The following is a 136,137-nucleotide window of genomic DNA, read 5'->3' on the forward strand; positions in this document are numbered from 1 at the left end:
TACACTTTGCACAAGGATGAGAACCTCCCCTCCCCGTTTCAAACTCAACTCTCCATATGGGGTTTTTTGTTATATAATTGTCGAGAACCTCATGAAACCATTTGGATAGTCATGTTCAACCCAGACACGCACACACAGCACAATTACGCACTCAACTCTAATTCTGTCATTAGAAAAACCTGCCTTATTCCGGGGAATGGGGTTTGTGAATCCTTTTGGTTAACCTCAGTATTTCCACCTGTGTTCTGCAGACTCCTGGCCCCACTCTTGCATTTCTAAAGCACTTTCAGGTCATCAATCACTAGAATGACATTTTGTACGTCAGTGAGCACTTGCATTGCAGTTAGACTGAATCAGGAGCATAGTTCACTTAAACTGCCAGATTTTTGGGAGCATTTCCTCAGCTTGAATTGGAGAAAATACCACCCCCAACTTCAAGAAAATCTTGGTCAACATTACCTTGAAGAGGTGTGGTATGGTACTTTTTGAAGAATAATATTGAAATTGGACAGTTCCCAGCCTGCTCCATGTTAAAAGAACAAGGCGGCTTTATGCCGCTCACGACTAAGGGTGAGGTTTGTGCTCGTGAAAGCAGGTGGTCGGTATGGAAGGTTTATATTGGATTCCAATCCTGGTTTCTGCAAAAAAAAAAAAACGCTGATGGCAGTGGTTCCCCATCCAAGGCTCAAATGAAAGGCTTGTGTAATGGCTGAACCAAAAGTTTGAAGTAGGCAAATTCTTGAGGGTAGGATAATGGAATAGTTAAGTTTACTAGCCAGGAGGTCTCAGGAACGTTTCCGTTTCAGACAATACAGCACTGTTCTATTCATAAAACTAATGCTACTTAATATACCAGTAATAATGAGGAACAAATTATGTAGATATGATGATTGTGACATTTGTCATTTGTCTTTTTTAAAATGCTTTTTTTTACTTGCTTTTGTCTAAAAAATGTACTTAATCTGCATTTCTTTCTAAATCAGGAGGCCTGTACTGCATAGCATGGTTTTGTTGTATAAAAATGGGGTTGTGCTCCCTACTTTCTGTTTAAGAAAAAAGGATGTTGTGCAAGCAGGTGCAACACTTTGACTAAAATGTAGAGATAGAAAAGAAGTACAATACCCATACCGCTAATGTAAAAATATGCACCATGAGCAAACCTACCTGGAATATGTTTAATCTTTTAATGTAGTTAGAAGGTAGACTATATTAAGGCAAACTTTTTTATATTTACAATTTGCATTGTTTTTGATAACGTAAGTTCTTTTGGTTACAGTTCGCGATTGTGTAAATATCACACGGTGATTGTACAAATATGCACTCCAAACCTTACTATGTAGAATGTTCAGTTGGGTGAGCTTTTTTGTTGCACGTGTTCTCTGAAATAAAAGAAATGATCCATCAAGCTTTTGCGTCGTTGCCTCAGAACTTCACCTTTCATGTGGGAGAAGGACCCCCTTTTGAAAAGAGGAAGCACAGTTTTGCAGAGTGGCCTCTGGCCCAGCATCAACCATTGTGTAGGGCCACATTCCTCTGCACAGTTGGCCAGGCGATACACACACACACCCCCCATACCACTTTCAAACAGTCATAATCAACTGACTGACATTAATCCAAGCAGTCGGATCAGAAAAAGCACAGGGCGGGGAAATGGACCGGCCTGGTTTTACATAATGTCCATGCTGGACTCTACACCCTGACGCGTCAGTGACTAAAGAGATGTTTAGGGTTCGATTGGTCTTGGCTTTCTTGCACCTGTGCCAACTTTAGTTCTGACAGACCCACACACACACACACAACAGACACAACATAAATTTCTCTCCAGACAAAAGGGGGGGTAAGGACGTTTAGACAAAAAAGGCTCAATTTCTACCAGACTGGACTGCTTGCGCAACACTGGCAAACACACCAGAAGCATCCCATATCTTTACCAATAATGCCAGTACTCTCAAAGAAACTTTGTGGATAATTTCTTCTTGTTCATTAACAGGCACCCTTATCATTGCAATGAATTGTGATGAGATAATTACAATAAAGTCTAAAACATAATTAACCATGAAAAGATTCCATTGGCACGCATTAAAAACATAAACATGACAATGGAAAAACCAAATGCAAGAACATAGCCAAAATAAAATAGGATTAGGAGAGATGATTATTACCTTTTACAGTTACTATCTACTGCCATGCATAAAGTTAAGAGAAAGATAAAAGAGCTATTTCAAGAAACACAATGAAGAAAAATTTAAAGCAGCAGCAACACAGGGGTTGCTCAAGGACAATAACCAAAAGTAACAGGAAGGTGCAGTCCTATAGTCCACCACTTGGGCGGTAAAGAAAAGACAAAACCAGATTTGGCTATCTGGGGGCAACGCGTCAGGAGTGAGCATCAGCTGACTATGTCCTTGGGGTGCACCTGTGCAGGAAAATAAGTTAAATATTGACAGAATGATCAGAACCGCACAAAGCTAAAAAAAACATTTTGAGGTTAACCTGAACAACTGGGTGGTGCCAATGGAAATGAGTGAGCAAGAGAACATTGTGAGGTCAATGAGGTAATGGCAGGATTTTGTAGTTACTGAAAAAAAAAAACTAGGCCAGCATGCAGAGAATTAAAGAAAAGACCTTCAACAAGGAGTAAATTACAAATACTTCTTAGGTGTTACATACCAGCTGGAATTGAGAGTCACGTGCACAAGTATCACTGAATCTGCCCGTAGTCATAGTTCCTTGTTTCATACAGCTGTAAACAATTTATGATGTACACAATAAGAATAATTGGGGATTTGCACTTTACACTCATTAACCATTCAGAGAATAGGGAATCAAGTCTGGCATGAATAATTGGTGATTTTTTTCAATTATTAAATGGTGCAGAGAATAACAATTAAATTCCCTTTGAGTGCTCAAAAAAAGACAACCAAACAACTCGGGGCTAAGCTACTTGCGCTCGACAATAAATTGCAAAAGGTTTTATCCAGTCAGGTCTACTTCAAGGAAGCGCTCGACTGTTTCATGAATCGAGGTTTCGCCACCATCGGCTGAAGTGACTGGTCTCAAATTTAAGCCTAATGCCATCCTTCACAGAAGGCCCACAGGACCAGGACTGAGGAACATGGAGTGGAGACCCTGGCACATGCAGTATCGGATCACACACAGGACTTAAAACAGAGCTGTGGGCTTAAGGGAGAACCAAGAAACGCTGAGCCAAGTGTGCGTGTTCCTCTCCCGATAACAGAAACTGCACAAACAGTGCCAGCAATGAAATTCTTTCCCTTGCAAATGTGCTTAGTCAAGGTTTCCTCTTACAAGTAGTAACATGTCACACTTACCCAACATGTGAATTTATAATGACACGGAATAAACTGCAGCGGCACACATAGATGCACACAAAAATATACGTGTGTAAATAAAAGATACACACATAAAAAAACCTCAATTAATCCTGTGATGCACATTTGACAGACACTGATAGCTAGGCAATATCCAAACGCTCAAAAAACAGATCAAGTTTTTTGTTTTTTTTTTGGAAAATGAAACAAGTCTTTTATTGGATCAAAAGTCAGAAATACAAAATAATGATCTGGGGAGGGGGGACAGATGCTGTTTGCATTGTCATGGTTAAGGGTGTAGAGCCCCGCTGAGCCAGCTATAGTCTGTTTTGCGCATTTTCCTCAGTTCCCTTTCTTGGGCTTTGGAGAGGGTCGGCGCCAGCTCTCCCACAGAGCTCTGAGCGGTGAGAACAGGCCGAGAGTCACGAGAGTCCATTTCCTCCTCAGAATCCTGGTCTTCCTCTGCCTCACTCTCCATTTCCTCTTCTTTGGGTTCGCTGACCTCTCTGACAAAAGAAGCACTTTCATGAGGAAAACAGTCGTCATTAAAGGACTCCAGCAGCAGTACAGCTCTTGGAAGCAGAGCAGACTATGGTTAAAACTAGGCTTTTCAACGCATGATAGCAGGCTCCCCATCTGGGTGAAACACTGCTGCAGATCACTTCACTGAGGTACTTAAGTGGGACTGCTTCAGGAAACATTCAGCTGTGTAAATGACTATGAAAATACTGTAAGCTATACAGGAGCCCCTTTATGACAGCATCTGTTAAGCAAATACCTACTACTGTTACCATCTCTATTCGGTAAATTAAACTCACAGATTTTGGTGACGGATATGTTGCATTTTCCCAATGCGTGAATAGGTGCCGCTTAAACGTGACATCTTTGTCAAGCTACAGATAAATGTTACGTAACATTAGCACACATTACCATCAACTGCATGGACAGTACAACTAATGTCACGTGACTTTAGTCGGGCATGCTAAAATACTGACTCCAACTTTCCACCAATGCTCTAAAACCTCAGTCTCCAGCAATCTTACCTGATGGCAGAATTTGAGATGAGGAGGGAGCTTACAAACATGGCACAGAGAAGGGAGGCAGAGGGCAAGACATGGGCTGGGGTGTGCAGCAACTGAAAGGATAAAAGTGAGGCTCTTAGTGGACCTGAAACATCATCTAACAAAGCACAAATGAAATATTTACCAACTGAAGGTACTTAAGGTAAGTGCTAGATCAATGTAGATCTCAGATAGACCCATACACTGGGCTAATCTAGCAGCCAGTTACACATATACAGAGTAAATATATGCTAGAACAGCAAACTCCACTGTTATCCAGTAAATGCAGCAGTGACCTCACTGACCTCTCTGATGGCAGTTGAGCCTTGTGGCAGCTGGACTCTTGCTGCCATCTGATTGGTTAGGGAGCTTGGCTTCTCCTGCTGCCGGTGTTTCCCCAGCAACAGGTAGAACGGTGTCACGGCAACGCTGTCATCGATCACAAGCTGAAACACGGAAACGCAGAGTGACATTAAATGGGGTGTGCATGGGGATGTTAAAAACCCCACACATGCACAAAACTAACACCACTGTGTGCTTTTCCATTTTGTCAGTATCACATCGAACCAACTGAACATCATCAGAATAAGCATATTTTGCACTAAAGGACACACAGGTGGAGAGTAAATGCTATCTTGTGAAAAAGGGTAATACCTGTTTACTTGAAGCTATTATCATGTCGTCCTCAGACTTGGTGCTAAATGTCATCAAATCCTAAAATAGAACAACATACGTGTTATGTGGATATACGTTTCCATGCTGCAAAGGAAACAGGAGATGAAGGTTAGTTCTGAGAAAACCCTGGGAAATGCACCGTCATGCTGGCTCTGCAGAGCCTGTCACATGATCTCCGCTGTTTAGCAACCCACAATACGCAGCACAGGAACAAAAGATCAGGTGTACCATGTGCTCTGTCACGAAATACAGCTGGGAACGGTTCAGCCACTGGGAGCCCGCCTCACAGCTCTCCAGAGGTGACTCTCGCGGGGCGAAGACGGCTCGATGCACTTTTCCTGAACACACGGCCTTCTGGGAATACAGCGGGCGGGGCTCACTGGGCTTGAACACAAACACTGAAGCAGGACGGAAGATGGGGGGGCGGGGGCGGATAGAAAGATTGTTATTCAGTGACAGACCTGAGAACACAAGGTGTGAATTCCCTAGCGCTCCGACGTAATTTAGGTATACAGTGACAGCTGCTCAAAATATACTGGGAGACTTCAGTCTCCTCACTCAATAATTCAATGTTCTCACCACGCTGTTGTAACATTGTCACAACATTACCAATCTGCACACAATGTTCACAAATTGTAATATCTTAAAAAAGGGTTATCGGATGAGTGTGTTACATTGGGAGATATACATAAGCTCAAGTCAAGACTGCTGTGTTCAAGCACTGGAGTATTTCAAAAGAGACAGCTTATCACAGAAGAAGAGACAGCATTCATGCTTTTTAACAGTGTAATGTTCCTGGACAGCAATGCTGTTTGGGTGCCCCCAGGACCCTTGCAATCATCAGTTGCTCTCTGAAAGGAGGTACCCTGGCACTCACGGTCAGTGTTCCCCTGTGCGTGTGAGAATGCTGCGATGTTTTCAGACAGTGGATCGTCCTGGAGCACAGTCACATCCACGGTGGTACTCCACTCCACTGTGAGGACACACAGGGCAAGCATGAGACAACACCCCCACATAGACACACACACCTGCAACCCTGTCACACCACACCGACAAAACCCTCTAACAGACCCCTTAAACTGCCCCCCTCCCTCCTCAAACCAACCAAACATACATACACGTGCACACACATGCATATGCATACACACACACACACACACACCTCACAACCACCACAAACCCCCTCACATTGCCCCCAACCCCCCAAAACACACACACACAGGCCGCACAGAAAGAGCAGCTCAGCCAGCTTCTTACATGAGCACGTGAGAAGGTTCCAGCAGCAGAGCAGGTTTTTGGAGGTGGTACCAAGCAGGTACTTGGAACAGCTCAGCCTCCCGAAACAAAGGTCCCTGTCGAATCAAAGGAGTCTCTTTCAGCCACCCTCTGGGTCAAAGGCACCCCCTCACATCAATTAACCGCTGCCTCAGTCTCTCTCCAGGGCATATTTCACCGGATTAACCACAAGGCCCTTTCTCTGGGCCAAAATTCCAATTAAATTCATTTCAGTTATTTAACTTGCTGTATGAAACGTTGATCGGTGGAGGCTAGCTAACTAAAACGTGTGGGGAAGCTTTGACCCCCATTCCCATTTTACTTGACTGCATTCCACCATTCCTGGCAGCTCGCCAAAAGCTCATGTCAGGACAATGAGGCCGCCCCACGAAAGCTCTGTTCGCCATGTTCTCATTCTCAGAAAGATATCAGGCAGAGAGAACACAAACTACAGCGGCAGGTTTTCAGTCAATTGGACAATCCCTCAAGACCATTACACAATGTGTATTTTAACGCTTTCAAATATTTAAAAAGGTAATTGTTCTCGATAGTGCCGTTAGATTACCATGTGGTTCATATCAGGGAGGTACAGTTCAAAGGAGGGCACTCCTTGACTATGTGACCTATAAAACGAGTGACAAAGCAAGTTTCTGTACTTGTTTCAGCCAGAAAGAAGCCCCTCCCTCAGGCACTTCAGGACCAGCAAAGCTGGTTTTAACCAACCACCTCCTCACTGGTCAATAATCGTAACCACTTTGCATATTAGACCCATTATACAAAAAGAGCTTATATGATAAATATTGTCGCTTTATTCCAGGTGGATCACCACTACTGGCAATTCTGGTCAAGGACCTTGCTCAAGGCTACTATAGCTGTGTCCCAAAAACATTTATGTTTCTGTTATCTTTTACAGCCCCCTAATCATTACACCATACTGTCTCCTGTTCCATTCCGGTGAATGGTGTGGGGGGCACCTGGGCATGGGCAGGGAAGGGGGAGAGGTACACTGGGTGTGGGCTGAAGGGGGGAGATGTTTGAGTGTGGCTCAGAGTGGAAGGAGTGTGTGTGTGTGTGTGTGGGGCACCCACCTAATGTCCCCAGGAGGCTGGCACAAAGTAAGGAGCAGCTCCCAGGAGTCAGGGCTCCATACCGTGATAATCTCCTGGAAACTGACTGCAAGCAGGGACCCGTCCGCTGAGAAGCAGCAGTTTGTGGGCCTCAGGTGGTGGTAACTGCCCACAAAGTCACACGACCACGACAGCCCCTCGCCTATCACAACATTTAGAGAAGGCGAGAGAGAGGGATGGAGGAAAAGAGAGAGTGGAGGGAAAGAAAGCGAGAGAGAAAGGATGGGGGGTGTGTGAGCCTGCATTTACATTTATTTCCACTTCCCCCGTTTCGCACAGCTTTTCCCATGACTCTGCACAACACAAGTGCCACAAACGTGACACCAGACGCCGGTGTCAGGTGGTGGTATCACATGCATCACGGGGCATAGCGAACTGTGTGGTGACGCAGCAGGGGCGGGTGCAGACTCACGGTGACTGTCCCAGTCTTCCGCCAGCTGCCAGGCTTTGAAGTGGCCGTCTTTGCCCGCGGTCACCAGCAGCGTACCGTCTGCAGAGGGGCTGAAGCACATCGCCGTGACCCGGTCATCGTGTGGGGAGGAGATGTTCGTGTTCAGCTCGAAACTGGGAAGGGAGAAGGGGCATTAAAATCTAAACAACAACAACAACAAAAAAACAGATTATATAGCAGCATTATATTTCCACTTTGTATCTTGAGGGATGGGGGTGGTGGGGTAATTATAAAGAAGTCAGCCTCTCCAGGACATAGTCATAAGACTGGCCACCGTGAGAGTGTTCTCGAGCTTCCTCATTATACAAACCTTCAGCTCAGTCAAAAGCAGTCAAACACAGAGCAAGGGATGGGGGGGGGGGTTGGGGGAAACTGTGAGAAAGTTCTCAAAGCCAGCCCTGTGGGAGTGGGAGGTGCACCTTTGCGTCTGTTCATTGTAAGCCCACAGCTTCAGGATGGTCTCGAGGTCCAACGCTTTCTCCCTCCGTTCTTCGATGGTGGCCAGCCAGACCCCGTGGGCGTGCAGGGCGGCTTTGACCACGTCGCTCTGCTCCAGGCCAGACTGGTGGATGTACTCCTGCTGAACGATGTCCAGCTGCAGACAGAAGGGAGCAAGCACTGAATCACACCCAGGAAGCAAAGATCAAACACTACCAATTAATGCCAATGTCCAAACACAGTAACACGTTATAATACACTTGCATGGGTCATTCAGAGGCCACGCAAATTAAATGGAATCCTTAATTTGGAATTGGGAAAGGCTGTGTCAATGTAGTCTTCAGAAGTGGCAGAGGGGTTTCTTACCTCATGTTGATAAGGAAACTGATTTTACCAGCTGTGGCATGGCTCTTGTACCCTTGAGCGAGACACTAATCCTGAACTGCTTCCAAAGCCCATTATTAGGGCAGCCGTATAAGTGGATAATGTGTAGAACAATGGAGAAGGGATTTCAACGTCTAGCTACACAAACGAATACTGTTTGAAGAATAAGGGCGCCTACAAAGCGTATAAATGATCTTGAGAAGCAACTCTTTGTATGAGTGACTTCACTGCTGCACTCCCATGCTGTTCCACTGCAGCAGAAGCTGGTAAAAAGCAGCATACCAGGGGACCCTGACAAGGTGGACTGAGAACAATCAGTCGTTGGAATCAGAGAGTTAACCTCTTAAGAGTCAGGTTTATGAGTCATATAGGCCTTTATGTAAGCAAACCATGGGGCAATATAAGCTGTAACTTACATTGTATAACTGCTTGTCATGATGGAGGGAGTAGAACTGCAGATGGCCTGGCTTCCCATTCAGCACTAAAGCTTTAGTCCGTGGGTCGATCATTAAATCGGTCTTGACGTCTTCTCCTAAGGAAGAAAGGAACCCCCCAGTGTCAACCCCTGGCTTATCTTTGGAGCAACAGTGCACCTGCGGGACTATGAGCATGCTGTTCATACCTTTGACCAATCCTTGGATGACAGCAGACACCTTCAGATTGCTGTTGATGATGGTAATCTCTGAATGATGGAGGGAGAAAACAGATTCACTTAACAACAGCCAACACAGCTACATAAATACATTTACATGCCAGTTTAAGAAAGCATGACACACACGCATTTATATCAAGCCACCTGATAGATGCTGTTATCCAGAGGGAGTTGCAAAGCAAAAGGTACATAATTGCACATAATGCCATGTCAACAACAGTTGAGCAACCACTGGAAAAACAAGTATCGAACAGTCAATGCTACAATACCCAGTGCCGTGCAGAAGCCTGAACACATGCTGCAAATTTTTGAAGAACTGCAATAACATGCTGCATTTGTAACTAGAGAGAAATTCATAACAAGGAAAGAATGAGTGCATTCCTACTGGCTTCACTAAGGTCAGCTGGGTGGAGATGGCAGTGCTGGTGTACTTACTGTTGTCACTGTGAGATGTGCAGTATAGCGTCCCATCGGGCGACACGGAGATGTGTTCGATGGCCGCGCCCAGGCGTGGGAGGAGATCCTTGGTCTCCGCCCCGTAGCGCCAGAGGACCAGAACCGACTCGATACCTCCGCTCAGCAGATTCATACCTGCGTGCAAAACGAAACCCAGCCTGGTTCACTGGCACTGTTTTTACAGGAAAAACAGGGATCCGTGTTGCCTCTTCAGAGCAAAAATGTTGCCAGCTTGCCCTGTAAAAGTTGCTTTTTGTTGACTGAAGACATTAAAGGTAGGGCTAAAAGCTACCAAGATTCCTTCGTTTTTCAGCAATGCCTTCTTTTTCGTTCAAAAAATAAAAATCGACTGAAACTTATGAAAACATCACAAGGTCCGGTGCTTAAACTGTCAAAATGCCAATGCTGTCAGCAAGGTCATCCATCAGTCACAGAAATATGCATTCTGAGTGAGTAATGAAGCACTGAAACAGCCAAGGATATGATCTTTCTCTCAAAGGTCAGGTTCTTACCCTCAGGTGTGAAGGACAGCGCAGAGACAGCATCATGATGCCAGTGCTGTGTGGAGTAGGTGTACTCCTTCTTCTGGTTAAAGTTTCTCCTGTGAGGGGAACCATGCATGATCAGACATCTCCATTACAGAATGATAAACAGAGCCTTACACTGTGATGCAGAGTGGTTGGCACAATGGTTAACTACAAAGTTATGCCCCAAATTTTACAAAATATGCATCATTCATTTCTGAGCAACGATCAAGGTACACTAGTAATATGCAATCACATTTATATATTAAAAACGCACTGCAGAAACAAAATAGCCAGCAAACATAAGTTCAGAGAAGGAAATGTTCATCTTCAATACATTATCAGACATTGCTGTCTCTCTTTTTCCACAGCAATATCACTAACACGAATAGAAGCTTTCATAAATTCCACATTAATCCGCAGTCCATTTATATAAAAAGTGAATTTTTAAAGATTTGATAATCCAGAGGGTGGTGAAGATTGGCAGTTCTGGTTCTCACCACAAGCGGATTTTGCCATCCTCATGGCCTGTAGCGATGCAGTCATCTTTAGGGTGGCAGCAGACACAGGTGAAGCTGTTCTTGGCCCCCTTCTTATCAGTGGCCTTCAGGAAAAACCTTTCACAGAAATTGGCATCGTCATGATAAACATTAGACACCAGAAAGTGTGATTTAACCAGGACTTCTGGAAACTGTCAGGCCCACTAAATACATTTCTAAAAATGTGTTGAGTACCACGCAGTAAGTATCAACACTATCCAAACAGTACTTTAAACAAACTAGTACATATTACAACACACAACATCCATAGAAATCTGGAGGAACAGTATACATTAAAACCAAAAAACAGGCCCAGAAAATATTTTTTGAGGCAAAGGCAAAGAGGAAGATGAAGGGTAGCAAAACAATTCACACCAAGCGTTTAATATGGCTAGGCATGTACTGCATTAACACTGTGAAGAAAATGCCCACATCTCCATCATTCCCTTTTGCATGAGCCATGTGTAGAAAGCAGTTTAGGACAGAACAGCACTTGTACCTGAAAGTCTTCTGCTTTCTGAAGAAGTAAACTGAGAGCTGGAGACCCTTTGCAGAGGCGATATAATCTCCCTACAAGCACAACCAAAACAAACACTTCAGAAAGTCCCTCACAATCTGTCAGCAAATCAGTGACAGCAGAGTCAGTACTACTTTCCCCGTTTCACTGAAAATACATCAATCTACCTTATAGTTATCAGTATACATAAAACTGCAACCTGAAACTTATTTTATGTTTTGTGAAAACAAAGAGGATGGGTACCAAATACTAACCCGAGGTTAAATGCCTGATTAAGAATGTCAAGGACACACCAGACCAATGTCCCAAACGCGAATGATGTAAAAATTCTCAGGATGTCCGAATAAACACTTTTCCTGGGTTTAGTTCCTCATGCAACCACCCTAGGTGCCTTTAAACACACCCAAGCTTACAAACCATGCACATGGGAAAACAAATCAATTTGCATATTTATTGACCTTTTCACCTAAATATGTTCTAAATATACAACACATGGAGCAGTCCTAAGGAAAGGTGGCCACAGGAATGGTGTTAACATATGTCTTTCCAAGGAGGAGTCAGGAGTAGCATTTCTCTTTTTCACTGTCCTGTGTGGCAGAACAGTTCTGACTGTAACAGCGCTCCTACCCCTCTTCCAAAGGAGGTGGCCCTGGGCATGGCGCTGACATCGGTCAGAACAGAGGACAGCTCTCTGGCCTCCACTTCCTGGCCCGCCGATGAGGGTAAATGTACAGCCACCAGCTGGAAGGCCTCTGAGAAAAGGAGAGCACATTTTCTGAATGACAGCTGAAGACTTCCGCCCTGCCTCTGGCTGACTGACTGAGAAACTGCAGGCAGCGTTTCAGTTGAAAAGGAACTGATGGTTCGCGCGCTCACGCTGACGGCAAGAACAAACAAGTGGCAAATATGTTGCTTCCAAGATGCTGAGCAATTGCTATTGGACTCAGTGACAAAGGAAACACGTGTTACAAACGCTTGTTCTGTTTTTACTCACCGGCGTCGGTGTCACTTGCCATAGGGATGATGACAAAGAGGACCCCCTCATGTTTCTTTGACAAGAACAGGGCTGTGATTTTGTATCCAATACTTAATGTCTGCAGGGCAAAGAGATCCGAAAATCAATCAAGTGAACAAAGCGGTAATGCCACAACTTGGGCAATGGCGAACTGTGGAATCTCCAAGCTGTACCTTGATGAGGATGCCATCTGTGTAGTCCCACAGTCTAACAGTGCCATCTAGTGAGCATGAATACACCTACAAGAGAACAGAAACGACAGTGCGCCTCAACCAGCTGCTTGCCAATCCCTCTTATTACAAACACCAGCTGTGTTGCTGTCTACAGGCAAGAGAACTGTACTGACACCACCCACTTAGGAGCCACACAAGCTGACCTAAATGCTAAAACATGCCCTATATGAAATTACATTCATGTTGCAAAACCACAGCTTTAAGGGTCCCTCAATACCAGACCTTTCACATACAATAGTGTTCTACATGTAATGGATTTTGATCATCTGCTATTACAGCATCTATATGTTTGTGAAGACATCCTTAGTGAGGTTATTTCTACAGCTAAAGGTTAAAGCATACTTTACAGAAAGACATGCACAAGGGATTTGTACCCAGAACCTTACTCTCAAATCCCAACATAAGTAATGTGCTTGATTTTACCATTCTTATCTTGATTTTACCATTCTTATGACATGTGTTATATTACTATGGCCACACCAGTCCGTAAATCGCTCTGGATAAGATAACAATAATGCACTTAAAACCCATTACTTTTAACATCATGTTGAGTAAACTTGGGCAATGTCATTTGGTGTGATGCATTCACTTGGCAACTAATTTCTTCCACAAAAATGTAGATCAAGGGGGGGGGGGGGGGGGTGTTCTTCTACAAAAAACACAAAACCACTGTGGAGGTACTTTGCCCGCAATAATAAAGTAAAATAGCATCTTGCAAAATGCCTTTTCATAATTCCCTGTGGAAAAAAAATACTTCTTTAAAGGAAGTCTGGAGCAAAAGCTTTCGTCAGACCTGAAGGTGGTTTGCAGGGTTGAGCACAATGCCTGTGACGAGATCTGTATGGCCCTGCAAGATGTGGATGCACTCTTCGGTGCTTGTGCTGTACACTTTCACCGAGTCCCCCGACGCGCACAGCAAAAACCTGCAACAAACGGTGACACCGTTACCGTTCCAACAAAGGCTCTATGTTCAAAACCCACTGTTAAAAACATTTCAGTATACTCAATTATGAAACTCGCAATTTAATATGATGGCATTCACTTACTAACATTCACCCCGTTTCGACACAGGATAGGATTACCTCGATTATGATGTGGATAAATGCTGATCGATGACATTTTCATTAATGATCACGACGGATATTGATACTTTTTGCACATAGCCAAACGGGATGCAATGTTTCCTGTAGCAAGCAAGGCAAGTGACTACTTTGTTATCTTAAAATGGCTAACGTTTGTTTTGCTGTTCAAATACACGATCGCATTCATTTACACAGAAGAAGCAGCGTTCGCTCGCTGTCCGGCTGGCTATAACATTCCACGTCTTTATCTTAAGGTCTAAGCTGACAGACGCGACTGAAATGCGTGAAGATCCTTCCTAGTAGACAGCAAGCTAACAACAATTGTCATCAACACCTGACCAGGCTTGATTCTAGGCTGACTATTTCTGCCAGAGATGTAACGGTTTAAGCCGACTTCTATCTTTGTAGATTCATTAAGAGTTGTTCAACAAGAAAGGATAACATCATGGAATATGACTGAGTTTTACGTTTCTATAACCTGGCACCGTGTCAGGTCTACCCGCATAATCATCTATTGTGGGGTTTAGCAACACTACTACAAAAAGGCGCTCATCATCCCGTATGTTAAACGGCATGCACAACTTCAAACCCCGCGTCTGTACTACTAGCTAATCGAAGTAAAACAGCAAACAAGCTAACCAAATGCTGTCAATTATAGCGACTGGCTAGCCAGCAGCTGGCTTCCACTGAAATAGCCGGTATGAGTTTTTCAGTAATCTTATAAAGTTTCTGGACCTGCGTCAACCTAGCAACTTGGATCTCCTCGTCTTCTTAATACTTACTTTGAATCAAGCGTGATTAAAGGTTCTCTGAAGTTTATTTTGCTCCCACCACAGCGAACCACGCGGATCTCCGAGTGCTCCACCATTTTCCCCACACTGACCTCTGCACCCTGACCCGTACGCTTACGTATTTCCTCACTGAATAGAGTGTACTTCCGTTCCTACTTATGTATTGTGATCTTATTCACTTTCTTGAATATCTGTTAGCGCGACCGATTCCCACACTTCAAGTTGCCGTCAACTGGGAGTAAAAAGAATAAGCATGCTATTGCTATCGGTACAGACGAGATGAATCGATGAAGTATATGTGCTAGTTAGCTTGTAGTTGGGTCATACTGAGCTAAACCACCTTGGCTCACTGTTGGCACAGAGATGTGTTTCTTGGTCAAGTGTGTGTAAACCCTGATTTTTTTTTTTAATCGTGGTGGGATTTTCGAATCCGGACTTGTTCTTCTGCATTTTCATGTAGAACTTACTGTCAGAAGGGGGAAAACGATGATATAGCCTCAACAACATTTCATAATTTCATAATGGCAAGCAATAGTGGGTGCAGGTCTGTTTGTCACATGCACTTCAAAGGTTTAGATAAATCGTCACGCCACCGGAAAATGATATTTCTGGTAAGAGGTTGTATCATGACATTTTGCATCGTGGCGATGCGCAGTAGAGTGGGAGGTCTGTATTTAGTATTTAACTATTTAAGGTTAAGCTGCGAATCTACTGGAATTCCCCTGCACGCCACAATATTTAAATAATCTAATATTATTCCAGTATGCGCCGTTAAGGTACTATAAAATGTAACCTACTCGAGTAAAACTGCTCTGATAAAGGCGAATATACCAAGATAAGTAGGCATCATCTGTATTATGAATTGATGTGCAGTTCTTAATGTATGGTGACATTACATTTAAATGGAAACACAAAAATTGTCATGGTTATTTTTCCCTTTCAATAGAATTACAGTGATGAAGTATACGCTGTCTTTCGAATGACCAGCTCCAGGCAGTGCCATCTAGCGGACAAATTTGGTTACAACTGAAATGAATGTTCTCAAAGAACGAGACCACAGAATTTATAAAAATCAAAGGGAAAGACAAGCACAAATTTAGACACAAACACTCTGCAGTGTCTTTAGAATTGAATTTTAGCAATGCAGCTCGACCCATATTATTTGTCAGGCATGAATAAATTGTCATATGCTGTTAAATCAAATGTTAAAATTATGGGGTTTATGAGCTTAAAATGGGGTTTTGGCTGTTCATTTGGATTCCTTGGGCCAATAAATATTATTAGAAGCAAGAGAAGTCCAGATCTGAGTCATAGGTTTGAAATGGTTGATTTGTACAGTAAACATCAGAAACAAAACTGGCCCATGTTGGCCAAGTTAATTTACTTCTGTCTATGCCACCAATGAGTATTTTCACAAAACAGTTTAGGGACACCACTTTAATTAGTGTGCTCCCTTTGACAGAGTGACAGGAAGTAGTGCAATGTTGGGTGTCAAGTTTTTTGAGATGGATTGACGTAGCTGTTTTGTTCCATGCAGTGTATGACACAAACCAGTGAACGATGCAATTCAGCAATGCAGGTACTGTGCTGGAATGACTATATGCGCAGTGTAAAAGGTTTCTTTGGCAAGCATTGTGGTGATACAACATGTTAGTAAAGAGTTAAATAGAAATGATGTCCTTCACGTCAGATGGTGAAACTGTCCAGTACATTTGCCTTGGCCAATGACTTGTGCCCAAAACTCCGAATGAAGTTAATGTGAAGTCAACCCAGCAGAGATACTGTACTCAGTAACACTTTAGTGGCCAATAGTGACTTCAAATAAAAAAAAAATACAAATTTGTGCTGACAAATGATTGCATTATTGTCATTAAACCTCAATGTCGCAAAAGTCTTCATATTTATAGTATATTTTGTGGTCTTAATTTTACTTAATGTTGAACATTTCAGGTCAGTAATTTCTTGATAAATTATGCAAAAGAGGTACACATTCTATGTACATAGAATTCAGGGGCTTTCTTTGACTCTTTATTACAACTAAAGATTAGGAAATGTGTTCTGCTTGAGTCAAATTACTCAAAGAAAGATCTACTTGCTTAACTGTGGATTCTTATCAAAAGCAAGATGCAGAATGGGTCACATGTTTTTGTCTTTTAGCATAGATACATATTTCAGAACACCACAATGATGATTTTCATTGGGTGTCTATCTGTAACAACATTTACATTTAAATTGTACTGTATTTTTTCTTACAAATATTTACATGTTCACAATTAAAGTTCGATATATACCTGATTGTCAAAGTTATTTCGTCTGCTCAAGCCAGCTGTCTCAGGCACATGTGGGTATACTGCCAGAACGTTTGGATTGATTTTAAGTTGTTTCATTAATTTTTCGAAAAATCTCTCTTTTTACACAAAAGACACACACATTTCAAAACATGCTGATTTCTAGAACCATATTTGGTTTGTTAGTTTGATAGCCTATTAGACAAATGTTTGTTTTCAGACATTTGGCTCATTAAGACTCAAATGTATTTTATTTTATTATTTTTTTAAATAGGACACAATCCAGAGTCATTATATAATAATCACAAGTCATGGGCATTATCATTTAGCTATAAAATCGGGTGCGTTAACTAAGAAGCACCACCACTTACACAGATTATTGAACAAGGTTCAGGAGAAAGGCATCATCATGGTACACTCACGGTGTTTTAAAGTTTCAATAGTTTGTCAACTTCATCATTAAAACGCTCCAGTTTCTCCCTGTAAAGATCACTTATAAACGTGGATCACGACAAAACTCTTAGTCTTTCACTTTGGTTATATTTTATTTATGGTTGATTTTCATATTAGTCTTGATTTAATTAAATAACTTCTTGAAATATGAGTTTGACAGCCCAAATCAATGAAATGATAATGTGAGGCATATCGACACCATGCCACTTTTTAAACAAATATTTAAGTTTGTTCTTTTGTTTCATCAATATTCTCAGAAAAACTTTTAAAAGAAAGTTTAACAAACATCAAATCAACTGGACGCTGATTCCACATCCCTTAAGATAACATTACAGAATTTTTTCTCTGTTAACTGCAGTAGTTAATTGATGGTACAATTATTTCCAGGTCTGACAAGTAAGGGACCGTGTAGAGTTATTTACAGTTTTACTTTTCCTCCTATTTTAAAATTTCTACAGCTTTTCAACCATATTACTCAGACGGTTTGCGAACGGAGCCACTCTGGACTTTGCATTTTGCATCTAATACATTTCTGCTTTGCGGAAAATCATAAAAATGTCGTTGCGCAATGTTACAGCAATATAAACACCACCTCCTGGACACCGTTTAGTTGGACTGGGGACTACAAGGACTGTTTTTCAAAATCAATAGAAATGTGTGTAATTGTTACATGCGAAAAAGAACGATTTGCCAAAAAGCAACGAGGCAACTAAAATAAATCCAAACGTTGTGACAACATACAGTATGTTTCTAATAATCAGACAGCTGGTTAGGCAAGACCATATTTTGTCACTAAGGTGGTAAGCTGGTAATTCAAAAACAAAACTTATAACACTATATGCTCAAATCGAAGATCATAAATTTTAATTAAATATGCAACCATTTTTATAGATTTTTTTTTTCAAAATTTGGCGTGATTTTTTTTTTTTTTACAACGATGAAAGACAACAACTGTGGCACATTCTGCTTCTTTGGATATGAATCGAACGTTTCAGCAAAATTGGACGTCTCATTAACAGAGGTGTGTAAGTGTAATGACAGCCTCGTGCGAATATCAAGCTGACTTCCAAATATACTTCTACACAACATTACCTCACTTCTCTGAATTAGACTGCAGGTGCCTTTCTGAATTGCACCATCGCATCTGCGATTTACTGAATATAACCGTGCTTGCCTTTCTGTAAAGCTCTTATTGGAATCCCCCGTGGATGACACTAACAACCCCCAGTCTTTTCTTGGAAGCCAAGTCATTATGACGGGTTGACACTTGAAAAAAAATGACCAAATCAAGTATCGTTTATTTCATGTTATGAATTTAATAGGGAAAAGGCTTAATATCATGGGTTATATGAATTAGGGTATGAAATCAAAGGTCCCCATGTTGCCATTACGGTTGCATTTTGTAGCAAGAATACATTTACTCACTAAATATGCAGCTGCGCAAATGTAAAATATACAAATTTTAGTCAAAATGGATATAAAGGTCTGTGTAGCAAATCACCATGGGAAAGATTCACGAGCATTCCATTGCAATAAGGCAAAAGTGTGTTGTCTTGCACAAATCAGGGAATGGATACAAGAAAATAGCTGCTCGACCTAAAATGCCCATATCAACAGTTAGGGAAATCATTAAGAAGTTTAAGAAATTCAAAACTATCATGGAGCCTGGAAGCATGGATGCAAGGCTATTTTGTCAGCAGCCACAGTGAGGAGGATGGTCAGAGAAGTAAAAAAAATCTCCAAAGACCACAGTTTCAGAATTACAGAGTTTGGTAGCATCTTGGGGTCACCATGTCTCCAAATCCACCGACGTCACCTCCAAGCCAACAAACTGTTTGGAAGGAATGCCAGAAAGAAGCTTTTCCTATCTTTTCGCCACGAGCAAAAGCGCTTGGAGTTTGCCAGACGCCACTGGAACTTTAACTGGGACAGGGTGCTGTGGTCAGACAAAACAAAAATTGAGCTCTTTGACTCCAAACACTCAAGATGGGTTTGGCATAGAAATAAAGATGGCTACAGAGAAAAGCACCTAATACCAAGCGTTAAATATGGTGGAGGATCTGTGATGCTGTGGGGCTGTTTCTCCTCCAAAGGCCCTGGCAGTATTGTTCGCATACATGGCATTATGGATTCCAGGAAGTACCAGGTGATTTTAAATCAAAATGTGGTTGCTTCTGCCAAGAAACTAAAACTTGGTCGTGGTTGGAACTCCCAGCAGGACAGCGATCCAAAGCACACATCAAAATCCACTCAAAAATGGTTAAATGAACACAAAATCAAGCTTTTGCCATGACCATCCCAGTCCTCTGACCTAAATCCAATTGAAAACCTGTGGATTGAGCTCAAGAAGAGGGTGCACAAGAGAAGACCCAGTACTCTGCAAGATCTGGAGAGATTCTGCATTGAGGAATGGTCAAAAATCCCTTCTTCTGTGTTCTCAAGTCTTATAAAACATTACAAGAGAAGACTCAGTGCTGTTCTGTTGCCAAAAGGTAGTTGCACAAAATACTAAATGAGGGGGTGCCAATAAGTACGACACACTATTTTCAGAATAAAATTTATTTTGTGATCACCTGGGACTTTTTTCTTGTGGTAATGGGCTCATGTGGAATTTCTATATTGTCTTTATTTGCTGAGTAAAGGAAACATTTGATAAACAGTAGGGGGAATTTTCATCAGCCTTTTTCACTCTTATTAAATAAGAGTGCCAATAATTCTGGAGGGCACTGTATGAAGAATGCAACTGTAAATGTTCCTGTCTACATACTCCATTGCATCTCTTCAAAGACGATGCACGGAAATTTCCCCCAGCTTGCTCTCTCTGTCAGTATTTATCAGCGGAGGCGGGTCGAGCCTATAAAACAACAGCTGCAAGCGTGGGAGAACACAGTTCTCCTGCTCGTTGCACTGCAGATGCCAGATTTCAAGACCTGTCTGATCGTGTCCAAAAACAGGTATGTAATTTTACAAAATACTATTCTGTTTGTCATTAAATGTTAAAAGACACTTGCATGATCTATTTTTAGGTTATTTTATTATAATATCTGGATTTAATGTGTGTAACTGTAGTGAGAATATTTGTGTAAGTGTTTGTTTATTTTCAAACATTTAGTCACTGACACAAAGCTGAAAATTAGCTGTCAATGGGAACGAATAATTACACGATGAACGCACAGTGTAGTATCCGCACCAATACAATCATCATAAGTGCCTTGCAAGGAGCATCTTAGATTTGCTTTAGGACACCTCTCATAGATTTGATTTTTAAAAGCATCAAAATGTGTCAAACACCCAAAGGTTTAGTGTATTTATATAAGTTTAGTGTTTGATTTTGATGCCTCTGCAACCAATTCACCAGCATGAGTCAATGGGAAGAGGTCCTGATGCTGGATATTAAGCTCCTGGAGCAGGTGGAGCAGGTCTACAGCTGTAGCTTTCCCATGGAAGTGCGGCAAGTGCTGGCTGACTGGATCGAACGCCAGGACTGGTAGGTGTTTCCTAAGTACACAAAGGACAGTGAAACAAAGCACCAGCTGGATAAATATCCTCATAGTTTCTCTGTTGCAGAGCAATGGAATAATTGTCTACACTACTCTAGACAAAATTTGTGAGCTTCCTTCACTGAAATTTTAGTTTTAGCACACCAACAGTATGCACATATGTGACTTCCATGCCTTCCAGCCTTCCATGGTTTGTGCAGGTTGTCCAGCAGTGTCATCAACAAATGTTTCAGCACATAACTATGCATGAAAGAGAAAAGCACAATGTACGGCACATGTACGGCAAGCCATTTCAACATTTAATCATCGGTGGCCATAAGTTAACGACAGACACCATCTCTGCCAGTCACTAGTGGAAATTTTGTAGGCAGCAAATAGCAAATAGTGACATTTTATTTTCTTGCTAGTGATGATTTTTTTCCTTATAGTGACATTAATTTTCCTACTAGTGGCATTAAGATCCTTTGCAGTAATGTTAATTTTAACAGTGGCCATTTGGTTCACAATGTTCTATTTTTATCAGTGACATACATTTTGAATATACTGACATTTTGACATACTGAAGTGATAAGAATCTTCATTTCAATTGGAGTGGCTAAGCAAGAAAACTTCATTTGAGTAGGAGGGACAATGAAGAAAATGTCAATGTGGTTTATGCATAAACCACATGGACATTTATATAAATATATAGCAATTTCAAACAGCCATAAAATATATTAACAATATGGTTAAATTACTCAATTTTGCATGTTCTTTGTCCCTCATTTAAGTCTTGTCTGTTGTAAATGACTACAAGCATCAAAACTTTGCAATCACCCTTGTTTTATTTTTCTTTACTCAGGGATACTGCCTCAAACAATAAGTCTATGGCTTCCGTCCTCTTCTTCGATCTCCTGACCCACCTTGAGAAGCACTGCTCTCAGGAGCAGAACTTCCTTTGTAGACATAACTTGAAGAGAATCTACCAAGAGCTGCTGGTTAGCACACTCTGTGAACAATGGCACCCATTACTCTCTGCCCTTAACAACAGAATTTGGAAGAGGTTGCCCACTCAAACTCAATCAAATCAAAAGCACAACAATCAGTCAAAAGAACCTCTTTATTGAGTTCCAGTGTATGAATTTCAAAAGCAAAAAAGCAAAGGAGATGTGTGTGTGTGTGTGTGTGTGTGTGTGTGCGTGTGTGTGTGTGTGCGTGTGTGTGTGTGTGTTTGTTATATTGGTAATGTATTGAAAGTATGTAATGTAATATAATGGTAATAATAGAAACACCTTGATTGGACAAGGGAGTTGGGAAACCGTAATGAAAAATGATCACATTATCACATCCATAACTACATGTCACATAATCACATGCACATGGATGGTTTTGAGTTGCAGCATTATGATGTTCATTTAAATCTGGTTTTGGCTGACCAATTGTCCAACTCTTTATCACCCTCAGGAGAAATACAGAACTAACACTTTGCACATAGCCAGTGTCATATCCAACTGTCTGAAGGAGGAAAGACGGATAATCTCTACCACCACCGCGCAGGAGCAGGTATTGTCACTAACGCTGTCTGCAGCTAGTGGCTGCTGTCCCTAAACCCACCTAAAACGTGTGCACTGTTTACCTTCTGAAGTGTTCAGTCATGCTTTTTCCTCAGTTTGCTATTTTGACATTCGTTCCTGCTCTTTCTCCCCAGGGGCCTCAGGACACATCTTTGCAGAACTCCATGGTCTTCGAGAGGCAGCAGAACATAGACAAGCATCTGGTTCTCACCAGCAGCATGGTTCAGGTGCAATAGGTGACAACTGTCTCGTAGGCCAGGTCAGTTATGTGATGAGTGCCCTGAAAAGACAGTCAGTAGGTGAAGATTTTTTTATGTCCTTCACAGATGCTGAACCAGGCAATGAAATTCCTGGACGACCTGCAGGACAAAGCAGAATTTGACTACAAAATACTCACATATAAAGGTTGGATATCTGCAGTCTCCACTGTTCTTTCTGGGACAAAATGTACAGATCTGTCTTTATGTAGAAGGACCATGATAATAGGCCCAGATAATTTTCATGATGTCCCTTCTGCTTAATCTGTTTTTAAAATAAACATACCATTGTTTCTGTATTTTCATGCAAGGGCAGTGCTGGAGTCTCTCACTTTTAACAATGACATTATGTGAAAAATTAGGGATAAATTCAGTGAGTAAAATTTCGGTCTTCAGTTTTGGAAGGCTTGAAGGATATTAGTTGCACTGCATGTGATGGCTCTGTTTTCTCCTTCCTTCACCAACCTCAGTGCTGATCTTTGCCTTTCTCAGTTCCAGGAGAGAGAAACAATCAGTATACTGAACAAGTCAGTGCTACAATGGTACAGAAGACGTTTAGTGTTCTTGACTTCAAAAAGAGGGTGAGTCCTGCATCCAAACACTGTCCTTCAAACATGAACATCATCTACAGGCACAGATAGTCACCTAGCAGCATTCTACGCTGAAAATTCTGTCTCTGCTATCATTGAAGCTACATGGCTCCGATTTGCAAACCTGTTGCGACCAATATTTGAAGGGGTTGTTTCAGCAAACATGGGGGCAATGCTCTGTGAACACTTCCCGCCGGGCTTCACCGCTAATCCACACTGTCCATTTGTAGGAGGTCCTGTCGCAGATGGTGGAGGTCATCAGGGAGATGGATGCCCTGGTGAACTCCCAGCTGATCCCTGAGCTGATGGAATGGAAGCGGCAGCAGCAGTTGGCTTGCATCGGAGGGCCACCACTGACAGGGTTGGACCAGCTCCAGAACTGGTACAGATTCCATCCACCGCTAGTTAAAGCTAGAAATAATTTTCTAGCTATAGTTTTGTATACGTGTCAAACGATGTTCATGTGGTAAAAATTCTTATCACCTTTTCAGCGAAGAGTTCTATGAGCTTTCCAATGAGAAGCCTTCTAAAAATTGGTTGGTTTTTGTTTGCTCAAACTAAATCAGACCAGTTAAGAAGGGAGCATGTTTTCTACTCATTGGTGATACTGCCTATAGCATTTTTGCTCCCGTATCAAGTATAGGTATCAGGGACAGAAAACAGATTCTACGGCATAGATGTCGGACAGTGGTGCGATATATAACTTGTGTTCGGGCGTAAATGTTGTCTGTGGATGCAGGTTCACACTTACCGCAACAAGCCTGTTCCAGATCAAACGACATCTGGACAAACTGGGGGAGATGAGCCAGAGGGTCTCCTATAAGGGGGAACCCATCGGCCTGCAAAGGCCACAGATGGAAGAGCATGTCAAACGCCTCATTTCCCATCTCATCAAAAGGTACAGAAAGCACTCATCTATCACCTCATCAGCTCATTTTTTTTAAAGTTTAAAAGTTATTTTGAAATGAAAAAAAAAATCCCATGGAAAGATATTTTTCTTAGGAATTTCTTTTTCCTTGCTCTGTAGGTCAGCATTTCAAAATGATGTGTCATACAGCCCAGGTCATATATCTTATTTATCTTACTGACAGATGCTATAATGTCATGTTTGGTCATGTGATAATTCTCCACAGCTCCTTTGTGGTGGAGAAGCAGCCCTGCATGGTCAGCTGTCCTCCTCTCATCATAAGGACTACTAGCAAGTTCTCTGCCAAAGTCAGGTACGAGGTGTGCTGCCAACAACACAATGAGCGTCCTTTCCCCCCAACAACATGGACCCAATGTGTTGCATCCATTGCAGTGGAATGTAATATGGGCAGTATGTGGTATGATAGTTAGAGCAGCAGAATTTTTATCTCAAGTTTGTGGCTCAGAATCTCAGACAGCACTCCCTGGACAAGGGTATTTATCTGGTGTGCTCCAATTAAAAGTCTACTGCATAAGTGTGTTACAGAATATACAATGATTTTATTCATTACTTTACGTGTTGCTCTGGATAAGGATATCTGAAGATAATGAAATTCATTCATTCATTTTGTTTGGCATATTGTCACTGTCTTTTTGTGATCAGTCTCATCTCCAAATATTTCATTGGTCAGATTGTTGGTTAACCTACCAGAGATGGACAGTCGGTTACAGGTGAAGACAACATTCGACAAGTAAGTGTGCTTAGATTAAGGAAAGGGTTGTCTGTGATATATCTGAACTGTTTCTTTCCATGTTAGCTAGTGTAGATTTGATGACTAAGCCTGCATAAATTTACTACTTGTACACTGTCTAGTTATATATATATTTTTATTTATGGGGAAATATATCTAATTATCTCATCTATATATTGTAATTTTGCTGAGCAAAGTCTTCCCCAAATCAACATGGGTTTGTGCTAAGGACTTTTATCAATGTTGTTTAAATTTCTTTAATGATCATTCATTTCATGTCCCTCTGACTAAATATTACCACTCCCACTAGTACTACTACGACTACCACTACTACTAGTACTAATACTACTAATAATAGCAATAATAATATGTTATTATTAACAACAACAATAATAGTGTATATTTTTAACAGACTCAATGTGCTTTGTGCTTTCACATAGTAGTGAGAAACATGAAAATCAAATATTAAGTAAATTGTGAAAAAATGAAGTGAAGGTCATTTGACCATTACAAGTGCTTCAGTGACAGATGTGTCCCACAGCAATGTCACACATGCTCACTGAGTGCTTTTCCTGCAGGGATCTTCCTGGCGGCGTTGCGTGAGTATATCTGTGTAACACTCACTTCTCCTAATCTCCTAACATCCCACTCTCAGTTATCTAGACCCTCCTCCATCTGCTTTCAAACATCTGTCTTGTAACTGCGAATCAGTACAGTACCAGTCAAAAGTTTGGACACAACTTTTATTCTTTATTTTTACTATTTTCCACATTTTAGAATAATAGTAAAGACATAAAAACTATGAAATAACACAAATGAAATTATATATTATATATTTATAAATTTATAATAATTTTAATTTATTATACATTATATTTTAGAGTCTTCAAAGTTGCCAAAATATATATACATTTTTTTTTTTTTTTGGAAAGAAATTTATACATAGGCATCAACTTCACTATTTATAATTGTCTAAGAAACAAATTTCAGTCTTTATATCAAAATGTCTTTGAATGTATGTTACCCATTATAAGGTGTATCCAAAGTTTTGACTGGTACTGTACATGTAGAGGTGGGCAGTCAGTTTTCTCTTTCATATAAGATGCCGCAGCAATTCTTCCAGACCAGCAACTCTCATTGAGCACTGGTCTCATTTCTCCACTAGGTGGCAGCAGAGAGGAAAACAAGCACTTCTCACAAGTTTTGTCCCAGCCCTGTTTTGCTGGTGTTGAACACAGACGCATGAGCGAGTGATTGTGTATGCACACGTGAATCTGGTATTTGCAAACTCCTGTGGTTCTTTTCTCTCAGGACTCGGCAGTTCTGCATAGATACTCACAGCACCAAAGAAATGGATGTGGAGTCCTCAAATGGCGGTCTTTCTGTCGAGTTCAAACACTTGGTAATCTCAACTCCACCTGTTTGTTGACATCAATGAATAAGAAATATTGTATACAAAATTTTATATCCCAATACAGCAAGTAATGTCAGTGATAAACACCCACAAGACCCCAGTTTCTACAAGACTGCATTTTTGAGAATGTTTTGTGTTTTCAAGTTGAAACAAACCAACATGCTTTGACATGCTGCTGTCTCACATGAAATAATATATTCGCTGTTTGCGCCCTGTAGGTTCTTAAAGAACAGAAGTCTCCGAGCAGAGCAACACGGACCGAGGTGAGATACACACTGGGTTGCACTGCTTTAATTCTGTAATGTATGTCACACGTACAACATACAGACTGGCAGCAGGTAGGATTTGTAATCCATCTTTCTGGAAGACGCAAGTAGAACATTTGGGCCCAGGTACTTTTCAGGTGTAGCAGCGCAATTTTACCTTCAACATGAGGTCACACAGCAACCCTTTTCATCCAGTATCATATGGAAGAGAACGCACTTCCTCTGTAATGAATGGTTCATTTTCTCACTTCTCTGAGTTACTGGAATAACGGCATTACTCAACTCCTCCCCGGGAAATCACCCTTTAATATGTGACAATTTGCGGACTAAGGACAACACAGAAACACTGGCTTATACTGACATTACAGAGACATTAATATAACTTATCCCTGAAGGCTGACTCTGTCGTTCTTGTCATCGGTGCACAAATAATGACCAGTATTGGATGAAGCTGATTTCACCCATTGCCTGATGCTTACGTGAATATGAAAATGGAGATGGTTTGTTTCTTTCAGAGTTTGCTCACAGTGACTGAGGAGCTTCATACTATCAGCTTCAAGGCCAGCCTCTGCCTACAGGGCCTAAACATGGACCTGGAGGTCAGCCACTCTCATCTGCTTTGTACTTAAAGGGGGTCTAGGAATGTGCCATGAAAAAATGACACACAGGGAACATGCTTGGTTGGACAAACCCCACCTTTACAAATCTGCCTTGCAATGACCACAGAAGTGAAGTGCTCTGTACAACCTGTTAAACACTCACAGTTGGGCTCCTGCTCAAACACACACCCACCTTATTTTACAATAAATAATTGAAAAAAGTAATTTTAATCTCCAGTTAGATATGATATTATAAACAGTCATTTTAATTCAAAGGAAATTGATATATTTGTCAGAGTTTCTCAGGGAACAGGCCTTCATGTTGTTTCATGTGTCTATACATGACTCATACACGTGACTCTCTGCTCTGTGTTTCCTTCCCAGACCAGCTCTCTGCCCCTGGTGGTCATCTCCAATAGCGGCCAGCTGCCCAGTGGATGGGCCTCAGTCCTGTGGTACAACATGCTGACTGATGAACCAAGGGTACACTTATGACTGACTCTCCTCACTTTCTGTTTTGGTTATATACACCTGGCGAGTGTGGACTTAATACTCTGCCCCAGGTCGCTCACCTGCAGCAGGCATCCTGGTTGACTACTTCTCACTTCTCAAAACAGAATGCCTCTCTGACATTCTTCGTGGCTCTGCTCTGCCAAGTGACTTTTTTTTACGTTATTATTCTTTTTTACAATATTATAATTCATACTGCCCTTATCCCCTCTAACCTCCTCCCCTGCCATCATGCATCTCTCTTTTCCTCTCTCTCCACCACTCTTTCGCCTTCTATCTCTCATCTCTTTCCCTCTCTGTTTCTCTCTCCTCTTCCTCTCTTTCTTTGTGCAGAATCTGTCGTTCTTTAGTAACCCACCCAATGCTACCTGGGGACAGCTAGCTGAGGTGCTCAGCTGGCAGTTCTCCACCTGGGTCAGGCGTGGCCTGGACAGGGACCAGCTGAGCATGCTGGGAAGAAAACTCCTGGGTGAGCAAACTAAAACTACTCCCCCAGTAACTCTCTGTTACATAACCAACAGACTTACAGATTCACAGGTTCAATACTGTGCACTTTTTCTAAGCTGGGAAACACAGATTTTATCACGTTCTCACAACTTTGAGATGATTTATTGTCAGTAATTGGTACTGCAAATGAATGGCATAGGAATGCATTGAAGCTACCTGAAACACTGTTGTCTTGGCATTGGCACTGCCCATCACTATGATCGGTATTTCTGATTTCCATGCATAACATCATCAGACTTTTGCTAATGGTCACACCATGGCATAGGAGGCCTTTGTGAGTGAGGAGAATACCTTCCACAGTTCTTATTTTTTACTGGAACATCATTTGTTTCTTACATTCATTTATCATCAATCATATTTGGCTATTGTGTACTTTTTACAGTTAATGCATGTTGATCCGCTCTCATGTGTGATGGCACATGTGACATGCAAACTGTTTAATTTTGGAATCATGGTCATTGACATTTGGAGTCAGATGTATGAAGACTAAGAATCCTGTTTGTATTCAGACACTGAACAAACTTGTCATAAACATTTGAGGCTAGTTCAAACATGTTAGTGGTGCATCCTGGTCCCACATTGCTTGTAGTGATTTCATCTTGTAAAACAGTGTTTTTTTAAACCCCTGCTAATGTACTGCTTTATGTGACTAAATACGTGCATTCCTGCAGGTCCAGAAGAATCCAACAATGACTGCCAAGTTTCCTGGTCAAAATTCTGCAAGGTACGGGGACCAGAATATGACTGGTTTATGATAACTCACTTCCATTTTTAATTCCATTATAAGAAATTCCAATCAGTTTATACCCCATAGACTAGAACAATTCAGCTACATTGTCATAGGAGCCAGAAAAAAATAGAAAGAAACTAATGCCATAAGTTCAGACATTTTCTGCTTTCTATTAATAGAACTGTGTCTGAGTAAGTGTACAGGTATAAAGATCACAGACTCATTCTTGGAATATGTATAGCTATTATTTATCAGGTTCAGAATGAATTATCATAATTCCTCCCTGTTTGTTATTTGTTGATGGTTAATGATGAATTTATGAGAAGTAAGTACATATTAAAGAAATCTGACATCACTAAAAAACATTCTAATCCCACAATTAATAATGACATGAGAACCAAACCAATAGGAACAACAATGTATATTAAGAAGAGAAAAATTGGCGATTATATTTGTTGATGACACCAGTGTCCTTGACATACACAATAACATTTTGCCAGACTTCCCAGTTTTCACAATTTTTTTTGCATATCAAAATATGTATTCTTTTGTTTCCCAGTGATCATAGGGCCAATGGGAAATTCATAGCAGGACCCATTCTTGTAATTGAACAGCCCTGCTGTAGACTACCCTGTACACTACAATATATTACATTATTGGTTTTTAGCAGATGCTCTTATCCAGAGCAACTTACATCAATTACAGATTTGTACAATGTTATCCATATTTTCATTGGATATTTACTGAGGCAATTGTGGGTTAAGTACCTTGCCCAAGGGTACAGCAGCAGTGCCATCTTGGGGAATTGAACCAACAAGCTTTCGGTTACAAGTCCTGCTCCTCAACCACTATGCTCCACTGCTGCCCCAACATCAAAGTCAGTGGACATTTGTACTTATGTAAACTGCTGCATTGAAGTTTGAAGGTCAAGTTGTTTTCTGCTTGACGTTTGTCTGCCTTATGGATGTGGAGACTACAGGACTCCCTTTGCCATGTATTATTACCGTAATGACAGTTCTTACTCATACAGTTTCCTATTACTCTCAATAAAGGCATAACATGAGCAAGGGTGTCCATACACATTGGATGTTTTTACTGATGGGAAACCAAGTGTGGCTCTCTGACAAAATGTAAGCAGTCGTTTTCTGAGCAATTACAATCAGACTGGAGATACATTTATGTGCAGTTTTTATGTACTCATTTAGCTTTTCTATATATTCATTGATATAAAACATATTTGCAAATAAACTGTAGGGATGCATCAAATAAATAACCTTTGCAAGGCAGATTCATAAATGCCCACTTCGCCTGGGCTTTATGCACTCATAAACTGACCCTAGGTACCCGTCTGGTCCCTGTAGCCCTCTTCTTCTCCTTTCGTCCCCAGAAGCACCTCCCTGGGAGTTCCTTCAGTCTCTGGACCTGGGTGGTCTCCATCCTGGACCTCATCAAGAAATACTTGCTGGCGCTCTGGGTGGACAGGTGACACTTTTACTGAAGAACATTTGTGTAACTGAAACTGAAAGTCTAAATTAAAGTCTTTGGAGTAGGGCAGCGCTATGGCAGAGAGGGTCTTGGAACCTAAATATTGCTGAATTCCCCAGTGGGTACCTTTTAAATACCTGATAAAATACCTTAAGTACCTGTTAAATATCCTGAAAAGTAGATTGTTGTTGACTCCTCCCAAACATGCTTTATCCCCTTCTGTCATTGAAATCACCTTAAGACTTTGATTTGCAATTAGGGTAGGATGTCAGATTTGATCTGAATCCTCCTGAGCTGATGAAAATGTTGGGACTGCAGGTGCATCATGGGTTTTGTGAGTAAGACGATGGAGCGAGCCCTGCTGAAGGACAGAGCGATGGGGACGTTTCTATTGCGCTTCAGTGAGCATCAGCTGGGAGCAATCACCTTCACATGGGTGGTGCAGACCAAGAAGGGTGAGTCCCACTGGCATAACACATCACTAATACAGCTTCACGCATGGTGCAGTTTAAACAGAAAAATCCCCACAGAATTCCCCAAAAAGTAGTGCATGTGGTACATGTGATAGATCGGAGTTCCCTCCAGAATTTCCTCATCAAGAGTTTCTGAAGCTGCACCACCACAAAATCCACTCTGCAAGTGTGTCAACTTCCATATCATCAAGTCTGGAGGCGCATACCACAGTTGCCAGCTTCCGTTTTGCAGTTTAGTCCCTGATGCGTGAAGTGGAAAGACCTTTAAAGTCTTTGTTTTTCCCCAAACACTTTTTTTCATTTTTCTCTGCTTTCAGACTACTGCCACATTGGATTTTTCAAAGCTGATTCTAAGTGTGTGTTTCTGCAGGTGAGGTGGACTTTTGCTCAGTGGAGCCTTTTACAAAGAACAAACTTGATGCTTTGCCTTTCATCGACATCCTTCAGAAATACAAAGTGACCACTGATGGCAGCACATTAGAGAGCCCGCTGAAATTCCTGTACCCAGACATCCCCAAGGATAAAGTCTTTGAGAAATATTACAGCAGATGTGAAGACAAAGGCAAGATACCTACTTTCACATAGTCACATAGTGTAAGAAAGTGGTCGAAAGACTGAAACAAGCCTCTTCTGAGAAGAGAGCCTTACTTTTGAAAAATCTTTTTTTCCATCAAATGGTATGGCTTGCATTTCAGCACAGCGCTTAGTAAGCCGTCATATAATGGTAAGCGGTATAAACTTGTGGTTACCCAAAACTCTAAAATAATGTACTAAAATGTGTCTAAATTAATATCTTTTTTCAGATTCTGCCGAACAATACATGTCGTTTGTCTTCGTTCCCGTCTCCAATGTGTGGGTATCTTACAGTTTCGGTTTCGTTTTTTTCTTATATTATTTGGTTAGTTTTTGTGTTACACTTCATTCATGTCTTGAGGGGTTTGTGAGTGATCTCTCCATCTTCCAGCTCCATTTCCAGTTCACCTCCCTGCTCTTCCCCAGAGTTGTCCATCTTATCCCCAGGGACTGTGGACATGATCTGCGACTACCTCTGCCCCCAAGGCAGCCAGATGGCTGTGAGCGACCAGCAGTGTGGGACAGCTATTGATTCCTCGTCTGGGCTCTGTAATGACTTTTTGGAACTGTGATAGTGAGGTTGCGACACCGAGTCAAACTGGATTCGAACTGGTTTTGGGGAGCACTCACTCAGCTATGGTGGTGTCCTTGAGGGACAAATGTACACAAGTGTTGCAGTTTTTCATTCTTACACAAAAATTTCTTCTTAATTGCAGTGATCACAAAACACACTGTGATGTGTGATATAGCCCTGATATAGTCCCATCAAGTATTTTTCAAAATCTGTAATTCCAATAAATATTGTAAGTGAAGAGGAGTTCTGTTTTGATTCATGTACAGTTTTTTTCCAACTTCATTTTTGCATTACAGATGAGTTTGACATTAGTACAGTAATAAGCAACACAGCTCCCAATGTACACCCTAGCCCAGAAAACCTGTACAGAAATCGCATGTCTCCATGTCTCCACACATCTCCACCATTGGTCATGATTGGTGTGGCACATCAGTAACAAATGAGAAATATCAAGTTTCATTTATGTTTGTGAATTGCAGGATAGGATTATTACCAACATAAGAAGCCATCCCCAAAAAATAAATTAGTCATTTAGCCGGTAAAAAACGAAGGGTGAAATTTACAAAATAAGAAATAAGAACACAAACTTACGGGCTTCCCTGAGTTGGAGGATTGGGGCGTGAGAGCTAGGCTAGGCTAGTCTAACTGTCTTGTGACCTCTTTCCTCTCTCCCAACATTCACAAAACATAGAGTCACTTCCTAACCTACGCTTTCTATCTGCACTGTGATAGACAGAAGCATCTCTCATGTCTAGCAGGGAAGCCAAAACATAAAAAGATAAAGACAATGAACTGAAAAAAAAAACAACAAAGTAAAAAAAAATGGACCACTGGCTAGGGAGCAACTGTCTCTGTGTGTCTCTCTCTGCAGGCCAAAGTTGCTCCTCTTTAAACAGGATGGCACAGGTGCGGCCAGTTGGCTCATTAGCGCTGATCAGCAGCCAGAGGTGGACAACCCCGGCTTCAGAAAGTAAAAGTCCTGCCACACCCATGCACTACACCAGCTGAATTTAATTAGCACAACTCTTCAACCAGGTAGAGGAGCTACTTAGTGAAATCACCTTGTTTAGTGAATGGCTAGAGCAAATACATAGTAGGACTTTTACTTTCTGAAGCCGGGGTGTCCACCTCTGTCAGCAGCACAATGACTCCACCCGCGCTCAGGCCATCTCAGAAAAGAAACAGAAGGGGCAGGGGCGTGTAACGCCAATTATTTAATGAAAAGGTAAAGGAAAAATCATCATTATAGTATATCAGAATAATTTAAAAAAACAACAAAAAGAAACAAAACTGAAAAAGCATTTGCCTGTAGCCACCTCTGTCAAATCAGAGAGGCACCAACATGACAGCCATATCTGGAGTGAAGGCAGGCAGGACTCATGCAGCTGGTAGATGAAATACAGTTGGCTCTAAAAGATGAGGACGTTGCGGATACATCAAGCCAGCAGGGTAGATGGTAGCAAACAGTGGTTAAGCCCTTGATAGTGCATCAGCCAAAATATTATCATGACCTTTAACATGTTTTATGTACAAAGCAAAAGTCTGCAGAAATAGACTCCAACTTGACAATCTCTGATTGGTATTACAGGTTCTTTGCAAGAACAGGAGTGGATTATGGTCAGTGAAGACTGCCAAAATCAGGGCTAAGGCTTCCTTCTCAACCACGGAATAGTTTCACAGGTGCTTGTCAAACTTTTTAGAATAAAAACTGACAGGATGCTCAACCAGTAGTAGCACAGCAGGGGCAGGCAAAATTTGGTGCGGCCAAATCTGGAGCACTAAAAGCTTGCTGACAGACATCTGTCCACACAAAATCGACCCTGTTGCTTAGCAAGTTGGTAAGAGGGGCAACAACTGCTGCAAAAATCTTACAGAAAGCACGATAATATCCTACCATCCCCAAGAATCTTTTTAGGGCTCTCTTCTGGCAAGGGGTAGGAAAATTGTCAATCACTTCCACATTGGCTCTGACAGGCTTGACCTAACCCTAACCCACAGCTTTTCCCAAATAGGTGACAGTAGCCATAAGGAACTCACATTTAGCTAAATTAACAATAAGGTTGGCTTCCGCCAACCATGTGAAAAGAGCTTAAAGTTGATCAAGAAGGTCTAATTTAGGGACAAACTTGGCGTGTCCAACCTTATCAATACAGTCGTCCATTCTCAACAGCAGGTATGAATCTCCTTTTGTTAAGGCATATACTTTTCTATAATCAGTACAGAACCTAAAGGTCCCATCAGCCTTGGGAACCAATAAGCAAGGAGAACTCCAAGCACTCTGACTAGGGAAAGCAATGCCATGCTCAGTCATATATACAGTACTTTTCCTCCTTCTGAAGGAGAGCTCGCTTTTCAGGGCTAGCACAATAAGCATGCTATTTTACTGGCCTAACATCACCTGAATGGTAAATAGGGTTAGTTTGAGTGGACACATCAGGAAACAAAGATGAGTAGGAGCGCAATACCTCTAGCAAAGGAGTTTGTTGAGAGTCAGGCAAATAGGAAAAGTGGGAGTCAAGGTCAGCCAGAATTTCAGAGTTGTTAAGGCGAGCCTATGACATACTAGGAACAATCAAATCACCTCTGCCACTTCAAGTTCAACTGAAGCACAGGTAAGAAGAGATGCTTTAACAGAGCCCTCCTGTGTCCCAGACCTAGAATAGTATTCTTTAATCATATTAACATGGCACAAATTGCTAGATTTATGCCGATCAGGAGTGGAGATCACATAGTCAAGATCATTGACTTTCTGAACCACAGTACACGGACCACTATACCTTACCTGCAAAGGAGAGCCAAGAAGAGGAAGAACTAAAACCTGATTCCCAGGTGAAAATGAATGGCTCTTTGCATTCCTGTCATACCAGGTTTTCATTTTTCTCTGAGAACTCTGCAGTTTTGCTTTAGCTATCTCACAAGCCTTGGTAATTCTTGGCTGGAACTGACAGACATAGTCAAGCAGATTGTTAGGATAAGAAACCACTGAAAGCCACTTTTCCCTCAGTAATCTTGACGGTCTACATACTGTGTGTCCAAATACTACTTCTGCTGGACTAAAGCCAAGGGATTCTTGAACCACTTCTCTCATAGCAAACAAAAGGAGATGCACATCTTTATCCCAGTTCTTTTGGAACTCTAGGTATTATATGCTGTCATTATAGAGTTTAATGTCTGGTGGAACCTTTCCAGAGTGCCCTGAGACTCAGGATGGTAAGCACTGGAGTGAAAGTGAGAAATTCCAAGCCGTTCTAGAACTTGTTTAAATACCTTGGACATAAAATTAAAAACCTTAATCAGACTGCACAGTCTGTGGAAGACCAAAAACTGAAAAGAATTTAACCAGTGCCTTAGCAGCGGTGGGTGCAGTAATTTTCCTAAGAGGCACAGCCTCCGGGAAATGAGTGAACATGCCCTGGCCTTTTGCAATAATAACAGGATGCTATCAGTTTTCCACAATTGAGTAGAGACACCACCGTTTTGTGAGTCGTACGGATCACGGATCAACTACGGTCCGTTACACCACTACCAGCGAGTACACTTTGTAGAAGCAGGGACCAAAAATGCTGAGGCCAACCAAAGCGGTTGCAACTTGCTTAAAATGAGTAAAATATTTGTCTACATCCTTTTCAGTAAAAGGAGGAACTAACTGAATATGTCTACTGACATCAAAACCTGGAGAAGGATTACCAGTAGCAGAAGTGGCCCTTAGTCTAAGAGACTCCAGCTGTATTTCTTCAAGACGGGCAGATTTTTCAGCTTCCAACTTTGCTAACCTTTCCTTAGATTCAAGCTGCATTCTCTGATGTTCTATGTCAGTAACAAGCTGATTTAATTTTTGTTGAGATTCTAGCTCTTTAATTTTAAGCTGCTATGCAAGCCTTTTTTAATCACCATCAAATTCTACATCACTTTCCAAGACCTGTGCACCTCCCTTTCTTCTTTACACAAGATATTCTGTTCAGCCACAAATGAAATTATCTGGGCCTTCACTTCAGCTTTTCGGCTACCACAAAAAATTTTAATTTTGTAGTGATCAGCTACCGCTGTCTTAATCAGCTCCGCCTTTTGACAGCATTCCAGCTGTTGGAATGAAGGAACGTCAATAAACATCTGCAAATCAAAACGCTCAATTTTAAGTGCAGGGAGCAATAATGCACAAGAGCTGGAACTACAGAGAAAACAAATGTTGCACAGCAAAGCCTGTAATCTGCCAATCACAGGACAACCCAAAAGAAACTAAATGAATCAAAAGCAGAGAAAGAGACAGAGCAGGGCTAGACAAAATTTTCCCCCTGAAACAGTCCACTACATTACTAAATGGCCAATTTAAATACGACTCAAAGAAAAAAAGGACAGTGAAAGTAGTGAAAAGGAGGAAAAAAATCACGACACAAATCCGCTGCATGTGAAACCAACACAGCAAGCAGTGTAGAACTAAAGCGTTCTACATATATGTGTTTGTGGAAACTTTCTAACTTCCTGTGAAGAATAAAACCTTTGTCACTTGCTTGTGAATGTGTATTAATGGCAAATTTGTGCAACAGAAAATAAATGGGTGCTTGAAATAATACCTCCACATAGCAGTGCCAAGTTTTACAGGGTGTGTTTCACTTTCATATGTGTATCTCGGCTTCACAAGTCTGGGTTAAAGCCCTGGTTCTCTCCCATCTAAGCTACTGCAACTCCATCTTCACTGCCTTCCCTGTATGTGCGAGCAAACCTCTGCAGCTCATTCAGAATGCTGCTGCTGCCTGTTTGGTCTACAGTGTCCTCAAATACTCCTATGTTTCATTCATCCTGACCTCACTCCACTGGCTACCAGTGACGACTCACATCCGTTTCAAAACATTGGTGTTAGCCTATTGTTCAGTACAGGGAATGGCCCCTGATCTCAAATCAATCATCAGACACACCAATTATATAAAACACACACTTAAACTATATAAATGTTTAATATGGTTGGAAATCTATACCTTATTTGCATTGGATTGAATTTTTTTATCAGTGATTTTTTTTTTTAAATATTAGTATCATCATCATTTAAGCAAATCATTTCGGAATTATAAAACATTTTTCACTTGCTTGTGAATATATTTTATGCACCAGAAAATAAATAGGTACTTCAAATGGTACCTCCACAAAGACCTTTCGAGTTCACCTTGGTATGTTTCACTTTCATGTGTGTATCTGAGCTTCACAAGTATCATACCAGTGAGTTGTCACCATATCTGTTATAACAACTCAAGCGACGAGATTTATAGATGACCTCAAACAGGTGAATGTTAATATTACACTCCTCACATATAAATATAATGAGGTACAGTATTTTGTAACTTCATTGTTGACAATTGCCAGTTTTTGCGGTGCATTTCGTGATTGTGCAATGCAGTTTCTTAATCTCCAAACACCTTTCTGTGCTGTGCTATATAAACATTCTTGCTAGCTCAAGGTGGAGAAGAGACAACATCCTGCTGTGGTTATTTTAATTGCTGAGCAGTCACCGCATCTGAAAAATGTGAATATTATTATCCTTTAATACAGCTGTAGCTTCCAACCAGCAAACAGCAAAACATAATCAAAACTCTCCATGCTGGACAAAAAAGATGTAGATGATCACAAAAAATATTTCTGGATTTTTGGTTGAGTTAAACATTCCCCTGAAACTCCCAGATATCAGGCTCTGATTTTACAATGGAGAAAGGGGCAAATTAATTTAGAAGTTAGATTTTGTGGGTTTATTGCCGGGGTAACTAAGATAATATAGGTTTCTATAGAAATAAGAATGTACTAGGGACTCTAAAATGCTTTTCCTTAACATGTTGCTATCAGAGAGTACCTTTCCCTTACCCAATGCATCATAAAAGTTGGAGACTGAGGCTGTAATATCGCATTCTTCCACATACACATTTCAATATGTAGTTTACCACAGTGTCAGCCTCCTGGACTGTAAAGACCTTTGGGGTAAGACTTGACAGTGATCTGACATGCATGGACCACAGGGTGGCAGTCAATAGTATCTGCAGATTTTTTCCTGTACAATATCATATACAATACCCTTACCACCTAGTTAACCAGAGTCCTGATTAAAGTCCTGGATCTCTCCCACCCAGGCTTGGCGCCCAGAGAAAATACAGAGGGATGCTCTTGCAATCCACGGGGGGCACAGAACGTCAAGTCTTTAAAAATCTGATAAATAATAATAAAATATAATATATACTAAGTAGACATCAGGATACAAGTCTACATATACAACTATGTAAAAACACACAAACTAAATAACGTTTATTATTGTTATTATTATTGTTATTATTATTATTATTATCATCATCATTGCTATTATTATTAGTAGTAGTAGTAGTAGTATCCATCATTTAAGCAAATCATGCTATACAAGTGATACAGAATTTTTTTTTTTTTTTTTTACACTTTTCTCTTTGTGTCGCTTTTGGATTTGACACTATATAATATATATTTATTCATCACCCATTTTAGTTCTGCACGCAGTACGCCACCCCTTTGTAGGATATAAAATGTCTGAGCATTTTCACAGCGCTAAAGACACATTATGATAACTCATGTCACATATGATAACTGCTTTGATAAAGCAGCAGCCTAACTTTTTAGGTTTATTTTTTGTAGTTGTGTGGAAACATACTTGAACCAAGGGAAAGTAGTTTGTAGCCAGTGCGTTTTGAAATGATTCACGTTCGGAGGCTAACTTTAATTCTGAGGCATAAGGATTGACTTCCCAAAACGGGACCGTCTCCACTTCCAGTTTCATTTCTTCCCATTTCTTTCAAATGCTGGATTGCGCAGCGTGCTTTCTCAGAAACCACGTGGTCACTATTGCGCGTCAACATGCATTGTTCCGCCCCCTCCAAATTTCAGCTTCTGTACTGCTCAACTGCGCTAGTGTATCTTCTACGGTGTCAAAAAGTAGACAGCTCTGATTGGATAAGGCCGGTGTCCGTTTTAAAACAGTAATCAAATGGTCAGGCGAAACATTATAACACGGGTTCTATATACAGGGACGAAAGTGTTGCGCTCAGTTTCGCTGTTTGGAGGTGGAGGTACAAGGTAGACTGGGGGATTTAACTTAAATCCTGAAGCTAGTTATTTCTACTGATATTTCAGTTATAAAGGTAGGTGAATTGGTGTTTCTGTAGCTCTTGTAATGATTCAGTTGTTTATCGTTAGAATAAGACCACTAGAACAAAACCGCTCATAGAAAAAAAATGAACTTGGCTACTGGACAAAATAATTTTACCACATTTTTGCTTGTACATAAATATGTACAGAATAGAACAATTTCTCAAAGTTTCAAATTTGAAAGATGTATGAAAGCGACAAGAACTGCAATATTTTGTTAGAATGTTTACACACAAAAATACTTTATGATTTGAATTTCATAAGTCGTTGACCTATTAATTTTTGTTGTAACGTGTGCCAAAGACTGTTAAATTATATAAAGTGGCGCCTGCGCAACGTCTTCTGTGTATTTATATTTATGACACCATTTGTGGTGCGAGATTTCTTCAAAAACGTAAAATGTGTGCTGCATAACTGTGGTCTGAAATTCAAATATGCAAGTAGCTGGCGGCCAAAGGAAAAAAAAAAACACACAGATTCAGGTTATGGACACAAGTATCTATTTTGTCATTACTATTTAGTTCACATTAGCCTAATTCCAGGCTTCATCCCTCTTCAAAACGGTTTTAAAAGTGTGCTTCACTTGTTTCTTGCGGTTTTGGCCAGGCGTGGATCAATCATGAAAGCTTTCGAAATTGATGTTTCCAAAAGTGGCACTTTAGACTAGAGTTTTAAGACCAGTTTTCATTTTTCGTCATCTGCAATTACGCATCTTTCTTAGTCATAATTGATTATTCACTGATTATCCTATAAGTATATAGTCTATTACATTGTCATGTCCGATAATTACGTAGTAAAATTGTCTGTGGTTTCAGTTGGGCCTTTTGGTGAACACACTTAAGGTCCTCTAATAAAACCGAAGCAGGTTTTGTGTATGAACTGCTTCGATAAAACAAAACCAGGCGTATTTGCCAAAAGGCGCTAACGTTTCTACTTGTGGCCCGTCGTCGTTCTACGCAGAAAGATGTCTCAGTGGTACCAGCTTCAGCAGCTGGACTCCAAGTACCTGGAACAGGTGGGCCAGCTGTATGATGACACCTTTCCAATGGAGATCCGTCAGTACCTGAGCCAGTGGATTGAGAGCCATGACTGGTGAGCAGTATCTAAAGGAATATGCTCAACATTTCTGTATCGCATTACTGAAGTTCATTACCATACAGCATTAGTGTAATTCATTACCATACTATCTTACTATACAGCACTGTAATACAACATAACCATCCACCAGTCCTATACTGCACTGTTACACAGCCCTGAACCTGAATGTCTACAGTCTGTTCGGATTTTCATTCCAGCCAATGACCTGATTGGGAACTGAACTAGCAACCTTTATGACATGCAAGCCTCTATCTTTACTTCTTACAGCACACTTCTGCCTGTTAAAAAGAAATCAATGTCTTGATGACATTTATATTAAAGTATATAGTATGTAATTAAAGAGGGTTAAAGAGGGTTTACATGCTGTATTGCATAAATGCATATGGTAAACATGCTGTATTGCATAAATCCAGGACTGGTGTTGAGTAGACCTACTGCCCAGCATTGGGACACCAAATGTTTTAGTAGTACCAGCGTATTATGACATAATTAGCTTTCCATGCTCCTTGCTGTGGTTTTGGTTTTGCATTCCCCTGCTCTAGATCAGTATGTGTCAAATGTGTCATATGGATCAAAGAGATGTCATTGAGCTAAAGTGTTGTTGAGTGGAGGATGGAAGGAAAGCTATAGAAGGCTGTGCAAACCAAAGTGAAAATAAAGCTGCACAGTTGGTTTGTAGTTTTTTTCCTTTTTGGTAAGGGATCAAACTGCTGATAGATGTGGTGATCCTCCTCCCTGTCACCTGACCCTCCCCATAGGGAACTCGCAGCCACCAATGATTCCCTGGCAACCCTGCGCTTCCACGACCTCCTTGCCCAGCTGGACGATCAGTACAGCCGTTTTGCCCTGGAGAACAATTTCCTGATGCAGCACAACATCCGCAAGATTAAACGGAACCTACAGGTGCCCCATCCCTGAGAGAGAGCTTAGTTATGATTGCTGTTGACTCATTTAGCAGACTGCCTTGCTTAGGTTAACACATATCGTTGATATTTTTATGTTACCCATTTGCAGAGCCAGAGAGGTGTAATTACTGAAGCTGCTCTGCTTATGTACCTTACTCAGGAGTACAGTAGTGCCCCCTGTGGAATTTTAAGTTGCAACAACAATGCACCTCTTTATAATGAGAATTAGCCCTGCCCCCACATTGGTGTTGATAAGCCTGGCAGATTCATCACTTAAAGCAATATGAATCAGAGAAATTTGAAGAAATTGGGGGCAGTGATCATGGGGGAGTGCCGTGTGCCTTTGTAAAATAGCACAGTGGGCTGACTGTACTGGATTTCTACAGGATAACTTTCAAGAGGATCCAGTGCACATGGCGATGATCATCTGCAGCTATCTGAAGGAGGAGCAGAAGATTCTGGCCTCTGCCCAAAAAACAGAGGTGCTTATGATGTTTGTCTTGGCAACAGTCCATGCATTTTACAGACATATCTATGTCATATGAATAACGCTTGGCACTGTGTGCAGTATATGTGGAACTGCATAACTGGATGGAATTGAGAATTCTTATCAGCTATTGTCAATCTGTTATTATCAGCTACACTTATACATCAGCCAGTATTGGATGGTTTAGTCTGTCTCTTTTTCATCATCAGGACAAGGTGGGCAGTGCACAGACCAACATGGTTGTGGAGAAACAGAAGGAGCTGGACAACAAAGTCAAAGAAATTAAAAACAGAGTGCAGGTAACGCATTACCCTGTAGCAGTCTCAACCACTCACCAAATTCCCCAAGCCCTGGCTGGCAGCATGCCATCTACCTGGCTCACATGCCCTGAAAAGATGTTCTCTCATTAGAGTGGAGTGAATGCTGACCGCGTTGCATTGTGATGCATGTATGTGTTATTTGTCTGTCCAGGAGATCGAACAGAAGATTAAGTCACTCGAAGACCTGCAGGATGAGCACGACTTCAAGTACAAAACCTTGCAAAGCCGCGGTATGAGGAAAAAAGTGTCAAAACCAGAAGCCACATTCTGTATGTAGGGGCTCAACAAGACGTGAACTAATGAGAAAGCTGCAGCTGTGTGATAATATGACCAGTCAGAGAGGGATATTATTTACAAACTGGTAAATTCACTAATAGTTACACTGCCTCTGTGGAAAAAAAACAAACGAAACAAAGCAGGCTACTGACTGTTTGGCAGATTTCCTGGCAACCAAGCAGTTGAGAAAGCACTTCCTCTTTGCTCTTTGAGTCTGTAATTACTTTGCCCAACCAGATCCTCACTCAATATTGTGTTGTGTGGTCACGTTCTCCCAAAATGAGCCGGATCATTTAGCAGGCATTAGCAATGATGTGTTCCAGTGGGGTTTTGTACACCTGGTAGTCTGAGAGAATAGCACCCAGGTGTATTGTCTAATCTGAGGGAACCAAGGGAAAACAATCAGACGCCAGTGATCACTTCTGCATTGCCTGTATCCAGATGGCTGTGGGTTTCTTCAAGTGGCAGAGCCATTTCCTCTGGCCTGACTAAAGTAGTGCCACTCTGAGTGGGTGGGCGTGTGTGTGTACACATGTCATATTCTATATATTTTATTAGTTGATATTAATTTAAGGGGATTTTTAAAAATGTTAGTTATGAAAGTTTATCTGGAAAGACAATTCCCCTCTGTCTACAATGTTTTGTCAGTTTGCAGTTGTAGTGTGTTGGATAGATATCATAATGATAAGTCAGAATAATTGTATTTTGTCCTGGACTGACATTGTTGCTCATTTAACTTAAATTAATACGCTTATGTTTTTTTGTGCCCGGATGTCGCTCTGGATAAGAGCGTATGCTATATGCATGCAGTGTAACGTAGAACGTGGAAGAGAACATATTGTGTGGCCACATGAATTGCAGCAAACATAAGGTGTACATTGAATATGGAACACATACATTTCCAGTACAGTCTTAGATCATTGAATAATGAGTTTTCTGCATTTTTTTTTCTGCTGCCTAAGCTTCAGTTGTTAAATTCTTACAGTGTTATACTGTGTTTGTAGTATTTTGGAATCAGAGTAAAGTATTTGTGGATTCTCAATTGTCTGCCGTTTTTTTCTGTAGAACATGAGGCAAACGGAACTACTCAGAGGGAGATCAAACACGAGGAAATGCTCATTCGGGAGATGTTCCTCAAACTGAATATGAAGAGAGAGGTATTCTTATTATTAGTCTTATTAGCTTTATTGTTAATATTACAGAGAATTACAGACTGCAGTGAAAAATACAAATGAAAAACATACAACATACAGCATATAGCTACCTAAAGTTAAAACCTAAGCTTAAAGACCTTTTTCATCCAATAAAAGACTGTGACTCCTACTCGCTGTTTTCCTCTCAGGAGTCTGGAGCAAGCCAACCCATTGATGCAAAGAGCACAAAGTTGACAGTACTATAATGAGTGACAGATGACCTATCTGTTGTGATTACTGATTAATAGATTAAATAACCAAGGAGCTTAGTATAAAACGGTGTGTTCTTGCAGTTAGAAATGGCTGGCTTACCGTTAATGAAAAAAAAAGTTCTGTCTTCAGGAATGACCAGCATGTGAAAAGCGCACATTGTAAATAACAGGAAAGATTTTAAATGGTGTGGCGTAACAATGGTGGTTATTGGAGATACATGTGATGCGTAGTGTCACGTGACGCAAGTCTGACGTTCTGACTGGGCGCATTGCAGGATGTGGTGAAGCAGATGGCGGACGTGCTGAACATGGCAGAGCTGGTCCAGTTTGCACTGATCATGGAGGAGCTGCCTGAGTGGAAACGCCGGCACCAGATCGCCTGCATCGGCGGGCCGCCCAATGCCTGCCTGGACCAACTGCAGACCTGGTGAGTGACCTAGAGGGGGCACTTTTTCAGGCTGTGTTCCATAATCCCGCTACCACCCTTGCTTGTTAACTCCTGTCATGTGGGCCCATTCACTGACGAAAAATTCTAGACTCTAAAACTATAAAAATCTGAATTGAAAAAAAGCTATTTGAGCTATTTAGTTTAAATAACCTGCTACTTAGCTAAGCTGCACAGCTAGATATCTAGCTTGTTTTTTATGTTGATGCCTGGCAATATTATTAACTAACTGGCTATGCAAAAAAAGTTGTCTAGCTCACTTTTAATACGGAGCTATGTATAATAACTAGATAATTAAATAATAAAGCAACCATAACTGTGCTTGCTAGCAGTATTGTAACCAGGCACTGAATTGCAGGCCAACAATTACCCATTATTGATTGGCTCTGAAACCATTCTGTCACAGAATGCCATTGTTTCTAGATACCGAGTAAGTATGGAGGTTATTTCAAAGTAAAAAAGTTTAAACCTTCCTTCCCTCCCTTCCCCTTACTACTTACCAACTTACTGGCCCACTTGGTGCTGTCAGAAAATGTTCGTATTGAGGTGGCCTCTGGTGAAGGGGGGACCGCACTGGAGAAGCTGTCATCTTCTCCAACACTACCCCTCTCCCATTGTGACTGGGGCATTTGTATGGCAACAGAAATTTTCTGCTGTTGACCCACTCCCCATATCAAAACCTTGTCTCAGTGTCTTTCACTCTTTGGAACTTGAACTGTAAGTGCACCCCCTGCAGGCGTCTTACACCAAACTGCTGAAGTGAAGTTGATTAGTTCTTAAATGGATATCATACTTCCTGTGGAGACCACGCAGAGGGTTCATCTTCCCTCTGGGTCAATTAACCCAATGCCTCCGTACTTTGATGGTGGCACTGTGATGTAGAAGCAGCCATTTTGCCTTTTGGCTGAGACGTTATGGCCGGGTTTCTGCTGTCGTTCAGGTTCACAGCGGTGGCGGAGAGCCTGCAGCAGGTGCGGCAGCAGCTGAAGAAGCTACAGGAGCTGGAGCAGAAGTACACCTACGAGAACGACCCCATCACGCAGAAGAAGAACTTCTTGGAGGAGCGCGCACTCTTGCTCTTCCGAAACCTCATCGTCAGGTCAGAAGAACCCACCAGTGTATTTCCCCATTCGCACCCCCTTCCTTTCACTTCATTTTGTTTTGGGTGCAAGTCTGTGGTCACGGTTTGGACACTGAGAGGGCAGTCAGTGGTCTTGCGTGGTCAGTGACGTGATGCAGGCTTTGGTCATCTGATCATTGTTTATTGTTTTTGTTTCAGCTCCTTTGTGGTGGAGAGGCAACCCTGCATGCCAACACACCCACAGAGACCACTAGTTCTGAAGACCGGGGTTCAATTCACAGTCAAACTCAGGTCAGTCCTTCACACTTCTGCAGGATGTGAGTCTTATTCTTGCTGTGTCTTCCCCATTGATTAATATAATTAAGGATATCAATCATTTATATTGATTCAGGTGTTTCAGACATTTAAACATAAACAGAAGTACCACCACTTCAAACTGTTCAAACTATATAAACAAGAAAATATAGGCTATATAAATATAGGCTAATTCTGGGCTTACAGAAACTATTGCATTACTTAAATGATAGCGATTTCTTTTAAGAATTTATCACATCACGGATGAACTCAGAAGTGATTAGAATAATTGACTAAAATGTTGAAAGTAATCCGAGGGTGGATAACATTTTTGTACAAAGTCATCTTTGTGTCATCTTTGGTCTGACAAATATTTAATTGTAATTCAACGTCTTAATCCACAAATGTTTCTCTTAAAACTATTTGAAAATACAGTAATAAGAAAGGTGTAACACCACGTTTTGGGGGCAGTCACAAGAGCTGAGAAGTCTATTGTTGCATAACAAACTAATTCTGGAATGCTGAGCGCACTCTGATCTCACATCTCAAAAAACTCTGGGGAGGGTGCTAGAGATATTTAGAATATTCATGTGAATGTGTTGATGATCTGTTTGATTGTTCAGTTGTCTTTTCCTCTTCTCTCCTAGGCTCCTGGTGAAGCTGCAAGAATTTAACTATCAGCTCAGAGTCAAAGCCTCATTCGATAAGTAAGTGATAGTACTAAAGTGACAAATTGGTGATGATCTGAGACAGAGAGGTGACCTGTTTGCTGTTGGTCCTGAAAACATGTAACAATATCTCTGTTTTTAGGGATGTTACTGAGAAGAACACATTGAAGGGGTACGTAATATTTCTTGAAAAAAGCATTTTCACCAGCAATACAGGTGCGTGTGAGACAAGGGACAACTCTTGCATGCCGCTTGTTGCATGAATCACTCTGTAACAACATTACACAATAGTGAACATTTCAGTCATGCTTACCTTCATCATCTGTCATATTTGTGACACAACTAAATATACATGCATATAGACTGATATTTGTTTGAACAATCATGATTTTCATCCCAGATTCCGTAAGTTTAACATCTTGGGTACAAACACCAAAGTGATGAACATGGAGGAGTCCAACGGTAGCCTGGCTGCAGAGTTTCGCCATCTGGTACGGAGGACCGGTTCTCGTCGTGTTATCAATGTGGAATAACTGGCTGTGTCAGATTCACTTTCATGTCCTCATTTCTGTGAATTCTTTCCACACAGCAACTCAAAGAGCAGAAAGCAGCTGGTAACAGAACGAATGAGGTGAGCAGTCACTGTGCACTGTGGTTTCAAGTAGTTGTTGGGTACATTCGTTGCAGGAAGTCACTGGGCACTCTCTTTCCAGGGACCCCTGATTGTGACTGAAGAGTTGCACTCCATCAGCTTTGAGACCCAGCTATGCCAGCCAGAACTCGTCATCGACCTGGAGGTAAGAGTCCAGGATACATCTGAAAATGACAAGGCCAGTTATATGCCTGCACCCCACCAGTCAGTGACAGCCCCCCTTTGTCTGTACCTCCAGACCAGCTCTCTACCCCTGGTGGTCATCTCCAATGTCAGTCAGCTGCCCAGCGGATGGGCATCTATCCTGTGGTACAACATGCTGTGTAGTGAGCCAAAGGTAGGACCTCCCATTGCTTGGCATTAACGTACACTTACATGCCTTACACTTGGGCATGCAAGCACGTGCGCGCACACACGCACACACACACACACACACACATTCCTCATGATACAGTAGTGATTTGCTGTTCCTCATGATACAGTAGTGATTTGCTGATGTTCCCCTCACTTACATCCCTTCCCTCCTCCCTCCCTCTGTTTCTCTCCTCCTCCGTGCCTCCCTCTGTTGCTCTGTTGTACAGAACCTGTCCTTCTTCCTGAGCCCTCCCCAGGCCTGCTGGAACCAGCTGTCTGAAGTGCTGAGCTGGCAGTTCTCCGCAGTCACCAAGCGGGGGCTCAACTCACAGCAGTTGAGCATGCTGGGAGACAAGCTCCTCGGTGAGTCTCGGAGATGATGTTCAGCTCCACTTCACTCCAGTGCTCTTAACGACTATGGTATCTTCATTATCCAAGTGGTCAATATCACTGAAATTTGATTAGCTTTCTGTCTATAAAGTGTCTTGCGAGCAGAATGGCTTTTGTTATGGAATGGCTTCACCACACAAGTGGAACAAATTTTGATGCAAGGCAGTGTTGTATGGCTTGAAACTTTTCACAAGGCTGATTTGTCATGCATTGAGTTTCCTGTCTGAGTTTCCTGGGTGTTGTCCACCCACTGCTTTTCACTCTTTTTGTGACGGTGGCATGACATTGACCTGCCTGTTTGCCTAAGTATTGAACGGCCTAGTTGTGACCCACAGGTCGTGAGACAGCAGGAAACCCAGATGGCCTCGTCCCCTGGGCCAAGTTCTGTAAGGTGGGTGAGCATTGTATACGGGTTGATACCTAGTGTCAAAAAAGCATGCTTAATAACATTTCAGTAGAAATGCATTCTCAATTTACTTTCCATCTGTCCTCATGCAAGCGTTGAATTAAGATTTGAACTAAAAATGGCAATAGGAAGGAAGTTTAAGTAGCGCTTACTGCAGTTTCATTGTTTTTCTGACGTCACTTTGGGATAGAAAGGGGAAGCAGGGCTTCCAAGTGGCTCAGACAGTAAGGGTACTTGTTCTCAGCACAGGCAGAGCCCTACAGTTGGGCTCAAAGACACCTGAGACATCTGCGAGAGGTAGAGCAGAACATCTGCCCACAGGGGCAGAACACGTTGGCTTCATTCCACCAGTGATAGGAGTGGCTCACCCATCACACCGCAGAAACTGCAACTCCCTCAGGCGCTAGCAAATTACTCAGATAGCATCAGGATAATGCACCTATTATGCATGTGGTGTCTGTCTCCTTGTGCAATGTGGGACTTGTGGTGTGAAAAGTAGTTGCATTGGTTTGCGTGCGTATCAGAGCATTGCATGTACTTTGCCCTGTGCTCCCAATTGAGTGCAGAGGCTATTGGTAAGGAAAGTCTGATGTGCTATAGGTATTCATCATTAGTTGTGTAGATAAGAGGGAAAAGCACTTTTTGAAAAGGGTAAAATAAAACAGAAGTCTCTCTAAATAACATTGTCTTAAAAGGCTTTCATCTTTTTATCTGATATGGCCATAATGAGTTTGTGTTTGGACCCACAGAGTACCAGTGAAAAGAACTTCTCCTTCTGGCTGTGGATTGAAGGCATTCTGGATCTTATAAAGAGGCACCTGCTGTCACTGTGGAATGACGGGTAAGACTAATAGTTGTGGAAAGAGGGCGTCGTCAACGCCACACAAAGGCATATCTTCTTTGGTCATGTATAGACAGGTGTTTGTAGTTGCATGGTGCATAGATGAATGAGTGAATAAGTATATATTTGAACTTTTGTATACAGGGAGGAAGTACACATTTCTTGGGGTTAGGCACAATGACATTCAAACCATGTACAGCTATATGGAACAGGTCTTTAAGAATGTAACATGACCTGACAGGAAGTGAGAGCTTGTCTTGCTCAATAGTAATATGCCAATCAAGAATACACAAATTTTATTTATTGTATTTTTATTGATGTGCCAGTTGTACTGTTGGTGGACAAGCTGCTTACAGTCTTTAATTTTTTGTAAACAGAAGCACAAGAAATGTGAAGGCATTGTGCCAAAATGAGACTCTGTAATGCTCTGATAACTCTTTGGGCCTGGCCCCTTCTCTCTCTCTGTTCCCCCTTCCCCTGCGTCTCCCTCTATGTATTCTTGTCCCCCACTGACTGCTATCGCCAGGTGCATTATGGGATTTGTGAGTAAGGAGAATGAGCGAGCCTTGCTGAAAGACAAGAGCCCAGGCACCTTCCTGCTGCGCTTCAGTGAGAGCAGCCGAGAGGGCGCCATCACCTTCACCTGGGTGGAGCGCTCAGCCAACGGTGAGAGTCAGGGGTAGAGGCACTGTGCTGTCTGTCAGCTGACTGACAGGGCATGTGGCCATGCAGTTTTCCTGGGATACATTTTGGTAAAGAACATTCCAGGTGAACCCATGGCAACTGGCTGTTAGGAACACATGATGACCTCATAATGGTGGAATTTCCATGGAGGTTTTTTTTTATCAGATGTTGTCCAACATGTGGAACAGGAGTGGCAACTGGCAGCCCTTACTGGGTGTCCATGCACCATTTTATTCCACCAATGTTAATGCAAATGACTGGGGAAATCTGGTGCTGAAAACGGAATTCATGCAAATACGAAATACTGTCAGTAAAAGAATGCTTTCTTTGAGAGAGGGTTATGAATAACCAGATAACAGTAACGTTGAATAACTGTCAAGAAATATTACATTATTAGGCAAACATCTTGTACATACTTTGTACATGAAAGAGCATTAGCTGTAGTGAAAACTAAAAGTCTGCGGAGGAAAATTATGTTGTGTAGTCACAACTTTCTTTTCGTGACTTGATGTTAAATGTGATGCATGTTTGCATGTCCACTCTCAGATGAACCCCAAATCCATGCAGTGGAGCCCTACACGAAGAGGGAGCTGACAGCTGTCTCCTTCCCCGACATCATCCGCAACTACAAGGTCATGGCAGCTGAGAACATTCCGGAAAATCCGCTGCGCTTCCTCTACCCCGACATCCCCAAGGACAGCGCCTTTGGGAAGTACTACAGCCGGCCCACAGAGAGTAAGACCCAGGACTGCCACATCAATAGGACATTACCTGTAGCCAGTCACACGAGGCCTATGCTGTACGCCCAACTAAACAGATGGGATCTAAAACAGACTGTTGACTCAGTCTGTGTGTCATCAGTTGTTAAAAGTATTTACACACCACCAAGTGTTCTGTCCTGAAGATAAGGCAGGGAAAGTGCATATGGTTGAATGCACAGAACATAAGCTACATAAAGGATACTTTGTGTACACATGGTACAATCAACCAAACACTTTTTGTGTGTTTTTCTAATACTTGTTGGAATTAAAAATATTCAGGTTTTGAAGTAATCATAAGTTTGTGTGTGTGTGTGTGTGTGCAGATACAGTATATATGAGTAGAGATAGCTTGTAAAACTTTTCAGAGAAATTTCAGGTGTCCTCTTTCTCTCATACATGGGCTATATTAGTCTTGGTTAGTTTTAGTGTTGAGCGTTAAGGCAGGGTGTTCATTATTTTACCTGAGGTAAATGGTGGCCTCTGCCAGTCACAGTGGCAGCACAGTTAAACGTTAGTGACAAAAGACAGTTAACTAAAGCTAATATGATGACAGCCAGTGGCTTAGAGTCAAGGCAGCAAGTTCTAACAGTTCGGCTTTCTCTGCTCTTTCATTCCATCAGCATCGGAGCCCATGGACGTTGAGGACCCCAGCGTGAACGGATACATCAAGACAGAGCTGATCTCTGTGTCCGAAGTGTGAGTGCAACCTCCTCTCAGCTCTTTCTGTGCTGACCGCACCCACCACTGCCAAGCTTCAGCCTTTCCCCTGTCCTGTCTTGGGGGTGAATCTCTGGGGAATTTAACCTGTTGGCTTAAGTCACTGCACTCTCTGTCCCCCACAGGTAAAGCTTGTCTTTAACTTTGTTCGTAACTTCACATGCATCGTCCTGTCATTCACATACTTTCCTTCAGCCTACGTACCGTATAGCAGCTGCTGACAATCACCCTTGTGTGGGTTTAAGGGAATTTTCCTTTGGAAGAATCAGGGCTTTTACTGTTCAAATCAAATCAGAGCATGGTAAATTCCAATAGTAATGCTGGCCACAGTATTTCCCCATCCTCCGACCACCTTACATCAGAGCTCTGACCCACTGCCTGCATACAAACACCATCTGCCCTTAGTTTCTGGACAACCAGTGTGAGGGTGGGTCACAATTCTGATTTAACTCGAAGGCTGGGCTTTGTGGCATGTCTCCCTTCTCTGCAGATTTTTTTAAAATGAATGACTGATTGTGTAACTGTCGTATGTTTTTAGTCCTCCCTCCAGACTTCAAGAGTCCATACTGCCCTTATCCCCGGAGATGTATGGTGAAGTGTATGGAGAGGTCTCACGGTTAATTAGCCCAGCGGAAATTGACACTGTGGTACGTGTAGTTCCCTATACCTAAATCAGCACCACAGCCTTGTCTCTTCCACTTATACTGTGCATGACCTGTTTATTTTTAATACGGGCAACACTAGTTTATTCCATATAATAAGTGGATTTTTTTCCTTGTTTTGGAAAGATGTTCTGGACCAAAGTTGCGCCAACAGATTGTGTGAGAGGAGTCAGCATGTTGCCAAAAAGCATTTCAGTCAATGACCTGAGAGGTCTTAACGTGAGTGAGGGAGTAGATTATTCCAGTTATTCCTCTGAATCTGATTAGACTGGATCACCTGCTCTTCCATCAATTCACACCTGTCTGATGTGATTCTGGCATTTGTTCTGCTGCCCGCCATCCACCCTCTCCTCAGAGGTTAGCAGAGGCCACAGTTCAGCCATCTCTGCACTCCTCTGTATGTGACAGATGGCACAAACAACACTCAGACTCTCTCTGATCACTCGTGGTTGCTTGGGACACTTTTGGTAATGCTTTTCATGTTTCCTTTACAGATGTGCGATCCGTTCCCAAACTAACCGGAATACTCTGAACTGAACTTGCTTGGTTGATGCAGTGGGCACCTCTTCACCTGCCACCAGAGGAAAGACATTTAAAGAAATGTGGTGTCCTCATGCTTCAAACAGGATTCTGATCATTAGTATCCAGGTATCCACTGTATTACTGATATATAAAAACTTCTGTGAACTAGCATCCGCCTTTGTACAGAAATGAAAGAAAACCAATGTAAAGAAGGTTAAAACTGTAAATGGTACAAGAGAATTGTACGCCTTATGTATGCTTGAAAAGGTGTGCTACTAGTAGTCTGAGTTAGGGTGCAGCAAATGTTATTGCGGTACGGGTGTTTCTCTTTACACTGTTCAAGAAGGAACTTGGTTTCTATTCCTGCGGCGTGCGTTGTGACACCACCAAACAGCGCCCCCTTCTGGACTTCTGCAGGTCTCCATGGTCTATATTCTGCTTCATCATTATTTTTGTAAAGCTCAACAAGAAAAAAAGAGAGACATTCCAAGCCGTTATAGTGTTACTTTATTTAACATTGTTCATAAATATAAATATATTTCCATATTATGCACCAATGCGCACTAGTAACCATCTCAATAAAAACCAAACCGAAACAAAAGAAAAATCCCTAAAGAAACAGACAACATCAGTGTAATACATTCAGCACTGCCCAAGCTCTGGCCAAGAGTGGTTTGTACCTACTCCCAACACAGAGTGCAGGATATAAACGCTTAGACAGTGCATCTGTTTTAACCCAGGGGGAAGCTATCCAACGCAGATGTTACTAAAAAGCTATACAACAGTATGAGTTGCAAACTTTAAGGAACCGCAGAAGCTCTGTTTACATTGAAAGGAACTTGCGTTTATAGGCCGTCTCCTTTCTGTTTCATTCTGATGTCATCTCCCCTTGCGACAAAGATGCACACCACACACTTTCACGGACACACAAAGGCGCACACACACACACTAACACTCAGCGAGGAAGCTGGGGGCTGTTTTCATAGAGAGACACCAAATATGTGCGTGTGTTTCATATTGTTTCTGTACAGTGACAATCAATGTGCTTTTCTGTATTACAAAGTGCTCCTGCCATCACTAGCGATGGACATGTCCACTAGCAGACCATCGCTAATGTCACCCATTTACAGGCTTCGGCATGTCTTTAAGTACACAGGGAAAATAAAAGAAGTTTTTTTTTCCAAATACATGTATACATTGCAGTGCTGGGGGTTTGTGTATGTGTTGCAGTGACCAGAGCTCATTAGTATAGGTTTGATCTTTTCTCATTCGATCCCTGACTCTTTCACTCATTTGAAAGCAGACCAGGTTACATAGCTTTGGCTGATCTGTAGCTTTGCATGTTTCCCCACTTAAATAATAAAAGCAGCGGCCCAACTCTTTCTGATTTGTGGGCAAGAAGTGTTATACAAGCCTTTTCCATTTTCGAATAAACACTGTGGAGAAGAATAATAAACAAGCAGCCAAAATAAACGAAGACAAATCAAAAGTGTCACGTGCCCTACATCTCAACACAATTTAAAACCAATTTTAAAAAATATGACACGAAAAGTAATACAGGTCCTGTGTGGGGTGTAGAGAGAGATTTTCTTTGTGGTTAACTAAAGCCGATATTGTTTGATTTTTGCCTCATTTGGAAACACTGGATTGTTGATTTGTTAAAGCACACTATCATGAATGGCTACTGCACCACTGTAGTTAACACTATTTACATCCAACGCCTGTGGTCCTGTGGTGTCACTTTAATTCAGGGGACTTTAACAGTACTTGAATATACAATTTACACATATATGCATATGTATATACTCATTTTACACACGATTACACATTAAGGAAAAAAAAAGGAATCCAGCACTTAATGCTGTGCTTCTGTTCTACACACCGCCTGCAGTTTTATGGAGAGGGAGGAAAAGGACAGTACTGCAAAATGAGCAACATCACATGAAAGAGCCAAGCATGACACGAGGGAAACCAAAGGTCAAAGGTCATAAAACAGGAGGAGGAGAGGAAGTGTAAAACACATTTTTTGTTTGTTTTTGTCTCAGAAATACAGCACTATTGTACAAAGTCAACATCACCCAAAACAACAACAGGAACCGTGACACAGTCTTACGATTGTTGGGGGGGTGGGGTGGGGGTGGGGGAGGGGGGATCTGGGCCTCAAAGCTGTTACAACAGGCCGTCCAGGTTCTTCTCAGCAATCTCCTTGTCACCCGTGTTTTCCTGGGGGCTGTACTTGTTTTGGAAGTCCTGCAAGATGGTCACCACGTCATGGTGGCCGAAGTGCACGGCCTCATCCATCGGAGTGTTGCCCCACCTGTGCAGAACAGGGGTGAAGGTAAATAGTTAGGTTAACGTTCCTTGGGGAACAGAGCTAGCTCATTAATTGACAATGTACAGGGTTCCCATGAGCGGTATAGACTGTGGCTCGAAGCTGAAAAAGATGTTTCACGTGCTAGATGCAAGCTCTGTCAGAAGAGCTTTGATGTTAGCAATATGGGAGAGGCAGCCCTCGCTAGTCATGCCAAGGGAATGAAGCACGTCCAGTATGAGAGGATGGTGAGAGATGACATACCGATTCAGACCTTCATTGCCAAAGTGCTTGTAAAGCTCTTTCATTTAATAAAGAGCACTATAATTGCGGTGTCTGTATTTTGAATGTTTGAAGTGAATACGAAAATAACTGACATTATGTGAACAGAAAAGACTGTTGTTTAATTGTCATTTAATAATTAGGCCCAACCCGTGTAAAGGACACAATTTATGCACTTGTAGGTAGTGAAAGGTCATGGAAATTTCATTAAAGGTCACTGAACAGTCATGGAAAAGTTTTGAAATCTTGTCAGTGAAAATGGGTGGGAACCCTGAATGCATCAGTAGACTTTGGGAGGATATTTGTTTCAAAGTCAAATGTACACTATATGGCCATGGCCGAACAGCTGCACACAAGGCCAGCATCACTATGCCAAGCGACGGCTGGACTGGTGCAAAATACGCCGACACTGGGCTCTGGAGAAGTGGAAATGCTTTCTCTGGAGTGATGAATCACGCTTCACTATCTGGCAGTCTGATGGACAAATCTGGGTTTGGCGGATGCCAGTAAAGCGCTACCTACCAGAATGCACAGTGCCTACTGTAAAGTTTGGTGGAGGAGGGATAATGGTCTGGGGCTGTTTTTCAGGGTTTGGGCTAGGCCCCTTAGTTCCAGCGAAGGGTAATATTAATGCTACAGCATACAAAGACATTTTAGACAATTGTATGCTTCCAACTTTGTGGCAACAGTTTGGGGAAGGCCCTTTCTTGTTCCAGTATGACTATGCCCCTGTGCACAAAGCAACGTCCATAAAGACATGGTTTGACGAGTTTGGTGTGGAGGAACTCCAGTGGCCTGCACAGAGCCCTGACCTCAACCCGACTGAACACCTTTGGGATGAATTAGAACGCAGATTGCGAGCCAGGCCTTCTCATCCAACATCAGTGCCTAACCTCCCAAACGCTGTTTTGGCTCTCTTGGGCACAAATTCCCACAGACACACTCCAAAATCTTGTGGATAGCCTTCCCAGAAGAATGGAGACTGTTATAGCTGGCAGGGGGGCAACTCCATATTAATGCCCATGGTTTTGGAATGGGATGTCCAGATGTCCACATACTTTTGGCCATATGTTGCCACACACACACACAACACACACACACACACACACATCAGAGTATCAGCTCACCTGTCCTTGGGTACTGGGTTCACCTTGCAGGCCTCGAGGAGGAAACGCACAACTTCCGCATGCCCTGAGGAGCAGAGCAAACAAAATATAAGCAAAACCTACGCCACATATACACACACGTGCTCTGATACTGCTGTTAGTTGGCTCTGACATCACGGTGTGCAGGTGACATCTTTGAAAAAGCCAAAAGCACAAAGCGGTCTCTCTGTGTGCACACAGGTAACGCTCCCATCCTGAGCTCCCACAGTGTGTCCCTCAGAGCCGGGCTATGGTAGGACAACGAAGTAGCCTCTGATGAATCAATGAAGAAGGTGGTGTGAGGCATTCCCTGTGCAGTGGGCTGCTCAAGTAGACGTAATACAGACTGCTTTATGATTACTTAGACTCCTCTTCTGAAGCTATAAATGCAAATGAGGTCTACCCCGGACATGGCGAATTTGGAAAGGCCATTGAAGTGTCTGCACTCACGGCTCACAGCTACATCCTGGCAAACCTGGACCTGTCAACAACTGCCCCAGCAGTTAAATACACCTGGGAGGCCCTATGAGGAAGTAAACCCAGAGAAGGTGTATGGTTGGAATTACCACGCACTTACAATACAGTCTTTCATAGTGCACTACACTGAATATTTTCTTTGTGGTTAGTTTTAAAATACCTGATTGAAGAGATATAAATATTACCTTATGACTGTAAGGCAAGCCACTGATCATTTTGCCAAAATAAACACTGGGTGTGACTTAATGCTACACGTGTCTGTGGTTACCTGTTTACCTCTGCAGGTAAAACAAAGATAAAATCTTATTAGGCATCTAAAAACCTCTCCACAGCTCTTTCCTCTGAATCAAGGAGGAGGAGGAGTACCTTCCGCAGCTGCGACGTGGAGCGCTGTCCTGGAGTCATAGTCCCTTTGCTCCATGTCCATTGACGACAGAGCAAACCTGAGGACAGAGTAAAATCCCCATCAGTCACCACTGCTGTAATACCTTCAATAAACAGCAGAGGGAGCTAATATGGTTTGCCATTTATCTGCACCGGTGTTCACCCTATTTCAAGTACAGCACATTGAATCAATGCTCTTTAGAGGTTACTGAAAAGCTGCACTCATAAACACATGTGTCTGCGCTCGTGTTAACCTGCCATCTCTGCTTCCCGCGCCCTGCTTCACTGGCATTATTCCAGTGGATGACCACTGTGAGCTACTGGCTAACAGGCTCACTATAAAAAGCATTAGAATGACTTGACTCTTGCCTCCCATTATAAAAAGGCAATGCGAGAAAGCTGTTATCTGCTGGACTGCTCTTCTGCCTCAAGGCTCTGCTTGTCATTCCTACATGAGTTGCAGTCTGTCTCACAGCAGGCTACGACACCCCCCCCCCCCCCCCGTGTGTGCAAACGGAGTGCTTTGTGCGTGCTCTACCTCCTCAGGGCCGACACGTCTCCAGTGTAGGCGGCGAACAGAAGGTTGATGACCGACTTGACCTGCAGGAAAACAGAAGAGCTGATTGTGGAACGGTGACACGCACACACACACACACACGTGCGCAGAACAGGCCCGCCCAGTGCGGAATAACACGGCCGCCTGCGTTTCAACTGACCCCGATTCTCGCCCACAACGCTGCTCGTGAGCCGAGGCTGAAAGCGAAACCTCCTTTAGCTTCTGCTCTTATGGTGCCCCCTAAATGGTACCCACCTTGCTGAGGAAAAACGGCAATAATGACACTTTCTAGGTGCGGTATTACACGCATGATTAACAGGGCTTAGGGTAACCTTCTATTCTGTCTGGGACTGGACAAGATGCTACCACCTTGGGTTCATTTACAGCGTGCGCCTTTGAACTTTCTCAGGTGTAACTGCCCTACCAGTGGGTTAGCAGAAGTTTGTCCCTTTTACAGTGTAGCTGTCTCACAGCTACAGTGGGTCAGGGAAATTGTAGCTCAACACTTCCCAGCTTTCTCCAGGAGGGAAAATTCTTCCCTTTTCACTAAACCCCACAAAACAAGGCAAATACCTGTAACCTCGCTCAGGACGTCACAAGACATGACACTTACAACCTGGCAGCGAACGGTCACACTGAGCCTCCCAGCAACATGTATTAGAGACACCACCGACAATGTCAATGAGGAGCATCTCCTATCTCCAGTTCCCATTTTAAAGACAAAAAAAACGTCATGAGCGAGAGGTCAGCTTGAATGGTCAACCAGCACATGAGCTAATGCCAGCTGGCGACGTATATTCTGTCAACATATTGCCACGCAGGGAGGTAGGTGAATGGTGGCTCCACTATGACCGCTCCTCAGCCCTGAGCCCTTCAGAGAGCAGCAGTGAACAGACAGGGCTCTGCCTAAGGTGCATCTGGAAGAGGCACCAACAGCGTGGAGCTGCCGTTCTGTCACAGAGCCAGAGATGAGGGGCCCAGCGGAGTAGCAACAGCTACATTATTAGGTCTCCTCGCCCATGTCTCAGTCTACCACAAGCTATTTAAAGGCCTGGGACGTCTGAGGGTCAGCAGTGACTAAAGCTAGTGATAGAGAAAATGTTTACTTTTCAATTTAGAATAGATGACCGAGAGGCTAGTCTGATTCTTCTAGATAATGCTATTTTTTAAGAAGCCCATTTTATTCTTTGTTTCATACTCCTTCACAATGTATTCTATTTTTCATTTATTTCCTCTTAGAGTCATCCCTACACTTAAAAAGTTGATTAATATTTAAAGGCACCTTGCTTCATCAGGGAGTATTGCCATACAGCTAGTGTGGTAATCAACACAGGGGATGGCCACTAGGAGGTGCTACACATCTGAAACTGATATTTCTCAGTGGCGTGTCAGATTCAATTTAAATTTGCCACATGTACACTCTGCTAGTGGCATATGGCTGATCAGATCAGATTTTTTTGGGGGTCTGCCACATAGACTATAATATTACATGGGCTCTGGTGATAAATTTATTAGTGATAGACTGGGATATTAGAATACCCTAATCAAATAATTACTGGTGACCTACAAAAAGGTAGGCATAGAACCCACTTGACCTTCATACTGATCCTCTTTCTTAGTTTTCCATGATTTACGCATCTGAATGAGAACAATCCATTAGCAGCTGGTTCGTTTTCTCTTGACCGCATCTAACATGATTTCTCTATGTGTGCATGATAAAATCATTTTAGTCATAACAAAAATGATCAGGTTTTAAGTAAGACATACTCTGAATCATTTGACACAATCACAAGTATTTTATGTAGGCCAAACTCTTTGTTAAAAATAAATGAATAATTATTAAAGGGCACACACAGGTGCTGCTACTCCATTATGCACAATAATGTCAAAAGGATCTTTATAAAAATTGGCAAAATTGTTAATGACCATTTTCATGGTAAGTTTCAAGGTAAGTTCTCTGCATCCCCCAATTGTTCCTCCTTGTTTGCTACTGTAACCACTGTTGGATCTACAAGTCTACAAGCAAAAGCAATCTCACTGGTAAGCAAGTATAATAATCCGATTGTCATTAGTTTACTAAATTATAATAAGGAAATACTAATTTTAACACATCTCTTGAGGGACCGCTGAACACTATGAGCAGTGACAGAGGTGCCATTCTGAAAGTAAATTCCAGTCACACACACCCTAAAAAATGAGTCACAGCAAATATAGGCCCCCCCACCACATTCTCTAACAGGGAATAGCTCACATCTTAAATAGCAGAGTGAACTCTTCACCAGTCCTCTGTAAATCCCACAGTCAACACACAACCTGTACTGCACCACTGATTATACGGGAAACAAACCCCAAGACAGCTCCAGATGACACAAAGCACTCCTGTGAAACTTAACAGGAGTCAGCAATAAGTTAAACATACAGGAGAGCATCATAGAGCTCCAGGCAGAAGCGGAGTTTGTCTCCATATAATATCACTGAGAGAAAAGGCATCACACATTAATCCACTGGAAAGTCCTGCAATCATTACCAGCATAAACATAACATTTTTACTATCACACCAGTATCATGTTCATCATTAATCTATTTGAAGACAAGCATGTGATTGAATTGACTTTGCAGTCCATCTGGCTATACCTTTGTTTAGGAAAAAAGTTACACTGTTCTTGATAAGGAACAAAACATCATCATCTGTTTACATCCACAATCTGTAGCATTATAGTTTAGTTTTTTAAGGGTTCTATCTTTGTTAAAAACAAATGAATCAATAACAGAATGGCAGGAGAGATAAAGAATGAATACCCCCCCCCCCCCCCCATCGCCCTCCTCCTTTTCCGTTCCTGAGGCGGCACATGGCCGGTACAGGCGGACATGGTGTGGTAGGGGTTCGTATGGCAACCCACAGGACATGGATCCAGGGCAGAGAAAGGCCCGGGCCTCCTCAGCGGGGTTCAACACAGAATTTACCTGCATGAACGCCTCATCTCAACTCATGACACACTGCATGATTCTGCCCTCAACCGGCTGCAGCATTCATAGGTGTGCAGGGGGGGTAAGGTCTGGGAAATTTTACATTAAAACCAGAGGGCTGTTGGTTTGTATCTTGGGTGGGACACCTGATGATACTCTTGAGCAAGGCACTGAACCTGCATTGCTTCGGTGTTGTATAAGTAGATGATAAAATCCCATAATTCAGCAATGCTTTAAAAGCACATCTCAATATGGCCGCAACAAGACCCTTTTGATTAAGACCTTTCTTACAGATATATTATAAGGGGTGTGATGAAAATACACAGGCACAAACAGGCACACATTCCTTTTACCAAGACTGGCAGGACCTGGACCCATATCTACTGGCATAATTTGATATGTTTAAAATGACATGAATATCTGACATTTTTACAGAAACTAGAAAAAGTGAATGTGAGAGAATCTACAGCAGTGTAGAGACATCTACCGATTAACATTTGCTTCTTTATTTGAATATTAAATGCTGGAGCAAAGCAACATAAGTTAAAAAGCTCTTTAGTCTTAGCTACAATACAGCAGTCACTCACAAAGAGGTTAGCATGATATTCACTATATTTTGGCATCACATCAGTTTAAAAATGACTGAAAAAAAAACAAGCAGGGCTGCACTACAATAGAAGCAAAACACTTGATTATTTGGGCTATTTGGAGTAAGAATCATCAACGCTGAACCAAAAAATTAACACTGTACAGGTAATGTCAGGTTTTCAATTAAAAAAAAACAAAACAATCAAAAATATAACAGCATTTGAAAATGAATCTGGGCAAAGTGTTTAGTTAGACATACCAGTCCAGATTACCAGTACATGTTACTTACAAATCTAAGTTATAAACTGTTGTTGAATCGAACCAAACACTTTTTTTTTTTTGGAGAACAATTCCAGGTGCCTGTTTATGCTCTCATTCATTAGAGGGGAAAACGGCTGAGCCCTTTCCTTTCCCCAGCCCTTTGGATCAGACGAGTGAGTAATACAACATTCAAGACAGCCAAGTACCAGGGTGGGACTGCTGGCAAAACATTAGCATTGTAAGTCACCCGTTTATGAAAGCAAGGCTTAGGCCAAGACAGCTGCTGCTTCTGAGCAGTGCGGTTGTGTGGGTTTGAAAGGGCAGAGCTGTTTTATTTGACAGAGGCACAGGAGACACAAACACATAAGAAGCGGGGAAATAAAATAAGCATAAAGTAACAAGGAGGTATGGATTTAAAGCAAATTTATTAAATTATACAAAATATGCATGGTGGAGGGTCAAAATAATGCAAGGAGAGAAGAAAAAAAAAACACAAATAAAACTGAAGACAAACAGTGTTCCCATACACGCACAAGGGGTGTTAGGACAAATACATTACATACACTGAGAGAAATGTCACTCGTTTCTACAGAAATACTGGTACTGCATTCAAAAACCTCTCTCACAGAAAAGAGTCAGGTTTGTCACATCATATTAGGACACTGAAAAGGCTAAGATCCCTTTCAAGTTCAAGTAAAGGTTGTAACTTGCTCCTAATTGATAGAAATAGCACACTTTTCATATCAGGAACTAGTCAGCAGATTAGTAGTTTGCACGTCCTGTGTTTTTTAAACAAGAACACATATGACACACTATACTTTCAAACTCAGGTGAGACATTTAGCAGCACTGAAGTCTCATGTTTTTAAGCACATGACATAACTAAATGAGGATCTACACAATGGATCTGCCTTAAATAAGGGACTGATTTAATTGGGCTTTTATTGATGGGTGATCAATAAACAGTTTTCCCTATATGAAAGATAGTCAGGCTTGTGAATGCATTGCACCACGTAATGAGATGACCTCTTTAAATGAAATATCTGTAAGTGTTTACGTTTGATAAATCTTTTCCTAACTGCACATACAAGCACACATTTTTTTCTGAATACAACAGCCTGTAATCTTTAGCCTACAGAATCACACTGAGCTATGAATAAAAGCAAATATTTGCATTTTCTATTCAGAATTAAGCCATGAACAATACCAAATAAATACTGCCAGCACAAGCAAGGCTGAGAGCAGTTAGACAATAACATTTCAAGCATGGTCAGACATTAGCATAACCATGAATTAAAAAATCAGCTACTCTAGGCTGCAGCGTAGCGTAACATCTAAGGCCTCTGGAGTTTACATGTGCAACTATGCTCAGAAATACTAACAGAGAGCAGCTTTTCCAAGAGAATGGAACGTTCATGAAGAATTGGTTCCCTACTGAGATTCTGAACCGCTGTTGAGTGTCCCTGTGGTGGCCCTTCACACCCTCAGTAAAATATACTCCTCTATCCTACTACAACCCCACAGGAGCCTCCTTCCAAAGCTCCTTTCCTGCTTGGGCCAAAAATACATACAGCCCACTCACTGAGACTTATTAAATCCAGTGTAAAACCATGTGATGGAGAATTCATATCGCAAGACGATGGCGTGTACGGTGGGAGATCTTGCTGTCCTAAGCCAATCAGCCGTGAGCGTAATGGGAGTGTTCTTCTCTCTCCTAGGCAGTAAGATCAGTCTACAGTTTGTGGGGAATTTCTCTGCCTTTCTCTGTGGTCAAACCGCAGTGACCGTGACCTGCTGTAACCATAACCATTGAAGTGTGCGGGCCAGCCCAAGTGCACTGATCAGCCCTTCAGAACTCTGCTGACTGAAAAACAGGTGCTTGCCAGTACAGGAATATATACAGAGACTGAATGAGAGAAACATTCCACAAAATGCATAGCAATCATAGGGCAGCTGAAAAAAAAGAGGTCCCTCAAAATGACAGCAACCAATCAAAAAGACAGGAAAGGCCATCCATAAAGTGAGACAGTCACATTTATTGCGCCTCTAACCAGCGCTGAGGATCCCCCAAAAAGAGCTAAAAATCTAAACTTAACAGTGTCAGTGAATGGCTACTAGGAACAGAGCAGCAAGCTAACACGTTTTGACCATTCTGGCTTTTCTCAGGCAGAAATAAAAGTGAACAACGGCATGGTGCTTAAAATAGAGCACTAATTTCAAAAGCCATTCAGAGATGCTGCTCTGTCCTAATGTAATATAGCACTTTTTGTGAAAAAGCCATTTAGAGGCTGAATATATTTCTCACTTTATGTGCTGCCTTCTGCTTTCTGATTGTCTGCTACCAACATGCATAAAAACAACCCAACAGCCTATAATGTCAGCGCACTTTCAACTGTATGTCTATGCACTTCAAATCCCCCTTTGCTTGCTTTGGTTTTTTTAAGTTGATGACAAATGAGTAACATTAAAAAAGGCTACAAACAAACTGCGGAACAACCTCAGCTCTGCTATCCAGCCATTCCGACAAGCCCTTCTGAGGCTGGCGGCTGTTCCTGCAGGGAGCTCTGAAGCTGAAAACCCACCCCTCCCCTAGGAAGTAAATTAAGAGCGCCAGTAACTTAAGCAAGAGAGTGGAATTAAACAATGACATTTACAATCCACCAGACCGGACAAAAATAAATAGCTATGTTGATAATTTACATAAATATGAATAGCAGGGACAGGAGAGGCTGTTGAGGGAGTGACTGACTCCTCCCACTCCCTCCTAACCCCACCCAGTCCCCCCTCCCACCCACTGACGTGTCAGTGAGAAGGTCCTTGCCCTTTAGTTGCGGTCTCCGACACCCTCCATCCTATAGACTACAGTGGTGGAGCTGTTCTCATTGCTCTCCGTGGGGGAGACCTTTTTCCACAGAGTGTCTTTGAGAGCTAGCTCCTGCTGAAGGCTCTCGTAATCCATGGGTCCAAAGGAGTGCTGCTGTTTTGAGCAACACGGGATAACACATTAGATTTCCTTGCAGGAGATAAGGTCTGTCTTGAGACAGCGGCACTGACGGTGCACAGCAAGTAACATACAGTAAAGTGGAACCTGTCTGAGAGGGCAACTTCTCAGAAGATCTGAAACTCAATACACTGTTCCTCACCTTTTCGATTAGCAAGTACAAAGGCTCCATATGAGCCAATAGAACGTGAACGTGAAAACAGCTGTCAGGCTATTTCAAGTGCTTATTTGGTTGCTAAAGTAATGATATTTCTAGTTATTTCATCTGAAATGTTGTCTAATCCTTGTTAAGTAGTGGCTGTCTGCTTCCAGCCCCTAGAATGTACTGCTGGTGATTGCAAAGCACACTGATAGAATGCACATTAATTAAAATTCCACACAGTAAGATGGCCTAGCTATCAAACAGGGGAGTAACAGTATTTAGCCTTTCAATATGTACACCTGTAATAATAATGGTAAAAGGAACAGCATATTACATTTCAGATATTCAGGTGAAGTTTCCCTTCAATACGTCTCAATCTCCATACACATACTTGGGAGTGCAGTAACAGTCTGGATGCCTGGTTTGCCCTGAGAGAGGCCATTGTCTCCAGTAATCTTTCATACAATTTGTACACTGGGTCTTGGGTACACTGGGGTTAAGAGTAAGTCATATGATGACTGACACACTGAGTCAAATGGTAAGGTACATATGTCCAATCTAACAAGAGATACCAATGCCTCATTCTATTCTTAATTAGAGAAATCACAGTGCAAACCAGACAATCACACACACAACAGCACACAGCAGCACATTGCTTAGATGGTCACAGAAAAAAAAATTGGAATTGTGTACTTTCCATTGACCACTAACTAGTGCTATACCGCAGTCTTCCTTTAGGGGGCAGCTAAGTCTTTCAGGTTTGTACCAATGTGGTATTAGTAACATATTTAAACATTAGTGCACATACACAGGGGAAAACGCCTGTTCCTTTGGCTCCTTCACAGGCTCTAGAGAAAGTAGAGGGCTACTCCTCTACTCCACATGAAACCATCCAGGCACCCCAACAATCCACACTGACTGTCTCCAGACACAGGCGTACACATCAAAAGGCCCAGTACAGTTCTTGTGCATGGAGCAGTGGCGGATGTGTCCGGTCGGGTGTAGGCGTGTCTGGGGCGGGGACAGGGGGGCGTGTACTCACCCGCTGGTCTCCGCCCTCCCTGCGAGGATCCATTTTCTTTGCAAAGTGCCGAAGGTTGTCGTAGTTATGGAAGTTGCACAGGGAAACCAGGTCCTGAAACACAAACCAGGCCACAGTCAGACATGGTGGGCAAAAGCACACTGAGACAGGGCAGGAGCCAGCACTAGAATAGTTGGAACAGTGGAGCACTGTGGAACAGATGGACACTATTACGGAGGGTACAGTGTAAAGGGTCAGAAACTGTGAGAGGTGGAACACTGTAATGAGTAAATATTTATGTGAAATAAATGCAACCATTTTCCCACTTGTGTGAAGCACTGTGACACCTGGCTATTAAAGTCAATTAGTCCATTATGTTAGAGAGCATTCTGCTCTAGGAGGTGAAAGAAGGTCAGTTCTGTAGTGGTATTTGTGAAAGTGAGGTGACTTTGAAATATAGCTTCCTCTGAAAGCCTCTTCTGAGAATGAGGCACACAGAGAGAGTGATGATGATGATGTAAGAGTGATGTACAGGGTAACACACGATGCTGAAAAACTTGTGAAAACGAGTGCGGATTTTCCGAACTGCTTACTCGTGTTTCTCCTGCAATACGGTAGTGTTGTCTGGGAGCTAAAACTGAGAATCTTCTCAGATTGGAAACACTGAAAATTGCAAAGTACTTGTATCTGTGGCTCATTTGGCATAACTCTCCTTGACTTGGGCAACTTGTGGTGTAATGGCTCCCAGATGCCTTTGTTTCTGCCTACATTATCAGTCTGTCAAGGGAATGGAGGAGGGGCTTGTGCTGATGGTTTTCGAGTTGAAAAGGACAAGCTGCCCCTCCCCCGCATTCCCTCCCCTCTGCTGGGCAGTCAGACATCAGAGATGGAGGAGGAAGAAATTTTAGACATTACTGATACCACTCTCACAGTCTAAAGAAAAACTCACTGCAGCAGTGAGAAAACACACTCATTAGAGTAAATATCAATTGTGACTCATCCAATAGGTATGAGGCAAATCTATGGCCAGAGTCAAGCCTGTCTAGGGGTGGAGTAAAGCTCTGGTAAGGGTGGAACCCAGACCTCCCACACATGACATTGGGTGGAATCAGGGCAAGTTGTGGGTGAAGTGAGTATACATCTGACCTTAACAAAGGGGGAAACAGCAGTTGCCATTTTGCTGATGAATTCTGCAGTTTTATAGAGAGTGCCATGACATGCACAAAGCACATATGAGTAGTTTAAACCAGATTTTTCTGGTCATTTGGACACACTGCTGCACTAAACCTGAATGTCAACAGCGCTGAAAGGGAGTGCTGGTTGGCTGTGCAAACTGGAGCACCTAAGTGCAATGGAAAGTGTTGTGGAGAAGCCCTGAAGTGGGTGATAATCCGACCAAACGTACCGTGCAGAACTGGATGCCCCTCACGCTGTTGCCCAGCTTATCCAGCGGAGGAGACCAGCACATGATGCCCATCACGTTGGGCACCACCAGCAGAATCCCGCCCGCCACGCCTGACTTTGCCGGCAGGCCCACCTGCAACAGAGAGGAGAGATTACCCACAATCCCAGTTACTCAAAGCCCAAAGGGATACACTGGGTCAATAACAGGAAGCGAGAGAGAGACAATAAGACGTGTACTATATCAAAAAAAGACCGTGTACTACTACACTTACTATTCGTGTACTATTACACTGTATACTATTACTATTATGCTACGTATTGCACTGCACGCTTATACCTAGCTTCCCTTGTCTAGTTAGGTTGCACAAGTTAACTTGTGGTAGGTTTTGAAAAGTGTTACGCTCACACTCACTGGTCTGGGAGTGTTGTTAGCCTGGTCTGACAATGTTGTTCATTCAACTTGAATGGATACACTTCTGTTCTTTTGTACTGGAAGTCTCTCTGGATAAGAGCATCTGCTAAATGGATGTCATGTAATGTTATGTAGTGTACTATCTGTGCCAAACACTGTACTTTCATTATAAGGGGGTTTATTACTTGCACTGTATTCGGTTTTGTCTGAAAATAACTATAACGTGACGCTTGTCTTTCTTTGCAGTTTTTCATATCCATAATGAAGAAATTTTTGCATGTTTATTTCAGGGAACAGGCAGTTTTTGCAGTAAAATGATGAGGGCTGGCTGTGCGGAAAAAGACGAGATGATGGGACCCCGAAGGCTGGTGTATGGGAGTACGGGAGCGGGTGGACGAGCGCGAGCTGCGTGCGAATCTGGCGGGCGGGACACGGGCTCGTTTCCATGGAGGGCCAGGCTCGCCGAGGGCACGGGCGCCATTTTAATGATGTGTTATAAAAGGAGCAGATGTTGGAATGACTGAGGGCTGACGTCAATCCAGCGTCTCTGCAGACGGCGGCGGAGAGCCATAACAACGCAATAAGAAGGGAGAGAGGGGCGTTACAGCGCGCTGGGGGCAGGTAGGATTAAAGTGTAAATAATTCATTACGGCATTATCGAGTCTATGATTCTGCAGCTCTCCAGTATGCCTTTCGCATATCAATGGCATCCCCCTGTGGTGCCGCCAGTGGGGTCTTTGTTAAAAACAAACCGTGACTGTGCTCGTTATTCCTGCGGAATCTGTGATGGAACCACAGGTGTAGAAATGAAGGCCGCTGCCCCGCGGGCGTAATCTGCAGAGCGGATTCATTCAGCTGCCTTTTCGCAAGGTCATAACCCAGCATAATGACATGGGGCTACCGTGTGTGTGACACTACTGTGTGTGAGCGTGTGTGCGTCTGTCTTTGTGTTTATGTAAGCAAGTTTGTGTGTGTATGTGTACCCACTAGTTTGTGTATTAGTGTATGTTTGTATTAGTCTGTAAGTGTATGTATAATAGTATGTGAGTGTTTGCTCGTACGTGTATATTAGTGTGTTTGTGTCGTGTTAAGGCTGTCAGAAGTTATCGATATTTCAATACTACAGATACTACTGTTCCAAAAATGGTTCAGAACTTCATTAATTATGCATTCAGTAGTAGCGTAAGCGAAAGTATCAGAGATGTCTGTACTGCTATGATGAAAACTGCATCTTTGCGTTCATGTAAAACAACACAAGTACTATACAAAATCATTCCTATATATCCATGCAGGGACACCATATACAGAACTCAGATCTCCCAAGCCCAATCCTAAATTAAACTGAACCTTTTTTTCTACTAAATATTGTTCTTTGCAAATTACATATACTGCACATGCTCTGTTTGACCTACAGTCAATATTTTTTACTTTTAAATCAAAATTCTCTTATTTTGCATCAGACGTTTTGTGGCAGTGACATTAAAAACCTCAACAGACATCACACTAGTGTTTGTGACTACAAGCCTGTGTGTGAATTTGTGAATGTGGTTATGTTACAGCACATGTATGTATTAATACAGATGTATGTGAATGTGTGTGTATGTCTATTACAGTATATGTGTGTGATTGTGCATTAGTGTAGCTGCATATGGGTATATGTGAGTATATAATAATGCATGTGTGTGTGAACTTGTCTGGCTACAGCAGTGCGTGTGTGTAAGATGTGTTTGAGTATTAGTGTGTGTGTGTGTGTGTTACTGTGCATGTGTCACTGTGTATGTGAGAAGGCTAGAGGGATCCATTTCAGGAGGTGATGAAATAGTGCTGCGGGAAGGGGACTCACATGGAAGGCGAACTGTCCGGAGAAATCGTACATGCCGCAGGAGTGCATGAGGCTCAGAGTGTTCCGCACTGCCTCGGGGCTCAGCACACGCTCGCCCGTGATTGGACAGAACCCGCCGTTCGCCAGCGTGGCTGCCATGACGCTGGCACTCTCACATGTCACCTCGATGGAGCACAGCTGCCAGGTGCAGACAGACAGACAGACAGACAGACAGACAAGGGAAGGGGAGACTCGTTATTTATGAACACATTTCAGGTTAACTGATTTATATCCACTTCAAATAATTTTCACTACTGAATCATACAGAAAAAAAATGTTTCATGTTAAGAACAGAATTTTAGTAATGTACCATGGATGAAAGTAAACACATTAAATGTTTGTCTATTTTTGAGTGCCTCAAGCTGAAACATGGAAAAGCTCAGTCGTGTTGCTGGCACAGATGTTCTGAGCAGACCCGTTAATTCCCCAGCATGGGGGTGGGGTGGGGTTAGTCATCAGGCAGTACTATGTTTGCACTGTGTCACCAAAAGTTTCACAACACAAACCGGAGACCCTGTGACATTTAGACGAAGCCAACGCTCCTGAGGCATGTCACACATGTGCACGAGTCACCCGTGGCTTTCCGTAAGGGTGCCAACGTGCCCTGGCTCACCTGAAAGTAGAAGTCCAGGATGGAGGTCATGTCTGTCCCTTCAGGAAAACACTGCAGAGAAAATAAGGACAAGGAATATGCATGTGTGGGAAACTGCCAATCAAAACAAAAAGAGAGAGAGGCAGCAAGCCCTGCTAACGTTCCATATAGAAGGATGACAGAGGTTCTCTTTTATCTTGGTTATACACAACCAGTATCTTATTTTATTCATGTAGTTTTTTCTTCTCTTTATCTTTTAGTTTCTTCATTTTTTAAGGTTCAGCAATAATTATACATCATACATTAATACTAATAGTAATATCAGTATGTAAACGTGTAAATTATAGTCACCATTATTGTTGCTATTGTATCACACGTTTGCTCACTGTAACCCAGCTTTGGCAGTACTGTACATTGTGAAGTCATGCTAACATTAAAAATTCAAAGAGAAAGAGTGGAGTGCTTTCACAACACAAGTTCCCCTGTAATGCAAATAAAGCACATTTGAACTTCACTTCAAATTTGAATGAGTGAGAGAGAGAGAGAGAGAGAGAAGAGAATGCCGCAGAGACTCCGCCCACAATGCCAACCTTCTTCTCCTTCAGGTAATAGCCAATGGCGAAATTCCGGTCTCCTGACTCGCGCTCTGACTGGAATCTAGGTCAGATAGAACAAAGCCCATCAGCAACAGAGACAAATTCCACAGTTCTCCTTTTTGCCTCTTTCTTTGTTGTAATTCTCATCTTTTAGTCACTGTGGTTATTAAAGCCTGCTAACAATTGCCCACTCTGTGAGAACATCTTGAATATTAACGACACCCTGATTCAAGGTTTAAATTTACCAAAAAACCTCAGTCAACACAGACACATCCCCAACAGCATGCAGAGCTTTGCAAAACATAACTACAACAGAGGGGTTGGGAAACTTGAGAAATGGTTATCCCTTTGTACTCACGTGGCGTTGCTGAAACCCACGTACTCATTACCGGCCATTTTATTGAGAAAGTTCATGACCTGAAAGTCAACAGGAAGGATGTTGAAAGCGGAACACTTGATCAAACCACCAGCTTCTTTGTGAAAGAATCTCAAGCAGGTTCTGAGGAAAGTGTCATACTCACATAGTCAAACTTCTCAGCGTTGCTCGCCCCTTGCTGAAAGACAAAAAAAAAAGTTGGAATGTCAGATTGCTTCATTTTCAACAAATACCACAGCAGTAATTTTGCAAGACATACTTTGGGTAGGTCTCTCTGTTCAAGGTCCAAATACAATACTCTACACACACACAAGATTATTACAAGTATCATTACAGTAGAAATAAACATTCTGACAATACAAATTTATAATGCAAATTCAATTTATCTTTAAATAGAAAGGAAATCAGACAAGTAGTGATAAAAAATCTAAGAATAATTAAAGAGTATTCTGGCTATATTCAGCTATCCCAGAAAAGGAAAACAATATTGTGCGCCAAGTAAAGCAGTCTCTGACGACTGGAAACGGGAATCAGGATTGCTAATTTAGGTATGTTAGTTCAAAGTGTAGTAAAGTTAACCATAAATTCCATATCTGGCCTTTCAGTAAGTGGGTGAAAATCATTTTACTACGCAAAACATGAAACATATTCTTTTGTCTCAAATTCCTGTCTTTTCTAAATTAGGTTATAGTAACAGTGTATTGATTTAATGATTTTTGCATAACATTTCAAATACATAAAAAAATTATAGAAAAAATGAAGGAAATAAAATCCTGCATATTCTCTTCACAATATTTTGTGACTATCATATAGTGTGGGGGGTATGAAGCTGTACAGTAGGTAAAGTGTGTATTAAATCTACCATCGGTGTTAGCATGTGAGCCAGACAGGAGTCAGAGAATTTACTTTTAAATAGATATGGTAATTGAGCTGAAGGTGTTTTTGATTCAGTCTTTTTCTTAATTAATTAGCAAACTTGCCAATTAAAATAAGAATCTTGCACTCAAAGGTATTTCTAGATGCAATTAAGTACAAAGGCAGCAGCTGCTAAAGCGTGAGCCTTGCTTAAATTAGCACGCTCATTAAATCATGCAAAGCTGTCTAAAACGGACAGGATGAGCAAGTTCTCCGCCACCCCTGCTGCTTGCACACCAGCCGACACTGGCTCACGTGTGTGATGTGGATGGCTCAGTGCGTCGGTGCTCGTTAGCGTGTAGCGTGCTAGCTGCTTGGGATACTGAGGGGAGAGGTGGGAGGGGTCAGGGAGCGGGCTGCAATCACTCACACCTGGTTGGGTTGGACGGGGGGGGGGGGGGTGGGGGGGATAAGGAATTGGGGGGGAGGTGTGTTGGACAGGTGCTGACTATGATGAAGGATCAGTTTATTCCCTCCCACTTAAAGAGGAAATTTGCTTGGTATTTTTGTGTTGCTTGTAATAACCAGAAACAAAAAAACAAAATGCACTTATATAAATATGGTTATGACAATATTATCTTTTGGGATGAACAATCATATTACTTAAATAACCTCTATATAAAACAAAAATAATTCCACATGCATAAGCTACTATTCTGTAAGACTTAGGATCCAAACAGTTCATCATTGTGTAAAATTGAATGTATCCAAATTGTAGACATATGTGCAGTATTATGTCAGAAACAGACATATATACAGTGTGGCAAAATTAGTCTGCAAAATATTTTAAATCCAGATTTGTTCAATGGGGGAAAAAATAATTGAAAGAAAAAAATTACCAACGTCACTGAACTGTTGCAGTTGTCAAAATATCCCATAGATCCTAATGCTGTAAAATATGTAACAACATATAAAGCACAAAAAACCTTCAAAAGAGACATCACACAGTTCCAGATTTTGGTTCAGTTCCAGTCAGGGACTCGGGTTAGGAGGGAAAGACATCATGCTTTGCTTTCCCGTTTTTTCACCTAAAGTGGACAGACAGGCCTGTACTATACTATGCTACAGGGTATCTACATTTGAACATTTTATAACGGAAAAGTGAACATGACTGAGATTATTTATCAACACGTAAAAAAAAAAAAAAAATCAGCTTAAAACGTGTCTGGTTTTAAGCATTATTCACATAAAAAAGTGCGTCTCAGAGCAGAAAGATACTACAAAATTACCCAGTCAAGCAACACCACAACACAAAGAACTGAATCAGCGAACAAACACTATTTAGTCTATTAATACTGACAGATTTATCAGTAGCCTTACAATTAACATGTATAGATCACATATAAAAACACATCCACAATATATGAATATATTATTGTTTTTTAAAATCAATATTCAATGGATCACTATCACTGTTTCATCATGACTTTGTAAATTTGAAATTACTATGTGCGCGGAAACCTGGGAAGGTTAACCCCTTCTGCGCCGAGACAGGATAATGGCACAGCACCTTTCTGTTAGAATTCAACATCTGAAAACAGCATTAACAGTAAAGCCAACTCTGTGACTGTATGTGGTAAAGGGAGCAGAGTAATGAGGGTAATGGGTCCCATTATTACTGCACCACAGGCTTTCTCCTAGATCAACAACCACTCTGTACATGGGCAAACTCTTTAAAAGGCACCTGGGCTGCTTCAACCCCAAAGAAAGTGTTTGTCTGGAACATACCAAACATTTATAAATCAGTCTAGTAAGGACCCATGACGTGGAACGTGCACTGTACAGTATGTCCAACTAAAAACTTTCCATGGGGTTCACTTTCAAACACACTACATTTATATTTACACCAAAAATATTTTGTTCCAGAAATCCTGAAGCTGAATGTCAAGCTCTGAATGGAAATGCTAGTTAAAAGACAGCTGTAAGGTAAACATCTGGTAATTTTGTGTGTGGAATAACCCCAGATGCCCCTTAAAAAATCTCACAAGAATGGCCACAGTCATTCCAGCGGCATTCACAGAGGTCCTTTTACATCAAAGAGAGAGAGAGAGGGGAGGCCAGGAGAGGTGTAATGTTCCACAATCTAAAAGTGACTACAAGCAAAAGGGGTGTGTTTTGCTGATGTTCCATCCACTCTCTGTATAAAGCAATCAGTAGGGCTGGGACTCTGGCTTTTTCCAATTACCATCCATGAAATGTAGTGAAAAGTCCTCTGATGCTTAGTTTAAACATTCAAATTGATTTATTTAAAAAGGTGCTACCATAACTGAAGGGGTCAGGGGAAGGTAGCTTTGTATAACATACGTTAAAAATAACGTCTAGTGAGATGGGTGTGTTGTTTTTATCACCCTGCTACCTGTGTCACTAAATGTTAATATTCATATAGTAAACAATCATTTTCACAGTTTAACAGAGGAATGCATTGGTCCCAGCTCTACAAATGTAACCATCCTCATTTGAAAATGGTTGACTTCTGCACCCCCAAACTTAGAAGCAAAGCATTGCTCCCAGGTTATGGATAGAGGAGAAAATCAAGAAAATGGGTGGGAGACACTGTATCTGAATCTCTATTTCACTCATATATATCACCTGACCACAGCACAGGGACCTGTGTCATCTGACTACCTGTGCTATGTGACCATTACTCTCTCTAAGATGTTCCTTACTCAAAAAAAAAGAAAAAAAATTCCCTGCTCTTCTGGCCTTGTGATTTAGGCAAGATCCAGGCAGGTGTTCACAACTTCAACTTTTCTCCTTTTAATAAAGGAGAAGATGTGTGTTGGGTGCTCACTAAAGGCTGATTATGTCAATGGTCACAGGAAATGCTGCAGCTACGGGGTGCAGTAAATTGCACTCTCCAGGACATCAGCAAGTCCATATGTTGTGGCCAAGCAGCAGTGATTGTCAAGAATAATGACTTTTAGTTGAGATTAAATGAAGGCTATTCTACTGCTACAGTAGGACCTTTTGTAACATGGAGATTATAAGTAGTTTTTTTCTTTCGCAGTCCATTAGAGATGGGTGTGATATAGAGTGGAGGCTAAGGCTAAGTGATTTTGTAATAGCTAGAGCTCTAATGGAGAGTTTAGTACATACTGAGGTCCTGATGGGGGTATGGCACATACACTAGTAGTTACATAGTGATGTAACAACTTTAAGACAGGAGTCTTATCTGACAACGAGTGGCGCGCGCAGCATAAGAGTCCATTGGGAGTTTAGTCTTCACTGAGGCACCTACAATACGCATTTGGAGGTAAATCCCAGACAATCTGTCACCTAAAACGTCACACATCAAGAATGTACAAGAGTAAACGGCACAAGCTGCAAACACAACAGTCCTATCAGAATGCTGGTTTTTAAACGTTATCCCTAAGTCCCACCTTCCTGAAGGAGAGAAACAAGAGACACACAGCATTTACATACTGTACTTTACACATTTTCTCCACAGGCTTTGTGAAGACAAAATAAACCTCAGCGCAGAGAGTATGAAAACGCAGACACACTAAAGTAAAGGTACACCCTGGCTCACATGTGTCAGAATTAACCTGACTTCAGTTCAGTGTGAATTCTTACTTTTATGGCATAGTAATTCAGACTGTTATAACAGTACCTCTAACTGATCTCTAACAGTGCTGTGATAACACACTGTGTTGCTCTGGCTATGCCAAGTCAGTTCAATGGCTGTGTACTCTGGCTATGCTAAGTCAATTCAATGGCTGTGTACTCTGGCTATGCTAAGTCAATTCAATGGCTGTGTACTCTGGCTATGCTAAGTCAGTTCAATGGCTGTGTACTCTGGCTATGCTAAGTCAATTCAACGGCTGTGTACTCTGGCTACGTTAAGTCAGTTCAATGGCTGTGTACTCTGGCTATGCTAAGTCAGTTCAATGGCTGTGTTTTTGCCACTTAGCACAGCGGCACAATGATTATTCACAGCCTGAATTAGCTGGCAAATCAGATGGCCATCTGGCTGAAGTCAGCTCTTTCCTTATACTTTTTCATACAACAATGTTCGTCTATTGTAGAGACTCCGTCGAAAGGTGACAAAACTGAACAACAATTGACTGGCTTTGAACCATGACAACACAACCTTGTGTGCCTTCTAGTCTCAATCTACTACACACCAACTGGGATAACTGTCACTGGCCAAAATCTATCCTGCAGTATGTGATCAAAATGTGCTTTACCTTTATGAGAGAAGTACATACAATGGCACCAGCATTCACCATGGGATTATGGGGTTTATCTGTGGAAACAAAGGCAAAACACTCATCACACAGAATCAAAAATACATCTCAACACAAACTGTATCTCATTTCCATAGGGGAAACAGGACTTCCTCTAATATGACTGAAAGTGTAGCAACTTTATACAAACAGGAAAACTGAGGCAACACTACCAAACAGTTGCTGTTTGGTGTCTGCTGTGTCACCAAATAGTGGAAGTGGGGGGATCTATAATACATGAAGATTCCTCAGCTAAGGTTTTATGAGCTGGTCTTTGACTCCCCAGGGCATTGTATACTGTATAGGCGTCAATAAATATTACTTTTGGCAAAACAATTGAAATCTACTCAGCAAGAGGCTGACACGCAGAGGGAGGCATCTGGCATGTTTTGTAACATTTGGTGTCATGATGAATGTCAGAGGACGACGGTGAATCACTGCTGAGGACCCCTTTGGTGAAGAGGAGAGGAGAGGAGAGGAGATGAAAAATCCAGGCATGAATACCCACTGGGATGACCCTCTGGGAATGATGACATCACCACCACAGAGCGGGAGGGGCATGGTGTATAAACTATGGGAATGCACTCTTGGGCATAAGGCAAAGTGCACTGGCCCTACGCGAGCAGGACAATCAATAAATAACTTCAGCAATTTACTATGTATCAGTCAATCATATCGCATACATGTCCAAACGCCACCTCAGAAAGTGATATATTATTTCTTTTGTGTGGGCACCATCTACATTTTCTGTATTTTTTCCACACTAAATCAAATGCAATGGACAATTGTCTGAATATTTAACAGAAGGTGGCTGTTGCTGAAAAGTTTACAATGCTGTACAATGGTATGTATATGGAGAAAACTGCAGTGAGAATACACTTAGCAGCTACAAACAAGTTCTCAAGGCTATAGTTCACCTCTGATGACTAAGGCAGGCTGAGGTGTTACGACACTTCCTCTCACTGCCTAATCACCTTACATAACGCAAAAACAAAACATTTGCATGGCTGCCGAGTCCTTGGACGCCATGAGGTAACACAGCCACAGGATAAAGAGCAGATTACTGCACAGAGTAAACCAGCCAGTGACCTACTACTACACCTGCAGCTAGAAAGACTGTCTAACTTTAACACACACAATCTGTGCAACTGCCTGAACTTAGCTGCCCATTTCAGTTCTGATGAAAAAATATGAAATTCTGCATCAGAGTGGACGTGTTTCTAAGAGTCTGAAGAAGTCAGATGCACTTGAGAGTACTTTAGTGTACGCCGATTCTCTGCGCACAGATGCACATCTTGAATTAATTAACCTTATCTCAGAACAAGTCCTTACAGGACCTGGGAAAGGGGAATCAATGCTGTAATTGAAGCAAAGTCCAGTGAAAGGTAAATGTCAATAGTTCCATTTATCCCAACAGGTTCTGCTGTGTTCATTTTTGAATGTCACTGGGTGAATTTGGTGGTTGAAATTTGGAAGCCAGTTCAGTGGAACCTCGTTATCTCCCAGCATAGTACATGAACACATATCATTCATTCACACAACTGATTAACGGGCGCATCGGTATTCAGCAAAACCGGTTATCTTCACACATGACCAAACAAGAATATACTGCTCATTACAGTCTACCACAGAAATATGGAAATATCAGACAATGAAAAGCTAAACATTACAGCAACACCGTTACAGCATTTCGATTTGTGTTTTTTTTCCTTTGACTAATCCTAATTTCAGTTCTCTCTGGTGAAGTATGAGAAAAAAATGCATAGAACTGACATAAATGCTAATCCCCAGAGGAAATGAGCAGTGGCCATTAGGGATTAATCCTCACCGTCCTCGTTCAGGAAGAGTTTGTTGAAGCGCAGGCCGCTGGGCTCTTTCCCGATGAACCTGTGCACATACTCGGTGCTGTGGTCGTGCACAGCGATGGCATACTTCAGGGGCTTCACGCACGACTGCAGGCAGAACGGGACTTTGGTGTCCCCCACCGTGTGCCTGTCCGAGGGGAGGGGAGGGAGACCACCTTCATTACATATCAGCACACATCACTTCTACAGAGAAGAGCCTGAAATACATCAATGTTTCAGCACACTGCCTTTGCCAGTTGAGGGTGAGGTCCTTTTGGCAGTTTTGTATACTCTACATTACATTACATTTACTTAGCAGACGCTCTTATCCAGAGCGATTTCCAGCACAACAGAACATAAGTGTATCCATTCAGTTACTCAACACTAAAATGTCACCCCAGGGTGTCCAACTTAATTCAAGAGCGACTACCAATCAGTACCTGTATGCCTCAGTAAGTCCACTAATGAATTTGAAACTCACGGCAGTTAGAACTGCCAATCAGTGCCTCCAGAGAAACCGGCAGGAGCAGAGGTTAGTACACAACTACCTGACTCACCACACCAGCAGAGTCATAATGAAAACAAACTCTCCACTGAACTAGCTGAATGTTACACATTACAACACAAGATAAGGTCACTTAGAGCCAAAAATTACGTCAGCTGCTGTCATCATAACAAATATACAAAGGGCAAAAACGTGTGTGTGCGTGTGTAAGACTGCGGACACGTGTGTGTTCCGCAAATAAGCCACAGAGAGACGGGGGTCTCTTATTTCCCTGATCGATTCTCTGTCGTAAGGAAGAGAGGGGACCGGATAAGGCAGAATAAATGGCTAAACCACAAGGTGGTAGCGACGCTATCGGTACACCATCAGGAATAATGAAGGCCTCAGTGAGTACGGCTCCATTAGTGAGCACGCTCTGAGTTGCGGGGACACAGCAGGTGGCGGTTAGAGCAGGGATGATTCATCACGGCCTGTCGCTCTCACAGGAGCGGCCCATTCCTCTCGCGCTGCCAGAGTCTGGGGTGCTGCTAAGGTAGAAAGGCACGGAGGAAGCGGCTCTCCATTTTCAATATGGCTCCAGGAACCTGTTACGGTTCCATGAGAATACAGAATCCAGGGAAGCGGACTTCCTGGACCCACTTCATGAGGTCCGTTAATTAAAACAAAACCTTTTCCCAAGGTAACTTTGCGTTAAATAAATTAACATATTTAGCAAATAAACAACATTTGTGAGATCAAATACTAATCAATTTAACAACGATCAGACAACTACCCATAGTTCCCTTCAGGATCAGTAACGTAATGTAATCAGAAAAATACACTGTTATTACAGTGATATGGATGACAGACATACATTAAAGTAACAAAGTCACAAGGTCATTCACTGAATCAATTACTGTGAAAATGAGGAAAAATACCGCTGGTGTATATATTCGTTATTACCTATTAGGTCTTCTATTAATGATTGCACCAGACTGTAAGATTTGAGGTCCCTGCCTGGAAGCATGCAGTGTTCTTTATTCAGGGAGCTCCCCTCAGGTGAAGTGTTTATTTAATAAAGAGATTACAGCTCTCCTGTCACAAACAGTCTTGTGTTTGTCATTACAGATTAAAGGCAGATACAAGATTTAAAGAGGGTAAGCAACTCCAGGCAAGTTTTCTGGATTCTTCAAATCCACAAAAACCCTCCCTGGTTTTCATTATAAGGCAACACTGCCGTGGGTGATGTATGTTTATTTACTTGGGAACTGACACTTATAATTGATGAGTGCAGAAAGGGGCCTGCAAGGTCATGTATCACGTAGAACTGTCCCTCATTTAACGAGAGCAGGAATGTATAGCACAGCAGACATAAATACATCAGCTTTCATTGTTTAATAATTGGATTTGTTACGATATAGCAAAACAATGGCATTTCTTTATATTCATAATCTAATAAAAAAAGCATATGACACATCACCACTATAATCATGCACAAGACAATACTACTGCAGTGGTCATTGCTGAGCAATAAATGGAAGAGAAGTGAACTTTACAGTCAGTTTCTGATATTTTTGCAAGATCAACAATCTTAAATATGAATCCCTTATTAATAATTGTTTTATTTATACTGACTCTGTCTGTGATAGTACCACCTTTGTGCATTCCACCTGAAATCATTTTCAATGTAACAAAACAGACTCAAGCTAAAATCACAGAGGTCCTTGCTATGTTCACTGTGAGTTAATATATCCCAATCACATCCCAATGTCTTAGTTATCATACTGATTAAGATATACATTACGCATGATTAATTAAAAAGGCAAGCATTTCATTGGCCAAGACTGTAATTGGATTGCTAACTAATTAAGAAAGACAAATAAGCTGGGTTCAGGCCGGAGTCCTCTGCCTCCCCTATTTTTGGCTCAGTGGTCTACCACTGCAGTGGTGCCATCTTGTCTTACTTCGATTCCAATACCTGTTAAAACACTCATTTATTAAATTAAAGAGAGCTCTTCCGGCCCTGTTTACCTCTGCCCATCCACTGTGCACAGAGACACCGCCCACAGGTCAGGGCTGAATTTGGCAAGCTGGGGAATATAGTCAGCAACCTGCAGAGGGGAAAAAAAAAAAAAAACAAAGCGCTGCATTATAACACAGGCTCCTTATTTGGCAGGAGGAATCTGCAGTGCTGGATGAAAGAGAGAGACTACAGGGCCCACCTGCCCCCCAGACAGTTTTTTGGCACTCTCGTACAGCTCATCGATGTGGGACGTGAAGGACAGGAAGTCGGGGATGACGAACTTCTTACGGAACGCCTGGGTCAGCAGGACGATGTTGCTCTGGACACACCTGCGGGGAAAAGAGTCGTCACAGGTGAGGTGAGCGAGCGCTTGGAGGAGGGACAGTGATGTCACCGAGCAGGGCTGCAAGGCAAGAGAAAATGCCGGAGTCTCAGGGTGTTAGGCCGGTAGAACAGCGCCCTGGTGCTAGCCTGCCATGTTTTATCACAGAAGCAAAGCAGATGGGATGAGATGGGACAGTTGTGTGGGAGGCCTTGCCATATCTCTCCTCTCCAGAGGGGCCTCTGTAACGTTATTAACGGCAGGGAAAAACGGCGCTCTCACCTCATTCGCACATCCTGAACTAAAATGGGGACAGGCCAGAGCTTTCAATAAGACAATCCAGGCTGTTCTGAGAAAATTTAACACAGTGTAATTTCAGACTTTTGTTCAATTTGCTATCAGACTACTTACAAATTTTAATTTGTTTAATTTTCTTGCTTTAAAGATATGTGTATAGTAATTTTGTCCCTCATTTAAAAAATACATTTAATTACTGTAGACCATTGTTTCAACAGTCGATTCTTTTAGAATACTGTACATATGTAGAAAATATTTTGTTGAAAAAATTAACATATTAAGTGTTCCATGAAACCACACAGACCTCAGAATGTTTTAGCGGTCTGTCAGATCACCTCCTACAGCTTATTGGATTTTGGTATTTCAGAAATTTTGGCATGGAAACAGTCAGCTAAAATCTCAGGCAGCACACACACTTCCCTCTCTCCTCTTCAGTGCTGCAGACCTGACCTGCTCCAGTTAAAAAAGCCTTCGTAAATAAACAATGAATTTGCATAATAATAATCTTCAGCCAAATAAAGCAACTACCGCGTAGCTCTCCATTGTTCTCTGATGCTTACCCAGTGGAATACAGTAGCACAACATTCCCTTTTAGCTCAGCAGCGAGACAAGCTTTTAAAATGTAATTTGCCTAAATACTATCAAACATTTAGCCTCTAATAGCTGATACTTTCCTCTCATGCAACACTGTCTCACAAGAGATCACGCTGTATGTGCATCCATTTTCTGTCTGAGGGATTACTTATCATCTAGATAAGCATACCACTGATGTCCACTGAAATTTTGTAATTTGTTGAATCTGAATGCATCCTTTAATAATCAACTTTTTCAATTATGGCCTTTTAGTGATTTAAGTTAAAGTGGAACCAAGATCGTTTTCCATTTTTGAAATGGAAGAATTAGATAAAAAAATAAGCCTTTGGTACAAATATGGTGTCTTATAAAAGCTCCCTGTTGTAAGATATTTGAAGGCGAGGATGAAAACATAGCACACTGTTTGGTTCACTGCGGGGTGAGGAATGGTGCAATCTGTCTTTACATAAATGACCTTGGGTTGGGAAAAAACGTGACAGACGCGCACACACGCATTTATGTTCTTGAGATGCGTCGCTCGAGTTCTGCATGGCAATGAGCTGTGTGTGTGTATTGCAGGGGACCAGATGGCCTCCCTCCCTGGGACCGGTATGCACCCGCCCCCCCCTCCCGGGGTCCCTCCGCCACTCAAGGTCGGCTCGGAGCGTCGGAATAATCCATCAGCGCGCCGGCGGACAGCAGCCATCGATTTACACTTCCACCAACAAGACCCGTCACCTCAAGCCCCGGCCTGCCTCGCCGTAAATAGATACAGCCGATGAGTCGAAGGAAAAGGGGGGGGTGGCTAAATAAATCAAGCGCTAGGTGGCCTGGTGCAAGGTACAGCTTTATCTGTGGTGTAGGAAGCAGGCGGTTAATAGGCGACCACTCGTCACACCGCCAGTCCGGCAGGAAGGGGATATATGGGCTTGCTCAAGCGCACCTAAGTGCTTCCTTTGCCAAGGCTACCTCCTATAAATAAGACGCAATGAGGGGGCCCACAATTCCCACAATGCCCTGCAAACAGCTGATCGGTGGAGGTTTGTGAGCTTTGAATAGTGGAAGCTAAAAGCTCACCTTTGAATAAATAATTTTCGCACAATTAACCAGCTTGACAATTTAAGCAAGTACTCACTCAGCAGTGGGCTCCTTTTAACTTAATTACATAAGCCTTACTTTACTGCACTTTACAAAAAAATGCTAAATATGAAAAGTATTGGATTGAAGCTGAGAATTACTTTTTGAAGAGGTGTCGGTCCAGCATGACTCCATCAGAGGTGGACTTCAAGGTGACCTTCAGCATCTCCATGCACTCCCTGAGCCTCGGGTCACCTGTCCGCAGTCCAGTGGCCTTCAGTGCCTACAGAAGCAAAATGGTTGGGGGGTTAGAAGTAGAACATGTTCAGGAGTCCTGGCCGAGCCAAAATGTGATGGCAGCATTTCCCATCTCTGTGAAAAACGGATCTGAATCAGGGGTGAGGTCAATGCCCAAAACACTGCATGATGATAAACAATGGTTTAAACTAGCTCTGGACTTCATCTCCCATCATGCACCTTTGTGCGCAAAGAAGCCATTTTTGGTATTAAGCTGATAATTAAAATATGGGCCCCAGCTGCTGAACTCCCTGCCCAAGGCTGTGCAAAAATGCAGCATCATAAATTATGGGTGATATTTACTGTACTGGCAAAAAAGACATCTGCAATTTCTCAAGCCTCTTTCCAAATTGCAGTTCAAACATGCCACATTCCAGAAAACCAGATGAAGCAGACAGCACAGTTCAGGAAGATGGATCTATCTTCTTGTCTCATGTTTATGTTAATGACTCAAAAGAGCTTTTGGGAAAACAGTGTAAACAAAGTAAGGAATCTGGCCCAGGTCCAGTCATGCTATGGTGGCAGGGTTTACTCCTACATGTACTGACTGATGAGATAAAGACAAATGTAAATCAATATAAAGCTACCGCTCTGCCTGGCCACATACACACACGCACGCACGCACACACACACACACACACACACACACAACCACCGACAGTGACTCCCTGTGCAAAGAGTTAACATGACCACAGTTAACATCCCGCCAGTGAGATGGGTCATGGTGAAACAATGATAGGAGATAGGAGAGCAGGAAATGGCCCACTGCACCCATCCCACCTCCCCCATTTCTAGACAGGCAGGCCAGCAGGGGTGGATCACTGCTTCCTGCTGGCGATGGAGACAGGTGTTAACTGAGGCCACAGTGGATAAATGACAACAGACACCAGCACGGCCGCCCGGCACTCACCGTGATGAACTTGTGCGCCGGTATTTTCTCCTGGCCCTCGGCGATGGTGTAGAAGAGCAGGTCCTCCAGACTGGGCAGGATGCCCGCTTTCCTTCTCCTGGGGAGACAAACACACCCTGTCAGCGAGGTGCCAGCGTGGCAAGCCATCAGCGGCAAGCCTCAGAGCACGGCAGCAGCTGCAGCAAGGCGGAGGGGCTACTGGGGTACGCCTGGAGCGGCTATGAGAAGTCAATACGGACAGCGCTGGTGCAGCTCTGAGGAATGCATTTCGGCGTCAGTCAGATGGTGGGGGGCCACGGCTGTTGCAGCTTGTGTTTTGGGAGGAGATCTTTTTAATGAGGTTATGTCCAGATTTCGAGCAATAGGGCACTATGAGAACTGCAGCCAGGGTGCTGCAGTCCTTTAGGTGTTATAGATTTACTTTTCAGTTAGCATCTGATTTGTGCCAGGTGATCTCCTATGGATATAATGTCTCTGATTCCAAACCATTGAATCAAGACAGAATGTGGCTCATTTACCTTGAATGGACACATGTTATATTGTGCTAGACGCTGCTCTGGATGAGAGCATCTGCTAAATGCATGTAATGTAGTGTAGTGAAATGAATAAAACCCTGCGGGTGCTGCAAGCCAACAGAGCCACGGCCCCCGGCCGTCAGACAGCGTGGCTGACCTCACATTTACTGCACAGCAGTTTCAAATGCATTCCGCTCCGACAGCTGAGTTAGTGTGTTAGAGGGACAGAAGACTGCGGTTAAATAAGATCTGTCAGGGTACTCTGGTGCGTTAGCTTTAATTGGGCAGAGCTTTTAAGAGGGTGGGAATTTTAGGGTATGTGCCACATTGCACTGTGGGAAAGCACTGGCCAGCAGAAACTTCCCTCCACACAGGGAAAATGAGAACTTAAAAAAATTGAATCATCTTTACTTGGTCACGACATGAGCAATTCAGAAATGACCCAGGGATTGAGAGCCCACTACGCCATTAACAAATGTCAAAATAAAGGCAGATAAATGGTTAATTTCCACAAACCAGGCCAGCTGTATGAGGGCTTTACCACTGCGTCAGCTCAACTCTCTTCACTTTTACCACTCTTAGTGAGTCATGCTGTGGTATTCAGATCAAAGATTAGAGCTGAGTTATTACCGTGAGACTACAGCAAAAAGCAGGCCAAAGTGCTGTTCTCTTCCACTGTGAAGAGGCACTACAGGCTCCATGTGCAGCTTCCTGGATGTGTCCTGACATGTAAACTTGCAAAACTAACACGTAGAATTTATACTATATATATATATATGAGGTTTGGCAGTTGCTGAAATGAACAAAAAAGGTTGCTATGGTCTATTGACAAAAAAAGTCCACTTCCTGAAATTTCACAAAGACTAGTGCAAAGCGCATTATGGTTAGGTTGAACCTGAGCCATAACTCTGTTACATAAACTGATGGAAATGTGGCGTAATGAAATCATAAGACCAGACTGCGTTGTTCAAAAATTATGCCAGGGCAAAGTGATGAAATGTTTTCCTGTTTTCATTAAGTGATGAAAAAGCCATGCTTATCTAAGAGGAGACAGACAGCGTCCACAGCTCCTCTCTGATTTAAAACCACATGGGCACAAAACAACGTGGGGTGAATTACAGGAGCGATCTCATTATATTGTCTCTCTGATACTGATGTGGCCCAAAGCCCAGTCGGCGGACAGACTGACAGACAGACGCCCACCTTCCTACTGCAGTCACAACATCCTCTGAGCAAATCCAGCCAGACATTCCCACCACGGTGCTGGGCTATGATGTAAGACCCTGTAGCTTCAAAATGGCTTCATGAAGCAATCATTGCTCTCCAAGCCTCTCCAATCACAAATGCGATTGTGAATGTTGCCTCCATGAAAAAAGAAAATGAATCACAAAATGGTTTTCTATCTCTGTCGGTTCAAACAAAACACAATGTGCTGAGGTGACAGGACAGAGGTGTTATGCAAAAATGGCCACCTCAATATCAGTTCTTTATAGTTAGTTATTTATTTTTGCCTTTCGCTCCATCTCTGGTGTCGTCTCTGGATGGCCAGTGTTTGGGAGGGAGGCTAGTCTAGAGGGGGGTTCTGGGGGGGTCAAGCACGCTAGCTTGGCAGGGGAAGAAGTCAGTTCATTGGTAAATAAGTGAAGGGCTCTGCAGCAAGCCTCAGAGTAATAAATACAGCTAAATAAAAAATGAATATATACTTACACACACACAAAAGTGTAAAGCAAGCACATCAACGAAAAAGAGAAAGAAAACATGCAAAATATGAGTGACATCACCACATGAAAACAGTCAAATCAGGCTCTTCATTTTTTTCTCATACCTCAACATTTAAATTAAGAGTCTAATTAAATCCACTTCTACAATAAAAACTATTGTAAAAAGCATAGTAAAGCTGACATTTCTATGTTGCGTACAGCTTTTGAAAAGGATTTAAATGGAAGGTCACCCACAGTGATTACTCAACATTAATCATCACAGAGAAAACACATACCTAGTGCATTATTGGTCTTTAATATTAGTTGTAGCAGTAATAATAACTGTAATAATAATAATAACAAAAACATGTTCGTGTAATTGTTTTGTAAAAGCAGAGATGTAAAGAATATGACAATAAAACAACAACCAATAGACAAATTCTTATGAACATAAAAAACAAGTCAGTATTTTCTACAATATTACAATCCTGGAATGCCACAAAATAAAAAAGCTTAGAATCATACAAACATATAGAGTTCACCCGCTCGCCATAAAAAAGGTTAGGGTAGAAAAGTAAGGCACTAATGCAAAAAAACAAAGAACAAACAAAAAACATGAAGACAAAAGATCTCTACTAGTACTCACTTTTACCGTTATGCTAGAATGCAGTGCTATTCATGTTAGTTACACCTCCTAATTCCCGTCACATGACCCAGGAGCAGAACCTGAGACACAGACCTGGCGATAATGAAGAAATTCTGGCGGCCATTTTCTCTCTCTACACAGCCACTGTACTACCAGTCCTAATTACTCCAGATGTACAGTAACTCTGCCAGGAGCCACCACAACCCTTCTGAGAGAGTGAGAGATCTGGACTGCTTGCTTTTCATAACTGACCAGCTAATCTGTTCACTCTTCATCTACCACTCTTTGTCTCTTTTCTCTGTCTCTCTATGCCTCTGCCTCTCCCTCCCTCTCTAGGTTCAGTCCATCCTTCACTGGCGTGAATTTCTAATGTGTTTCCATAGCCAGGTAACAAAAATGAGAAACATAACAGAATGATAACTAATGCTAATGACTATAATTTACTGAATATGCATACTTACGTTTCTTTTGTAAAAACTGAAGGTAAAATACAGGTCAGACAACCCCCCCCCCCCCTTTGTCTTTATCTCTCTCCCTAAGGGAATCTGCAATCTGCCTAGAGTGCTTCTTCACAGTTTGCCTGGTTGTCCCACACGTAGCTCACTTCACTCTCCTCCATTCATCAAATGACTGCAATTTCTGGGATTTTTGCCTCACCCTCTCCTCGTCCCCAGGAGGATTTTAAAACAAACACAGGGGCAGCAACAACAGGCAGACTGCTCGAATTGTCTAGAGAGAACTCAGAAAAGCAAAAAAAAAAAAAAAAAGGAGAAAGCCATTGAGGGGTGTTGAAGTGTTTCAACACCCCTCAATGAAAGCCAAGCATGCAGTAGAACAAAAAAACTGCATTCCTGCCAGGAATTTGCATCATTCCTTTCTATTTCGCAATTGCTTGAGGTATACCACCGCTGTTCTGACTCTTTACAGTATGACAGACAATCAGCTGGGGCAGCAGTATGGCATAGTGTTAAACAGCAGGGCACATAACCCAGAGGTTGCTCTTAGTAAAACCTATGATTTTTAAAATGTAATTTTTAATTTTTTACTTGATATCCTATGATTCATGATGGACTGCTGTGATGTTTTTATTCTGTAGCACTTTGAGATTTGCTTCACATGTAAAGTGTGTTACAAATAAAATGTATTATTATTATTATTATTAGCCCCTGCTGTTGTGCCTTTGGGCAAGGTACATAACCTGAACTGCCTAGTAAATATCCAGCTGTATGCATGGATGGATGAATGAGTGTACAGTAGACTAGAGTGCTCTTTACCCAATCTACCACCCAGTTAATGACACCTCACCCAGTGTGTTAGGAAGCCCTTAACAGCCCAACACAGACTGTACCAGGCTGAGCCATGGCGTGGAAGGGAAAACAACCGCAAAGGATTGGAACTATTTTTAACATGCTGGCATGCCAGTCACGTAACAGGAAGTATGGGCCTTGTCCAGTGAGGGTGGACCCCCGTCTCAGCAGATGAAGAGATCACAAGCCTTTTACGACTCAGACGAGATTAATGCTCCCGTGTTTTACCCCCCCACCCCATTACTGAGAATTAGTACCGCTGGAGCCTGTTGTGGTGTGGGGTGGGGGGCTAGGTGTGATTGGCTGGGTGGTGGATTAGGTACTGAGTGTCCTAGTTTACTGTACATTATTGTAACTGCTTTTGCCTGCATTTTATCTGCAGATGCTGTGAGATATGGTGTATTTATTCTGCCTGTCTGGAGTGAGCCGGCTCTGGTTCCTGTTCTGCTTGAATTTTTTGGCTTAGGTCTTGACTTCTGCAACTTGTGTAAGGCATATGATCTCCAGGGGTGCGGGACCGCGTACATTTGCGTTTACATTTACATTACATTTGCATAGTTGACATTCCTATTCAGAGCTTCCCACTCTGCGGGAGCTCCCTTCTCACAGTACCTCCACCGAGCGCAACTGCTGCTTCTCCCCCCGTTACACAAGCCTGTTCTGGAATCACCAACTCAACAATCTGCACCCATGCAAGAGGGAAGGACTAACACAATCTTACGATACACTCACATGCAGCTGTTTTTTCACTACAAGTCCCACAGTGCACCACAGTGAAGTGGGCACCAGTTGGAGGATAGCCACTATTCCACTGAAGTCATCCGAGCAACTCGCATGGTGCATGGTGACTCGCAGGATGCCTTAAAGTAGTGAGGCGAGGAAATCCTGGCTGACCTACCCACCCCTATCTCTGAGAGAACAAAGCCAATTTGTTCCACCAATGTGGGCACCTGATGGAGAAATCTTCTCCGCTTTCTCTCTCTCTCTCTCTCTCTCTCTCTCCCTCCTTTTTCTCTCAGGGGAACGTGAGTCCAGCTCTACCCTCTGCTTCTCTGAGTGTAGATCTGTACCTCCATCCATTAGCTGTCTGTTATTCTTGAGACCCTTTCCATCATTAGCCTTACCCCCCACATCAGGGAGCGACAGTTTTTTCTCTGGTTGCTGTGATACTGCTGGTAGTTGATCACCCTGCCAGGAGGGGGTAATTTGGAAGAAAAACACTGTAAGTGAGAAAGGAGGCTCTGTGCAATTGCTGATGCCTTGGAAACAGGAGAAAGGTCTGCTTCTGTGAAACAAAATGTACCCCTCTATTTGTGTGGAGCATGATTAATTTTAATATAATCATTCAGATTTTTTTCCCACTTCCTTCAATTTTATTGTCAGCACATAACTGATAAAGTTAACAGGAAAGGTAAAAAGAAAAGAACTACCGAGAAGAAAAGAACCGTAAAAGGAAAGTACATAATAAAGCGTTATTGGTATTACCGTCATTATTATTATTATTATTATTATTATTATTATTATTTCTTACGTCAGCCAGCATTGTCTCCAGCTGTTTTTTTGGCTTCGTTTCAGCTCCACGGCAGAGGAGCCACTGCATGGAGTTGGAAACATTCTCAATCTACAACCCTTATTTTATTCCATTGGTTTACTCCCGTTCGTTCAACCATCCGAGCAGCTCTCGCACAGCACTTTGCTGACAGATGTTGAGGTGGGTAATGTCGAAATTTAGATTTAAGTACGGTCGACTGCCCCGGCAAATTGACAAGATAGAGTGTTTGCTGGGCCACAGGCGGTGTTGTCTGAGCACAGGTTTAAGTGTTTGTATTCTAGAATTAGAACTGCAGAAACAGCACTCTGCCGTGCTACATGGAAGATTGTGACCACAAAGCACCTGCAGGCAAATATACTCTGAGAATCTTTCAAACCTTCCTGGCAGTCCTGTTTTCTGGAGATATTTGTTTACAGGCTCAATGCAGCCCGACTGTGCCTGCGTCAGAAGATCCAGAATTCAGCGAAAAGGATCATTAGCGAACTGACAGGTAGAGCCCTTCGCCTTCAACATACTATTCAATCGTTTAATTTCTCATGCGTTGACTGATTCCCTGACATGTGCATTACAGCCCCAATGTAGCCCCACAGTCTTTCTCTATTCATACTGACGGGGAAAACATGTAACAGGACCAAGTCTCCTGTGGAATGTGGCAATGGAACAGAACCAGAGAAAGTCCTCCATGCAGTCAAGGATAGACCATCCCATCCACAAGTACGGTTCCTCTTCTTTCATCCACCCTTCCCCTCCATTTTCTCCCTTACACTCTTGGCAGCACAGAGCAGTGACACGCGCCTCTCTCTCCTGCCCTTCCCTCCTGGGGGCTATCACGTTCACTCCATCGGATCACCTGAGGCACGCGGCTTTGTCAGGGGTGCCCACGGTCCCGCCTTTCTGGCAAGCGTAGAGGAGAACCCCTCTCCCTTTGGCAGGGAGCTGACAGCCTACAGTTGTTCAGCTAATACTTTAATAGCCGGTTGCATGTCCTGTCCTGTTCATCATGTCTCCATTATTCTGTGAATCACATCAATTAGTTTTCTTTTTTTTTTACCCTGCTTGTATTTGTTTGGTACACGTGCCCACTGGCAGCTAATGTGGTGCGTTGGCATCAGCACAGCGCAGAGCCCTCACACAGGAGATTCACATCGGCACTCCGTGGCTATCGGACACACCCACGACGCACCAAGCTGTCAGCTGGACAGAGTCAAGCATCAACTGCTATGGAGAAGTCTCCATTCCATGTATGTGTGAGGGTGTGTTTCAAAAACTAAAAAATGACTTTGTCTGGGTCCAGCCACACAGTGTAATTACTGCCCTCCTGCCTCTTTAACATGAACAGAGTAATGAGCTCCAATCTGGAGGGATATTTGGCCTCCCACATAATCCCTCGCCATAAAAAGAATTCCACTAAATTGACTCCGGAAAGGAAGTTGGAAGGGATGGGAGGGAGGGGAGGAAACAAACGCAAATATAATAACATTACGAAAAGCAGAAAATCCCATCAAGGTGGCCTCCGCTAACGGGCAGCCCAGCTGTCGCGCTGCTGTCCTCGGGACGAGGGCAAATTTTTAAACAGGCCCACCGTGGAGTTGTTCATTCTTAGCACTCTGCCGCGTCAGACAAAATGAGCAGTGTGTGTTTGTGCTTACAGACTCTTCCCACTTATACGCTGAGTGTGTATTTGGGGGGAAACGTTGTGAGATCCCCAGTAAGTAACATTTTCTCAGCCTCAGCCACCAGGCCCCACCCGAGGCCCGTTTGAGAAGATATGCTTCTAGCTAACAAACATGAAAAAAATGCACATAAATAATAACCATAAAGATGCCCTGATGACTCATTTACTGCAGCAGAACACTTGTAGGAAATATTTTCAGAAATCTGTGGACTGGTTGCAGTAGCGCAGTCTGCAGGAATTTTCCACACTGCAGTTTTTTCATCGTTTCTAAATCAAAGGGAAAAAAAAGGAATTCCTGAGGGGGTAGTTCTTGCAGCCCAGAAATAAGCCTCTATGCATCATGCTCAGCTATCTAAGGCCCTTAGGGTAAAGATGACCTCAGCAATTCCCTTTCCAGCTGGTGCTGCTCCCATATCAAATCCAACTGACACGAACACCATTGAAATAAAAAGGCATTGTCGTAATTAGCCCTGCAGACGATAAAGCCCTGACTGATTCATCATTCATCTCTCTCTCTCTCTCTCTGCTCCCCACCCCCTGCCCCCCGCCCCCCATCTTTCTCCCCACTGTTGCTCAGATCACACGTCTTCTCTAGCAGTATCACAGTGGTCACAAGTCAAAGCCAGTCACCATGGAGATCCCAGATCTCAAAGGACATAGGGAGTACCTCAAAGGACAAAATATGCATGACAAATTTCCCTATAGTAAAAAACACACAGCCATTATTGCCACTGAACTACCTAATGTGTTTACAGACAAATGCTTGATATCAAGTGCAGCACTGTCACCTACATGAGAATGCACTTTTTGCAACCTCTAGTTCAAGGACATTGTGACGCAGACTGTGTTCATCTACAACACTACAGTACTGTATGGTCCTGCCAACACTGCTGGACTCTGCTCATAAAGGCCGGTGTAAAAACATGAATGACACTTTGAGGCGTCATCCATTCCACATGGGTTGTTGTTTATACTGGCCCTCTGCGCCAGCATGCATTAGCAAGGCGCGGAGATTAGGCTCCAAAGCCGGCGAGCTCAGCTCCACGGTGTGGCTCAGCCACTGCAGCCCTGGGCAAAACCCTGGACAGGGGTTTGTAAATACGTAGCTGCAGACATGAAAAACACACTTTTTAAAAAAACGGCAAGCTACGTCATTCACCCAGGGGGTATGCTAAGCAAATAAATAATGCAATGCTGTTAGAATTCAACTGTCAGTCATCCCTGCCCCTGAAAAACACTCAGCTCTCCCAGCACAGCTCTTCACACTGACAGCTTTGGCATGGAGCATGGCAGTCCTTATCTTCCATTCCATTTTCCTAATGAGAGTGAGAACAGTCCCCCGGGTAATAAACCAGCGTGGCTCACATCAGCCTCATTAGCCCTCTCCACCACGGGCGCTGGGAAGCTGGCCGGATATTTGTTTCACTTGAGAAATAATAACAGCTCCGCTGATAAGGGAACCGGCGTGATAAGGCGCATGAACCGTATTCTTACGACCTACGCTCCATGATGGCTCTTTATAAATACGTAGGCACTGCATTCTACTGCCTCACAGAGGCCGAGTGCCGGACCTGAGCAACAGAGCCGAGACACCAAGAACGCAGTACGTGGCAACCGCGATCCACAGCCCCGCCAGCTCTCTTCACTCAACATTCCATCTCCGTAGCATATGCAGTCCTCCGCAGCACCGACACCTCTGACTGGGAGCCCGGGACGCCCTTGGCAACCGTTTCCATGGGATTCAAGGGATGGGATTAATAAATCATAGACGGGGAAAAAAAACAGCACTGCTTCATGCAGGCCTGAGTGGTCCTTCACTACACGGGGAGTGAGACAGACAGGGTATTCGCCCTTTCCAGTAGAATTAGAGCATGCCGGTCTCAGGAGGATGGCAGCTGACGGACGGCGGGGCCCAGGGGCGGCGTGGCGGGCTGCACCTCGCACAGCGCACGGCGCTCACGTCCTCAGCTGGAAAGCAGCCTGTGCCCGCGGGGGCTCGGTGGAAGACCAGCCGTCTGATGGACGGGTTCAGAGAGTGCAAGGGGAGCGCGTGGATGAGAAAGGGTCTATTCAGAGCGGGAGAGGAGGATCCCACAAGGGCGACATTCAATCTGCCGGCCAGCAGGTGGGGAAGGAGGGGGGGTGCTTCGGAATTGCACGGAGACACAGAGATAAACCACACGTTGATGACCTTCAGGAGGCATTGAGAGAGGAGACAGTCGTTTCTCTCACTATCCAATCAGATAACACTTTCCCTTGCCAGACACACCCTTTACAGCCTGCCCCATCCATGAACACACAATATTACTCATTATCACTATTTTTTGACTGATTTGTAAATCCATATTTAAAAAAAAAAAACAACCACTACATCCATTCCATTTGTTTGGGAAGATCTGTTTCTCTTAGCTGAATCATTCAGCACAGCACCACCTTTATATTGCAACCTTACAACATTTAAGGTCGTATTAATTTCAGTTATTACAAGCGTACGTTGACCCCTACCCAGCGCACCACGACAACCTGCAGCAGAGTGCGTGAGACTGTGCAAGTGTGTAATGGGGGGAAGGGGCTGGCAGTGCTGGCAATACTCTGAAGCGCAATCGATTTTTCAAAAGCTCATTAAATATATTTTTCAGGAAGTGGCTGCCATTCTTAAATACATATCTACAGCCTGCCAAAGCAGCCCCTGCCTTACAAACACACACTAAAAAACGCAACACGGAGTCTGGCTTTTTCTCTGCCCATTAGAAAATGAAACCCGCCCTTGTGCGCCACATGGCTCACACACGTGTCTACAAGGGAACAGGAAGTGTGTCTTGGCACCCCCCTCCCCAAATACTCCGTTTCTCTCTCCCTCTCTCTTTAAAATAACTTGCATGCGCTCGGCTTCCCCCAGCGCTGTTATTTCCACCTCTGAGGGGGTAGCGCTGAGTGCGGTAACCTCGCTCGTCCCTGTAGCGGCCCTGTCGGAGACAGCTTTGAAAATAGCCCCAGTGCGTGTGTGTGTATGTGTGGGGGAGGGGAGGCCAGCACAAGCACGCGCATACGCCGCTGTCTCTGCCGGGTTGTCATGGTGACGCTGGAGGCAGTGAGGAGCATGTGATCTCCCTCGACACCCACGGGCCTGGAGATCAATCCCAGCATGCCACCCCCCCCACACCCTGGTGTTGTGATTATCTTTCCATGCCCCCTAAATGATATTAATGAATAAATGACTGAAATGTACGCCCATTTAGATGTGCATCTGAGCGCATACAACTTCTTCCTTCCAGCCCTCCAAGTGGTAATTGGGTCTCAGTGTCCACATCGTATGGAAATGGCTGGTAAAAGTGAATCTATTTGTGCCGGTGACTGTAAGTGTCATGGATTCCAGTCAGAATGCAAACCTGTGTCTACTGGAAGAGGGTCAACAATAATTTACTGCCAACAGTCGAAGGTGCAGGAGGCATGAGATGCAACGATGCATCGTTTACACACACAAGCCAAAGTGTGTGACACAGGTCAGCCCTAATAGAGGTTGACATGTAGAGGATTAAGAAACCAAGATCACCACACCCACCTCAGCACTGACCTGTATATTAAATGCTGTCTAGGGACCCACATTACTGTCCCAAGATCAAGAAAACCTGTTCAGTAGAGGTCCTGCTACACACAGACCTACAGGATACCTACTTTATCCTTTATTAGTTCTTTCTTGTCCATTGTAAAGGCATGGCCTGTCGGATTAAGCTCATGCCAAGCTTCGGAGTCAAAATAATCTGTTCAGTAACTACCGCTTTAATTCTACATCTTGAACTATCAGACTCTAATGCGTGAAAGCCTGTTACATTCAGGCTTTCAGTCCACTTCAGTAACTGAAGTTGAGTTTGACTGAGGAGCAAGCCTACTCGTGTTCTTCTGCATGACGTTAACCTTCCATAAGGGCACTGTTTACATATCATGTTACAAGGTGTAGGATTGCAACTGTATCACGCGACACAGGTGGTTTGGTAGAGGACACAAATGAAATGCAATCTGTGAACGGGTTTGCGTGCCGGTGCGTAAAGGCCAATTTGCAACACGCACGCAGAACCAGCACGTTAGCCGCGCAGCATTTGCTGCACTACACTGGATTTGTGTGTGTGTGTGTGTGTGTGTGTGTGTGTGTGTGTTTAAATCCATATGCACGCACAATTAGTGAGTCACGGTGTGCTGGAACGTGTGTAAAAGGATAATACGACAAAACATCCCCAGAGATTAGCCAAAGTCTGATGGCAAATTCCTCTGTAGAGCCCAGCTACAGTCGGGTTGATGACTCAACTCCTAGCTGCCCTGCCAACGCGCAGTGCTTACAATGTGCTTTTTAAAATTTCTGGACGCGGATTTCTAAGATTTCAATCATCTGAAAGGATGATCTGCCAGCGGAATTTGTTCTGCAGTCGTTTTTGTAGAATATAGTACCGTAAAATGTATGACGGCTGACATAAAGTAACCTTTTTCCCCATTTGTTGATGGGTGCGGACGGTTACTGGGCAAGCTAACGTACATTCCATAGCTATCAGTCAGATCCGCGCTTTGTCTTGGACGGTGGCCATCCCATTACGGCTCCAGACTTCCAGAATAAAACGTGTTGTATTAACAGCTAAACGTTACAGTACCTACTCACTGTGACCAACACTATCGTTTAGTCTCTTTGGTTAGCTATTCCTGGCGTTTGTGCCAGGATCCCTCTATCAGAAAGATAAGATAACATAACTTGTTTCCTTGCTGCCGCCGTTATATTAAATATGTAGTTAAAGTTACTCAAACATTAGAACATACTGCGAACTGTTTGGGCTTCGATATGATTAGTCTGATAACTAAGCATGACAGACTTGCTTGGCATGAGCCAATACCGAAGTAGCTACATTTTAACTAGCTAACGCTAGCTAATATTTTAGCATCATTTCCGAAATTGACGTCACTCTTTCTGTCTGGACTGTACAATAAGGACTTGCCAGCTAGCTACTGTACCTATCTTGCTACAGTATTCATAAATGTTATACCTAAAAATTTTCCCCCAAAAGATTTTTTTTACCATTCACATGAAGACTTTATTTTAGCAAGCCAGCTCGCCACCTAATGTTTCCACATTTCTCCTTACTTCTCTGTCGCTGCCTCTTTGCCGGTTCCATCTTTATTCGTCTGCTCAGTCGCCGCTACCGCGCCTTCGGTCTTCGTGCACAGGGATCTGACCCCCGTGGAGGGGTACAGTAAAGGTCGACGTCCTCCGGCATGGAAGGTCTTCAGTTTAGATAACACGTTGACATCGGGACAGGCGGTACTAAAGCAGTAGGTGTCTGGTGACGTTTTATTTCTGGTAATACCTGTCAAAGGACGCTTAAGGTTGGATTGAAACAACTCCTTCAGCACTGTTGAGAACCTAAACTGTAACATTTCAATCCTGTCAAGCTAGTTGAAGGGAATTTTTCCTCTAGATAATTCTGGAAAATGAAATCGAATTAAAATGTTTCTGTGCAAGTCCCCGAGACGCGCTCAATCCCACTGTACAGATCGCAACGAATAAATCTGTATGGTAACGTTGCTGTTAAGTGGACAAAATCATTCCGTTCACACCCCTCGCGAGTCCCATTGGTAGAAGTGACATTTTGCGTATCACATATCAGTGCACTGATTGGTTAAACATTATGCCATTCATTAAAAAGTCTGCATCATTTAGTTTCAGCCAATCGCATTGCTCATATGCGGTTCGCATAAATGAAAAATGGAATCGTGAAGGGCAAGGACTAAGGGGAGACAACGCCGGCAAACACGTGGATTTGACCACTTTCTCACAGAGGCTAAAATTATCGGTGTTCAAATCAGCAGTAAAGACGCAATTTATGCAATTTACAAAGCTGTGAATTCAGAGAGAGAAGGGAATGCAAAGTTCAGGACATGTTCTCATCCCTGATAAAAAAACCTAGTAAATTATAGAGAATAAACAGTAGCTAACGGCCATCCAAGGACAAATGTCTTTGGTTTATTGCAATATATTGGAAAGCGGCTAGTTAATTAAGTAAATATCCAGTTGCAAACGTTGTTGTAATGTAAGGAATATCTGCTGCCCTGAGAAGGATCCAACGTCCTAAACTATATTGGCTGAGTTAGAAAACCAATGAGCTCAAAGCATGTACATTTGCGTGCCTTACTGCCTAAATGTGTAGTCAGTCATGGAAACATGACAATTTATACATACATACTGCCCCAAGTAAATGTTTAATAATAAAGCACCACTCTCTTGTATAACAAAAGTGACACTGACATTTTTTATGCCTGGTTCCCAGGAGAAACATTGGCAGTGGTTTAGTTTCTTGACACTGCACATTCAGTCCTGTAGATGCTCAGAATTATGGGAAATATTTAAAGTGTATTGGATCTACTCTCACAGGGAACAAAAGAAAAGTAAAAAGAAAAAAGAAATGATTTTCCCTTTAGTGGAAGAAGATCACAGTGGTGGGTGATGTCACAATATACCGTGCTGGGCAACAGTTGTGTAGGCTGATTGGCTGGCTCCATCTTTGCGCTTTTGACCACTTCATCCCTCCTCATCAGGGTTGCATGTTGTCATAGCAACCAGTTGCTGTAAATCCTGCGGCCATTACTGAAGTCAGCACCCTGGAGAAGCAGGCACTCACCTGGAGAAATAACACATAAGAGAAGGGGAACTTACACTAGATCAAATTAATGACCCATGCAGGAACAAGCCCACAGCCTTTTGAGGCATTAAGCCCCAATCTCTGAGGCAGGAGGCAATTTTCCACTATGTCACAGCTTCCAAACCCACACTGCTCATGCAAATGTTTCAGATCCCGACACCACTCATTAGCCTCGTCGGTAAAACTGTATTGCCACCATTTCTTAAATCACATCATGGTTTGCATGATTTGATTGTAAAATGTTACTCTTAACTCACACAATAACCCAACAATAATTGTTTCCTCTGATCTATTAACACTGTGCTCTGTGTTATCCTTTTCTGCCATCTGACTGTGTCCTGATCTTAGCTGCAGGAAAACACTTTGGGAAGTTTGAACAAAAATTTTGCATATAATATTATTATCGATATGACATGCATCCTCATATCCTCACTCTCATTTGTCAATATCTGTTGTCACATTTTGAGTCATTCTTTAATTGTGGGCAGCAAACCTTTACTGAACAAATATGCAAACTGGTTTTAGGAAAGAAAGAAGTTGGATTAAGAGGAAACGATACCTGACAGCACACCTCTTGATCTCCCTTTTACTCTCTCCTTTTCCTTTCTTTTTCTGCAGTGCACATCAGGGCACACTTCCTGCCAGAAGAGCAGTTGCAGAAAGGGAAGTCAGCCAGACCAGGGGAATGGCACCAGTGTTGGCTGAATGATCAAGTGTGACACAAATCAGAGTGACATTCTCACAAGGCCTAAAATAAACAGTTCCCTCTCCCCACAATCCATTCCTCAATGGCTGAGAAGGCAGGTTTCCCAGTGTTGTGTGTGTGTGTGTGTGTGTGTGTGCAAAAGATGAATACAAAGGCCCATGCCTCTCAGTTAGCCAAGAATAACCGTGGCATATTCCCATAGATGCTGTTGCTGTCAAATTTATTTTTGACCAAAATTTGGGAGTTAAAAAGGAACAATGGAGATATGAAGCTAGTCTTGGACTTAAAGTCATCTTTAAAAATTAAGTTGTACAAATTGAATTTGACTGCTGTAGACAACTTTGGATACAAAAACACCAAAAGGTAAAATACAAAAAAGTCTGCAAGGTTGCCAGTATAAGGTAAACATCTGCAATCTGCAAGAGACTTTCTCTCTTTTTGCCCTTTCTGTTTAATGGTTTAGCGATGAGTCACCCACTGCACCGGAGGTTTCCAGCTCTAGAAGCTTCTCTCTTACACTGAGACTACAGATACGCTCACCACAGCACTCTATGACTCAGAGAGAGCAAGTGAGGGAGAGACATACATAGAGAGGAAATACTTCTCCCTCTTTCCTCTTGGCTCCAATTCAATAGCCACACCCTCTAAGGAAAAAGGGCTAGTTTTACTCTTCCCAAGTTTAAAGAAGGGATCAAGGAATTGAGTTCTGGGTGTTTTGCATCTTGGTGTAGCACTCTTGTTGTACCCTCAAGGAAGGAAGTCAGCATAGCTGCTTCCTTTTCAACAATCAGCTGTGGTGATGTAATAAAAAAGGGGAGATGCCGTGACATGGCAGACCTGAGAGCTCTCACATGAGACGTAGAGCAGCTGAAGTTAGTTCGCTCACGTAATTGCGGTGGGCTTTGTGAGAGATGTGCAAGACCTAACATTGACATGTTGAGTGAGCAGAGCCTCTCAGTGGTTGGTATGTGCTAAATGTTTTCTGGTCCTTGCATTTGAAAAATATGAGCTGTAAAAAAACAATGAAAAAAAAAAAGATGCGAGAGGCTTTGGATGAACTATTTGCATTTGAATGTCTCAAAATTCATGCTCAAAGGAGCGGCCCTAAAAAGGTATACAAATCAACAAGAATTTTGATCAGTAGCATTTCAATACCATTTAAAAACATTTAAATTTATACTCTACAAAGGGAAGGTTATGTACAAAATGTGCTGTAGTTTCTAAACAGTTCATCTGATATGGATAGAAATGCTCTCAACTTGAACAGTCTGCACTTCAATCCCAAACTGTATCTTTACAAATCCAAAGTGCAGGGGTACAGAATCAAATATTTGGGAGTTCACTGTGTCAGTATTTTCTACATAAATCCTGAAGCACAGCAATGACTACTATTCTATTATTTCTTAAACTGGTTATAGCTGTCAAATACTATCATTGCCTTGGTGATCATTTTATGCTGGTGCTGTATTCATGGACCAAAGCCAATGGACCAACGTCAACTGGCAAACTTTGCCACGTGTGATATGTTTCACCCAATCTATTCATGTTTGGATGAACAGCCGGACATTTGAAAATATTATTTATTAATATGTTTTACAGATAAAGTATTTTACAGTTACACAGATGATCATTGTTAAGTATCCGGTAAGCTAAGAAAATACCAACGAGAAAGAAAAAAATACGCCAGGAATGTCGCAGGTAACTCCAGTTTGCGAACTAGTCTCCTGATCAGCCTTGATCATATCTACCGAAAACGACAAATTGAGAGATGCGCATGCCCAAGGCGCTGCAGCGTTTCTTAGGCCTCTATTAGCTAACAACTGACTCCCCCACTCGTTCGATGCATTGACCTCTAAATTTATCAAAAATGATCAGAGATATCGGTTTGAATTTAAATACAAACTCCATTGACATTCTTCTTCTTAACCATCGCATGTGCCAGGACCACTTTCCAGTTATTCAGAGCAGAAATTCGCCATACTGCTCTCCACATCAATCAAGCAATCAATGAAAAACGTATTTTTGTTTGACAGAAGTCGCAAAGCTTAATTTAACCCTACTTAACCCTCTTGTGCTTAATCTTACATTTCTGGTAGCCTACCATGCATTTCAGCAACACGTTAGGGGTATTTAGATAACTTGGGGCTTCTGAGCATACATCTCACTCGATCGCTCCAAATGCTTGTGTCTAGGGGTAAAATCGCTAATTCGGCAACGCAGTTTGAGAAATGAAAAAGAAAACCAATTCGTAGTCATATTTCGCTCTTTATGGTTAACAGCGACACTCAGTGGAGTAGTATGATTTCGCATATTCCCCAACAAAATATATTAATCAGATTGTTGCCATTAGTAATGCCACGTGTCAGACATAAAATACCCATGGACTCCTAAAATCTGATGCAAACTAGACATCATGCAGCACTATAATACAAATTATCATTTAGCTACGCTGTTATATTTTACCATTTTCTACGTTTCAGTAAAACCTGGAATCCATAATATTTCTCATAGACAAAAATACACGCTCTGTCCTTTCAGTTGCAGAATAAATAATTGAATTAAAATATTTTTTTGTTTTTTTTTTAATCTTGTATTTCACAAAGCACTGAATCGAATTCAAGATGCAGAAAAAAGTCTTGTACTGCCACCTCGCGCAAAACAAGCATATTGCAGTTTTAATTTGACAGCCTAAAATTAATTTCTTCATCCAGGGGACAACTGTAATGTAACTATAAAAGTATAATGCAGATTTATCCAATTATCCAACGTAGAATTTTTTTTTCCTGAAATCAAAATATTATATTTTTTAGAACAAATGCAGAAATGGAAAAGGGTTCCACTTTATAGGAGCTACAACATCTGCCCGTGTTTGTCCCACATTGTTTAATTTATGTAATTGGTCTCAAAGGAATACCTACCCAGGAACCCTACACAGAATAACAGGTGAGAATATCAACATACTTACTCCCCAGTACCTTTTTTTTGAGAAATGGTGTGTTCTTTTTGTCGCTTGTATTCATTCTTGTCATAGATCTTTATACATCGTGTTACAAGCATTCGATTCTGTTATTGGCGCACACAACACAATAGGAACTATTAGAAAATACAACACAAAATACACTACACAATGACATAATTTACAGAATGTAAAATTTCATTATAAAACATGTAATTGCATGTAAACTGGCACACACATGCACATGTATATGTACACATGTACTGCATAATCAATGAGAGTAGTCCTTTGAGATATCATCATACCTTGTAAGCATTATGTGGTGGTACATGGAGCCTCTTTGGTGTTCATCCAAATCATTTTACTTTGCCTGCGATGTAACAAGTTTGGACATCTTTTGATTTACACAAGTGACATCAGCTCCCGAGCCACCTTGAATAGTTTGGGCGTTTGAAGGAAACGTAAACTGCTTTGCTTTCGAATAGACTTCATGAACGTTTACACTGTAGGCCTAGTTAAATTTACTGCTAACGTGGGTTCCAAGATATTTGTAATCTGCTGCGATTTCCACTTCATTGTCTTGCAATTTCAGTATCATTATTGTGTGTGCAAAAAATCAAATGCGTTTCCTTAACATTTAGAATCAAATAGTGATACTCACTTATGAATGCTTTCATACACCATGTGCATGATGTAAATGGAAATAACACTTATTGTGTACATTTGTGTTATATTTCATTCCTCTGTAGCCTGCATTAATGATAGTAGTGCATTAATTTGTGAAAATTAATATACTGCTATGCAGAAACGAAATACATACAAACATCTTCCCACCTGCACTCCCACACACACCGCAAAATACTCCCATAAAATTCTTCAAAATATGCTGAAAAAAGCGATTCATTTCATCTGGTAACTTGACACATTCCCTCTCGGGCTCCTTCTTACTAAGATTAAAATGTGAATTATAAAAAGGGGGAGGGAGGGGGGCTCAAAAACGTGGGAGAGGTGTCAACTGGGGCTCCGACGGCGGCAATTAAAGAGGATCTGACAGCTTTTTTTTTAACAAGCCAGCGCTGACACTGCGCCGCACAGGTTTGCGAGCCGAGGATTAGAAAAATAGAAGTCCTTTATCCCACTGCAAAAGAAGAAAAGACAATTTACCGCCGCCCACATGGCGCTCGAGTGCAGTCAGTTTCACGCGCTGTTAACCGAAGATGACGACGTGTCCGCTGGTTCAGTCGCACTCGGCTCTGCGGTGTGTTCCCTCCTACCGCCTCTGATGCAGCCTACGGTTGGTCTCGCCGTAGCGACCTATCTGCGACATCCCTGAGGGGGCCGCTATGTAGGACTAGGGCATCTTTTGGCCGTGGGCGTTCTGGGGGGGTTGCTTATCAGCACGGATTTGGAGACAAAGCTGGCCTATGTGCGTGTGTGAGAGAGCATAAGTGCAGAAAACAGACAAAACTGCGTAAGAGTGACTCATTACCCGGTTTCAGAATGTGTAAATATGATGCACATGCTAATGAACTGCGAAGGCCACAGGTTTACCCACAGAGCCCGCGTTCCCCCTTTTTCCTCCAGAGCAGAGCTGACAGCCCTAGATGTGACAGTCCCTGTGGCAAACAAAAAGGTGAGAAGACCTGCACCTTTTATTAAACGTGTGGACACTAATGTAGAAAGCAGACACTTCAGGGACTGTTCCTTGCCACTGGAACCCCCATCCCTCAATATGCACATGACTGCCATTTTCAAGTAACAGAAGTCCAGTACTAAAGGAACACATTTTCATGAATTCGCTGAAGCCCTTTGAAGTGGGTGCAGTGGTTAAACTGACACAGTGGTCTCAGGACTGGAGGTTGCTCCATAAGACCATATGACTTCAACAGCAGCGTCATCAGGAACCTCTTCTTATTGACCAGCAAAAGACATGACAGCTCTCTATTGCCAGCCCTGAGAACATACATCAATGGAAAATCAAATTCTGAGGAAAATAAAACCGATTCCCATACCTCAATGAAGGTTTTTTTTATGGTCACAGCATGTGGGCGATGTGCGTAATTCATAGAATGGTCCTGCCAGTAATGAAACAAAGGCCTGAGGGCTTTTTGTCTGTTCCAGTCTCACTGCCTTGAATTTTGGATCACCTTGCTTTTTATCAGTGTCACTTTAAACACTTTTGCCCCTTTTTTGAAATCATATATAAATATCCTGAGTTATCAAAAGAGCACCATTTCGGAAATTATCCTACAAGCATCATTGCAGCTTAGATCTTGTTCTCTGATTTACTGCCTGTGTGAACCCCATTGAGACAGCATTTGCATGCACACGTCACAGTCTCATTGAGCAAGATTAATGAAAGGGAATGCAAATGGTATCAGGGTGGGTCACATGACTTCCATCCACTAAAGCAGGGCTACTCATGCCTCAGCATGGCAGTCCATCAGTGTCTGACATGATTAGCTCACCTCTGTATTTCTGACCACCAGTTGTTTAAAAAGCTGGAAAACCTGATGGCTTACAATCTGGAGAAGAGTAGCCCCACTCAGGGGCATGGCCAAAACCAAATGTGTTTACCTCTGACCAAGACACAGGTCTATTGTCTATGTCAAGTTCCCTTTGAAGTGAAGTGGCACCTGTGGTTGCTATGTGGACCGTCATACTTTAAGATTCTCATTCTGTCATGCTCACCTCAGCAGAAATGCGGCAGAATTTCCAGCTATGCAAATCTTGTGTTTGGCATGCTCTTTCATCAACGTGGCTATGACTGAGTTGGGGAAACCTACGAGCTGCGTCTGCAGCTTCACCTTTGTAACAAAGTGCACAATGAGCAGCCGGTTAGTATCAAACACACGCATCTCCTAATGCAAGGATGCTCTGACAGAGTGCTTAGGCCTCAGCCATCAATCAGAAATGCACTGTAGGTGTTATCTTATATCAAACATTTTTGTCTCTCATCTATTAAATGCTACAGTGAATTTCCAGTGCAGACTCTCTCTCCACCTCCAAAAGAACGGAAATTTCTTCAATCTCCCCAGCAGATTTCTCAGAAATTGTGTTGGCTGGTCAAGCTTTTTTTTTTTGAAGTTCTCAAACAATCATAATCATCAGCATTTTTCTAAATCAGATATAAATCCACAATAAAACATCCCTTGTATAACTAAAAACATAAAGCCAGCTCTAGATAGAATCTGTGTGACTTTCATCTTGGTGTTTCAAGGTGCTTACAATCAAATTGGTTTCCTCAGTAATTCCCACGGTGCAAATATCTGATATATGACTACACTCATTCACTTTCTCAATCATGTCGTGTGATGTGATATAACAAAAAAGAAAACAATAAAAATGACCCCACCATCAGATCTCAAAAAATAAAGTTTAATGTTTATGTGCTGTATAACAAATTAAATAAATTAGTGTTTACAAAACAACTGGTGCATTACCTAACAGAATGTTTTTTTTCCCTACACTCGCACACAGTGATAAGTACAAACAAGTACATCTACTAACAGTGAACACTGTTTTATCCCACAGATGATGAGGCATGGCCCCTTGGGCCAATGCAAAGCTACGATGGACACAAAGAAGAATTCAAAGAACTCATTACAAAGTGGTAGAATACAGTTACCAACACTGGACAAAGGTAGGAGTCCACATAACATCCTTAAACAAAGGTCACTGAGGGCTGCATGTGTTTTGCAGTAGCTGAGGTGCAATCGGGTCTTGTTTGGTCACATGATTTAACAGCTTTCACTACCTCGATTCCTTTTCGTACAAGGGGGGGGATCTCAGAAGGACTTTACATTTCTCACAGTAGCATGCTTGCATACAGTACAAAATGTCCTTTTCTAGCCAATGATATTCTGTCAAAACCGATCATTTAGGAAAGCATCATTTAGGAACACCAGCGGGCCATCTCTCACGTTAAATCTTTGAAACTGATTGTGCTTCATGAGCGAAGCTGTCTCAGTAGTCTACTTATCGGTGCAGGAATAAAAATAATTACTTCATTATGTTATTTTCAATAAATATTTCATACACTGTAAAAGGTGAGGGAAGTCAGATGAACATCTGAGGGCCTCAATTTGTAATCCATGGAAACTCAAGATTTAAAAACCAGTTGTTCCAGCAACTTCTTGGACTCATATACAGTAAGCTTCTCTTTGCTTTTCAGGCTCTCTTGTTTTCCCATCCTTTATTAATGTTGGCACTTGAAAAATGAACAAAGATTTGCATATTAAAACAGAGGTGTGTCTTTGCACTTCAAATATGAAATTAACCAAACTCGTTTTTGGACATATACTCCAGAAAAGACTATTGCATGTGGTTTATGACAACAAAGCCAGTGGGTTTTACTAAGTGAAGAGGAATTTATAAGTGATGGCCATTTCAGCTTTGATATGGTGACTGTGACTTTGAATGGGTCCATTATGGAATGTATCAGAGTAATCCAGATATGAACTTAACTCTCACCTTTTGGGTGAGAAAAACCTGTTTCATCAATGAGACATGTAAAACATAATCATGGTCCTACTGAATTCTTGTCACACACTTAGCTACTCTGATGCACTTGCTGATTGGAAACACAACAAACACTTAATATCTTGTGCTAATTCTAACAACATGGAAAATTGCATTTGTAATCAAACACTGGTGCACGTCAGATACAGGTAATCTTAAACATCAGTCAGAACTAGGATTATGACTACGCTAGTCAACACAGAAATATTGTACAGTACACAACCTGGGGAGAGGGACAACTACACACTCACATGGAGTTTCCCATTGACCACTATTTTGTATTGCTCTTCTAACATATAAATATTACTGGAATCAATGCAGTAAGATACAGGGTGGAATGACATAATAATAAAACCCTGCTTTTCTGATCAAGTTATTATTGTTATTATTCATTATTATTATTATTATTTCCTTAAGACTATGTACAGAATTGTTTATTCCCTCTTAAATTCTTAATCAATCATGAGATTTTTAAAGAACACCACCTTCCAGAAAATGACACATATCAGGGTGAGATACGGAGTTGTGCTTATTCTTAATAGCTGAAGAGTAAGCAGGAGTTTGATCTCCACACATATTAGGACCCACACTGTGATATCATCGTCCTTGGGGTCTCTGTGCCCACCCGAATCTGCTAAAAATCATCAAAACACAAGGTTCGGTTCAACTGCAGTGCTAAAGGGCAAAGCAGAAGTGCTTTAGCCTGTGCGAAAATGAACTGAAATGCACTGCTGTGGAAGAGTAGCTAATTCCTGCTCTGTGGGTCAAGACCACATCAGCAGCACCTGCTGCGCTCATGGGTGTCTCCTCCCCGGCTGGAATCAGATGTCCAGTTCTCTGAACGAGATTCCTGCACGGTGGACTCCCACAGAAACCAAACCTTGTGCTGGCCCGCCAAGGACCGTACCAAACATACACGTATCAAACATACACGCAACACTGTTTTCCCTCATTTTCAGAAGAAATACATTTTCACAACGTTCTTTTTTTTTGTACACATTCTTAAATAACACCATATACAGCACTTTGCAGAGAAACAACGTATGTACAAGAGGACTGCCGTGGCCTCACTCTGTCAGACAAACAGACAGAAAGAGACAGACAGAAAAGAGAGGAAGGGAGAGTGAGAGTGAGTGTCTCCTCCAGAGCTGGCAAAGGATTCTAGGCGTTTTGGCAAAAAAAAAAAAAAAAATGAAATACGAAACAAAAGAACACTTTTCTTTCGAGGCAACGTTGGTTGTTAAGGCTCTACTGTAGCTGTGCTTGCTTAGTATTCACTAACAAATGAACTGTGTTTTGTAATGAACAAGGAGGAGGGTAGATGAGGGAGGAGAGAGGCGTTATCTGGAGTCCTCCGGTTCCGATTTGATGGTCCTCTTGTCGGAAAGGTTGAGCGCGCTCTGGGAGAGGTCTGTCCTGTTTCCGTTTTCTGCAACGAGAGAGATGACATGAGCGTGAGCTGCTCAGGAAGTAACGCTGGGTCTGGGAACCTGAAAGTGACAGTTAATTACCAGAGGGGATGCAGTATGCCGCTGTGTTTCTCTTTTCATGACTCATACCTTAAACTGTCAAACACTCCCTTTTCCACTGCCGAGCTGCACACTCAATGGAAAAGCAACAGTGCTGTACCAGGTCAGCTAGCTCTGGCTTTGGCTTGAGCTAATCTATTTCCAGTTCTACAGTGGAAAAAGGGGTATAATGAAGCCAGCCTGACTCTGGCTCCATAGTTAAAAATATCGGGTATATAGGGTAAATACAGTGCGTAAGTATAATCCCAGGAGCCACCTTCTCTGAACCTGGTCTCCTAAGCAGAGTATGTGCATGCAGGTAAATGTGGCTTTGCAGTAAACAGACAAAAACGCTCATATGCAGTGTGGGAGTATAATGTCAAGACACATTTTTTGATTCACAATGCAACTACCGGTGTAGAATCCAGATGTCTGGATATTGTAAACAGAGATATTGAATTAAATGTAGAGATGGGTGAGAGCGTGAGGGGAGGAAGGGGTCAGGGGCTCTAACCTAACCCAGTGTCTTGGCATCAGCCTCTCACAGCTCTTATATGTGAAAGAGTAAAAAAACTAACATTTTGATTCAGTTTGATACAGACAGTATCGGATTGGTGAAAGGGCCGACCTGTGGTAGGGATTGTCCCCTCTCCAGTAGAATGGCGCCTCTTGAGCTCATTGGCCAGCTGTTTCCCCAAGGGAGTGTCCCCTTCAGTCAGACTGAGGCGCTGACCAGGCACCCGCAGGTTCAGTGGACTATCTGCTGGGGGGAGGGGGGAGGAGGGCACCAGACACTGTATGTTAACATTGTGCATTACAAGGCACTTAAGGCTGCACAATCTCTTTAAATTAAAATGATCATTTAACATGTACATTAAGTGAAATCTAATCTATATCTATGAGTAAAAATTGTTTAGCTGGACGCACTGGTCACATTTATAATTTCCCTCTGACAAGAAAGATTTGCAAGAAAGATCTATAATTGCTTGCTATGCACGGCCAAACACTTTCACTGGCATTCATTTTCTCACAGAACCACCCTGGAGAGCTTTAAGACACACCTTTTCCTGTGCTATCCCTTTACGCTCCTCAGTCAAAGGCTGCAGGACGGCAGCATGTTAACCTCCCATCTTCTTTTCCCTCAGATGATCTCATAAATACCTATTGTGCTTGCCTGCAGCTGCCTGAATGACTAATGCTTTTCACTTCGGTGAAAGACAAGGCTGTTTAATTATGGCTGGCACTGATGAATTTTGGGGTTAAATAAGGGGGTGTGAGAGAGGCAGCCTGGCTCCAAGGCCAGTGAGTGAAAGTAAACAAGTCCTCCCTACGCCCACTCTGGAGCCTGGTGAGTCGGGCGACATGCACTTGGGCACTGAGGGGCACTGTGGGGGAAAAAACCTAAACGGTTCACTCAGGAGCTTTCGGTGCACGATAGCCAGACGCAATAGCCGTCTTCTCAATATGCCAGTTATCTAACCGCTGCTGCAGGAAGTTCAGGGGCTGAGACAGCCGCTGAATAATGAATGGTCTTTTTTTTGTGAAAATATAGAGCAGATTATGAAATCAGAGGAAGATTTACTTTCCTCTGTAGATCCCACACACCCACTCCCCACCACTGCCACACCCACTGTCCCACACACTTACTCCACAGTCATATAAACTCCCCCATGCTACCACACCCACTGCCCTGTACCGCCACACCCACTGTCTCACACTGTACCAGCCTTACTTTCATTTAAGCCTTCATTAAAATTAATTCCAGAGAGGCATTGGTAATAGACTTGTTTCTTGGTATAGTCACATTTGTGGTAACACTGAAATAAGTCCTTTTCTCTCTGAAACCGGTGAACAAGTAACCAGACCTCCTGCTTGCTGAGGGGCCTTTCTGCATTACATTTATTCATTTGGCCCTTAGTGTGACCAGCCCATACCTTGGTGGTCACCGGTCTGGTCAGCGGAGACCCCGTTAGTTCTCTGCCGGCCTGCGCTGTGTTTGAAGGCCGCAGGGGGAATCCTCCAGTCCAGTGCCTGCAGTCGCTCCTGCGCCGCCGCATCCTGCAAGATCTCCATCTGCCTGGACAGTAAACGCTCCAGCTGCACCTGCGTCACAAACAGTCAGAGACAGTCAGGGAGGCTCGGGGAAAGGGTCCAAGATACAGCACACAGTCAGAGTCAGTCAGGGAGGCTCGGGGAAAGGGTCCAAGATACAGCACACAGTCAGAGTCAGTCAGGGAGGCTCGGGGAAAGGGTCCAAGATACAGCACACAGTCAGAGTCAGTCAGGGAGGCTCGGGGAAAGGGTCCAAGATACAGCACACAGTCAGAGTCAGTCAGGGAGGCTCGGGGAAAGGGTCCAAGATACAGCACACAGTCAGAGACAGTCAGGGAGGCTCGGGGAAAGGGTCCAAGATACAGCACACAGTCAGAGTCAGTCAGGGAGGCTCGGGGAAAGGGTCCAAGATACAGCACACAGTCAGAGTCAGTCAGGGAGGCTCGGGGAAAGGGTCCAAGATACAGCACACAGTCAGAGTCAGTCAGGGAGGCTCGGGGAAAGGGTCCAAGATACAGCACACAGTCAGAGTCAGTCAGGGAGGCTCGGGGAAAGGGTCCAAGATACAGCACACAGTCAGAGACAGTCAGGGAGGCTCGGGGAAAGGGTCCAAGGTACAGCACACAGTCAGATACAGTCAGGGAGGCTCGGGGAAAGGGTCCAAGATACAGCACACAGTCAGAGACAGTCAGGGAGGCTCGGGGAAAGGGTCCAAGGTACAGCACACAGTCAGATACAGTCAGGGAGGCTCGGGGAAAGGGTCCAAGGTACAGCACACAGTCAGATACAGTCAGGGAGGCTCGGGGAAAGGGTCCAAGGTACAGCACACAGTCAGATACAGTCAGGGAGACAGAGACACACACAGACTCAGAGGACGAGTCAGAAAAAAAGTCAAGGACAGAGACTGAGACCCAAGGAAGATTTAGAGATGGATATGAACCAGAGAACCAGAGATGGATATGACACATTATTTTCATTTTACATTTTTTTTATCTTCTTTGGAATTAAGTGAGGGGAAAAATTTGAGCTAAATGTAATACTTTCATTTGTAGGTAAAACAGACGGTCAGTTAGCCTTAATATTGTAGTGATCTCACCTGTAATACATGACTGAACCAGCTGTCATTTAATTAATTCAGACATCTTTTGCTCACATTAGCGTGGGTGAAAGAATCAGATAATTCCTACATAAAATCTAATGAGACACAATCTCAAATAAAGGGACGCAACAAGCAGTAAGTCATTTTAGTTTTGTATCAAATAGCCTATTTTTTAAGACTGAAAATAAGGTACCAAGGTATGCTGTTACAGTCAGCAAGGCTTATCATGTAACTGGTGACACATTGTGTGTGTAAGCCATGTTCAACAGATCATTTCAGTCAATATTGCTCATGTGTGCACATGTTCATACACACACACATAAGCACGTGCACACACACACCCTGCTCACCATCTACAACCATATTTTTAAATTCATCTTTATGACAGCACAATTTCAGTGAAGCAAATTTTAACAGCGCTGATCAGGGCTGCAGTCGACATGCAATTATCCCTTTCCATTTATTCCTGAAAACAAACAGAGCCCCGTCACTTGCTTTCAGCACACAAATGTCAGCCTCTCTCCAAATCTACGCAAATGTATGTTCTCCTCCACATCTGGACACAAAAGAGATGTGGCCTTTCTGAAATGAGCATTAAGACGGGATATTTGAAGTGCGCCGATGATGTCATTTGAAGGACGCTGAAAGTCGTGCAGCAGAAAGAGCAGGAGACATGTCTGCGGAGTGACGCCACCCTGGCTAATATTTTGTGCATGCTCCACTCCTTTTAAAGTGGAAAAATATAAAGAGAAAACTGAGAGCATGTCAAAGGTTTGCGAGGCTTAACAATGCCAACATTAAAACATTACTTCTCTCTGCCTCAGTCTCTGAGACACCAACACAGGATAAACCGGCTCGACGATAAAAGGCTATTAAGTGACTGGGAGCACAAAGGTTGTTTTTCAGTGCATGCACCCTCCGCCGTCATCCTGCTTTCACCTTGGATACGATTCACTTGTATTTTGGGAAGCACAGTGCAGACACATCATGGCTGCCCCAAGAGGTGTGAAGAGGCTCGCATTCATGTGCACGGTGGTACGCTGTGGAAAAGCACTGCAGTGCCGTGCTGTGCCGGGTCACCTCAGAGCTTCCTGCAGCGACTCACCTGCGTCGGAAAACGCAGAGGGACGCTCGGACAGCGCTCTGCATTACCCTGTCTGCCGCACCCGTCGCCGTAGTTACCTGAAGGTTCCGCCCCAGAGTCTCCTCCCCTTTCAACTTGGCATGCGCAAGCTGTTCTCTCAGCGTCTCCTGCCGCATGTGGATAGCCTGCAGCGCCTCCTGGAGGTCAAAAAACCCCTCCTACAGAAAAAAAAAACATGGGAAAAAATGAGTACAAGCTTTGATAAGAAAATTCTATGGATAACAACAATAATAATGACAGACAAAAACAGTGTACTCCAGCTAAAACAAAGCTCAAAGTAATTCGTTTGTCACCACTTCTGCAACACCGACGTGCTGTCTTTGGTTGCTCACTCATCACCTTGGTGTCAGAATGACATTCAAACCCTCTACAGAGCCATCACTTTTTCAGTCATCACTGATTTTAAACCATACATGTACAGAAGCACTTGTGAGTGGCATATGGAATAAAATAGTCATGTGAGGTAACAGAGCTGCAACATGCCTAATCAATTTCTAATTTCCAAGGGAGATTCAGGATTTTAAATCAGGCCTTAATTCAATCTAACTGCAATGTGCTTGCTCTGTCTGTAAATTAAGGGGAGTGGTATTACAATACTCAGTTTGGCAGTCGTTGAAGTTACTAAGACCAGAGGGTGAAACTGAAAAACATAACACTTAATTTAAATTGTTATTCAAAGTTAAGATGATGAGCATTAAACTGAATTTCAGGCCTAAATATAATGCAGTTGAATACAACCATAAGGCAACTATTTTTATTCTCTTTCTTGAAAGAATTTTTATTCAATTTTTAGTCTGTTTCACTGCACCTACTGGAACAGAGGTGAGAATGTCATGAGGTGTGACTTCCTTCTTATTAAACGGATACTGTTAAATTGGACAGGCAGGTAAGAACAAGATGGTGTCCTTGCACTGACATGTCGCTGGTAATTTTGGGAGGACGGTTATGCACTGGGGCAGTCATGAGTCTTTGCAAAGACCTGCCAGTGGGAGTGTGATCTTTTAACAGTGACTCCAATCTGCGGTATCTTTGAGCTCTCCTTCCTCCATCCCCTCCATCGATAATCTACAGGAGGTGTTTGGTGTGTGCGTGCATAAGCGCGTGTTTGCGTAATGTGTGAATGTGAGTGTCTGTACGTGTGGGTGGGGGTGTGTGTGAGAGAGAGAGAGAGAGAGAGAGAGAGAGAGAGAGAGAGAGAGAGAGAATGTCTCTATGTGCGTGTGTGTCTGCTTGTGCCGACTTAACAATCGCATGGGCGTGGGTGATTCCAAGCGCGCCCACTTAATGATGTCATATGTACCACAGGACTATGGGTAGGTGCGCAACTGATCTCATTTGGGCTTTTCTTTTTCAGGGTGTGGGCGGCCTGCTAATTCTTAATGGCGTGTGTGCAGTGGGTGGGGGTGGTCTTCATTTAAAAACTCCCCTTCATTAACTCAAAGCCCTCAAGGCTGGAAACACATGAAGTGCTCCTGGCTACTCCAACAAGAATGGAACATCACCATAAAGAACTATAAGTGCAGAGATAAGTAGCATTTACCAGCATGATTCACAGGCCTCATTATATGTTGTAGATCATGTGCATGTGCACATACATACCAACAATGGATGACTCAAAATTCTCCACCTTTTTTGACACTGTCATCAGAGAATGAAATCCCATTATATTAAACCTTTAGAATCTCAATAAACAGGCAAATAAAAATACACAACAACCTTAGAGGTAAAAACAAAGCATTTTCATTTGTATTTCATTTCTTCCTGTATCAGGATAGACTAAAAAAAGTGTGAAAGGACTGCTGTGAACCCGCTGCTCAACCGAAACAGGAATTAAGGGACACATAGTTGGAGCTTCCAGTTGACAAAGATCAGGTTTGGAAGCTGGTCAAATGTGCTAATGTGCTGCAAATATGCAGGGAGATGAATGTAGACTAGACACAATCTATAGGGCAAGTAAAAGATCTGTTTACACCAGAACATGAGACCAACGATAAGTGTGATACAGAGAAGCTGTTCAGTGAGGTCCACTAACTGCATTCAGAAACACATTGAACATAAATGTGCTCAAAGGAAAGTATTTTAAGGAAAATATGTGGGAGAAACATGAAGACCATGTAAGGAAAGCGATCCACATAGCTTTGACCCAGAGTGTGACTTTTTTTTCTTCTTCATAGACTACAGCGCTTCCTTCACATTGTCAAATGTGGCCTTGAGGGACAGGCCGCCCACGTCACCCACACACCAATGACAAGCAGCTATTCAAACAATGAGGGTCACGAGTCCCGCCTCCTGTCAAACTCAAATCCTTCTGCCCTGAATTCTGCTGTTGTCTACTTTGTGAGTGTGTAATGTATGTGTGTTTGCGTTTGTGCATGTGTGTGTGTGTTTGCTGAGCACCAGGTCTTTGACTGAAAGCACGAGACACAAGGGCAAAGAAGCCTGTGACTGTGCAGACCAAAAAGATTTCTGCTAAAAATGCTGGGATGTCCTCAGCTGGGATCTCACAGATTCTCAGGTATTGCAATATTGCATTGCTGTAACCACAAGAGTCTGAGAGCACAGACCATTTTTTGGAGATCCGAATCCAATATCAGTGGCCTTCTGTGCACTTTTCCTTACAAAACCCATCTCCAAGGGCAACCCCCCCCCATACTGATGAGTGGAGCCATTATCTCTGCATACAGGGAGACAAAAGAGACACACGTACCTCTGTTTTTATCCTCTTAGGGGATGGCTCATCTCTGTCTCCACATCGAGATCTAGTGCGGGGTGGGGGGGTGAGAGAAAGAAAGACAAAATGAGAGAGCCGCTCAACATGTCTGTACAGAGATAGAGACTCAATGGCTTAGAGAGAGATGGAAAATGTTGCTGGACTGCAGGCCCTCCCGCCTGAGCCGAGCTGCTCTGGCCTGTGCTCACGACTGGCAGAATCTGACATCACCCACACCTGCATTTAAAATGAGATTGCTTTCTAATCATGATGACGCTGTTCAGCTCGATTGTCAGGCAGATGCATCTGTGACCCTGCAACTAATTTCTGAAGTGCCCTTCACTGCCAGGACTTGTGCTTATGCCAGGCGAAATGTCTTCAGCAGTGCACAGCTGCTCGTAATGCTTTCTTTATTTTTACCTTCAATTAGCCTTATGGGGGGAAAAACAAGGGCTGTCAATGATTCTGTGCACAAATACAGGGGTGAAAGTAATCCTGACTGCCAATGCAAACCAAGAGATCCAATTTAATTCATATTCAGAATTTAAACACTTAGCTAACAGAGTAAGTGGGCAGATTAATCATTTTGAATCAAGAAACTATTCAGATCAATTTACCCCTATGGGAACATCACATGATCAAGAATAAATGGTGAATCCTAGCAAAGCTGTTCTATGCTGCACATAAACATTTAAAAGATGATTGTCCGTTTATAAAATACACTAAATCAAAGTTTCAAGCAATCTGAAGGAAGCAGATTTTCTATCTGAAGGTTCCCCAGTAATGCATCAGTGCTAGTACAGACATTTTGGAGGCCCATTTTTAGTATGTAATATTAAGTGTCAGATCCATGGTCAGGGAGTGACAGAGAGCTTAGGGGCTGATGCTCCACAGACTAGGTGAAACTACTGCACATACCATCCCTCTCCATGCCATTCAAACTTACCCTCAAGCATGCTTTAAATGGACGAAGGGAGCAGAAAAACTGAACCTTGAGAACAGGAATAATTCATCTGCTATCTTTAACATGAGCATATCTAGTTCTCTTGATCATTAAGAATTATAAAAACTCCATTACAAGAGATATTAGTTATGGTCCTACCACTGACACTCTAAATGTACTGTATCCATAGTCGTGACTATGAGCTGTTTGCCAACTGGCAGCTCAGATTAAGACACCTAGGGGTGTCCCAGGGTTGCAGTTCTTGCGGAGGGAGCGGTCCTTACCTGCTGGTTCTGTAGGTGTACTTGTAGGTGACCTCCCGGGAGATCTGTCGTGCCAGGCCAAACAGCTCATCTCTCCTGGTCAGCAGCGCCATGTCCCGCATGCACAGCTGGGCCGCAGCCTCATTCACTGTCAGCTAAGGAGAGAGGGTCTTGTGTAATAAATATGTAATAAACACGATAATCTGATTATAATGGACATTCACAATTTACAACGCATCTACAACCAAGTAACAACATCCAACCTTACAATAAAGGGACTGCCAATTGTAGTTAGTCCCCCTAACTAACTTGCTGCTGAACTGCTGAATCTCAAGTGCATGTACATGGACACAGATGGAGAGATCCCTGTACCTCATGTAGCGTCAGGTGCTTGCCGTCCTTCCTCTTGGAGTCGAACCGCCCGTAGATGGCGCTGTACTTGCGGATCTCCTCCTCTCTGCGTGGGTCGTCTTCGCCCATGTCAAAGATGTGGCCGATCATGCGGGCCAGCTTCTTGTTGCCCCTCAGCTGCTCCCTGACGTCGGCCAGGTCACTGCGGGGGAGGGCCCGCGCCATCCTCTCCACGCACTCCGCCACCGACTGCACAGCGGCCGCATCCAGCGCCTCCAGGCCGTCGCGGGGCGACGCCGGGGAGCCCACGTCCGCCGGGGACAGGCTCGGCTCGCTCTCCGTGCCCTGCCCGGGCCAGAACCGGGGCTCGGCGCTGCTCGGCAGGGGCGAGCCTCCGGGGGGCGCGTTGGCGCTGGCCGCCTCGGTCTTGCCCGGGTCCACGCAGGCAGCCGCGATGCACTTGGGCACCTTGACGTGCGACTCGCGGGCGCTGCCGGGCAAGGTGGGCGAGCCCTCGGGCAGCTTGTAGACGGGGATGCTGCAGACGGGCAGGGAGGTCAGCGGCTGGTTGAAGAGGGCCGGGTTGGTGACCCAGTCGCGCAGGGCCTTCTGTAGGCGCCGCACGTGCAGCGGCTTGCTGGCCATGCCCACCAGCGCCATGATCTCCAGGAACTCGTCCTCGCCGGCCTCGCACAGCTGCTGCACATCGTCGCCGCCCTGCTGGATGAAGGCGTCATAGTAGCACAGCAGGTTGGCCCTCTGCAGGATGCGGTAGAGCTGCAACTCGCCGAGGGTTCTGGGTAAAGCCGCCGCCATACCTGGAGCGAGAAAAAGATGGTGTGCGTGTGAGTGTGTGTGTGTGTGTGTGGGACATAATCTGCCTGAAAAGGCTTTGAACTTGAGCACAATTAAGCACAGAAAGACAGCAGAAGACAGAGAGAGGGAGAGAGGAGAAAAGAAAGGAGGTGAGAGAGAAAGAGACAGAGGGGAGTGAGTGCATGGCCTGTCCTTGAAGAGGAGAGCACGAGAATGGCTTTCGGACTCCTGGGATACAGGCAGAGCCACATACCACACTCCACCTCTGCAGGGAGCGTAGGACGGCTCTCTCTCTCTCTCATCTGTGCAGCGATTGTTCCCCCACCTCGGCCAGCTGGGATCCTGACACCAGGCTGAGCCAGCGGAGAGAGAGAGAGAAAGTGTGGGACGGAGGGAGGTGGGGTCGTTCTCTGGGAAGTGGAGGCATTTTCGCCCCCCCCCCCCCCCCAACTCTTGTTGCATTTCATGCAGAGCGCTATCCCAGCAACTTATCAACTTCTTGCCATTCTGAGTGTAGTTTTCCCCCGATGACCTTGATCGAGGCAATGATATTTCATCTGCCGTGATGCAATCTGACATCGCTGATTATCGACCTGGTTCCGGCCGGTTTGCGGCTGTCCCCAGCCCAGAGGTCGACTTAGAGCCGAGAGGTCACATGTGACGCTGCACGCCCAGACAGAGGAGAGTGGACCAAAGTGACAAAACACTGCACAATCACTCAACCTGTTTCACACAATGGGTGTCAAAGATCTGTTACCACCAACCATGTCCATTTTGCTGCAGCATGTGCTCAGTGGATAAATCCAAGAGATCAGGCCGGCAGTGACCTTACACATGCTCATAGTGGACTGGAAACAAATGGTCACCAGGATTGCTAACTGACCCGGGGTTAAACTGTTACTGAGGAAAAAGTATTTTCCAGTTCATTGTGAAGGGATCATCAGTGACTAAGTGACTATGACCTGTCTGGGATCGCTAACCAGCTGCTGTCACATGCGGTGGGGACTGGTTAGGTCAGGCTGACACACGTACAGTTACGTCAATGAACTGCTGCTCCTCTTTCGGTGTCATCATCGGTATGTCAGCACCCAACCTGAAGCCTGTCTTTGTGTGTGTGTGTGTGTGTGTGCAGCGCTTGTGGGCGGGTGAGAGAGTGTGTGTGTGTGCGTGTGTGTGTGTGTGGGCGGGTGAGAGAGTGTACGTCTTTGTGCGTGTTTGTCTCTTTGTCTGGGCGTGTGTTAATGTCTGTATGTGTGCATGGGTGTGTGTGCATGATTTTGTGTGTGTGTGTGTGTGTGTGTGTGTGTGTGTGTCTGAGTCAAACCGTATCCAGACAGACAGGTGCTGGAGGCTCTATTTACACAGCCCAGCTGAGTGGAACGCTCTGGCTCACACAGGAACCTACAACACCCACTACAGCAGACATGCTCTTCCTCTGTGTGATACTGAGGACAAGGAAAACTCAGTGGATATTCATACCTTACATGCGATATAGAAACAATTTGGAAATAACTTAAGTCCCATTCACACTTACAAACAATTGCTTGCTGAGTCTGCCTGGGTCTGGGGCAGAGTCCACCAGTTTTGTCCCTCTAGGGTGCTTTAAGATGTGCCACAGCTATCAGCTGCACCTCTGCTTGTGCCCAGTGTAAAACGCTGGGGGCTGATGTGAAACTCATGGCTGAGGAGGTCAGTTTGCAAATGAGTTCTGTTGCCAATACAGGAGGTAGTCCACGCTCTTAGTACAGAGCAAATTAAGAAGGCTGTACGGCTGATTGACCACCACACTTCCATGGTTCCAGTGCCAATGTGTTTTATCCATTCATTTACCCAGTGTAGCATGCATGTCCTGAAAAACTATGAAGTTTTGAGTTGGAGTTTAGTGAGCTGAGAGCCTCAGTCCTAAAGTAAAGAATGATGCCAGCTAGGGATTACAGGACTGGGAACTGTGGTTCAATACAGACACTGCATCATATATCTGCAGGACGTGTAACTTTCTCCCAATTTGAAACCAAACAAATTTCACACAAAATCACAACTTCTAACAATAGCTTTAGTCACGTTCCCTTCTACCCCTGCCGTTTTCATCCACCCCCTGTTGTGACGAACCAAATTGAAATCTCGAGGAAGCAGACTTGATGGCTTCTACTCGCTGATGCATTAACTCAAGACACATATCTGGCCAGAGTGGGAAAGCATCTATGCTCTGGGCAGCGCTGCAGAACCAGTCTGTTCTCGAAAGGTGACAACATGATAACAGAGACAGACGAGCGCAAAACAAATCACCTTCCTGAGTGGCATGCAGGGGCTCCTGGCACATCCCCTCATTTTCTTTTCTAATACGGTGTCAAGGAGGAAATAATAAAAACATGATATCTACTGTCTGCCTTTATTTCCAAGGGAATAAATAGCACTGAACAGACACTCCAGAAAGTGCAAGCCGTGATGACTCTACAGAGGACTGTAAAGATAAGTGACCGTGACTGATGTGGTTCTTTCTTGTGGCCGAGACTAACCTGTGACCCACACGTCACAGGGCTGACGCCGGCTGCTTTCAGGGTATCTCTGCGTCTCAGAATGAAGAACATGCACACCACATACGTTGAAGCAACACTTTTGCTGATTCATAATTTTTCATAAGAACGCGCCTGTCTCGCAACTTTTGGCCACGGCGTTGCATCGATCAGAAACGTCTTTTTTCCTCCTCCACACTGAACTTGTGTTTTGGTTGATATCATTTTGTCGTCGGTCGCAAAAAGTGTTAATAACACAAATAACAAACAAACAAAAAAGCTATGTGTCTCGTCTGAGCTTGATTTAGCCTAACAGTGACTGCATCCCAGTGACTACGTTTGAGTTCCAAAACACTTCACAGCGATGCTGATGGGAAGTCCAGACGTAAAGCCTAAAACTATGGACTGTAGAGAAGTCCAGATTGTAGCAAGTTTCCTTGTTGGACTCACCCTAACAATCCAACAGGTGGAAAGACCAAAGGTAGCCCTCAGTAAGGTGCCATTGGCTGAGCCACTGACAAACAGAAGGTTCCTGCTCCCATAAAGAGCTTACTTTAGGATGGCTCTTAAACTGCGCTTTAGCTAGAGCTTTCGCTCTTCATTGTTCAAGTGTGATAACAAATAGAGACCTCAGCTAGAGCCTCAAACCATTAGAGTAAGTGGATTTCAGTCACATAACAATTATGCCATTAGAATTTTACTGTGTAACATTTCATACATACAGAGCCACCTAAAATGGCAAGAGGGTGTTTGTGCACTTTCTGGGAAGCTGTTCCTTGTAATGGGCACGCTACCATTAAACCCGTTCTTTCATTATACTTTCTTCCTTAAATCATACATTTTAGGATGATCCCACTCACACCCCTCTTCATTTCCTGTCCAGTTTATAATCCCTCTAACCAGTGCCTGCCCCTCCCACTCTTAACTATTTGCACACATCCACTCCAAAAGACACAGTGAAACCATGCTCCTGACCCCTGACCTCACACATCCCAAAGCAAGTAATAGGAATGATTCACCACTTTCCAGAAAGAGGGATTTACCCCAAAATTTGGGAGATATATCCTAGGGATGAGATTCAGGGGGAAATTGCATGGTCTGTATGAATGACGTGGGATTTACAAGGATCCATGGACAGATGATTTGTGTCAACTGAAATCGGGACAATTTTATCTTGAATAAAGAAATAAAATGCTGGCAACTGGCAACACGGTCACAACTATGGCGTTAGATCGAAAAGTTAGAAAACACACCTTAAACGTTAAACAAAAGCATTACACCTTGAGTATCTGGGGCCCTAGGCATGACCGCTGCTGTACAGAAGGCGTTTGCTAAAAAATGCAACCATGCACGTGAGCGCAATATAGTTTTTTAAACACATACTAAAACAGCTTTGAAATGCATTGTGAAGATAACGTGCATTTCTGTGCGAATCAAAATTCCAGTAATCCAGTTACCAAATAACCCCAGTTCTATGAAAACAAATCTTGTAGTATTGAAAAAAAATCATCCATAAGTTTATACCTTTACGCACGAAACGGGAATGTGAAAGCATCGTAAATATCACACGCAGACAAAGCGTTTAAATGACAGTAATTCCACAAAATTCAATAATATAGAAAGCGAATAGTATGCACAAAATACATCAGCAATAGACTGTTTTCTTTTTTCTCGCACAATAATACACGGTGCACGCAGTTCTTCTCTTGCCACATTATCTGATATATAATTCCATTTTAATTAAATTGCAAGCTGCCAATTGTGCACGACAGCATACAATTATAAAGTTTCTGAGGCACTTCAACAATAGACAGCTACCAAGCAAACTAAAAACGCAGGGTCTGGTACCTGCACGTATCTATACAACTGTATACATCTACACAACCTGGAGAATACCTTCCATAAGACCAATCATTGCCTATGTGATTTTAGACGAGGCAGACATGCCAGAAAGGAAGAGTAAAGGACGTATTATCTAATGGCATCTCCACACAGCTGCCGCTTCCACAGCCGCCCACCGGCGCCTTTCCTGCGTTTTGGATTTCACAGGGATTCACCCACACAGTCGAAAACCGTCCCGTCTTTCCTGCCAGAATGGGCACGGCTCCACTCTCCTTGCTGAAAAAGTCGCAGGCACATGGACTACAACAACACAACCCGTAGATCGCGTACGGAGTCAATAAGCAGGCACCTACAGCGCCGCGTGCAGTAACCCCTTCTCCGAACGCTGACATACCTTTTTCCTGTCTCTCTCCTTCTTAGAGTGTCCTTGTAAAGATTATTGCAAGTCAGGTGTCCAGTGCAGTCACAAGTTATTGCTGACAAGCCTCTGTAATTTTTTTTTGGGGCGATTCTCCGGACGTCCTGCTGGAGGGGATAGTGCGTTCTCCGCGCGCAGGGTCCTGCCGCTCAGCCGGAGACGTGCACACACACTATCGTTCCTGTCGTCACCGCTGGTGTGCCCCTAACACTGTGTAAGCAAACGCTTAGGTTTAGAGGTTTAGTACGAACGGCCAGGGAGCTGTTGGTTCCCCCCTCCTCCCCCTGCTGCTAGAATTGGGATATTCCGCTCTTGCTACATTGCTCTCTCTCTCTCTCTCTCTCTTTTTCTCTCTCTCTTTCGCTCTCTCTCTCTCTCTCACTCCCACGCGACTGCGTGACGCAGATCCTGGCGTGGGCGGCTGCGGGGCGTGGGAGGCTGCAGTACGGAATACCAAACATCGTATCACACCAGCGGTCCAGAGGGGGATCGGACTCGAGCACGCCAGCACCGGCACACACGTAAATGATCACTTATAAGCCAGTTGACCTTACCAAAAATGTACTCTACGAACTAATTATTATGAAAATATAGGCATGGATACCCCGGTGTCCGCCCGCACCTGTACTATTCCCGTCTCTCGCTCAACACCCCCAATCCCCTGGCAGATTAGCTTTTAGAGTTTTGTGTTTACCTTGCCTGATAATAATATGCAAATATACAGTAACTTTACTTCCAAGCTGATAGTTATTTATTTATTATTTTTTTTAAATTCTCATTACTTCCTGTTTTGGATAACCCTGGTTTTAATGCTATAAATGTTAGTTACTCCTGCGTGCGCTCCACCCTCCCCACCCCACGCCCAAACCAACACTGTACAAGTCGTGTTTTTTCAAGCTCATTTTAAAAATACTTATTTTTAATATCGAATAGCTAACGCTACTGGTTATAATTTACATAATTAAAACTCCATTCAGATTTGCCATTTGGGGATTCATATAGAAAGCTTGACAAAGGCATCTGCACTGTCAGATAGGTTTGTGTGCTCAGGGTTTGGAAAGCCATGGATTCATGTTTATTAAAGTGGTGCTTTTTTATCTAAAGCCAGCTTGTCCCCATTCTGTTGTTCTTAGGAGAATTTTATAGTTCATGTTCCCTTTGACTGAGAATCATGCTATTGAAGCATTGCACAGTACTACAAACTTCTTACTGCAGACATTTCTAACATTCTGTGGCCTAGGCACTTGATTGTTTAATTATTTTGTGAATGTATGTTTCCCATTTTGCCTTTAAAAAAATAAAAAATAAGCAAGCTTTCTTTGGGAATGGCTAAATATGGTGAACAGAGCAGAGGCAAACTACCCAACTGATGTATGAGGAATATAGGTTAATTTTAAAGATGGGAGTAAATTTGAAGGCCTGTGCAAACATGATTTAAAGCTTATTGGCAACTTGCATTGTGGACAGTGTCTCTTTAACTACAGTACGTTGGTATAATATTGGAGGGGTGTTGTACTGTAGTCATTGATTACAATCTAGATGTTACTTGTTCAATCAACACAAAAATTGCTAAGTTTTGTCATTTGTTCTTGTGAACATGTTCCTTTTAGAGTTGATTAAGACTGGGCCATCTATTCAGTAGGAACATTTGTGAAGAGGGGTTGTTTGTGCTTGTGTCTTCCATGTCAGAGAGGGGAGACATCTGTTTGGGAGTTTTTACACAGACACATGCACACGCAGGCATATACACATGAATGCACATATGCATTCACACCAGCGGTGTCGTTAGGTCTGATCATTCGGGGCTATAGCCCCGAATATTTTAAGCCTAGCCCCGCATATTTTCACCCTGAAAAGGGAGGTGTTTATAGCAAAACAACAAACAGACTGTACAAAAGAGTGGAACTTGACTTGCAGCGTCCAAATGTGTGATAATATTTATTTATTATAATGGAATATATAACCTCCCCAACCTACCAATGCCAATCTCCCTTCAAAAAAAAAAAGCCCCAGACTTAGCCCCGGATCTTTTCAATAGCGAGAAACGTCCCTGATTCACACATAGGCATAGACACACTGGCGCACACACGTGCAGGAAAGATAGGTGCTGTTTTTACTCTCTTGTTCACATAAACTCACTAGCAGCATGTTTATCATCCACAGAGATTCACTGGGTCTGTAAATGTGTTCTGTATTACCTTTTTAAATAAACTCAGAGGACAAGTGTGAATACAGAGATCTGCCAAATCATTAAATACACAGTGCTGGAACCCATACTAAAGTAGTTAAAGTGTGTGCTGTGGATTCAAAAATGCATCAGTCTTACATGCTTTTAAGTAAAAAAGCTTATATTTCTGTCATTTAGAGCTGATATTTCGGCTTCCATTAACCCTGTAAATTTGGTCCAGTGTGTTAAGGGCCGGCAAAAAGCAGCACATTTCACATGTTATGTTGGCCATAAACGTTCAGGAAACCTTTTTTCTCCATCTTCACGCAGAGGAAAAGCCTGGTGGGGCGCAGTGCCTTCCACTCGGAGAAAACGGCTTGCAGACGAACGCTAAGCTCTGAGGGAGGAAGAGGGAAAATAAAGGAAGACGGGAGGGGATCTAGTCCCACACGCAGGCTCTGAAAGCTCCCATTTCAGGATATTTACACTCCCACACGTTGTGATTCAACTGGCTCTAAGCCTCTCCAAACAGAGCCTCTGTATTTCACTACATCAGAGACTCAGGCAGAGACTTCAGACTGTCTCTCCTTCCTTCCTTCCTGAGGTTCAGTCTTCACTGGACACATACAACACCTTAAATCCACAGCCAATTGCCCTCCCTGCCCCCTTTCTGGGTTTACTGAACGTCAGAACATAGGTCTGGCTACATTTTAGCACCCCTTACACACTAATAATACTGTGTTGCTGCCAGTGCACATCTGCAGAGTCTAAGGTCTAGGTTTACACTGTACCAGCCAGCATGTTATAAAGCAAAGTGAGAAATACAAAAAGCTAAATAAATGAAATCATTTGACTCCAGATTCGCCCAGGGTGCAGCGGGTTCGAACCACGCAGGGTCCTACTAAAAAAGGCAGGACTTCTCCAATACTGCCCACAGTGTGTAATGCCAGCCTGAGACCCACAGAGGAGGGTACACTCACTAAGTCTCAATCTGCCTCAGTATCAGGAGCTATTTTTAGGAATTAGGCCAGCTTCTGTCAACAGCCGGGTAAAGATGCGCTATGCTCTTCGTTTTTTTCATGTCTCAGAAAAAGAGAGAAAGCACACTTTGCGACAAAAGCATTCACTCTCAGACTGGAAGTGAACATTTACAAGTCTCCCAACTGTGGAGCAGTATTTCAGACACCCTACTCTACCCTTTGATTCAAAACTACCAAACCTAGCAAACAGTGGAAAAAAAAACCCTCAAAGTAACAAAGCAGTTGCAGTTACAGTTGTGCACTGGTGAGTACATTTGGATTTTATTTTATTTCTGCAATAAGAAGATATTGATTCCATCCCTGGTCATGTTTCATACAGTAAATCCCATCTCAAATTCACTAGATTATAAATCCTGCCTTTCTCCACAGATGTTTGCTAACTGCAGAATTATTAAAAATTTTCCACAGAGGCAGAGATCAAACATAGCATATTCCGTGGGAGGCCATGGGCACAGCAGTGCAGGATACAGAGTCTGCCCCCACTCACTAAAGTGGAGTGAGAAGAAAGAATTTAAGAGTGGTGTAGTTCAAATATATTAACCTCAATCTTCAAACTATACTATATGCACTACATGTCTTACTATCCATTTCATTTCATTTCATTTTATATTTGATATTATCTGATTCACTTACTTCATGCAGATCTCATATTTGTGCATGTCCAAGGCCACTTTAGTTTTTGTGCTTTTTGGAAAGAGCTGGTGGGATTTCATGGTAAAGTGTGGCTAAACACCACCATCTGTTGGATGGTTTGACCTCCACAATCACAATCATCAATGCTTTTAAGCAGATTACACTTTACAGTTGTTGAAAATCTTAAGCAAGTGTACCCTACAAGTTGACTGCTATAGGATCCTGGCAGTTGGTTTTAAAATTGGAAAACCATGGAGTCTGCACCCATGTGCGACAATATGTTTATGATGGCTTGTACAATAATGCTTTTTAAATTGTGTTATAGATTGTGTTTGTATCTAGACTGTACTACTGTTCATACAGCATTCTTAGCATTCTCAACTGGCATAACATACCTATTAACAAACTCAGATATTGTACAGTACAGAACATATCACAGGGGCACACAAGAAAAAAGATTATTTGTCCCAAATTGCTGAGATATTTATGTCCACTTAAAGCTTTTGTTTGTCATCATTGAAGATGCTTATCATAAACTTCTACCCATGTGCTGCTTTGGTGCTGGATTGGTTTTTGCTATCACATCTTTTTTGGCAGGCCTCTAGCTGCTTTTGTGTGAAATAGCTCCGTTTTTCATCGGTTCTTCCTCACACCATCTTGCTTGTAGAATCTGACCTCCCGACCAAGATTCTGTGTTCTTGATAGGGCAACTAATGTGTCCTGCATGCACATGGCAAACTACAAGATGTACCATTCAATCAAAGTAACATTTCTGCATGTATCTGTATATGAGCCAGAAGGCGACCCCCTAGAAACTGCACCGTTATATTCCTCACCACAGGCAGTGCCCTGAACATATCGCTAAAAGCTTCTTAATGAGTCTACATACTTTATCAGAAGTGCGCATTTTGTGGTGGTGCTTGTTGTGCAAGCAATTTTGGACCAATTCTTTGGGAGTCCACTTTGAGACACTGCTAATGTTTCCTTGAGCAAGCTATCCTGAACTACCTCAGTATATATCCATCTTTGTAAAGGCAATTTACGTCACCCTGGATAATGTGAAGCAAATAAATAATTTAACATACACTCTGGATGAGCTTGAACGGAGGTGGCAGAGTGGCATTTGGGAAGTGAGGCCGGGACAGTGAGCATGTCCTCCATCTGACTTCATGGACTCTCAGGGATTCCCCTGCTAACACTTTAGCTGCTTGGAGCTGTGCAGCGGGCTCGGTGCCGTGCTGTCAGCGTTGTCAGGGCCACTCAAGCAGCGGCACAATTCGTTCCCCTGGCTTAACCGGCACTGCGTCCCTTTCAGACGAGGGCTTTTTGTTGGAGGCTGTTTCATGCGACGTTCCTGTGAATAACGTGGCTCTCTTCCCCAAATGTGGAACGTGCCGCTTAATCTGCTTTCGTATATGCAGTCGCCGTCTCTGTTGTACCAGTGCGCTTCGATGCCAGTGAATTTGTGCACATTTAATCTTGGCTTCTTTCTCCCTTCTGACACTTGGATGAGGATGTCCACTCCAGAATTTTCTTTTTTCCCCCCAACCTTGACTTTCAAAATTCACTAAATTACCTACAAAGGCTTCTTCATACTTTTGATTTTCCTTGTTGTGTTTGTTCTCTCTAAATATTGGCAGTGGAATTTCTCACAGCCCTCTGTCAAATCTATATGTTCAGTTTAACATTCATCTTAGGTCTCAGAACATGGACTTATTCCAAGCCTAACACCCAGTATTTAAACACTGCAAGCCCTGAATGAAATCTGATATAGTGCAGTACAAATCTTACAGATCATTTTTATGTACTATGGGTACATTAGAATCGTATACTGCTGTATGGTAATATTTTTCTGATGGGTTACCATTTAGCTCCAGATGAAGACTATGAAGAAGTTATGTTACTGTAAGGCACTACATGAATGCTAAAACAATTATACTTGTACTGTATGCTCATATCTTATTGGCGTTTTTCCAGCTTCATGCTCATTTACTGTGTTAACATCAGGTCTGTACATATATTCATTTTGCTCTTGTAATATGCAGTTAAAGTCTGGTTCCATACTGGCTTTGTAAGTCACTTTCGACTTATAACAGTTGCATTTTTCCCCAGGTCAATGTCGAGAATTTGTTGAGCCTCTGCCTTTGATTGGTCAATGACAACCTGTTCAGACATATCCCTGACTCTCAGTTCTACGCATAGTGTTTATGTACTATTGTGCAACAAGGAATACATTTCAGTATCATCATTTCAAAGGATGACTAAAATACATTTGTGCCATCATTTTCATCACTCTCTGTTATAACACCATATCTTTTTGGAGAGGAAAAAATGAGGCCTTTTGCCTCATTCATATAACAGTTTTTTTTTTTCACATAACACACAAATACACAAGGAGGACTAAAAATAAAACGCAACAGAATACGGAAGTAACAGAAAATACATTATTCAGATCAATGTGAGTCAGACAATTAGGGAGTCAAAACTAAGTGTGGTTGACCCCTCAGAGAAGGGTGGACAAAACACAGTCAGCTTTTCCTAATGCCTTCAACTTTTCTGTTGAGTGAATGGGAGTACTGTACACGTCCTATACCACATGCTCAACAGAGCACAGCAATAGCCTGGAAACATGGTGGTACATCACAGACTGCTCTTGACAGTATGTAATTATATATAGTGTCTTTAGGTAGCCAATCAGAACCAGATCTAGATACAGACCTATAGTGTTTCCATGCATTCTGTTGATAATTAGAAACATATAAGTAATTAGATATGCTGTATAGAACCACTGTTTACAGGGGGACCTGAAAATGCACTGAAATATGAACAAGATCACAGTACGGAAAATCCGCACACTTTCTGAGGTGAGTGCCACATTAGGTGTCCTGGTCACTGCAACTATAATGAACCACATCTCAAAGTGAAAGCACATAAAGGTCAAAGTCATCACTGGTTTACCTTATACCTGGTTTTAAACATGTTAATCTGATTGGAGCCAGAAGGTAATGTGAAAAAGGTTTCTGGAAGACATCATTAAGCATTTGAAAATAATTTCCAGAAAACGAACAAGCACAAATATACAAGAAAATGGCCATTACAATGAATGTTTGGCAATTTCAAACACTTTCCCTGTGTCTTGTTTTTATCTTGCAAGCACCCAATGTGCACTTTCAGTTTACCCGTTTTGTTAGATGGAGTGTGACCACAATGAACTACTGAACTGTTTGAGAGTAAGAGTCTTGTATAGTATGTGTGTTCCTCTTTTTTACTTTAAGTTCCCACCACATAAATACGTCTTTTTTTTCTCTCTTGTTAAGCGTAGGATTTCAACCTTTTGCTGTAAAATTCATGCTTATCAACATTTTCTTGCTGTCATTTGTGTTCTGCGTCATGTGTCCACGCTGAAGCTGGCTTTGACTGTGCTGCAACTTTCCCCAATTACAAACTCGGCTCAACCACAAGCCCACGCTTGGGCCCCACAGCCCCTCGCCCTGTGATAAAGACGCCCACGCGGCTCTGAGCCCCGCCCCTCTCCAGCACAGCTGCCAGAGACTCCCTGTTATTCAGCCCTCTCCCCTCCCTGTGACAACGCCCACACACTGACAAGGCTCTGCTCCCATAGAGGTGTGTGTGTGTGTGTCTGTGTGTGTATGTGTATATGTATGGCTAAAAGTAATGTGAATGCTTTATAGCATGTGTTCTTTGTGTAGTCTGAGAGTGGGTGAGTGTGTGTGTATGTGTGTGTGTATGTGTGTATCTGCGTAAGCGTTAGCGAGCGTGGGCAAGAACGAACGTACATGCATGTGTGTGAAAACGAGCGTGTGGGTGAACAGCTCACATCTGCTTGTGTGTGGCTGCATGAGCAGCATATGTCTGCAAGAGCATGTGTGTGCGTGCGTGTGTGGCTGTGTATGTGTGCATGCGTGGGCGGATTTGCGTAGGCGAGTTTCTGTGGGGTTGGTGGGTGTCTGGAATGCAGAGATATGGGGCTCTAAATTGGAATAAACTCTCACTGCCAATCCTACGCTTCCAGGCTGACTTTCCCATGACCACAGCTCCGGGGTTGGAGGTCATTCCCTAGCGGTAGGGAAGGGAAGGATGAATTTCCGCTGGGGCTGTGGGACTCCAGCTGGATTTCAAAAGAAAGATTTCAGTTGTCTTCTCTCACTTGTCTCCTTTTCCTTCTACATTGAGAGCTTCTGGGGCCACTGTGGTGAGGCTTACAACCAATGGGGGGTGCTCTTCCTATCACTGACAAAATACTACAAGCATTTCCAAGAGATACAGAAGAACCCAGCACTGTCCTTTGAACAAATAGTAGATTCCCCTCTTGTTGTTCTTAAATTTGATGTCACTAAAAGTCTGAATTACATTAACAGGAAATGTAATATTTAAGTTTGTTTTAAAACACATGAAAAATACATGAAAGACAGGTAGTTATTGTATGCAAGCATACATACTTTAATTACTTATGGGTGGAACCTACAAAAAGCATTTTTAGTGATTATGTAGACAACCATATTAACAGCAATGTGTGTGTGCTGCAGCAGTGTCTCCAGGTGTGCTTGTGTGGGCGTGTATGCGCATTTGTACGCGTGTGTGCATGCGTGCTTGTGGTCGGTGAAGCAGAGGGGCCCATACAGAGTGTTCTGCAGAGCGAGGTCAGCGTGGGAGGAGACGCGGCCTGAGAATGATTGACCAGACGGGCCTCTCTCTCACACTCGGACTCTCTGTTCCATTACACACACACACACACACACACACACACACACGCACACACACTCTCTCTCTCTCGCTCTCTTTCTGCCCCATTACACACACACACATACTCTCTCTTTCTGCTCCAGTATACACACATGCATATACGCGCACACACACACACACTCTCTCTCTCTCTCTCTCTTTCTGCTCCATTACAAGGATCAAGGATACACGTGTGCGTACACACACAAACACACACACTCTCTCTCTCTCCCTCTCTCTCGCTCGCTCACTCTGTTCCACACAGGCAATTAGAGGGGCCTTAGTGTGGGCAGAGCTGGGGCCACTGTCTGCAGTCCAGTCCAGTCTGCGGCCATGCTCGTGCTGATGACACTAAAATACACGTTTCACTGTGTTTAAATTCCAGACATTTAGGGAGTGATGGTTAAAAGTATCCTAGATTTTTACATGTATAAATCTTTGATCAATCTCTTGGTATTATCATTCTGCAGTACAGCATTACTTCAATATTTTAATTCACACTATATCACAGAAATTTACTGGAAGATTAATGGTGATAAACATCAGGAGAAGTCTGACAAAAAACAGGGAAGACTTTTAGCTTGAGGAGAATTTTCTTTTAATAAAAGATGATTTTACCATCATCAGCTGAGGGACTGAACTCAAAAGTAGGACATCCTCACACACAGTAATGCTCTTTTTAAAATTCTGGAATTGTAAATGGTATTCTGGAATTTTTAGTGATGTAAAACCATTCGTGATGCTCTTTCTCTCTTTAAATGTCATTAGAATTCCCCTTTTTAATTTATTTTGCTTCATTAAGTGCTGTGAAAACAGATAATTTTTGAACAGGCATTTACAAAACATACAACACTGCCCCGCAAATAGGCATCTGGAATGAATGAATACTTTACCACTCTACCAAGGAAAAAGGCTTCAGACACTTAAAAAATGAATAAATTTCGCCTATGGAGCACAAATGAAAGCATCAGTTGTGTGATCAACAACGTCACAGGTCAGCCCACGCCTCTCATGGCCAAAAATTCCTGACACAACAGAGACCACACCTCCATGCCTTAACACTGTTTAAAGGTATGCTGCCTAACAAAAAGAAGGTTCCCAGGACAAGCTTAACAGCTTTTATGCATCATCAGCATCAGAACTTTTAGGACTGATATACTACAGGCTGCTGACTACATATTTTAAACCCCAACTGACACAGACTTGCTCAAAGTCATCAGATGATTAAAAAAAAGTTCAATGCTTCATTGTTAAATGATAATATCGAGCTGCATTTATGGGTGTTACGGTAAGCAGTGGTTGACAAATCAGCGTGGCTGGCTGCGATACATTTTAATAACGTTATTTGCTGAGTAGACTGGCGTGCAAAGGCTCCAGAGCACATTTAAAAAAATCAAACATGAATTCCTCTGTGCTCTGCAGCTCAGGGAATCCAATATCATAGCAAAATGAGACTTTGTTGAGTCATACAGTGCTTCATCATGCTGCTGTCTGGGAATGCCAGATAGCTCAGTGCAACAGCACATCGCCTCTGTATCTGTACTGTATATTCCCTCCTTACTTTTGGATATGCACATTGAAAGTGCACTTTATAGGCAAGGTACGAAACTTTTACGAATAAAAGTGCACTGAAATGTCCACACAGAAAGGGAACATGGATTCCCCCAGCGCTGCGGTAGGTACCATCCTGCACTGTGGAAAGACGATAGCTCTGAGAAATGCTATTCAAATTCAGCACAGACATATTTTTCACATGTGGATTGGCTAATTCAATGGCCAAATTTAATGGCCAAAGTTAGCGAGAAGTCAAAGTCAATCTGGCAACCTTCTGCTTCCATGCCCCAGTCTTCAACCACTACAACACACCACTGACATAGACAGAGCTACAGATTAACATGCAGCTGTGGTTTGGCCTTCCACTATTTTAGGATCTCCCAATATGCAGCCAAGTAAACCTGACACACAATGTTCTGAGAAGAAAAATAAATGTGGTAAAAAAGCAAACCAACAGCGGCTGTGTTTTCACGTCCTGCTTGGTTGTCTGAAACGCACAAGCTCAAGGTGCACCCGTGAAAGGAGGAACAGAGCTGACCGTAGCCTCGCCCCTTTTTAACGAGGGGCCTGCTCAGCGCTCCCTCTGGCTTCCTTGTCCAGCGCGTTGCAGGGCACCACCCACGCTGTGGGGCAAATGACCGTGTCCTCTGCTTCCTCCTGAAGGCACAACGAGTGATTGCCTCAGTGCTCTTCAAGGACCTGGCCGCGCGGGCGGTTCGGCCGTCCGCGCAGGTGCCCGAGTCTGATTACCACCGACCATTTCCTGCTAATGTGGCTAATGGGACAGCTAATGAGAAGGCTAATGAGAGAGCCTCCACCAATCATTACACGGCAGAAAAACAAACCTAAATGAGCCCTGGGAAGTCTGAGGGTTTAATCTTCATCAATCTTGTGCGCCCATCGTGTGTACGACGTGCGCCACACCGAGGAATCACTATGGTAGGCAGAGCTGCACAATTACAATGAGATTAAAATCTTATGTGGAAATGACATCTTCGTACAGACCACTGCATTTTGAGAAAAAAAATTAATCTGTTCTGGCAGATAAAACAAGTGAAATGGCCTGCACAAACTTCAAAAGGGAAAAAAATCAGTTTTGTCTTTTTCTACATGGAAAAATCATTGTATGAAATCAGCTCTTGTCAGCTTTTAAGGTTAATCTGATAGCAATTAAAAAATGTTCCACTGTTGATTGGTTCCCCCCCACTCACCCGCCCACCGAGTCAGCTCTAACTGATTTTCCAGCACTCTCCCTGTGTCAATCAATCAGGCAACTTCAGCGATCTAGTGATAAGATACACAAGATGCTGCAGCACGCTATACAATCATGTCCTTTCACTCTTTTACCCAAACACCTCCAACTAGTCTAAACAGGAGGCACTTTCCCTTTGCAGTAATTATATGTCACAGATACAACCATGTTCCGTTCCCTTGCTGCATTACAACGTTTGGCAAAGGGTGGTCGATGTGTTCATGGAAAAAGTCTGAAAATGCAACTTCTTACAGAATAAATTGTCTTGGCATCTGGCATTTCCCACAAACTATTTTTTCACTGGAAGAGCATGCTATATGTTATATAAACTGGGAGTCCTGTCCTGCCCCCCCAAATCACTTCACCTATACAGCCATCACAGCACATTGTAATAGAGACTATTAGGGAAGCATATATCCATATTGTGGAGCTGTATGTTTAGTATATTCTGAAATTATTTAAAAAAAAACAACAAATCAATGAAATGCAGGACATAACACATTTGAAGTTGACCTGGCGCTGATAGATTTAGCACAATAACTGAACTATGTACTAGTGGTAAAAAAAAAAAAAAACCCTGTAACCTATGTAAGTCAGTCTGGATAAACAATAATGTAATATATTTGTGAATGCATTCAAAATACATGTTCCATAGGCTTGATAATAATAATTTAAAAATTACAACCTTCCACATGGCCATGCTGTTCATGCACTTCATTTCAACTGCTGACATTAATTTTCACAATTTAAACTCCACCTTCATGACTGAGCTCACAAAGAAGACTCACTTCTGTGTGCAAAGGTAATACCAACTGCCTTCATTAGCTGGTGGAAAATTGCTGCTTTGCTCAGAGGTGTTTTTGTTTCACAGACTTCAAAAATTACAGCAACAAAAAAGACATATCAGCCATAAGCCTTGTTTCAACTGCCACTTTTTCCTCCCATGTCTTCTCTGTGACAGTGTAATTCTCAATGTAAGGGCCTACTGTCTTAGAGGCCATTATTTAAAAAACTCAGAACAGGCAGAATGTTATTCCCCTGTCTCCATCTTGCTAAGAGTCTTGATTGAAGTGAAATATTCTTGACTCCTCAAAAAGTCAAGAAACACATGGAGGCAGACACGTTTTCTTTTGGGCTAAATGTTGGGAGGTGGTGGATTTCAATCTGATAGTGACTTGGGGCTAGCAGAAATGTGGCAGGAGAGTTAGTCAGAGGCTAGGCACTGTTAGTCAGAGGTTAGGCTCCATGCTGGGTTGAGCATGTGACAGCATGCCCTAAGACTTGCGTGGGCGTGCCCATTAGGAGAAGCTGCTGCCGGCTCAGCATCCTAAAGCAATGAGAACGCCGCCTGCCACACACGCCCGCCACACAAAATCCCCTTCCATTTCACTCGGAGAAAAGAACGCTCACAAGTGACATTTTCATAGACCTCTTTTAAGTCAAACTTCTGCATCTTTTACCACTCGTCTCACCAGCATCAAAAGGTTGCAGAGCTGTCACATTCAATTGCTGACTATTCCTTGCAGAGTTCCAAGAACAAAAGGATGTCACATGATCAGGGCCTCCTGCCAGACAGCAGTTTGATTGGATTGCTCGTACCCCTGATGCAATCTTGCTACAGAGAGGAGAACAATAAGCATTGAGTAAGCCACCTTATACATTGCATCATCTTTCTACTACTTGGATACAGTGAGGCACTGGTTACCAGGGGTCAGATAATGGTCAGACCACAGGAGAGTCAGGACAGGAGAACTGGAGAGAGCATAATGAGATTATCAATGTTTGCTCAGGAGATATAGTGCAGAAACTCTCCATTCTTTGCTTATAACTTTGAGACAGCCAGAGCCTTGTTTATTAATGAAGATATGCCAGTTGTTGCCAGTAAAAGATTTTTGGGGTAACAAATGGGAACATATATGCCACCATGCTCAATATGAACATCGATCCCCTGCATTACCATTTACCATAGCTTACTTTTGATACCCAAATCAGTGACCGATAATGCCAATGATTCTCTTTCACTTGTGGACATAAGTATGAGGTTGAAGTTATTTCTGAGGTCCGTTTAATTTCTGAATCGCAACAGTGTTGGAAATTGTGCACCCGCAGTGCAACTTCCCATTTTCTCTTTTTTAAAGGACATAATTAATCATCACGACTTTGACAAGAATGGCTGAATAAGGCTACGTTGGGGCTGAATCTCCATGTGTCCAGATGCTTGAAAGCGCATACATGCTGACACTAATGGCACACAAAGGCAGCCTTGATCCCACATAAAAAATTACACAGGTTTAATTGTTCCACACAAAATTAGCATGAAAACTGCAAACGTAAGCCTTCTCAAAGGGGAAAACGCAACAGGCTATACAACCTAATGAAGAGAAGAATTTTACAGCTGTGTAATTGTTAGACTTTCATAAACTTGGAAGTCTAAGCTGTCCAGTGATACTGTAGCCCAACTTAAAACAAAACCAATCATGAATTATGCTCAGTATTATCTGATAAAATAAACTTTATATTGATATTCATTACCAGATGAAAGACACACTTTAGTAGCTACTTGGAAAAAAGGAAGATGAGAAGGCGCAAATTCATTTTACCAGCAGAGTTGCTAGCTTGGCATTTTTATGCCCAATATAATGCTTTTGGCACACTTCCTTGCCTGGTTGGCTTAGAAAATCAACATTGACATACGGGCATTTTTTTCATGATTCAGAGCATCAATATCATGTTTAAATAATCATATAATCATACTTGTGTTGTAAGATGTATACAAATAGAATGTGCAGGTATCTAATGTTTGGGAATGCTGCCTTTATCAGTTTGTTAATACTGTTGGCATCTTTGTACACCCGGGCCTACTAATAAAACCTGCCCACTACTGTACGAACTAATTAAGTAATAATTTTGAATCAGTACCTCTATTTTCAGACAGGCTGTTTTCATCGGTCTATTACTCATTACAGCAATTTGAAAAAAAAAACAAAACAACACATTTTAGGTGAAATGGATTTCAATTTTATTTAAGCCTGCAAGTTTTAAACAGGTTCACAGATCCAAAGAATTTCAGAAACTAGCTGTGAAGTGCATATGAACATGAATATATTTCAGTGTTTAAATACCATAGAAACATAGGCCTACATAGACCATTTCTTTGGAAATATATAAAAACATCACATCACTATAACAGAGAAGATTATGTCCACAAAAAATGTGTATATAGTGAATAGTGAAATGAAAGGGTTTTACTTTTATTTCGCATGAAAAATTAATGTAAAAACGCACGCAGATTCATCTGAAAACCAGTTGAAAGGAGAATTTTTATTTGTGGCTGTCGTCTGAAAATGAGGTTAATAAAGGACATCCGT

The 136,137-nt window shown here is 42.8% G+C and overlaps 6 protein-coding genes across 12 annotated transcripts in view; 3 read left to right on the plus strand and 3 right to left on the minus strand.

The window, feature by feature from the left end:
- slc40a1 (solute carrier family 40 member 1) overlaps positions 1–1,394 on the plus strand; it is an 8,815-nt gene extending 7,421 nt beyond the window's left edge. The window contains exon 8 of the mRNA XM_036545902.1: positions 1–1,394. This exon is cut by the window's left edge and continues 1,380 nt beyond it. The gene's annotated coding sequence lies outside the window, so the exon portion shown is untranslated.
- Positions 1,395–3,587: 2,193 nt separating this feature from the next.
- wdr75 (WD repeat domain 75) lies at positions 3,588–14,634 on the minus strand. Its single transcript, XM_036545379.1, has 21 exons — positions 14,544–14,634; positions 13,473–13,602; positions 12,620–12,685; positions 12,426–12,525; positions 12,059–12,183; positions 11,414–11,484; positions 10,876–10,992; positions 10,364–10,452; positions 9,831–9,986; positions 9,366–9,425; positions 9,160–9,275; positions 8,341–8,516; positions 7,883–8,034; positions 7,432–7,612; positions 6,326–6,420; positions 5,946–6,041; positions 5,297–5,466; positions 5,048–5,107; positions 4,699–4,839; positions 4,376–4,467; positions 3,588–3,838 (listed from the first exon to the last, which is right to left on the minus strand). The coding sequence occupies exons 1-21, from the start codon at positions 14,627–14,629 to the stop codon at positions 3,622–3,624; spliced, it is 2,496 nt and encodes an 831-aa protein (XP_036401272.1). The 5' UTR covers positions 14,630–14,634; the 3' UTR covers positions 3,588–3,621.
- Positions 14,635–20,652: 6,018 nt separating this feature from the next.
- On the plus strand, positions 20,653–32,956 carry stat4 (signal transducer and activator of transcription 4). Its single transcript, XM_036545633.1, has 23 exons — positions 20,653–20,780; positions 21,635–21,770; positions 22,237–22,335; positions 22,481–22,573; positions 22,673–22,751; positions 23,096–23,184; positions 23,424–23,575; positions 23,933–24,091; positions 24,327–24,413; positions 24,792–24,851; positions 25,430–25,450; positions 26,163–26,253; positions 26,484–26,528; positions 27,047–27,130; positions 27,515–27,613; positions 27,974–28,109; positions 28,819–28,871; positions 30,265–30,359; positions 30,681–30,817; positions 31,206–31,397; positions 31,639–31,687; positions 31,800–31,922; positions 32,854–32,956. Exons 1-23 carry the CDS (start codon positions 20,653–20,655, stop codon positions 32,954–32,956), a joined length of 2,310 nt encoding a protein of 769 aa, XP_036401526.1.
- Positions 32,957–39,047: 6,091 nt separating this feature from the next.
- LOC118788770 (signal transducer and activator of transcription 1-alpha/beta-like) lies at positions 39,048–54,225 on the plus strand. Of its 2 annotated transcripts, XM_036544824.1 has the most exons (24): positions 39,048–39,124; positions 40,092–40,223; positions 40,988–41,132; positions 41,521–41,616; positions 41,831–41,920; positions 42,093–42,171; positions 43,283–43,374; positions 43,898–44,049; positions 45,008–45,166; positions 45,347–45,439; positions 46,090–46,149; positions 46,253–46,282; positions 46,511–46,601; positions 46,700–46,741; positions 46,824–46,907; positions 47,001–47,099; positions 47,344–47,479; positions 47,842–47,897; positions 48,662–48,753; positions 49,280–49,419; positions 49,984–50,172; positions 50,819–50,894; positions 51,454–51,562; positions 52,072–54,225. In XM_036544824.1, the coding sequence occupies exons 2-24, from the start codon at positions 40,096–40,098 to the stop codon at positions 52,093–52,095; spliced, it is 2,262 nt and encodes a 753-aa protein (XP_036400717.1). In that variant the 5' UTR covers positions 39,048–39,124; positions 40,092–40,095; the 3' UTR covers positions 52,096–54,225. The 2 variants fall into 2 exon arrangements, with proteins under 2 accessions (XP_036400717.1, XP_036400718.1); XM_036544825.1 differs by lacking the exon at positions 51,454–51,562.
- On the minus strand, positions 54,226–96,391 carry LOC118788772 (glutaminase kidney isoform, mitochondrial-like). 5 transcript variants are annotated; one of them, XM_036544826.1, is made up of 18 exons: positions 95,984–96,276; positions 83,464–83,560; positions 82,418–82,539; positions 80,187–80,316; positions 79,996–80,075; positions 77,465–77,628; positions 75,598–75,656; positions 70,641–70,673; positions 70,478–70,536; positions 70,114–70,180; positions 69,545–69,595; positions 68,893–69,069; positions 66,639–66,770; positions 65,255–65,347; positions 57,237–57,298; positions 56,681–56,757; positions 55,820–55,883; positions 54,226–54,416 (listed from the first exon to the last, which is right to left on the minus strand). In XM_036544826.1, the coding sequence occupies exons 1-18, from the start codon at positions 96,274–96,276 to the stop codon at positions 54,269–54,271; spliced, it is 1,908 nt and encodes a 635-aa protein (XP_036400719.1). In that variant the 3' UTR covers positions 54,226–54,268. The 5 variants fall into 5 exon arrangements, with proteins under 5 accessions (XP_036400719.1, XP_036400720.1, XP_036400723.1 ...); XM_036544827.1 differs by having other exon boundaries at positions 54,269–54,416; positions 83,464–83,554; XM_036544828.1 differs by lacking the exons at positions 54,226–54,416; positions 55,820–55,883; positions 56,681–56,757; positions 57,237–57,298 and adding an exon at positions 61,176–64,046 and having other exon boundaries at positions 95,984–96,391.
- Positions 96,392–106,159: 9,768 nt separating this feature from the next.
- Positions 106,160–121,664, minus strand: nab1b (NGFI-A binding protein 1b (EGR1 binding protein 1)). Of its 2 annotated transcripts, none has more exons than XM_036545806.1 (8): positions 121,357–121,664; positions 115,813–116,609; positions 115,462–115,595; positions 114,232–114,283; positions 111,563–111,682; positions 109,164–109,332; positions 107,858–107,989; positions 106,160–107,150 (listed from the first exon to the last, which is right to left on the minus strand). In XM_036545806.1, exons 2-8 carry the CDS (start codon positions 116,605–116,607, stop codon positions 107,062–107,064), a joined length of 1,491 nt encoding a protein of 496 aa, XP_036401699.1. In that variant the 5' UTR covers positions 116,608–116,609; positions 121,357–121,664; the 3' UTR covers positions 106,160–107,061. The 2 variants fall into 2 exon arrangements, with proteins under 2 accessions (XP_036401699.1, XP_036401698.1); XM_036545805.1 differs by having other exon boundaries at positions 107,858–107,992.
- Positions 121,665–136,137: the final 14,473 nt, after the last annotated feature.

This window comes from Megalops cyprinoides, chromosome 14 (genome assembly GCF_013368585.1).
Source record: "Megalops cyprinoides isolate fMegCyp1 chromosome 14, fMegCyp1.pri, whole genome shotgun sequence".
NCBI lineage: Eukaryota > Metazoa > Chordata > Actinopteri > Elopiformes > Megalopidae > Megalops > Megalops cyprinoides.

Bases quoted from the DNA above. Each gene is read 5' to 3' on its own strand.
- LOC118788770 (XM_036544824.1), top strand. From the start codon at position 40,096: ATGTCTCAGTGGTACCAGCTTCAGCAGCTGGACTCCAAGTACCTGGAA. The intron at 46,742-46,823 runs GTGAGCAGTCAC...CTCTCTTTCCAG, and splicing joins CTGGTAACAGAACGAATGAG to GGACCCCTGATTGTGACTGA. The intron at 48,754-49,279 runs GTAAGACTAATA...TGCTATCGCCAG, and splicing joins CTGTCACTGTGGAATGACGG to GTGCATTATGGGATTTGTGA.
- LOC118788772 (XM_036544826.1), bottom strand. From the start codon at position 96,276: ATGTTACAGTTTAGGTTCTCAACAGTGCTGAAGGAGTTGTTTCAATCC. The intron at 80,076-80,186 runs GTGGGCCCTGTA...TCCCCTCTGCAG, and splicing joins AAAAACTGTCTGGGGGGCAG to GTTGCTGACTATATTCCCCA. The intron at 56,758-57,236 runs GTAGAGCACGCA...CTCTGTCCTCAG, and splicing joins GACGTGTCGGCCCTGAGGAG to GTTTGCTCTGTCGTCAATGG.
- wdr75 (XM_036545379.1), bottom strand. From the start codon at position 14,629: ATGGTGGAGCACTCGGAGATCCGCGTGGTTCGCTGTGGTGGGAGCAAA. The intron at 12,686-13,472 runs GTCTGACGAAAG...GTTCTCTTGTAG, and splicing joins ACCCTGCAAACCACCTTCAG to GTGTATTCATGCTCACTAGA. The intron at 12,184-12,425 runs GTGAGTAAAAAC...TCCTTTTCTCAG, and splicing joins GGCAAGTGACACCGACGCCG to AGGCCTTCCAGCTGGTGGCT.
- nab1b (XM_036545805.1), bottom strand. From the start codon at position 116,607: ATGGCGGCGGCTTTACCCAGAACCCTCGGCGAGTTGCAGCTCTACCGC. The intron at 115,596-115,812 runs GTACAGGGATCT...CTCTCTCCTTAG, and splicing joins AGCACCTGACGCTACATGAG to CTGACAGTGAATGAGGCTGC. The intron at 111,683-114,231 runs GTACGTGTGTCT...TTTTTTCTGTAG, and splicing joins CTAAGAGGATAAAAACAGAG to GAGGGGTTTTTTGACCTCCA.
- stat4 (XM_036545633.1), top strand. From the start codon at position 20,653: ATGAGTCAATGGGAAGAGGTCCTGATGCTGGATATTAAGCTCCTGGAG. The intron at 22,574-22,672 runs GTGCAATAGGTG...TGTCCTTCACAG, and splicing joins TCACCAGCAGCATGGTTCAG to ATGCTGAACCAGGCAATGAA. The intron at 23,185-23,423 runs GTGAGTCCTGCA...GTCCATTTGTAG, and splicing joins TTCTTGACTTCAAAAAGAGG to GAGGTCCTGTCGCAGATGGT.